Genomic DNA, 144179 nt, shown 5'->3' with positions numbered 1-144179 from the left:
CTGTTTCTTTTGCTGTGCAGAAGCTTTTAATCTTGAAGTCCCAATAGTTCAATTTTGCTTTTGCTTTTGTTTCCCTTGTCTTCATAGATGTATCTTGCAAGAAGTTACTGTGGCCAAGTTCAAAAAGGGTGTTGCCTGTGTTCTCCTCTAGGATTTTGATGGATTCTTGTCTCACTTTTACGTCTTTCATCCATTATGAGTTTATCTTTTTGTCTGGTGTAAGAGAATGGTCTAGTTTCATTCTTCTGCACGTGGCTGTCCAATTTTCCCAGCACCATTTATTGAAGAGACTGTCCTTTATCCAGTGGATAGTCTTTCCTGCTTTGTTAAATATTAGTGACCATAGAGTTGAGGGCCGATTTCTGGCTTCCCTATTCTGTTCCATTCATCTCTGTGTCTGTTTGTGTGCCAGTACCACACTGTCTTGATGACCACAGCTTTGTAGTACAACTTGAAATCCGGCATTGTGATGCCCCCGGCTCTGGTTTTCTTTTGCAATATTCCCCTGGCTATTCAGGGTCTTTTCTGATTCCACACAAATCTTAAGATTATTTGTTCCAACTCTCTGAAGAAAGCCTGTGGCATTTTGATAGGGATTGCATTCAATGTGTAAATTTCCCTGGGTAGCATTGACATTTTCACAATATTAATTTTTCCAATCCATGAGCATGGAATATTTTTCCATCTCTTTCTGTCTTCCTCAATTTCTTTCACAAGTGTTCTGTAGTTTATAGGGTATAGATCCTTTACCTCTTTGGTTAGGTTTATTCCTAGGGTTTTTTTTTTTGTTTGTTTGTTTGTTTGTTTGTTTGTTTTTTGCTTTTGGGTGCAATTGTAAATGGGATTGACTCCTTAATTTCTCTTTCTTCAGTCTCATTGTTAGTGTATAGAAATGCCACTGATTTCTGGGCATTGATTTTGTATCCTGCCACACTGCCAAATTGCTGTATGAGTTCTAGCAATCTTGGGGTGGAGTCTTTTGGATTTTCTACATACAGTATCATATAATCTGTGAAGAGGGAGAGTTTGACTTCTTTGTCAATTTGAATGCCTTTTATTTCTTTTGGTTGCCTGATTGCTGAGGCTAGGACTTCTAGTACTATGTTGAATAGCAGTGGTGAGAGTGGACATCCCTGTCGTGTTCCTGATCTTAGGGGAAAGGCTCCCAGTGTTTCCCCACTGAGAATGATATTTGCTGTGGGCTTTTTGTAGATGGCTTTTAAGATGCTGAGGAATGTTCCCTCTATCCCTACACGCTGAAGTGTTTTGATCAGGAATGGATGCTGTATTTTGTCAAATGCTTTCTCTGCATCTATGGAGAGGATCATATGGTTCTTGTTTTTTCTCTTTTTGATATGATCTATCACGTTTATTGCTTTACGAGTGTTGAACCAGCCTTGCATCCTGGGGATAAATCCCACTTGGTCGTGGTGAATAATCTTAATGTACTGTTGAATCCTATTGGCTAGTATCTTATTGAGAATTTTTGCATCTGTGTTCATCAGGAATATTGGTCTGTAATTCTCCTTTTTGGTAAGGTCTTTGTCTGGTTTTGGAATTAAGAATTAAGGTGATGCTGGCCTCATAGAATGAATTTGGAAGTACTCCATCTCTTTCTATCTTTCCAAACAGCTTTAGTAGAATTGGTATTGTTTCTTCTTTAAACGTTTGATAGAATTCCCCTGAGAAGCCATCTGGCCCTGGACTTTTGTGTCTTGGGAGGTTTTTGATGACTGCTGCAATTTCCTCCCTGGTTATTGGCCTGTTCAGATTTTCTATTTCTTCCTGTTCCAGTTTTGGTAATTTGTGGTTTTCCAGAAATGTGTCCATTTCTTCTAGACTGCCTAATTTATTGGCATATAGCTGCACATAATATGTTCTTAAAATCGTTTGTATTTCTTTGGTATTGGTTGTGATCTCTGTATTACTCTTCCTAATGTATATATTAAACATTGGGCCACAACCAAGCATTCCGTGGGCATAGTTTGAAAGGAAATTTTAAAGTTTCATTTCTCATTAACACTTCTGTTTCATTCATCCATTTTTTAAAAATTATAGCGATCTCACTTACATTCCCCGCCAAAGATAGTTCTTATTTGTTCCTTACTTGAATTTATAGTTCCCTATTGATGATAATATTTTGGTCTTGCATCTTCTATAGATTCATTTGTTCATTCCACAAATATTCATGAAGCACCTCCTCTGTGCCAGAAACAATTTTAGGTCCTAGGGATATAGCAATGAACTAAATAAAATCTGTACCATTAGGGAGCTTATGATCTAGTGAATGAACAGTGATTTATCAAACTACTCTGTAAAAAATTTCAATGGTGTGTCTTTTGTCTCTTATTATGTTCTGAAAACTTCTCCCTGAATCCTTGGCAGTAAGCATGTTACTGGCACAAATAATATCTTGGTGCTATCTTATGTAGATGCCAAGGACGCCACCATTACACATTGTGTCCATAAGAAAAATTTGAGGCCACAGATTAACAGTAATTTAATCATTCTAAAATCCCACGACTACTTAGAAATAACAGATGGGTTATTGGCAAAGTTCACGTGTCACTGTACACGACTCTCCAGAACTCAATTCTGATAACCAAGAATGATTTCATAATGATTTGAGATAGTCTCAAAAGATATGAATGTTTCTATTTTATGGGACACTCCAAAACGAGACATAGAGACATATTTAAAGGGAATGATTTTTAAACTGAGCAAATCTTCTGGAAATAAGTACCAGAGGAAAATCAGCCTCCTTGGTATCTGTCCCTAATAATCACAATTTAATTATAGAAGACCAGATAAAATGCTTAATAGACAGACATAATTACTGTCATTAAAGTTTATGTCTACAGTTTATAAGTATAGAAATGCACACCAGGATACATGCTCAAATGTCTTTTTGATGGAGTTTGCAATCAAACAAGCTTGGGGACACCATTCTGGATAGCCAGGGTGGAAATATTTCACTAACACAGGGTGGACAAAATCCTACGACTCCAGAACATGAGCAGCAGACCGCTTTGTCTTTCCTGCCTTGGAAGAATATGGGGTAGAAGAGTGCGGTGGGAGAATGTGGCCGACTGTCCCTAGGGCCTGGGCTCGCTTTGGAGTGGTTATGGGAAGTCCCTCCTCAGGAGCCCTGTCCTCTGGTCTCGGGGCCTGTTGCCTTCGATGACTTCCTGGTGTCCTCCTACCCCACAGGGCCTCCATCCACACCAGCACCCCCATGAGTTGGCCGGGAGAGGTTGCAGAGCGCCCGGGGCTGGCCTGGCCCCACAGCTGAGGTCCCCGAGCTGCCGGTGGCCAAGTGGCAGAGGCAAAGCATCTCTGCCCTTTGCAATCTCTAGGCAGCATCCCCAGCCAGCTGCGTGTGCTCCTGGTTGCAATGAAACACCCCTTTTGGCTTCTCACTCCAAGTACACTTGGGGCCAACTGGGGGTAGTTGGCCCCAAGGGACAGTTCGCTGTGTCCGGACACACCCATTGCCTCTGACGCTAAACTTTTAAAAAATCAGTTATGCTTCCTGGCTCTTTCCAGAGGCTTCTCACAAGGTTGCCTAAAACACCCAGTTGGTACAAAGAATCCTTCTCGAGACGAAGCCCCTTAGGTACCCACCGTTCCCGTGGTGCACCTGCATCTCACTCACCGCAAGGGTGAATCCTGTTGTTCGTTCAACAAAGCCTTCCAACACCTTCCAGAAAATTCTTTCTAGTATTCCTTTCATTCAGTTTCCTCCAAGATGAGCTGTGAATTACTCCTCTTAGGCAAGAACATGATTACAAGATAGAAAGAGATTTCCTGTGCTCTGATCTCTCTCGGGTTAATATAGTTCTCTATTTTCCTGCCATACTCCATCTGCTGGCCCCCAGAAGCCACTTTAGAGCATTAGTTTACGTCTAGTTCGGAGACACGTGTTTCGGCCTCGCCAAGGCCTTGGGGTCCAGATGGGGAGGAGGAGCAATCACCAGCTTTTCATTTTACTTCCCCCAAAGGCCTCACCTTGGCAGTGACAGGTCATAGACTGCATCAGAGTGTGTGCTGGTGTCCTCTGGAAAGGTACATGATCGTAGCCTCTCCAGCCTCCCAGACCTTCTCTTTCTCTTCTCTCCCCGTGGCTGGAGGGAAGATCACCACCCCCTCCTCGTGCCTCCTGACTCATCGAGGCATGTTTACGGCCAGGGTGGGCGACACGCTGGGCTCAGCAGTGTCTTCGGGAGTCTTCCCAATGACAAGCCGCCTTACCGCACACTCCCTCCAAAGGCCTCCCTTCCTTCCTTCCAGACCCTGAAGATCCAAGTGACACAGTGAAAGGTTGTATTTATCTGTGAGACCTGCAACAGGTAGTGTTACAATAAAAGAAGGTGAGAAACACGAGTGTTGAAAACATAGAGATTTTAAAGGTATATGAGATGGGAAGATAAAAAAGTCACCATCAGTGAGTGGGGGGAAGGAGTAACTGGGTGAGGAGCATTAAAGAGCACACATGATGAGTTGAACACTGGGTGTTGACTATACGTTGGCAAACTGAATTTAAATAAAATTTTTAAAATTAAAAATTAAAAAAAAAATCATCATCGAATACTAGAAAACCAGCCATGGTAGATGATGTTCTCTGCGGGCCGTGCCTCCTCCTTGCCATTCACTCCCTTCCCCTAAAGCTCTTGTTCCATCATGTTGTAGGCATTTGTTTACATGGCCTGTTAGCATTGGATTTTGGTTACGCCAAAATCCAGATGGATAAAAACCAGATTTTGTTTGCCTCCGTATCTCCAGTCCCCAGAATGGTGTTTAGAAAACAGTGGATGCTCTAGGAAGGTTTATTAACGGGAAGGGGAAGGGCAAGTGTATCTGAGAGAAGAATAGAGAAAGCCTATTGAGAGAGAAAACTGGAGTCTAGCACATTGACTACAAGGAACACAATGAGTCTCTGTGCCATAGAAAAGGTTATTTTATGCAGCCGTAATGTCATGTTTTCCCTCCAGCTTATTGGAAAGGTACCAAGAATTACCCACGGAACTGGAGCTGGGGCGGGCGGGGCGGGTGACAGAGTGGGGAATGGGATGAGATTCATTGCAGATGGTGAATTTTAGAGAGGTGTTTTTCACATGGAGAGTGTCTGATAGGCTGTAAAGTTGAAAGCAAAATAAATTAATCACCAAGTGTGAAATGCCTACTGGGGATGACGTGGGGATATTCGGAAAATTAAAGATGAGTAAAAGAATATGACCAAATGGGTAATGGCCTCCAATAAGAAGTGGAGGAAAGAGAGCTTCTTCCATCATCATCATCATCATCATCCTCAGCATCACCTCCATCAGAGGAGCAGAAAAGCGTGTCAGTGTCAGTACACAGGCAAACATTCACATCGTGGAGATAGATGCCCCTTTCACCATTAGACTCAAGAGGCAAATGAGGCAGATAGGTAATGAGCTTGGGAATTGTTTTACACTGTGATTTTAGTATAGTCATTATTGAGCACCTCCACTAATAGAAGATTCCCCAAAGGGTTAGTGTTCCGTTAATGTGGGAGAAGATGGAATTCAGGATTTTTATATCTTCTGAAACAGATGGTTATAATTTAAACTTCAGGAAATACAAGAAGGAAGAAACTCAGTCAAAAACCTTAAAGTCCTAGTTTCTTATTTTCCAGGCCAAACCCTGCAGTATAATTGTATAAATAGTTCTGAGACTCTCTTCTATTTTTCTTCCTTCCTGGAGATAATCCGCAAAGTGTCTGTCTGGACACATCTAATGGTTAGCCAGATGGCATTCCAAGAATCGCTTTTCTAAAAGTCTGAGATCTCGTCAGATGCATTGGAATGATCTCGCACTGGTGGAGGGGAAACAGCGTTAAGTACAGAAGCTGTGGAATGGAAGGAAGGGAAGAGTATCAGGGAATGCCAAGGGAGGAAGATTTACTTTAAAAGGCAGAAGGAACGTTTGAGGGTGAGATGAGAAAAACCTTATATGTATTAAATCTGCCACGATCCCTGTGACGCAGCGTTGCCCCGAGCTAATCTTAACACTATCAACATATCTTAACAGCAGAGTAAATGCTATATTAGGGCTTATAAATATTTCACAAACAGGCTTGTTAACTGCAAGACTTTCCTTGCAGATTTGAAGTTGAACAGCTTTGAAAGGAGATTATAATGGCTTTAAGGCAAAGCTGATGAGCCTTCCCTCCAGAAACAGCCAGATGCTATTCCAGGAGACCCCAAACCTCATTCCAGACCCACAGGCAGATGCTGAAAACGTACCCGGAGCTTTAGACTTTGATTTAAGGCTCCACCCCCCTGTCAAAACACACCCTCCCTACACACCACTTTTTCATTCACACTCTCCCCGAGTCAAAATAACAGTCAAAATAAGCTGTAGACCAATCACTTAGAGATTAGTGAATGAGCTTCAGTTTGGGTCCTAAATATAAATTGTTTAGGTGCATAATTTAATGTTTTTAATACATTCACAGATTTGATGCAACTACAGCTCTTTTTATGGCTGAATTACATTGCATTCCAGATACATCACCTTTGTTGTCCTTCCATTCATCCATTGGCAGACATTTGCGTTGTTTCTGCCTCCTGTGGATACTGCTGCTGTGAACATTCATGTACCCATGTCTGTTTGAATACTTGTTTTCAATTCTTCTGAGTATATATCAGGAGTGGAATTGCAGGGTCATGTAGTAATTCCATGTTTATCTTTTTGAGGAACTGTCAAATTGTTCTCCAGTGTGGCTGTACTATTTTATCTTATTTTATTTATTTTAAAGATTTTATTATTTTATTATTTTATTATTTTTTATTTTATTATTATTTTATTTTATTTTTTTTTGAGAGAGAGAAAGAATATGCACAAAAGTGGGGGGAGGGGGAGAGAGAGAATCTCTCAAGCAGACTCCATGCTGAACACAGAGCCCTATCCAGAGCTCAGTCCAACAACCCCCAAAATCATGACCCAAGCCAAAATCAAGGATCAGACGCTCAACCAACTGAGCCACCCAAGGAGCCCCTGGCTGCACTATTTTACATTTCCACCAGCGATGGAGAGTTCTAGTTTCTCCACATCCCCACCAACATTCATTATTTTCGGTTTTGTTTTGTTTCATAAGAGTCATCCTCGTTGGTAGAAAGTGGTATCTCATTGTGGTTTTGATTTGTATTTCTATAATAACTATGCTTAGCCTCTTTTCAAGTCCTTTTTTGGCCCTTTGTATATGTTCTTTGGAGAAGTGTCTATTTGAGTTTATTGCCCATTTTTAAGTTGGGTAGTTTGTCTTTCAGTTGTTAAGCTGTAAGAGTTCTTTATACATTCTGGATCCTAAACCTTTATCAAACATTGTTTATTAGTGTTTTCTCCATTCTATGGATTGCCTTTTCATTTTATTGATAGTATCCCTTAGAGCACAAAGTTTTTGATTTTGATGGACTCCAATTGTTGCTTGTGTTTTTGGTGTCATTTTTAAGAATTCAGTGACAAATCTGAGGTCAGGAAGATTTACCTCTGTTTTCTTCTAAGATTTTTATGCTATGAGTGCTTACATTTAAATCTTTGATCCATTTGAGTTATTTTTTTTCACATTGTATTCTTTCACGTGTTCATATCCAGTTGTCCTCACACCACTTGGTTAAAAAAAAAAAACAAAACTATTCTTTCACCATTGAATGACCTTAGCATCTTGTCAAAAATTAATTGACTACAAATGTACGGGTTTATTTCTATACTTTCAATTCTACTCTATTGATCTATTTGTCTATGCTTATGCAAAAATAATGAGACATTACAGACCAAAAATACAGTAAATATACTAGTAGCTATATAATTACCTTTACAAGTGTTCTAGGTTTCTTCATATGGCTTTGAGATACTGTCTAGTGTCTTTTTATTATAGCCTGAACTACTCCCTTCAGCATTTCTTATAAGGCAGGTCTATTAGCAATAAACTCGCTCAGTTTTTGTTTATCTGGAAATATCTTATTTCTCTTTCATTTGTGAAGGAAAGTTTTGTCAGATCTTGAGCTCTTAGTTGAGGTTTTTCTTTTTCAGCCCTGCCAAAATTATCAAAAATTATCAACTCAGGGTCTGTCTTGTTTTGTCTTCTGCCCCAACACAGATAACATTTTTGAGAACTACACAAAGAAAAAGGAATCTTAATGAAACTGGGGGAAAAAGGTTTGAATTGAATGGAAACAAAGATATGAGATGTAGTCAAGATGTACTTAGATAGAAACTTATAGCCTAAAACAAACAAACAAACAAACAAACAAACAAAAAACTTAAAGCCTTAAATCCATGTGTTAGAAGAAAAAAGCAAGGCTGAAAAATCAATGCCCTAGCTATCTCAAGAAATTCAAAAAGAACAGCAAATTAAACCCTAAGAAAGTAGAAGAGAAGATAAAAATGAGTACAAATTAACAAAATACAGAGCAAATGTACATTAGAGAAAAACAACACCACCAAAAGTTGGCTCTTTGGCAAGACAAATAAATGGGATAGATCCCTAGCAAAACTGAAAAAGAAAAAAGGGAGAGGCACAAATCACTTATATTAGGAGTGAGAAGGGGACATTGCTAAAGATCTTACAGACTTGAAAAAAGGTAATATAAAAGATCATGAACACCTTTGTACCAATAAATACAAAAATTTAGATAAAATTGACAAATTTCCAGGCAAACATTACTTATCCAAACTGATATGAGATGCAAGAAGAAATCTGAATCTAATATCTTCCCCGGGAAATGGAATTTAAACTTTGATTCAAAGAAAACTCTAGGATTAACTGGCTTCACTGGTGAAGTCTTTTCCATATTGAGGAAAGAAGTAATAAAATACACCTAACTGGGGGGGGGGGGGGAGACAATAAGGAGTGGATGAATATAAAAGGTAAAATAATAAAATTTCTAGAGGATATTGTAGTACAAAACCTCATGACCTTGGAGTAGACAAGGATTTCTTCTTCTTCTCCTTCTCCTCCTCCTCCTCCCCGTCCTCCTTCTTCTTTTTTAATTTTAGTTAGGTGACACACCCAACCTGGGGCTTGAACTCACAACCCTGAGATCAAGAGTCTCATGCTCCAGCGACTCAGCAGTCAGATACCCCAAGATAGACAAAGATTTCTTAAGTAGGAAACAAAAGGCACTAATAATAAAGAAAAGACCATAAAATAGTTAAGAATTTCTGTTCATCCCAAGAAACCATAGAAAGAATAAAAAGGTGTGCTCTATGGCCAGAGATGATATTCGTAATACATACATTTTACAAAGTACATACTCGTTCCCAGAATATATAAAGAACTATAGATCAATTTTAAAAGTATAGAAAACAATATAAAAATGAGCTAAGGAAAAAAAAAATGAGCTAAGGACTGATAAGCATATAAATAGACGATTAACTTCATTAGTCATCATGGTAACGCTAATTAAAACCATCATGTAATACCACGTCATACCCATCAGAATGGCTAAATAGAAACACAACCAAAAAACTGATAATATTACAGATTGGTGAAGATGTCAAGCAACTAGGACTCATATATGCTGTAAGGGTACAAATCAGTAAAATTAACTTTGGAAAACCTTTTGGCAGTTCCTACTGAAGTTGAAAACGTGCACGCCAGGATCCAGCAGTTTCACTCCTAGCTACATTCCCAGCAGAAATACATGTGTGTGAACTAAAAAAGACATGTTCCAGAATGGACATAGCAGCATCATTCATAATTGCCATAAACTGGAAACAACCCCAAATATCCATGAACAGTTCGAGTAATAACATGAACTGTGATACATCATGCAAAGGAAAATTGTGATAGCAATGAAAATTAACTCATTGCCACCGACAGCAACATTGACATATCTCACAAGTATAATTACTGAGCAAAAGAAGCCAGATTTCCAAGAGTATTTGTGGTAAAATCCTATTTAATTTACATATAAATGTATATATAAAGGTCAAAGCACACAGGCCAACTAATACATTATGTAGGAGTCAGGATAGTGATTATCTTCACAGCGGTCAGAACAGGGAGGATGGGGAATGCACTGGAAGGCTTGGGGGTGCTGAGAATGTCCCGTTTCCTGTTTTGGGGAGTGGTTCCACTAGTGTGTATACTTTGGGAAATTCAACAAGTTGTGCATTTACAAGTTGTACACTCTTCTATGTGTTGTACTTCCCTAAAAAAATATTAAAAAACCAAACAAGCAGGGGACCTGGGTGGCTCAGTTGGTTGAGCCTTGATTTCAGCTCAGGTCATGATCTCAGGGAGGTGAGATCACATTGGCTCACGTGCTGGGTGTGGAATCTGCTTAGGACTCTGTGTCTCTCCCTCTGCCCCTACTCCCTCTAAAACAACCCAACCTAACAAACCTAGGAACAAACCTTCATTTGGGTTCCCTGTACGGCGGCTCCCAGGACTTGAGGGGGGCAAAGTGGCTGTTATCTGAGGTGTGTCTCTCTTCATCTGTTTCCATTTTCCTTTCCTTTAGCCCCGGAGGCAGATTATGGACAAATAATCAAGCCCTTGCATCAGAATGTACTGGAAGTTTCCCCTTGTTTCTCTCTTCTTCCTTGCTTTTCTTTCCTCCACATTTGATGTCCGGTTTCTCCTCTCTGTGTCTTGCTCTTCTGGTCATGCTCTACTCTCCCCTGCCTCTCTGTCTCCCACTCCACCTCTGTCCCCTACCCCATCTTCTCTGTCATGGTTTTTCTTGTCTTCACGCCCTCCCTGAAGGAAGTATGTACAGGGCAGGGGAGTCAGCGTGTTGCTTTTCTTGCATAAGATTTTACATTCTAGATTGAAAATGCTCACTCTCCCTAAGACGCATTGTTGCGCTCAGGTTGTCTCCCTTCTAGCCTTCCCAGTGGAATGCTCCTAACATACAAATCATAAGAAAACTGGGGCGCCTGAGAGGCTTAGTGGCTGAGTGTCTGTCTTCAGCTCAGGTCATGATCCCGGAGTCTGGGATCGAGTCTCGCATCAGGTTCCCTGCATGGAGCCTGCTTCTCCCTCTGCCTGTGTCTCTGCCTCTCTCTCTGTGTCTCTCATGAATAAATAAATAAAATCCTAAAAAAAAAAAAAAAAAAAAAACAAATCATAAGAAAATGCCCCATCTGTTAATAAAGGATCACCTCTCGGTGGCAAGATCAGAGGTGATTTTTATTCTCAGGGGATTTTTAAGAATATGTATACATTTCTGTGTTTTAAAAGTTTTTACATTCTTTGTAAATGCTATTTTTGTTAAAACGTTAGTAACTACTTGGCACATCAACTCTTTAAATTTTGTAAGTTTTGGAAATTAAATGTTGTAAACACATTGACAAGTTTAACCAGTTCTATTTCCCCTAAGTTAGGGAACATAATTGTGAGGGGGTTTTTGTGTGTGTGTGTTGTTTTGTTTTACTTTTTCTTGAGTTGTTAATGGAGGTTGCCGGGTAAAATACAGGAGGCCCAGTTATATTTAAAGTTCAGATAAGCAATAAATCTCGGGCATACACGACAAAATTATTCATTGTTTTGTATTTTTATTTTCTAAACCTAGCAACCTTAACGTTGATGGATCTTTTTTTGTGAGTCACTGCCTTCATGAGAAGAAGAGGTTCACCACCCCTGCTAAGAATGAGATTGGTTAAAAAAAAAAAAAAAAAAAGAATGAGATTGGTAGGCAGGCAATGTGAGGGAATGTCAGGCTTTAGGCATTTCTAAGGATTGTGCTGCTCTCCAGCCACAACTCTGTAAGTGCTAAGCAGTGATGGCAACTCCGCGGAGAAGAGCAGTCTTGGCAGTCAGGCACGCGTTCAAATCCTAGGGTCATTTTTTATTTGCTGGGTAACCTGGGGCAAGCAACTCAGCGTTCATCTATAAAATAGTAATACTAATATCACAAGCCTTCCATATTACTGTAAACATGAAATAAAATATGTGAATTACAGTGCGCACCATAAAGTTTGCTATAAACAGCCGCTCTTACTTTTTTAAAAAAAAGATTTTATTTATTTATTCATGAGAGACACAGAGAGCGAGGCAGAGACACAGGCAGAGGGAGAAGCAGGCCCGATTGGGACTTGATCCCAGGATCCCAATGACACCTGAGCCAAAGCAGACACTCAACCGCTGAGCCACCCAGGTGGCCCGCTCTTGTTATTTTTTAAAGAGACTGTGTCTCCCATCCATGTTGGCAAATTGAACTCCAATAATAAATAAATAAATAAATAAATAAATAAATAAATTAATTAATTAATTAAATAAAATAAAATAAAATAAAATAAAATAAAATAAAATAAAATAAAAAAAAAAGAGACTGTGTCTCTTTCCATCTCACCACCAAGGAAAAAACATAAGAAACGCACAAGTGATTCTAATACAAGACATACGATGATGTGGGTGGGAAGAGGAAAGGCACCGAGTTTCGGAAGTCAGAGAGAGGGCTACCTCTGTTCTTGAGATCGGGTGTCATGCGACACCCGAACATGAGCCAGGGACGTGGGAAGTGACATGTGAAGTGGGGCTAGATTACAGAATTTGGAATGAGGCCATTCTAGATGGGGAAAACAGCTTGCACCAAAACACGGAGGTGGGAAAATGGGGGGGGGGCAGAAGATAGCAAATGATTTCTTTTTAAGAGAAAGAAGAATAAGGGAAAATGTCAAGACATCTGGCGGCCCTAACTCCCGACCCAGGGGTCAGATCATCATCATCACATGCCCATCGTGGTGCAAGCAAAGGTGTCTTAGCGGAGCCAGGACAAGAGGAGGGTCCTCAAGAGACCATTCTGCAACAACGCGCAGAGATGGGTGAAAGGGGCATTTCCCAGGGGCTCGGGGTAAGGGTGCAGAGTTGGGGATCCACTGAAATAATGCCAATCTCCTGATTCCCCTGCTTACAGCTCTTTAGGGGCTTCTCACTTGGGATCAAGTCCAAAATACTTCCAGTGGCATTTCAGGGGGTGCCTTAGCTGGTGCCAAAGCCTGCACGGCCTGGCCTCGGCCTCCACCCCTCGTGGGCCATGCCACCTGCGTGCTCTGGCCCCACGGGCCTCCCTGCAACTCCTCCAGCTGTCGCTGTCCCGTTTCCGCCATCGTGTTGGCCGGTCCCCTTTCCTGGCCCTCTGCTCCCAGCAGGGGCCCGGGCAGCTCCTGCTCATCATTCAGATTGCAGCTTCGTTGGCCCTCCCAGGAGAGCTGTCCCTGGGCTTCCAGTTGGGGCCCCAGGCACAGGCCCCCAGAGCCGCCTACAGTGCTCCTGGGCACCCCTGAGATTATCTACACACCTGTAGTGGTTTTCTGGCTGCCTATAACCGGAGGAGGGCAGGGACACGGTGGGCTCACACACCGCTGGCCAGGTGTGAACGCACAGCTTCGACATTCAGTAGCTCCTCGTGGCCTGCTTCGTGGGGTGCTCAGAAACGAGAGCCCTGCAGCGGGATGATGGCAATGGACGTGACACAGAGAAGAGGGGAAATAATGAATCTGTAAGTCCATGCTTGTTCCTCTCCAGATGGAATGTTCTAGAATGGGCGAAGTACGGATGAGGCCCCATCAGGCCCACTGCCTGTTTTTGTAAATGCAGTGTTGTTGAAACAGAGCCACGCTCGTTCAGCGAGGTGCTGTGGATGGCTGCTTCCTGCTACATGCCAGAGGTGGTACTTGCCACTGATAAGACCCACAAAGCTGAAAATATTTACTGCCTGGCCCTACGCCAAAAAAGTTTGCCAAGCCCTGCTCTGGAAGAAAGACTGCATAGAAGTTCACCATAATAATAATAACAGTGGTTATCTTTATGTGGCAGGATTACGGATGAACTCTATATTCTTCTTAATTTTCCACATTATTCATACTTCCTACAAAGAACATATATTATTTTTATAATCAGTAAAACAATAAAGGTTATTAAAAATCAGAGCAAGTGCCCCACTAATCCTTCTTAGTTTTTTGTGTGTAAGGGTTTTACACTTCTTTCAGGAAAAAAAAATTTTGCTAAGCAGAGCAATTTTCTGTGCTGGCTTTGGATCACGTGGTAAGAAAACCCTAAGAGCCACAGAGGAAATCCTGTTTCCCCCATTTCCTGCACCAGTGCGACTATGCCTTTCTGAGCTTTCATGAGTCTGGCTTTTGATTCTGAATTCAGAGGATCAAGTGGAACATTCCCATGAAATTTGGAGCTCAGGAAATGTGTACCTGGTACACACTGTACATGCCCACAATCAGCGTCTTTCTGAGGATACTAGTTAATAACTCACAGTATTATGATTGAGTCATATTTTCTATATTTTAACAACAATTATTAATTTTTTTAATTTTTAAAAAAGATTTTATTTATTTATTCGTGAGAGGCAGAGATGTAGGCAGAGGGAGAAGCAGGCTCCCTGCAAGGAGCCCGATGCAGGACTCAATCCCCGGATTCCAGGATCACACCCTGAGCCAAAAGCAGATGCTCAACCACTGAGCCACCCAGGTGTCCCAACAATTATTAATATTAACTAAAACTGCAAAACAGACACAACTCTAACAGTAATTGCATGGCTCTGCTTAAAGTGTTAACAGAAGATGACTTTAATTAAAGCAGAAAATAAATAGCCCAGATCTTTAAACATCCTATAAAAAAAATTTTTTTAAAAGGCTAAATCTCCCATTTAGATACCTCTCTCCTTCCTTTCCTTCCAAAAAGTTTCCAAGTAATTTAAAGAAATAATTATTACAGAGATTTTCTGCTTATAATTTTCCATTAAAACGAAAACTGTAAAAAAAAAAAAAAACGAAAACTGTGAGAACAAGAATATCACTGTCTGCATTATTTGCGATTGCATGCTAGCACATTGAGCTGTGAGAAGCACATGGGAGGTGCTCAATAATAAATATTTGTTGAATGACTGACTAGAAGAGAAATGGGTAAGAAAAGCTGGTCCCTGGGCAGAGTGGTCTTTTGCAAAATATAAGAAGAACGCACACTCTTAAAAATACTTAGAAAATTAAGAAAAAGAGAAAGAAGGAGAAACAAGTCTCTCAACAGGAAAGCTAATACTGCTGCTATTCAGTTGACTTGTTTTCAGCCTTTTTCCATGTACATAATTTTTAAACGTCATGTTAACTGTGTACATATACAATGGTCTTGCTTTTAAAATTAATCTTACAGGGGTGCCTGCGTGCTGCAGTTAAGTGTCCAACCCTTGGTTTCAGCTCGGGTCCTGATCTCAGGGTCATGGGATCGAGCCCCGTGTCCTGCTCTGTACTGTGCTTGGGACTCCTCCCTCTCCCTCTGCCCCCGCCCCTTGCACATGCACTCTGTCTCTCAAATAGGTAAATCTTTAAAAGTAAAATAAAATTATTCTTACAGTATGCGGATTTTTCATGTAATTTTGAAGACTTTGTGGACACGGATTTTAATGATTCTATGATAAAGTGATAGAATTGCATTCTTTTCTCAATAATTCCCAGTTTCTTTTCTTTTACCATTATAAATAATGCTGCAGTAAATACCTTTGCGCATCTAGCCATCTTGCAAAGACCAGTGATGTACCAGCCCAGAGAGCCTAGGTTATGCTGCAGTAACAAGTAGCCCCCAAATCTCTGTGCTTCCCACATTGATGGTTTATTTATTGCTCATGCTGTATGTCCACTGCAGAAATGGAAAAATGGAATGAAGTCTTTTAAAACTTAAGTTCCCTTCAATTCAATTCAAGAAATAGTTGCTGAGCACTTATTATAAGGCTCACTGCTAGCCATGAACGTGCTGAAAAGATTTTCTGATGAGTCACAGATAAATGAAAACTGGCAACTGCATTTTCATAACATGCTGTACCACAGCAGAAAAAAAAAATCAACGAAGGCAAAAGATCATTTTTCCAGTCTAGTCATTTGTATGCCATGTCTGTATTGTTTTACTTATAAGTCTCTTTTTCCTGTCTGCTTTTAAAAACGCTCCTTTGTGCACAAAGGTCAGCCTGGCATGTCTCTATCCAGTGACATAGCCTAAGCAGACTCGGTGCCAGGCACTAGGATTGCCAGCCTTGGTTTTGCAACACCCTTGTGCTCCCATGACCTTGAAAGCCGTTGTGAAATTTTCCAAACAAAACACATTTCAGTGTACCAAAAACAATAAAATAACATAAAAATGCCCTTCAGGCAAATAATCCTAATAGTAGGAATTTTCCTAAGGAAATAGCTCACCAAAGAAAAAAATGATAGACGCACGAAGATCTTTATTATAGATACCGGCAACAGCAAACACTGGTAGGTAAATTGTAGGATATTTATGAGACCGAATATCATGAATCAGTCAGCATTTGTAAGTATGACATTTTCATAGATGCTTATGATTCAAGGTAAAAATGAGGGGGAAGGGGTAACACATTTCCATCTATGTTGTGCAATTATGTATAAAATTTAATACACTTTTAAAAAGGACTAGTGGGGGAAAAAAGGACTAGTAGGGAATATGTCAAATGAAATGGTTGGTTTGTGAGGGTGTGGGAATTTTGCATTACTTTAGAAGATTCAATATCCCTCTGATTTTTGTTTTAATATTTAAGACTATAAAACACTTTAAAAATACAATAAAATCCATTCCTGAGAGGGATGCTATGGCAAACTAATGTTTTTTAAAACTGGAAATAGAGCCTGAGATAAATAACTAATATTGTGCTGGGAAGCTGGTTTGCTAGGACTCCTGGAAGCATCAGTTCCTCCTCTGTCCACTATGCTCTTATTCTTCATTACTCAGGAACTAAATTATTTAGATAAAAATGTTTGAAATAGAGCGGTTTGGAGAAGGGGCACCCCTTGCTACCGGATGTCTTGCTATCACTTTCCAATACTTAGGAGGAAGTGAATAGACTTGAAGACAGGGGGATGCTTCTATACGTGGGCCTGGGGAACACGAGACGCTCTTTCAGAACTGCCTATACCCAAGCCTCTTCATTTTTCCATGGATTGGGGACACAGGGACCACCCAACAAATCACTGATGAATCGCAAAGGAGAAGGAATTGTATTGCTCACCCCTGAAACCTGAGGGAGGGCGGGAAGGGCTGTGTCCTCCAGAGCAGCAGGTGTCACAAGGAGGAGGCAGGAAGGACCGTGGGACACCTTGTCACAGCTCACCCCGGGGATCTTCCAGAGCCCTGGGCATGGGTGGCCCCAGCACTGATGGAGCTGAGCAGTGCTGCTCTGGGGTCTCCCGCTGCTGATCCCATCCCTGTTGATGAAAGCTGGCAGGAGGTGACGAATGAGGACCCCCAAAGAGCTGCTGGGTTCGTGTAACTCATGTCAGGACATGACCTTCTTTATGGGAAGCTCCCTCCTCGAGCCACCGTTCATCCTTGAACCAAAAATTCTCTGGGAACGTTCTCAAGCTTTGCCCTTGGAGTTCATGGGACACCAACAAGGCCAGGGACCTTTTTTAAAAAGCAGCTCTAACAGCCCCCCGTGTTGCTGCCGGGGTGTTAGCATGGGGGTGGAGCAGGCCAGGCTCCTCACTGCCAAGCCAGCGGGGCGCACGGTGGCCACGGGCCCAGGGTCACCCCGCTGCGCTCCTGCCCCCAGCGCGGCGGCTGGTGGCACCTGCTCGGCGGCCCCCCTGCACTGAGGCTCAACGTGAAGGGACCTGCGTGGGCAGCTCAGGGACCCAGCCGGGCCTTAAGGGGACAATTAGCATATTCTCCGGGTGGTGAGACTTGTACGTGCCATGTGGTTGCTCCGGGCCCGCTGGCTCCAGAAGGCGCTGGGTCGGAACTCGGCCAACCCGGGTGGCCCGGCTGGCTCCTCTCGCCCTGTCCCCACATGTCCTTTTACCCTGCTTTGTTGCAACTGTAGCTGGAACATGTCTATCCCTTGGGTGATTCCAGAGTTTCCATTCCCTTTGCAAAATCTTTCGAGGTCCTCAGCAGAGATGAGAGAAGGATCCCTGAATTCGAGTGACAAGTGACGAGTGGCGGGTCCAACTTGGGCCTTCCCTTCTGGGCAGCCGGCAGGCAACTCCTCTCGGGCCCCGCGGTGGCATCCCTGGCCACTGACATCTGCTGCATGACAACCTCCCCTGCGACCTCAGCTCTCACTTTGCTTACTAAGATCTTCTTTAACGAAGCAGCTTTCAAAACAAACAAACAAACAAACAAACAAAAAAACAGCAACGAGGACGAGGACGACAACAACAAAACCCCTTTATTTAAATGAACTGATGTCTCCTTTGCCAAAGATTTAAAAGATGCAAAGATTTCAGAAGACCCTGGGGAATGAACCTTCCACTGCCAAGTTTCAGGCAGGAGAGAACACTCTTTCTGAGTGGTTTTCAATTGTCTGCTGTAATAAATGATTAATTTTCCCATTATATTACATTAAAGGGATTAAAAATGATACTACCCTCCTTTTGTATCCAATTTTATGAGTCACTTGTACAGTGGTGTGTCATGAGTAATAAAAATGGACCAGACAGTTAAATAAACTGTGTGCCAGCAGAAGGCTTCTGTGTGATGGGAATTTCTATTAACCCTTCCTGTCTCCTGGGTGTGTGTGGGTGTGTGTGGGGCGGTGTCCTCCTGTAGATGGTGGAAGGGGTCCTAGGAGGGAGGTTTTCTTCTGAAACAGGGGCCCAGGGCGATGTTGGGGTCAGAAGCCAGTGCCTGTGGGTCCCCGGCAGCTAGGGAGCCAGTTCTGCACCCACCCCCACCCCCCAGGCATGGCGCTCCTCTGACCAGGCCAGATCTCTGCAGGCCCACTGCACTGGTGTCTGGGGCTGCCATAAGAAACCCCACAAACGAGGACGTTCAGAACAACAGAAGGGTCCTCTCTTGCAGTCCTGGGGTCCTGAAGTCTGAAAGCAGAGCCTCTGCAGGCTCTAGGGAAGGTACTCGAGCTCTCTCTTTTAGCTTCTGGTAGTCCCTTGGCTTATCTTTGCGTGGTGTTCTCTCTTTCTGTGCATATCTGACCCCAACGTCCCCTTTCCCTAAGGACACTAACAAGATTAGATATGGGGCCCACCCTGAGGTAGGACCCGGTCATAACTAACCTACATCCTCAATGACACCATTTCCAGAGAAGGCTACATTCTGAGGGGCTAGGAGCTGGGACTTTAACACACGAGTTTTGGAGAAGAGAGACAAAAGAGACACAGCACTCGTCCAAGCGGGCTTTTTCCCGACACTTCTCTTGGAGCTTCAGCCTCTCGATCCCAAAGCTGCAGGTACGTTGCCATGTCCGTCAAGCTTCTCAGTTCATGTCATGAAACCGATTCTCCTCCACTGTCCCTGCATCCTTTGAAGAGAAGGAAAGTTAGCCTGTGGGAAAGCCCAGGCATAGGTCAGGAACCCCAAACTCGGTTTGTGTCCGCCCCGTTCTCATTCCCACTTGCTCAGATTACAACCCTCTATCCAAATCTCCTTTCTTTCGAGTGACAGTCTGGAATTTACTCACCCTGAAGGAACGAAGCCCATGATTGTGGAGTCTCAGTGCTAGCTCTCACTGTTCACCTGCTCCAAATCCCTTCCACAGGTGACCTTGACACTTCTGATACCAAAGCCTCAAGCCCAATGAACGATGTCCATTGTGGAATTCTGAGCCCTGGTTACCAAGAGAGTCAGTTTGGTTTCTTTTTTTGTAGGGGCAGGAAGATCGTGAGAGGGTCCTGAGGTCACACCCATGAGGCCAACTCATGCTCTAGTGTCTGTGGGTTTTCATGCCTTCAAAGAGCATCTTCCTTGGGGCCTGAGATTGTGAAGACAGAGGGTGGGTGGGGAATGGATGGAAGGCTGACCCAGGATGACCCCCTACCACCATCACACTCTGATACACTCCGCCCTTGAGGCAAACAAGCGTGCTTGAGCCCTCGGTACGTTTTGCTGGAGGGGGATGTATATTGAAACCCTGCTCAGGGAGCTCAGAATGCTTTCAACGTTTAGCTCCACCTCCACCTCCACCTCCACCTCCACCTCCACCTCCATCAGGAAGAGATATTCAAGTTGATTATTGCTATAGTAGAGTTCACATCTGCCTTTATCTGTTACTGTTATCTATCTGGTGCCTTTGTTCTTTATTTCTATTTTTGTCTCCCACTTCTTTTTCTTCCTTTTATGGTTTTAACTGAACTTTTCATATGATTTCATTTTCTCTCTTAGCAAATCAGTTATATTTCTTTATAAAACGTTTTTAGTGGTCGCCCCAGAAGTTGCAATATAGTTTTACAATCGATCCAAGTTCACTTTCAAATACTACTATGCCACTTCACACGTAGTGTGCGTGCCTTCTCAATCCTAATTCCTTCTGCCTGTCTCCTCCTGTCATTCATCTCACTTATATTTAAGTATATGTGATTGAATACGTTGTTGCCATTATTATTTGGGACAAAACGTTGTCTGTTAGTTCAGTTAAAAATAAGAAAAATAAAAGTTTGTTATCCTAACTTATTCCTTCTTTGATGTTCTTCCTTTATGTAGGTCCAAGCTTCTGACCTGGATTTTTTTCCTTCTCTCTAAAGAACTTTAATGGGGTGCCTGGGTGGCTGGGTGACTCCCAGTTGGCTGGGAGTTGGCCTCTTTATTTCAGCTCAGGTCATGAGCTCAGAGTTGGGAGACTGAGCCCTGCCCTCAATGAGGAGCCTGCTTGGGATTCTCTCCTTCTCCCTCTGCCTCTGCTCCTCCCCATCGCCACCCCCACCCCCACTTGCATGCATGCTCTCTCAAAATAAATACATAAAATCTTTTAAAAAGGAAAATAATTTCTTTGACCATTTCATGCAAAGCCAGTCTCATGGTAACAAATTACCTCGATTTTTGTTTGTCTGATAAAGTTTTCTTTTGTCTATTGCATTTGAGGCTAATTTCAAAGGCTATAGAAGTCTGGGCTGGTGGTTTCTTTCAATGATTTAAATATTTCACTTTACTTTCTTCTTGCTCGCATGATTTCTGAAGAGAGGTTGGATGTAATTCTTATTTTGTTCCTCTATAGATGTTTTCTCCCCTCTGCCTTCTGTTGGGATTTTTTTGTTGTTGTTTTAATTTTTGGCTTTCTGTAATTTGAAAATGATATGCCACGCTGTAGGATTTGGGGGTCTGTTGTTTTGGTATTTATCTGGTTGGTGTTTTCTGAGCTTTCTGAATCTGTGGTTTGCTGTCTGACATTCATCTGGGGAAATCCTCAGTCATTATTGTTTCAAATATTTCTTCTATTCTTTTATCACTTTCTTTTCCTTCTGATATTCCATTATGCATATGTTATACCTTTTGTTGTTGTCCCACAATCCTTGAATACTCTGTTCTGTTTTTTTTTCAGTATCTATTCTCTTTGCTTTTTAGCTTTAGAGCATGCTATTGATAGATCTTCTAGCTCAGAGATTCTTGCTTCAGCCATGGCCAGTCTACTAACAAGACCATCAAAAGTGCTCTCCATTCATGTTATAGTGGGTTTTTTGTTGTTTTTTTGTTTGTTTGTTTGTTTTTTGTTTTTTGTTTTTATCTCTAGTATTTCCTTCTGGTTCTTTTTAGGGTGTCAATCTCTCTGCGTACATTGCCCATCTATTCTTGTATGCTGTTGACTTTATCCATGACCACATTCACCACAATTTTTAAAAATTCCCAGTCAGATAATTCCAACATCCCTACTATATCTGGTTCTGATACTTGTTCTATCTCTTCAGATTATATTTTTCGTCTCTTGATAAGTCATAATTTTTTCTAGATAGCCAGGTATGGTGCAACTGGATAAGAGGAATGGATGTAAATAGGCCTTTAGCAATGTGGTGGCGGGGTGTGGTGGCGGGGGTGTATTCTACAGTTCTGTGATAGGTGTCCAACTGCTAGGGAGCCTGTGCTTCTGGATTGTGAACTACACAAGCATTTCTTGGGTTTTCTCTCCTCCTTAGGGGGGACAGGATGATGTGAATGAGCCAGAGTTGGTTATTTCCCTTCCCCAGGTCAGCCAGGCTCTGGGAACACCCTGGTAAGGTAGGCTCTGCTCTGGTAACTAGTCTTTCCTGAGGCACAGGCCTTATTAAGAACAGAGTGCTCTGGGATATTTCAAAAATGGTTCCTTTCCTCCCCACTGCCAGAAGCAGGAAGGGATCTTTCCCTGGTATTTACAGGGAGAACCTGCTGAAAGTAAATCTCACAATTCTATGACTCAGTCCCTCCTGGAGTTTTTACTCTCAGAGCCGTCCACACTCAGCCTACAGCAATTGCTCAATTACAGCTCAGGTGTTCCCACTCCCAAGGAGGGGATATGAATGTCTCTGCTTATAGCCACCGACAAGGAGACCCAGAGGAGAATTGTGGAAGAACATTCTCTTACTATATCTATTTCTCAATCTTATGTGCCTTTCTTTTAATAACCTTTCCCCTCGTTTTTAAAGTAACACACAACCATTGCATAAAACTTTGGAAAAATCAGGAAAGCATGTTCTTTATTTGCTATGATCCCTTTGTTTATGCAGAGAGCACTAGTGCTAATATTCCTATATATTTTATTTCTGATTTTCTCCTATGTATCTGTGTAGACAGATAAATGGTGGATAAATTCATAGAATAGAGTTGACACTGTAGGTTACATTTTGCTCATTCATTATTACAGTTTCTTTTTTCCATTTTTGCACCCCTACTCCCAGAAATAACAATTATCCATAATTTGTTATTTTTCATTCCCACGTATTTCTTTAAACTTTGTCCGTAGGTATAATATAGCATTGCTTCCCATATATTTTTTTTAACTTTTAGGCTACCGAATGCTTTTTCCTGCAACTTGCTTTTTCATGCTCCATACTGTCCATGGAACTGATGTTGAATAAGTAACTTGGGTTCATTCATTTTTGCTTTTTAATACTCCTCATATCTTTATCCAATCTTTAATATGAATATTTAGGTGGTTTCTAGTTTTTTCATTATTAAAAACAATGATCCTGTATATATTCTTGTACACAATCTTGGGCAAGTTCGTGTGGGTTTCTATATAGCTGTGACCAAAATGCCTGCACAGCATTGTAGATATTGCCCATCTGCTCTCTGAGAGAGCTGTGTCTTCAAGTGCCCCTGCCTACAGCCTCATCAATTCAGTAGTATGTACTTAAAGTTTTGTTAATCCGATGGGTTTTAACTCGCATGTCCTTAGTTACTAATTTTAGAATTTGGGGATGTGTTGATTGGCCATTGGCGCTGCTTTCTGTGAAGCTCTGTGTGTTCAAATTGTTTGCTCATTTTGCTTGTTAGGTTGTTTGCCTCATTTTTTACACGGACAAATTTGAACAGAATAAGTATTGTGATCAACTCTAAAGGCCAGAAAGCCATCACCCAGGGGCAGCATCAGGAGAAGAGGCTCATTTGTCTGGATGGTGATGACAGCCATTCTTCAGCCACCAGCACAGGGAACCACGACAAGCCCCCACTTCTCCTGGCAGGGGTGGGGTGGGGGGTGGGCAGGCAAATCTCCCAGCCTGCTGTATTTTAGGAATGACTCTGGAGAACCACGTCAGTCTAGCTTCTCTGATGAACCAGTTCAGCACTCTTGACTATAAGCATCAGAAACCAGCTCTTTGCTAATTTAAACTGAAATGGAATTTATTGAAAGGCTGCCAGCAATGCTGAGAGAGTTAGAGAACCAGGCTTGGGCAAGGGCTTCTGCAGCAGGAAGGGAACCGGCCTGATGGAGACGCCTTCCTCAACCCAGACACTGGACACCGCCTCTGACTCTGGCACTGGGAGCCACAGTGGTGACTTTGACAACAGAGGTTTCACTCTTGTAGTGAGAACAAAAAAGACTAATCTGAGTGGGTTTGGAAGAAAAATGGAAGGCAAGGAGGTGGAAAAAGCCCTGTATAGAGAAGGCCCTGTAAAGGGAGGTGGAGAAATGAGACTACAGCTAGAGAGGCATGTGGCCTCAATGGGGTTTCTCTTTTAAAAAATTGGAAATTTGACAACAAATTTGTGCGCTCATGGGAAGGACCCAGTGCCAAATAGAGAGCAAAGCATCATAGGAGCAGTTTTGAATAGTGGGAGGGGATGAGATGCTTTGTAATGGGAGGAAGGGCAGAGGGGGTGAAGGTGAGGCAAATGAGGACAGAGGCAGGAAGAGGAGTAGATCAAGGAGGGGTTACCTCGGGAGTTCTTTGCTAAATTCTTTTATTTTCTGGGTGTTCTTTGCTAAATTCTTTTATTTCCTGGGTGATCTAAGAAGATTGATTGCCAATAATTAAGAGGAAGAGCTGGATGCTGAAGGCTTGAAAAAATAGGAGAGAATCAGACGTAACATCAATCAACCTTCAAAGGGTTTTGGTTTTATTCCTGATATTTTTATATCCCATGATAAAAACCAACTGAAAACGAACCCTTAAAATGTTCACTGATGAACAAAAGTGGGATGTCAGTTAGATACATTTTCTCTTTGGAATAAACTGCTAGCCTGTCAGAACAGTTTCTCCAGCACAGGACACCGTCGGGTTCTGGAGGATTTCTACAAACCATGCTCTGTTTACCTTGCTCCTGAAACAAAAGTGATGGAATAGTTAACATCTGCTTGCCCTAAGCTTAAAGTCCAATTTGTAATATTTATTCTGAGTAACCTTCAGAGAATGACAAAGGAATCTTTTAGAGCAGAGGGAAAATTTTAACCAATGACCACGGCTCGGTGGCAGGTGCTCCATTTCCGAGAAAAAGATATGAAGCTAGAAGCGTGCAACACCACTAGTTTTGCTCTTCTGAAAACTGGACGTGGTCTTTTTATAACCAGAGAATCAGGATAACCCTCCGTGGAGGAGCACACAGCACCAGTGGCTCGGCCCACCCCGGCGCCCAGGATGCCAAGCACCGTGGGTGCTTCCAGACTGTTTTGAAACTTACCGCCCACTCTTGCCACCTCCCTGCACCCGCTGGATTTCAACACCGGCCTGGTGGTGCAATGTGGATATTCCCTGGCAGGGACTCCTTCCCAGAGGCTATAGGATGGGGCAGGCTTCATACCAGCAGCTTCCCCACACAGTGATTTGATAGTACGTGACAGACTTAAAAATACATTTTATTTGACAATTTATTTTCAGCACAAAATTTTGCCAGGCCATAAATTTTCTCTTTGGCTCCTTCCCCCACATCCTGCCTCAGATGCTGCTTGCTACCAATAGAAGTATGGGTTGGACTACCAATGATTTGTTCGATTTCATTTAAAAAGACTGTTGGCCTTTTCCACATCCCCCCCCCCCCCCAATATCTCTCAGGGCTGATCTAATTTCTGTAGAGGCCTGTGCCTGTGGACTCGTGTTAATTTGTTAATTGAGTTAGAGCCCTCCGGAAAGCCAGAAGACCTTCACTTGGCTCTATCCTGTGTCTAACAGTGAAGCCCTGGCTGCGGTGGAGTGATGTTGGTTGAAAACATGAGAGCTGATGAACTGCAGCCAGGATGTGACGTGGACACGGTCATTCCAAGGGGGATGCACTGCTGGGTGTCACTAGTGCGGAGCGCACAGACCAGGCTCCAGGAGTGGGAGGATTGGGGACTTCCAAGCTGTGTCCCCTTCCTCTGGAAGCTTTCAGGCACACCACGTGACGCTGGGCTGAGGGCCATGACTCAGCGCTCTGGCTCTCCTCTGGGAGGCACTCCCTCCCCCCGCCCCCCCCAGGACGGCAGTGTAAAGCCATTCTCTGTGACTCAGCTGTCACAACCTCTTTGGGCAAGTTCCACTGCAGGTCTTGTGGGCCAGCGCTGTTCATCTAAATGCAAAGGCCTTAGCAGCCAAGCAGATGGCTGGAGCAGCTGCCACTTCCCAGGGAAACCAGGAGTTTCCCCCTGGGTCAGCGGGGGGGGGGGGGGGGGGGGGGGGGGGGGGTGTTCCTGTGAGGACAGCATGTGTAAAGTCGGCATTCTGAGGATGTGAGTTATCACAGTAAAGCTCACCAGGGCTTCTCTGATTTGATATAAATAACTCCGTGCTGGCAGCAGATGGGATGAGGGCCAAGTAGTAATGAATACTAGGACAAACAAACAGGCCTCCGGGATGCAGGCCCAGCCACTCCAAACCACGGCTGGCAACCGGCCTGGAGGTGGTGGTGGGCGAAACTGTACCAGCAGCAGTGCAGGAATCGTCAGAGCACAGGGAGGGAAGCCCTCGGGAAGACCGCGCATCGTCAGGAGGGGCCGTGCCACATGCACCGAGAACAGCCAGTTAGAGGGGACAGTTGCGAAGTGTGTTAACTTGCCTGATGGGATGTTTCCTATTAACCAACAAATCAGGATTTATATACTGGACATGGTTTACCAAGTGCCCTGCCTAAGAGATAGCAAGAGTCATGAGACACTCCAGCGACACCCTCGGCAAGCAGAGCTCACAATTACATGGACGTGCAAGGGAGCGGAAGGAAACCCTGGGTCTAGGCTAGTGCTGTTGTAAACCACACAGCTAGCTCCTGTGTCAAATAGGCCCTTTACTGCACTATTGGGATTGTGTTAAGTGGGGGAGGGAGGAGTGTGAGTGACCCTAGAGTAGCAAGGTCGGGGAACAAGCATATATGGGCCGCAGAGTTGCTTTGAGCTCTGCTGCCAGAGTCAGTGTGGCCATCAGGAGTCTAAGGACAGGCCAGCAGCAAAAGGGGATGGGAGCAGAAATGGGGACTCTTGGGTTATGCTAGGACGGGGCCCCCAGCCCTCAGTGGAAGCAAACTCACGTCCCCTCTGGATAAACGCATCCCCATCTCAAGCCCACAGGACCCCCCTGCCCCAAGTGAAGATCAGTCAATGAGTTCAGAATCAAAAGACATGAAGCCTAAAAGCGGACAGGACACCATGAGCTGAGAACCAGCAGAAACCAAGAATCGCAGAATTAAACCTCCATCCTTTAGGTATTGAAATGATCAGACACAAAAATATATAAATAACCATGTATCCAATGCATAAAGCCTGAAAGAAAGGTCATAAAACTAGGCAAGCAATAAGAGACCATAAAAAATGACCCGGGTAGATTTTAGAAAAGAAATTTAAGAAGTCAATGAGAGAAATGAAAAGTAGAATCGTGAAAGTTAAAGACAATGCACCTTGATGAGCAAATTAGACATAGCTGAGGGGGTCACTGTGTCCCTGAACAAATAGGTATTTAATAGTCACCACGAGGCAGTTACCGTTCTAGGCTGGGGGAATAGGGTGGCGGACACAATAGACAAAGTCCCTGTCCACACACAGGTTACAAGATAGATTATAACCAGTAGGTGAAATATGTAGCATTAATAGCTTGAAAACATAACGCAGGGAAGGATAGAGAGCACTGCGGGTGAGTAGGGCTGTATTTTAAATAGGAAGGACAGAAAGACACCTGGCTGAGAAGTTGGCCTGTAGGGAAAGATTTGGAAGAGATGAAGGAACAACCCATGAGAATATTCGGGGGGCGGGGCGGGGGAAGCACTGTGGGCAAAGGGAACAGCAAGTACAGTGGCCTAGAGGTAGGGATACACTGGATCTACCGACCTCCTGGCAAAAAGGTCAGTGTGGATGGCAAAGTGGGGTGGGGGTGCCTAAGAGGTAACGGGTGGCGGGTCCTGGGAGCCTTGCAGAATAAGAGAGGCAGCAATCACACATTAAGGGCCAATATGAAGTTAGTGGCCATGAATTTAAATTTGAATTTAGCTGCAAAATGTGGCTTGCCAGCAAGCCCTGAAGCTCCTTGCATGCCGGCCTGTCTGGCGTCTCTGCTCCTGTGTCTGGAGTCCTGTCCTCCCCCTCATCTGTCTTTGGTGTGTCCCTGACCCCTTCTGCTGGATTTATTTGCACCCCACCCCTATTCCTACCTCACTCTGTACTACAGAGAACTGACACTGTATTATGGTTACTGTTTTATGCCTTTTTTAAAGAAAGATTTTATTTATTTATTCATGAGAGACAGAGAGAGAGAGAGAGAGAGAGGGGCAGAGACACAGGCAGAGGAAGAAGCAGGCTCTATGCAGGGAGCCCAATGTGGGACTCGATCCCTGGTCTCCAGGATCACACCCTCGGCTGGAGGCGGCACTAAGCCGCTGAGCCACCCAGGCTGCCCCTGTTTTATGCCTTTAATCAGGGACACTTTAAGGTCAATGAAGAGCCATCCCCAATGAATGGAACGCTCAATGCGTTGAGCTGTGCTCCTACTCGCGTCGGCAGCACCCATGCCGGGTGGCACTGTGCTCTTTAAGATCCCACCAGATTCCTCCAGGAAAGGGCTACGTGGTGACTGTTCACAATGAGATTCTTTTGGTGCCGCTACCAGATTTGGTTTGTCTTCAATTTGAGCACACTGGTGAATGTGCAATCAATATTTTAGTAATTATGTACAAATAGTTCTCATTATAAATCAAAGTTGTTATTACTGCCTTAAGCTTTGGCTTTGGAAACAAGTCTTTTCTTGGAGACTGCGCTGTTCTCCTGGTGTCAGCTGCCTCCGTTGGCTCCCGTGCCATTCCCCTACAGAGCTGCACACTGGGGTTAGCCCGTTAAGGAGGACAGATCCCGGGACGCCTGGGTGGCGTGGTCGGCTAAGCAGCTGACTCTTGATTTGGGCTCCAGTCATGATCTCAGGGTCATGGGATGGAGCCCCAAGTGGGGCTCCGCGCTCAGTGGGGAATCTGCTTGTCCTTCTCCCTCTGCTCCTCCCCATACCTCTCTCTCTCTCTCTCTCTCTTTCTCTCAAACAAATAAGTAAGTAGATAAATAAATAAATATTTAAAAGAAGGACAGATCCTACTTTCCTGACAACAGGTAGAGTGTTTTACCAGTGAGAAGATCAGGCCTCTGCTCCTAAATGCAGGAATCTAGCCAGAAGGCCACCACGACCTCTTGCACCAAACTGTACGAGGAATTATTGAGACAGAAGATCACTCAACCTGAAGAAGGCTCTGGAACATGAGCTATAAGGCAAAGTTGTCCCATCCCACTGTCCTCCTGTCATTGTCCCCTGGTGGCCCAGCAGTCACGGGCTGCTGCCTGCAGGGACAGGGAGCAATGGGAGTAGGGGCTACCCCTGACCCCACCCACACTCCAGGCAAGGCGACTCCCATGGGCCAGGTCAGCTCTCTGGCGGAGCAGCTCTAAGCAGTTGGGGGACAGCTACACTGGCCAGGCAAGGGGCACCTGGACTGGCACCAGGCCAATCGATTCACACTCCCAGGAGATTCAAACCAGCGCAAGATGGCTCAGCCAGCAAAGGTGAAGGGAAACACAAAACCTACACATTTTCTTCTGTTCTTTTCCCATGAGGCACTGGGCTGAGTTACAAACCAAGACAAAAAGATGTCTTAGGGAGTGATGTCCTAGGATGAGAAAACCCATGCGCAGCCCGACATTTTCACTTCCAAATGGCTCAGCTTTACCTAAACTTGTTCACAGCATAATGATATACACTTCTGCATCTTCACCAAGGGATCTCCTCTCTGAGTTCCCTGGCATCTCCCTCCAGAGTCTTCAAGGCCCCGACCCCACACTGGCGTAGGATAGAGCTCTACTATGTAACCCCAAGTCACCATAATCACCCACATTTCTGGCCGGGGCAATTTCAACTCCCTGAACGTGTACTGGGAGGGAAGAAAATACAGATGTAATCATGGACACCAGTAGGAAATCTTACATCAGCGGCCAGCGCCCCAGAAGCTGACCCATTCCTTCATTTTTTAATTAGAGAGCTGTCGTCTGAATCAACAGCTGAACCAACACCAGCCACACACATAAGGCTTTGATGTGACTTCTTATCATCGAAAGGGAGAAACTGCCCACGTCTCCATTTCATCTCAACAACGAATCTGATATTATTGTCCACAAAGCTTTTGTTTCCAGCCCAGCACAGACATTATATGACGGCTCGCTACTACTTTTAATTTTTTTTCCTAAAGATTTTATTTATTTATTCATGGGACACACACACAGAGGCAGAAACAGGCAGAGGTAGAAGCAGGCTCCCTGTGGGGAACCCAATGTGGGACTCGATCCTGGGACTCCGGGATCATGACCTGAGCCAAAGGCAGACGCTCAACCACTGAGGCCCCCGGGCATCCCTAACTATTTATTTATTTATTTATTTATTTATTTATTTATTTATTATTTATTTATTTCCTAACTGCTCTTTTTAAAAGACAAATCAGTGTGTCCACAGCTCTGCTGTATGCCTCCCTTCTTATTCAAAGCAACATTTACGTCCCTCTTTACGTCCCTCTCTGAGAACTGGACCCATGGAGAGTCCACTGGACTTGCTTTCTCCTCTAGAAACACACCCGGTTCTCACATAGATTCCCACAGGACACCTGCATATTCTACGCCCTGTTGCCTTTGGTTCAAAATAAATTAAAAACCCCAAACAAAGATTCTAATAAGAGATGAAAACATACCTAATTTGCCGAAGGAACTAGTCATTTACCCCCTGGAGGTATGAATGGCTCAGGCCTTGTGCTGAATCAGGGCGCTGAATAAAGAAAACACATGTGTTAAATATATACTTAAGCCTTACCTCCGACAGATGACTAATGGGCGGGAGGCTGTGTTTTGTTTCTTGTTCAATTCACAGAGATAATTATTTATTCAATAAAATTTAAACAGTTATCATAGCATAATTGGAAGCTGAGGGTAGCATTTTCTTCTCCCTGCCCCTTGCCAGCTGCAGCTGACATAGCCATGTAGTAGACAACATGATTATTAGTTTGCTTCTATAGCTTTGGGACAATTTATGGGGAGGAAATCCACAGGTCTCATCTTCTTTAACAGCCCTCCTGAAGGTGCCCCTTGTAAATTCTCGCCTGACCTGGACTGTCACCCTCTTGTTTCTAACTGATTTATTTTCTCCAGTCCTCAGGAAAGGGGACTGTTTTTCAAGCTTACTATTTGGGACGGGGAGACCAGCAAGCTCTAAGTTCTCTGCTTTTTCATTTATGGGCTTTTCAGGGCCAGGAGGACTTTGGACCGCCCGAGACAACCACTGGGCATCTGTCCAGGGGCCTGAGGGTAACTGGGACACTAAATGGGTTTCAAGATCAGGAGATATTAGGAATAGATGGGACATGGATGATCACAGGGGACAACAGGTGCCCATCCTGCAGGCGAGCTAACCAGAGTCCAAGGGAAGGATGCTCCTGCAGCTGCGAGCCAGCTAGCAGTTAACAGCTGGTTAGCAGAAGAGCTGGGTCGATCCCTAGACCAGGTCATGATTGCTGCCCCCCCCACCCTGCAGTATGGCAGTTTCTTGGGGGTCTCCTCTGACTTCGGAAAAACACCATCCTTCTCCGCGACTGAATTTCCATCACATTCTAGGAAATGTGATGCTTGGGAAGGGGTGGGAGGCAATTAACCTCTATTTAGACTCTACCCCCCCAAACCACTCTGATTCATCAAAATATGGTTCTGGAATTGTGAAAATAAAGTATATGTTTGGTGCACATCTAAAGAATACACACTGGCCCTTCTCAGAACCCATTTGGAGGTAGCAACACCTCAGCCCCATCCTGTGCTCGTGGGGCTCCTTCCCTCAGTGGGACAGGCCATGGAGGCTCGCAGGAAGGAGCCATGAGGGGTCCCAAGATTTCAATCTATCTGGGCCAATGCGGCCCTTCTTGGGCCCACAGCCAGAGGCCTCAGGCCTTTTCTCCACGCTCGCAAAGGCCTTCCTCTCTCTGCATTTTGGCTGCGGTGCCCGGCTGCAGGAGTTCCTGGGCTCAGCAGCGCCTCCGAGTCATCCTTGGAGTGATAAGAGGTGCAAAGGGGCAGATGAGCAGGGCACAAGTGGGCTTTGTCCCGGGGAAGAAGGTGGAGGGACACACTGCTCACCAGAGGACCAGAAGATGCCAGGACGCTGCCGGCACGTGTGCTGTCCTCCTTTTCCTTTGCTTCTGTTGATCCCTCCTTTCCTGATGTTTTCCTATACCAGCCCCTGGCAGCTGGGAGCGCAGGGGGACTGTGCTGTGTCCCGCCTAGAACTGAACCGTGCTCTGAAAGCGGCCTCCTTCCCGTCCACCACCAAGCTTTAAATCATCCGTGGAGAGGACACTTCTTTATTGGAAAGGGTATTTTTCTTTTCCAAAGGGAATAAAAGATCATAGACCAAGCGGGTGTTTAGTTTATGAAAATGCACAACATAGGTTGCCAATGCTTTTCTATTATTTTCGGTGACAATTGCAAATTAAGGAAAAGGCACGAAGACTGAGGATTTTTCTGCCTGCAGATGAAATCTGGGTTGCATCCAGGAGCTCTCAAGAAATAGTAAATATCACCCTGAAAAACATATCAAACCAGAGAAAGAGGAATACTTTTGTGCTATCTTCTGAGCTGCTAATTGTTGGAGCAGCGCTTTCGGGCAAAACGCCCCGATGCTTGGGCTCCGCACACCCAAGGACCCTGCAAGTGAGGCAAGGCTGGAAGCAAGAGGTCGCTCCTCCACCCCGCGGTCCTTCCAGCACTTGGGACCATCGTTTGCAAAGGATGCCATGCTTTACATTTTCATGACCTTATCTCTGGCCCCCACAGGGCCCCCAGCTGCACCCCGACTCTCAGGCCATTTGCTGGGCCCCGGAGCTCGCAGAGCCGCTGTGGGTTCTGGGTTCACACGCTGCTGGCACGGTGGCTCTGCCCCTGTTTGCCTCCCTGAGCTGCTTGGTGAGCAAACCTGTGCCTCGGTTTCCTCTTTTTGCAGCACGAGGGTGGTTCCTTGGGGAGAGGGGAGCCTGAGTAAAGAATCGGGAGCAGATGTATCACGGGGAAGGGTATTATTCATTTCCTAGAGCTGCTGAAACAAAGGCCCACAAACTGGTGGCTTAAAGGAAGGAACGGAAATGTATTTTCTCGCAGTCCCAGAGGCAGGATCCAAGTCAAGCTGTTGGCAGGGCCGCGCTCCCTCTGAAGTTTCCAGGGGGGGGCCCTTCTGTGCCTCTCCCCGGCTCTGGGCGGGTGCTCACCATCCGTGGTGCTTTCAGGCGTGTAACTCCCCCCTGCCATCTCTCCCTCTGCAGTCACACAACCCTGCGGGTGTGTCCATGCATCCTCTTTGGTCTCATCTAAGGACACTCACTGAATTTAGGGCCCAGCCGACCCTGGACGTTCTCACCTCAACCCTTATCTTAATTGCCTTCTGACTTTCCGAGTGGACGTGGGGAAACATTATTCAACCCAGCGCAGAGCTCAAGGCTCCTCTCAGGTGCTTAGTTCTGGAATTACCTAATGTTGACATTGTGGGAGTGGATGCCATAGAAGGGGATAAAGAGCATAGCTGGTGTTCAAAATCCCCCCTTACCGCTTACTCCTATGGATGAGTTTCCCCCATGAACAGTTTATTTTCTTATCTTTTCCTTTTTAAAAGATTGTATTCATTCGTGAGAGACACAGAGAGAGGCAGAGAGACACAGGCAGAGGGAGAAGCAGGCTCCATGCAGGGAGCCCGATGTGGGACTCGATCCCAAGGATCCTGGGATCACCTGAGCCAAGGTAAATGCTCAACCACTGAGCCACCCAGGTGCTACCTGCACCCCATTGCCCCCGCCCCGAAACAGTTTCTAAGCAATTTGACTCAGTCTTCAAGACTCAATCCTCTGAGAAATGACAAATATCTTCAAGAGATTATTTCTCAAGCTGTGATTCTTAGGGAGGCAGGAGTGGGGAACATTAGAATCGTCGGGCGAGTGGGGGTGTCTTTTGCAAAGAACACCTGCTCCAGGAATTCTGCAAGAGGTGGGCAGGAAGGTGTGCCTTGCAAAGGAATCGTTTACACAGTAAACTGGCGTCACTCTGCAAATGTTTTCTGTATCTCAGGTGTGTAATTTCTGTTTCCAACCAGGGTTACCCACTTCCTGGCTATCAGTTGACCTTAGCACTTATGTCAGGGCTGGGGGAGGGTGTGGAGGGAAAAAAGAGAAAATACACAAGGAGCAGCCCCCTCAAAGGGCAAACCACCCAAATTTTCTAGAAGAATCAGCCTAAGATGTGTAGCAGGGATGGCAAGTGCAGTTTGGCCCACTACTTGAAATCTGGTGTGAATTATGTGACTGAGCGGCGTGCTGTGTTAGGAAAGATTCTGAGGCCGGGTCTGTGCTAAGTGGGAAGAGGCCCATGATAGAGTCACCATCTACTACCAACATCCCCAGGGACACTCAGGGCACGTGCCACTGTCATCATCCCTGGTCCAAAGCTTCCAGGGGGAGACCATTTCGTAAATATGTTGCTGCCAGACATAGGGAAGAGATTTTTATGTCCTGATATAAAAATATACGAAGTCATAAAAATAAGCTATTGCTATGCTATCGCTACATTCTTATATTTCTACAGACATCTTAATGTTCAACGTACAAATCTTGTGATTTTTGAATCATAAATTCTTAGAGGCAAGGCATGGGGTCTGTTTATCCTCTGCAGCTGAGTTCATGCTGGGTATCAGTTGTATAACCAAGGTGACTGGGCCTGGGCCAAGCCTGAGCTCAGCTCCTTGGAGTGGGGTTGGAGGGGTGAATACACCATTGGGGTGGGAATGCTTTTGTCCCAGTCCTGACCCTAAGGGCAGCTGCAGGCCCCGCCACGGTCATGCATCTCAAGCCTCAGCACCTCAGCGTCCCCATCTGTGAAATGGGGATAGCCACCCCATCCCTACCTTCCCCCACATGTTGGTGTAAGGCCGGGAGGGAGCACAGCATGGGCTCAGGATAGCCTGGCAGCGTCTATTAGAGACCGTGCTGCACATCTGAGGGCAGTGCCATGGCAAGTGAGAGCGTCTTCAGAGCAGGGCACTGCCCAGGAAATCCAGCCCTGATGGCTAGAGGAACCATCTGGAAGTCTCCAGAGACCAGCAGTTCTGAAGATGACAAACAAAAAAATGTGACAGTCCGAGGAGTCAGCGGTGCCCCTGGGATGGTGTACAAGGAACAGTCCGGGAGAGGTGCTGCCCAGAGCAGGAGCCCCGGGCGGGGGGCCAAAGCTATGTGACCTCATAGCCAGCCCCTGAGGACAGCAGAAGGAGCCTTAGCCAAGACTCAGTTCCATGTCTGCCTGGAATCCCAGAGCTAATCATGGGCCAGAAGGAGACCAGAGCCCCACTTTGCAGGTGCCGGGGAGAAGAGAGTGGGCAGGGAGCCAGAGGGAAGGCCCGGAGGGAGCCCCATTCTCCCTGCCACCTGCTGGCCCTGACCCTACAGGGAGGGAGCTGACCCCAATGTCCGAGGGCCCCTTCCCAGGTAAGGGGGCTGCAGCTTGAATGGGAGCCAACCTGTGGGATTTCCGTTTTTAAATGTTTAATCCTATATAACGAGACCAGCTTGCCAGCAAGGAGCTGTGGGGTTCCAGGGGCAGAAGAGGAGGTTCCTGAAGTCTGAATCCCAGTGAAGTCTCTATGTAAAGGTTGTGGGTTAAAAGGTGGGCCCTGGGAGCACTCTGCCTGGTGCAGGAATAAGACGGAGGGGGCATTGTCTGCAGAGAATTATTTTTTAAAGGTTTTATTTATCTATTTGAGACAGAGAGAGAGAGAGAGACCATGAGCAGGGGTGAAGGGCAGCGGGAGAAGCAGACTCCCACACAGGGCTCGATCTCACAACCCTGAGATCATGACCTGAGCCGAAGACAGACACTTAACCAATTGAGCCACCCAGGCGCCCTGCAGAAAATCTTAAAGCATTAGTCGAACCATCCAAAAGTTGGGCAAATCTTCACTCTCCCCACTCACTGGCCATTCTAAGCACCATCAGTGATACAGTGTCCTGCCCTGAATAGTCTTAAGCCTAAATTAGCACATTCTTATTCTTTATCCTTAAAAAAAAAAATACTGTATTGCACATGGAAGTTAACTTGGCACATGCCTTTGTTTCCAAGTAGTGCATGAGAAGCAGACATTGGGAGCCCCTGGGGACAGAGGCACAACCATGAGGGACTTGCAGCCTGTTGTTGCATGGAGCCACACAAAAGTATTTGCAAATGGGCAGCATCCACCTCGAGCAAGGCACACAACACTTTAAAATGACTCCTCAAGTCAGTGCAAAGGAACTGTGGTGAGGACTACCACTTCTACAAAACAATCAAACAAACAAAAAACTGGGGAAATAGAAAAAAAGACTCAAATGTCAGAAAGAAATGTTAGGAGAAACAAGCAAAGGTGCCAGTCGGACGTTGCCAGGTAAAATTACCAGGGCAGTGTTTGAAGCCCAAGTCACTTACTCTGGGAACTGGACAAGAACGTGGTGGCTCAGAGAAGTCCCTGTTTGCTGTCACTCAGACACTTTCTCTGATTTTTGCACATGTGAGACTTGAGAACCAAATACAATAGAAATCTATGATAAATGTGCTGGGGATTTTTTTTAGTGAAAATTTTTCAGCTGTGAGGACATTTGGAAGCTGCTAGAATCAGTTCTGAAGAAACAAAGATGTGAACTACATTGCCCTTTCTGGAATCTGCTGTGACGTGGGATTGGTATGGGTCTCTGCCAAATTTATCCTTATGCTTCAGGCTTTCATTAACGGCTTGTATGTCTCTTGTTACAGGTAAAAGTAAACATCACAGTCTACCAACTACACTTTAATTTTAAGAGAGAGAAAACTCTAGAAATTAAAATGAATAAAAAATATTCTTCAATGAACTAGGAGATACGCTGACAAATCTGGCTATGGCGCCTATTGAATGTGACTATTCGAGATCAATTGTGATGAAATCACTGACAAATCTACAGAAGTCTTAAGGACAAAAAACTGTAATGTTCTATTTGTTACCAACATAGAGGCACAAGGCTCTCTCTTTTCTTTAAAAAAAAAAAAAAAGGGGGATCCCTGGGTGGCGCAGCGGTTTGGCGCCTGCCTTTGGCCCAGGGCGCGATCCTGGAGACCCGGGATCGAATCCCACATCGGGCTCCCGGTGCATGGAGCCTGCTTCTTCCTCCGCCTGTGTCTCTGCCTCTCTCTCTCTCTCTCTGTGGCTATCATAAAAAAAAAAAAAAAAAAAAAAAAAAGACTAATTTAAAAGTATTTACTTCCTCCCCCTTTTTGGGTAATGTACTATTCATTTACTAACCGATTCAGGTATGTATTTAATTGCCATGATTATGTACGTGAAGTATAATAAAAGGAACATTTCATTCTCTGCATTTCTTTCCCTGCCATTACGGATTTTTCTTTTATTTCTTATTTATTTATTTTAAGGATTTTAAAATCTTTATTTATTTGAGAGAGAGAGAGAGAGAGAGTTAGAGTGACAGAGAGACAGAGACAGAGAGAGAGAGAGAGATCCTGAACAGGGGGGGCAGGTAGAGGGAGAAGCAGACTCCCACTGAGCAGGCAGCCCGATGCGGGACTTGATCTCAGGGCCCTGGGATCATGACCTGAGCCAAAGGCAGATGCCTAAACAACCGAGCGACCCAGGCGCCTGGATTTTTCTTTAATTTCATGATATTACTCAAACTAACTATGTGCTATGATAGGGGAGTCGTTAAAAAAAAAGAATCCACTCTGGCTGTGAAGCGCAGGAGGCCACTGCCGGAGCAGGTACGGTATTCTGGGAGCTTCTGTTCCCTCAAGATAACATTCACTCCTTCAGAGAGCATAACAGTACATCATTTTGTAATCACAGCACCAGCATCGATGCTACGGTTCTCCGGTTACTTGGTCACACTTGCAGCTGCTTCTCTTCCTGGCTGCACAAAGGGAGAGCTTGCTGAATCCTTGGGATGCAGGTACGTGGATTCTGGGGGAAATGTCAACTCCTACTCAGTTTCTCTTATTTCAACCCAAGGCCAGCCTGAGGAATTTCCTCAGCACTGGGAAACCTGCAGCTCCCTTCTGTTGTCATCTCCCTCAGGAGTTAAATCTTCTGTCTCCCACGCTCCCCACTCCCCACCCCGGGCTCCTCCTCACATCCTCACCCACCGAAGGCTGTGTGACACGGTGCAGAGAGCAAAGGTCTTGAGGAGGGGAGTAAAATAGATCTAATTTTGATAATCCTGGCTCTGCCCCTTACTGGCTGTCTGATCTTGGGCAATTCAATCTCCGAGCTTTGTTTTTTGTTTTTTTTGTTTTTTTATCTATAAAATGGGGATAGTAGCAGATTATGAAAATTAAATGAGTAAGCATATGCAGTGGACTCAGTAGAGTGTCTGCCCTGTAGGCATCAAGGACTCTAGGGATGGATGGTCTAATGACAGAATTTTAGGCATCAGCCAACAGTGGCATTGGGAGGAATTTTAGGGGCAACCAGTTGCCTCGTTGGAAATACCTATTCTCCATTGTCTTTAAGAATTTAACAATTGGTAGGTGGCTCTGGCCTTCCCACTGGGCACCCACGTTAAACTCTCATGAGAGATTGGTCTCAGTGCCCACTCTCACACAGTTGCACTGAGAAGGATTGTGAGGCTTTGTCCCTGCCCGTGAGAACAAAGGCTGAGATTGATGAGCAACCCCAGCTCTGGAAGAGGGAGCAGAGAATGCTGGCAAACGGAGCTCCATATTTGCCATTCCTGTTGTTGCCTCCCAGCTGTCATAGCCAAGCGCGTATCCCACATCCTAAGGCTACCCTTTCCTTACGTATTTGACAAACGAGTTGGATAAATCTGGGTTTTTGTTTTTTTTTTTAAATCTGGGTTTTTAAGCAAGCACAAATATATATTGGGCTCGTTTGAATTCAGATCACATTTTCCTTGAGCCAGGGTCATAATCTGAGAGGTGGGCCCACGCTAAATCGTAAAGAACCACTTGGCAACTCTAACAATTGGCAAAGAAGAAAGAAATTGGTAAACAATGTTTTAAAAATACGCCAAATGCCTAGCATTTTGCATTGAATTTCTAATGTTTGTTTATGGATATTTGCTGCTATTTTTCAGGAATTCCAGGAGCAAGTACCCAACTATTACAGACCTCCACCGGTTACTGAGCAGGGCCTTTGGAGATACATTTCTAATAACCCAGATAGAGTGAAGAGCAGAGGTGTCCTTGGGGGTGATCTCAGGGACACCAGAAGATCCCTGCTTCTAAAACACCTCCACCACCTTCCTGGCGATGAGTGAATGAGGAAAAATCTTGTCTACAGAGAGAGTACTTCCCAAGTGTCTGTTGACTACAAGTTGCTAATAATCAGTTTTTTCTCAAGATTAAGTTTCTGATGAAGGAAAAAAGGGGAAGAAAGATGGGGGCCTGTAACTTTGATTGGAGAGGAAAGAAAGAAATTCGGGAGGGAGAAGGAAAGCTGTGCTGTTGCAGGTCCATCCACGTTAGGGTCTTGGGGACAGGACAGCTCAGCATGTGCAGCTGCCACTGAGGCTCTGGTGCCCAGATCACTGGGGGGATGTCAGCACACCTGGCTGGGTCTTTTTGGGTCCTTCCTCAGAGTCATTCAGCTGGCAAATCAGAGGGCAGCAGGGAGCCCTGTCCCCCCTTCCCAACACTTATAAACCAATAATCCAGCGTTGAGTCTGGTGAAGGTGGGGAGAGTGGTGTTTGCTCTGGTTGCTCCTGTGGCAAAAGCCTATACTAAGGTGTTCAGCAGCTTTATTTTGGTGATTTGTGTACAATTATATCCATCCCTTGGGTTTGTAGGGCCCCTCTCCTCCTAATTTTTGAGAAGGGCAGCAGGAAGGGAAGGAGGACTTGCTATATGCCAAGCCCTTCGCTAGAAAGGTCCATGCTTTATTTCCAAGCCTCAGGGCGATACCACAAGGAAAGGGCTCATTTTCCCAACTCACTAGTTGGGGGAAATTGAGGACTGGGAGGGTGTCGTGAAGCTGGTGTTCAAGAGAACCTCGGTCACTTAGAAGAGGCGAAGTCCCCCCGTGGCGGTGCCAGCAGGGGGGAAGCCCCTCTCGGGGGGCACAGGGGTGGCAGCGGCCGAGCTCCCCTCAGTCTTGCGCTGTGTAGCCCCTGCCTTCTTGCTTGCGGCCGGGCTGCGCTCCCACGGGGACAGATCACAGTGGTTTATGAGAGAAGCACATACAGGTCCTTTTTCTTGTCCAACTAGAAAGGCGCCCGAGTCCGTCGCGTCAGTCCCTGGCGTCCTCTCAGCTGTCGCTAGGAGCATTCCAGAAGGCTGTTCACAGGCACAGGGCCAGAAGGGGGGGGAGGTCTTCCCTGCCCGCCGCAGCCTCCAGGCCGGCCTCCAGGCTGACCCGGCTTGTTTCCTCCTGACCCTGTGCGTTGCTGTGTTGACCCCGAGCCCTTCCTGGGCGGGCGGGGAACTCCTGGGTGAGGCCACTAAGGATGGAAGCGCCCAGAAGCTCCGGCCAACCCCCAACCCAAGGACTGAGCCACAGCTGGAGGGAAAGGACAGCCCAGTCCTAAACCTGAGCAGGCTCCCCACCTGCAGGTGCGGCCGGGAGTCGGAGCCCAGCCTTCAGCAGGGCTCCACCTAGCGGGGCCGTTTTCAGTTGCAAGCTTTGTGCTGCCAAGGGAGTCCCTTGGGCCTAAGGGAGCCTGGCGTTGGCCTCTTCTAGGCTCTGGGTCCCCGGGAGGATGGGCCCTTCCCAGATCCGGACAGGCCGCGGTGGCACACATAGATGTCAGCAGGGCGAGGCCTAAGGGCTTGACGACTAAGGGGGAGCAGAGAGGGCCTCAGACCCTGGGGTGGAGTCCCGGTGCCGAAGGAGAGGACAGAACAAGGCACACGTTCTGGAAATTTCCATGCAGGATCAGGCAGGGGCAGATCAAATGGATGTTGTCCTCGTGAACACAGAGGCAGACAGATGAGCTTGCATCCCAGGCTTCAACGCTGGCCCTCAGCCGTCCAGAGAGAAGAGCCTCGTCTGTCCCGGACTCCGCCAGGCTGGCCCTGGAAGGAGGTCCGAAGTGTTGAAATTCTTCCTACCTCACCTGTTGCCCAATGTGCTCTGAGCACAAATGACCTCAGTCCTCTCATCCCTCTTCTTTAGAGGCAGCTTGTTACAACCTTAGAGGGTTAGAATTTCAGGAAATTAACTGCTCAGATAAACTCCCACCACCAGCCCCCCTGGAACTCTGTGAGGAATCGCGTATTGGTGATCCTCTCCCGGCTCTGGAGGCTGGAAGTCCAGGCCCCAGGCGCTGGCAGACCGATGCTCTCGGAAGGTGCTAGGAAAGGCTCTGCGCCTCTGTAGAGACAAACACCTAACGGTCCAGACCCATTTCAACATTCCAATATATTGCTTTTGACCACTAGATGGACACATGCCTATTTTCTCACCTCCAAATAATCTTGAGCTCCTTAACAAATGCATTTGTGAACTCATCTCCCCTCTTTGGGCCCCTGACATCCAAAAGGCCGTAGAGCCAGAACCACATTACCAGCAAGTCAAACTACACAGAACCCGACCAATGGGCTATCCTGTTCATCACTTTATCCAAGTGACAAATACTCCACGGTGATTCCAGGTGATGGTTGAATCAACAATCTACCTACATCAATAGACATTATAGGTTCAGAAACCACATGCATGTATGTTTTGATCCTTAAAGAGCTACATCAATGTAATAATAATAATTTTTTTAAGATTTTATTTATTTATTCATGAGAGATATATATAGAGAGAAGCAAAGACACAGACAGAGGGAGAAGCAGGCTCCATGCAGGGAGCCCGACATGGGAATTGATTCCGGGACTCCAGGATCACGCCCTGGGCCAAAGGCAGGTGCTAAACCACTGAGCCACTCAGGGATCCCCAATAATAATTATTATTATGGATCTAATGAAGGTGAAGATATGATAAGCAACTTTAAAATGGCCTTGGTAGCTTCTATAAGATCACATCTAATTGTTATGGACTATGTTCCTGGAGTAGATGACGGATGGACTGTTGTATCTGTGAGTACGTGCTTGACCTGATTGGTCAACATGCCAGACCTTGGTTAAGGGTTGGTGTGTACACCAGTGAACCAGATAACATAACTCCTGACTCATATTATGGCCTGTGCCATGTAGGTACAAAACAGACAAATGAGATCTGCCCTGCGAGTTGTGTATGTGTTTATATGTGTGTGTGTGTATGGGTGTGTATATACGGATGTGTATATATATATGTGTGTGTGTGTGTATAAGTGAATGTGCTTATATGTGTAGAGTTGATCTTCCTTATTCATGGATTCCATATTTGTGAATTCACCTACTCACTAAAATTTATTTATAACCCCAAAATCAATACTTGTGCTTTTGCGGTCAATTGCCGAGATGTGCAGAGTGCTCAAAACTTGGAACCCCTCGATGTGGTACCCAGCTGAGGGCGAACAAGGCAATGCTCTACCTCCTTGTTTTGGCCAGTACGCTGTAAACGTGTGTCCTTTCCACCATCTATTTAGTGTCATATTTCTTCTGTTTTTGTGATTTTGTTTATTTCACTGTTTAAAATGTCCCCGAATATACTGCTGAGGCACTGCCTGGTGTTCCTAAGTGCAAGAAGGCTGGGCTATGCCTCGTGGGGAAAATACGTGTGCTAGAAAAGCTTCTTTCAGGCATGAGTTATAATGCTACTGTTGTCGGTTCAGTGTAATTAATTAACAACATATATTCAATAAGGTGTCTTTAAAAACAAACACACATAAAGAAAGCTTATGTCCTGACCAGTGGGTGAAAGAAAATGTGATCAGAACTCGAAGGAAACTAACCCTGTATTTTCCCCAGGAGCAGTGGTTCAGGATTCACCAATTCAGTCCTCATGGTGACCTTATGGATCAAAACTACTGTGAATAAGAATGGGCCATGTATTTTATACACATTCAGAGTTATACTGAGTACTAAGAGCATTTCACATGATCCTGATGAGGGGTGGCATCTACAAAAATCTGTACGGCTGCTCAGCACCCGTCAGATGAGTTGCCCACGCACAGAGGGGAGGAGGAGCATGGATTAAGGTAACTACACTAGGTGAAAAGAGAAGTAATTAGATTTCGAGAGGAATTCTGATTTGTAGACCACATAGTCTGACCTTTGCATCTTTCAGTTAAGGCAGGAAGGTATAGATAAGGAGAAGCAAGACAGGAAAACCCACGAGTATCTCCCAGTTGGATGTGGGGATGGGAGAGTTGGGGAGGGCTGACTTCAGTTCCCTGAAGGGCTGCGAAAGAACAAACAGGCTCCAGGGATGAGAGACCACAGATGTTACAATTTTCTTATCATTTTTCTATTATTTTTTTTAAAGATTTTATTTATTTATTTATTCATGAGAGACTCAGAGAGAGGCAGAGACACAGGCAGAGGGAGAAGCAGGCTCCATGCAGGGAGCCTGATGAGGTACTCGATCCTGGGACTTCAGGATCACATCCTGGGCCAAAGGCAGGTGCTAAACCACTGAGCCACCCAGGGATCCCCTATTTTTCTGTTATTTTTAATCCTCTCCTCTGACTGTTTTCCTGCCCTTGCCAACACTAAATTGCCTTGGATGACTTCGAAAATATTTCTAACCTTAAAGTTGGAGGAGACAAGAAAGATGTCCAGCGGGGTCCCTCCCTACGGTGCCTGAGTGAGAGCCGGGAGTCTGGCTAAGATCAGATGGGGCAGCTGCGAAGAGCAGCCGGCCAGTCCCGGGACCCGCTGAAAAGAGAAACAAGGGGGCATCCCCCCACCCCATGCAGGAATAGTTCTAAGACAGCGCCCACAGGCAAATGGTCTTTGCGTGACTTCCCTATGGCAAACCATCCGAGAAGAACCTGGGCCTTTAAAGAACCATGTCAGGGAAAAAAAAAAAAAAAAAAAAGGAACCATGTCAGGAAGTTCCAAAGACGATGGTGATTGGAGCTTGTGAAAAATGTGTGGTCAACTCACAGGGCTTTGTTGATCTATCAGAGCCAAGGAACGAGGAAGATGACTCACAAGCCGGAGGGGGGAGTGTGGTGTCAGTACCTGCTAGAAGGAACACAGAGATACTCAGAACTAGTCAATAATGCTTTTGTTTCTGTATCACAGAAAATGATCTTTCTACTGGGAAGTGGAAAAGAAAAATAAGCCTGGAGATGTGAAACCCAGAGAACACACAAAAGCGAGAGCCCACAGGCCTCCCAGCTCAGAAGAACCGTGTTCTGGGGGCTGGGAGCCATTGCAGGGGTGACCCGAGGAGCCTGGCTCACGGGAGAGAAGGGACAACTCCCAGTGACAAATTGGAGGTCATGGTTTAAGTAAAAGGGGAAAGGGGAGTGTATAGACAAGTAAGTATTGATTCCTGGCTAAAGATGACAACATGTCACAAAGCAGTCCGTTTCTCGCCCTCAGCATGAGCACTAGGAATGGGTGTCGACAAGCCAACCACATTTCCCCATTTTCCACTTTATAGGGTTACTATTATGCTAGTAAATCATGGGAAATCCAGAGAGCTCATGGATGTGGATTTTGGCAGAAGCTCTTGTGGCACCAAGTGAACAAGAAGGAGAAATGTGAAGTGGAAATGATCACCTCACAACCATAGCCTGGAAGCTCACCTGGTCAAGAGCACAGGCCAGCTGATAGCAAATCTCCCTCCCAATTCCAAAATGCAGGGAAATTGATGGGATGGCAATTGTGAGCAAGAAGTTGATAACTTAACTACATTTCTCCTACTGCATTTTTGATCCTGGGAATACCAAGATGCATTCCTTCCTTGAGTGCGCTCATTTCTCAAACTGTTAAACCCGGTAACTCCACTAAGTTTCCACTCAAGAACTTGTATATAAAAGCATTCATAACATAGTATATTTAGCCAAAAAGTGGAAACAAGATGCACCTGATACAGGTAAGAATAGCCTCCAGCACACATGCCAGTTAGCCTGTTTTATATGGCACACATGCCATATAAGCCTGCGGCCTGGCCATACGTAAATGGTTAGGATTCCAGAAAATGTGATGTAACCCCCGTCCTCTCAGACCAAGTGTGCACACCTCTCCCCTATGAGGACTCCCTGAATTAGATCTGGGCCATGGCTACGTAAATTTATTTGGTGACAGATGGTGACTACACCGAAAAATGTACAGAATTGTTGAATCATTATGTCGTACCCTTGAAACTAATATAACACTGTATGTTAGCAATACTTCAATTAAAATCTAAATTATTTAAAATTAAATAAAATTAAAAATTCATTTGCTCAGTGGTATTAGCCACATTTCAAGTGCTCAGTAGCCGTATGTGACTAGTGGGTGCCATAATGGACAGCACAGATTCAGAACATATCCAGCATCTCAGAAAGTTCTATAGGATAGGTCTGATCTCAAAGGTTGTGCCTCCACCTTTGAAAGTATTTTTGATTTTTTCATGGGTACCTGAGCTGAGTTGACCTCCTTCTTGATCCTTTGGAATTGAAATCCTGCTGATGTCATGCAAACCATCTCTGTTTCTGGCCTTGTCAGAAGTTTAAGCCTGTTGTTAACATTTGTCAGCACCGAGTGGAACATCATGCTTCATTTCTTAAGTGGTGACTTTTCTGACGTTGTTGCCAATTTTATATTTTATGCATCACATTTCCCTTTCTAAGTCATAATGATGAATGAAAAGCTGTCAGAGTCTGGAGACAAATGTAGGAAAACTAAAGAGAACTGTGAGAGAGATGCATTAGCTGGAGGGATGGGTGCTGACTGGGCTGACTTCAGCGGACTGGCCATTAGGCAGACCTGGTTATGAGTTTGGTTATTAATGAGGGTATCATTTGTGATAAAGGGGTTGTGACAGCAAGCATCACAAGTAGTCGTCATATGCCACAGTCGACTTGACACACCTTAATCGTCACAGCCAATATAATTGATTTCCAAGTCTTCGGAGCTTGATATTCAAATAAATTGGTAGTTGATAAAACCATTCCCACTTACAGTTTCAGTCTAGAGTGGAAAATCCACAGTCCTAGCAGAAGATGCTCCCAGGGACGACTTTTCCCTGCTTCTACCTATGCCCAAGGACCTCTAATAAAACATTCCAGACTAGAAATCGCCTTCTCCAACTGATTTTCAGGAGAGGGAACCCTGCTCTCCTAGGACACAAGTTTTGACTATCCAATTAAATCCTCCTTGAAAAAAAAAATCCTCCTTGAGATGCCACCGAGGGATCCCAGATGAAACTCTTTAAAAAGTTTTGCTCTGGGCAGCCCGGGTGGCTCAGCGGTTTAGCTCTGCCTTCAGCCCGGGGCCTGATCCTGGAGTCCCGGGATCGAGTCCCATGTCGGGCTCCCTGCGTGGAGCCTGTTTCTCCCTCTGCCTGTGTCTCTGCCTCTCTCTCTTTCTCTCTGTGTCTCTCATGAATAAATAAATAAAATCTTTAAAAAATAAATAAAAAGTTTTGCTCAGACACCTAGAACTCCCTGAAAGATCACAGGAGAATATTCCTGGCACAGGTTTGACATTATAGCACGTGCTAGCCTGGCTAACTGATAGTTATTACACATCATTTTATGCAATTTTATGCAGGGAGGTGCTAGCATGCTTTATGCATTTGAATGAATATTCAGAAATATGACTGGTGTGGTAATGAAGAGATTTTGGAAGAAGCAGTTGTGCAGCCCTTGACAATTAGAGTTGAGGAAATATACTGAGATGTCTGGAGCATAAATTATGAAATGACCTTCCAACTTGACATTTATGGAATTTCACAGTTTTCAGCATTCCTAAAGAGAAGACGGACTGCTCTCACAGTCAAGCATGGCTCTCAGTATACTGAGAGGCCAAAGTCAGAGCAGAAGGATGGTATGTACTAGACAAGGGAGAGATGAGCAAGCAGGGGTAGGTACTGGTTGACCTCTGCAGTAAAGGCAAATTCTTTAGGCGATAATTTCCAGTGTTTTAAGAGGTATAAGATAGGAGGAGGTTAAAGACATTGGATCAATCATTCATTCATGCTTTCATCCATGCAATTATTCATTCAATTGCTTATTGGTTTTTGGGAGAATGAAATTTTCTCTCCCCCTTAAAGCCTTCCTTCCTTCTGCCCTGTGGGGAGAGGGTCTTGGAAAGACAGATGAGCTAGGCAGACATGGGAAATATGATAATATACATTGGTGGTCAATTCTGGTGAGAAGGGCTTGTCTTGTTCATGTCCTGCTCTGAAGAAGCTGAGAGTTTTATGACTTGTGCTACAGAGGGCAACAGGAGAGACATAGCTTTGCCTTCCTGGATGCTGCAGGATTAATGTTCCTCACTATCCTGTGGACTCCTGCTAGGATGGAGGATCCTGTGGACTCCTGCTAGGATGGAGGATCCTGTGGACTCCTGCCAGGCTGGAGCCAGGATCCTGGGGAGGAAGGAGAAAAGGAGAGGGAGCAGAGAAAGCAGGGAACCTGTCAAGAGCACATGGAGGGAAGCTCAGTGTAGAGCAACACTGAGGGAGAAGTCAGGCAATGTTTGGGCCCAATTTCTGGAAGCATGCGTGCTTCTGATTGGCTAGAAATAAGGATGTTTTCTTTCCGGTAATGGACTGATCGGCTGACCCTCAGACCCTGGGAGAGGGAGGGTGGAGGCTAGTCAAGGATCTATTCATCCTTAGGTCCTTGGAGGCTCTTTGTGAGGAGTGTTAGAAATTTTGCAATAAGATCATGGCCAGCGGCTGCTTTTAAGGACTGTCTATTGGGAAGGAAGGACTCATGAGTGAAAAAATGGACACAGACAGCTGTGGAAGAAAGAAGCAAATAGTCACTACTATACACCAGGCACCTATGGAAACACATGAGGCTCCCTCAAGAAGATTCCATGAACAGGTGTTTCATAGCTAGGTTTTAAAATATCTTAGGAAAAATTTCCTTGCTATGTTGGACAGAATAATGGCCCCCAAAGATGCCCACATCCCAATCTCTGCAACCTGTGTTACTTCTCATGGAAAAATGACTATGCAGATGTGATTAAGTTAAGGATCTGGAGATGGGATGTCATTCTGAATTATCCAGGTGGACTCAGTGTAATCCCAAAGGTCCTTAGAAATGAAAGAGGGAAGCAAGGGGTTCAGAGGCTGGGGAGATGGGGTGATGAAAAGTAGAGATAGGAGTGATGACATCGCTGCCTTTGAAGATGGAGGAAGGGCCAAGAGCCAAGAAATGTGGCCAGCATCCAGAAAATGAAAAAGGAAAAAGAAACAGATTCACCCCAAGTCTCCAGAAGGAACTGTCAACACCCTGATTTTAGCCCACTGAGACCTGTTTCAGATATCTGATCTCCAGAACTGTAAGATAATACATTTGTGTTGTTTTAAACCTCTAAGTTTGTGGTCATTTGTTACAGCAGCAGTGAGAAATGGATACACTTGCCTTTAACCAGATGACTTAAAGTTTTTATATGAAAAGTAAAGAGGATAGATTTCTTTCATTCACATTAGAAATATATAATATTATCTTAAGAAGGCAAAACAAAGCATGGTTAACATACAGGATACAGATCCCCCCCCCCCCCAAAGAAGTGGAATTCTTATCCAAGGCCCAATTTCTGCAGCCTGAGAGTATGGAGGGAGAGCCCTGTCCACACACCAGCCAAAGTAACAGCCCATGTGGATGGACTAAAGCTCACCCCTCCTCCCTGCCGTGCCCACAATCAGTTCCACTCTGCCCAGACTCACTCTCTTGCTGAGTCTCCAATGAGCCCTGCTTCTCCTAGGGTAACCCTTCTAAGGTCATCAACAGAGCTCCTCTTTGGGAAGCACTGGCCAGCCAGCAGGCTTTGTGCCTGTCCAGGTGACCGAGGCCCACCCAGCCAAGGGTGGGTCATTCGAGCATTGGTTACAGACCTGTGTGGCCCCAAGCTTAATGGAGGCACTGCTTCAGCCGGCCAGTTCCAGATTTGCTGGGGGAGAACCCCTCAAGACTAAGACTTCAAATGTTCCTGTTCCTAAGGGACAGGATCACGTGATTGAGAAATCAACTGCTGTGACCTCATGTGAAAGAAATGAAGATCTTTTTTTTCCCCATCCCCCTTCTAAGCAGACCACCAGCCCATTCTTAGCATCCTGGAGGGCTGGGTTTCTCTCACTCTGTTAAAATTTAATTTTCAAAATTCTGGACCAAAGAGCTCAATTGTCCACGGAGGAAAGGAGCTGCACCCGTTTCTTGTTGCCACGATAACAAACGTGCACAAACTTGGAGGCTTAAAATGGCACAAATTTACCCCAAGAAAACAAAAATATGAACTTGAAACAATATACGCACCCCCATGTTTATTGCAGCAGTGTTTACAATAGCCAGATATGGAAGCAACTCGGGTGTTGCTGTTGATGGACAATAGATAAACAGAAAAGGAAGATGAGTATATATGTACACTCATACCCCACACCCCTCACACCCAATGGAATACTATGCGACCATAATAAAAGAATGAGATCTTGCCATTTGTGACAACATGGATGGACCTAGAGGGTATTATGCTAAGTGAAATAAGTCTGACTGAGAATAACAAATACCACATGGTTTCACTCATATGTGGAACCTAAAAAAAAAAAAGAATAAACAAATAAAAAGCAGAATCATACATATAAATAGAGAGAATAAGCTGATGGTTGCCAGAGGGAAGGAGGGGATAGGCAAAATGTGTGAAGGGGAGTGGGAGATCCAGGCTTCCAGTTAGGGAATGAATAAGCCACAGGAATAAAAGGTACAGAGTAGGGAATATAGTCAATGGCATTTTAATAGCATTGTATGGCGACAGGTGGGCTACACTTGTGGCGCGCATAGCGTAACACGTAGAGAAGTTGAATCGCTCTGCTGTACACCTGAAACTAAGGTAATATTGTGTGTCAACTATGCTCAAAATAAAATAATGTATAGTAACACAAATTTATCTCACAGTTCTGGAGGTCCAAAGTCTGAAATGGGTCCTACTGGGCGAAAATCAAGGTGTTGACGGGGCTGTGTTCCTTCTGGAGCCTCCAAAAGGATGTTTCCTTGCCTTCTCCTGCTTCCAGAGGCTGCCTGTGGCCCTTGGCCCGAGTCCCCTTGCTCACACCACTTCTGGATCTGCTTCCACCAATTACCTTCTGCTTTTCTATAGTCAAATCTCCATTGCTCAGGCTACCAAGAGGCCGGGGGGTTGAGAAAATGAGGAGTGGTGTGGCCCCTGAGACAGGGGTCAGATCTCGCAGGGCTGAGTGGGTGGGTTTCTCCTCCCCCCACTCTCTTTGCAGCACCCTGTCGGTAGCAGAACTTCTGATGGGATAACCAGACAGCCAAACCCAAAGCCATGAAGCGAAAGATCTCTGTGTCCAAGGTTTGCTCAGGAAGAACATGGCCGTCCACAGGCCGCCAGGCCCGCAGCTGGCATAGTTAGTGTGGGGGGGCCCCCCAGCATCATTCAGGATGACCTAAAAACCAAAGGCCTTCCCCTCTGTTTTTTGGACAGTCTCATAGCATCCTTGGGAAGCGGAGGGGGACACACAACCTGATAGTGGATTTCTTGCTCCTCTTTGTCACGTGGAGGCTCAGAGCTATGTTTGATTTGGATAAAAAAAATGTAGTAACAGGACATAATTTATACTCCTGAATGTTGTAGATTCTGCACTATACCTGTCTGTGAAGATGAGGCACAATCGGCTTTTAAAGCAAATATTCAGAAAAAAAAAAGAAATTCAGGCAGCCCGGGTGGCTCAACAGTTTAGCGTCCCCTTCAGCCCAGGGCGTGACTCTGGAGACCTGGGATCAAGTCCCACGTGAGGCTCCCCCGTAGGGATCCCACTTCTCCCTCTGCCTGTGTCTCTGCCTCTCTCTCTCTCTGTGTCTCTTATGAATAAATAAATAAATACAAAATCTTTTTTAAAAAAATGAAGCAAATTTTCTGCCTCAAGGCTTGCTCTTTTACAAAACGAATTTTCTTATCTCCAAGGCTTTAGGTCTCTTTCTTTTCTACTTTTCTTGGGGAATGGGGGACCCCCCCAAGAACAACATGCAGACCAGCCTCCGGGTTTGGCCTTTTAACCTCGGTGGCCAACCAGAGGGCCACATCAGGGCTCCCGGGGGCCTGTAATGAGAACTCTTTGCTCTTCTTCCAATTTTAATGTCCCTCCTGAGAAGAGATCAAGTGTACCTTCAAGGAGCAGGGGCGAGGATTGCATGGATAGTGGTTCTCCAACCTGACCAACTTTGGATTATTCCATAGACCGCATCCACCTGACACTGGACTGCAGGAGAGCCCAGCTGTGCGGCAGGAGAAGCCCAGGCTCCCTACCCTCTCCTGCCCAGGCTCCCTACCCTCCGTTCAGCTGGGAAGACAGCGACGCAGATCAAACAGGAATGATGGCTGCACTTACTCAAAGGCAGAAGGAACACTTGCTATTTAAAACCTGAGGTGACAGACTGTAGTGGCTTCTCCATCTGAAGGGCACTGACCTCATTCATTTCTGTGGGAGAGCTAATTCCCTCCTGCTCAGGGGAGCCAGGGAGGCCAGAGAGTAGCGGCCCCTGCGGTTGGTGGCCACCTGAGGTGGATGGCCTTATGTTCAGGGCGGAAGAGGGTGCCATTGGCTGTGTGGACACAGGCTGGGAACTGAGTGCGGCCTCGGAGGCAGCTACACTGCTTGAGGAAGTACACAAGGGAGTCAGGGGGTAGGGGCAAAGGCAGTTCCAAAATGGAGAAGTACGGCCTATGGGAAAGGATTGGGGAGGATGGGGGAGGAATGGCCATGATGGACGAGACCCAGAGGCTGTGGAGAAACGTGCCCTGCAAGAAACCTCCAACCCTGGGGACTTACGTCACTGATGTCACTTGTACTTCTGCGGGTAATGATAATATCGACTCTTTCTTAGGTACTTAGGCTGTCCGGGCATGCTAATTAGTTTACCTCATTTATTTCTCATAATGACCATTAATTATGAAGTGGGTTCCATTAATAGGCTCATTCTGGGGGTGAGAGAGGAAAGCACCAAAAGGTTAAGTAACTTGCTCAAGATCACAAAGCCTTTATGTGATGAGAACCCCAAGTCTGAGCCAGGGGCCCACCATCTTGACCCCAGGCGGGCAGTCAGGGCTGCTGTGTTCACACACCTCTGGGCGGGGGGTTTGGGCAAAGGAAGCCAACTGAGCAGCCAGCTAGGGCAGGCAGCAAAGAGATAAGTAGGGCTCTGAGGGGCAGGCCTAGCAGGCAGCCAGGTTAGCAAGAGCTGGCCTTGAAGGAGAGGGCCACATCTCCTGGGCCCGGGCTTCACAAAGACCTGGGGGTGGTCCATGGGATGTAGCTTGCAGCTTGGCCTACACTCCTTTTCTTGATAGACTATGGGATTTTGTGTCGTGCTTGACTAGATAAATAATTAGAATTAACATTTTTCAGCTCTTAGATCTTTTTAAAGATTATGTAAATGACTCCATTTTGCAATTTTTGCATCTTGCTTCTGTCATTCAACTTTTTTTGAACTTCATCTGTATTATTGTATGAAGTGTATATTTATTTTCACTGTGGTACAGGATCCCACAGAACCAGCGCCTATGCCAGAAGCCACTTACCTGTTCTATTGTTAATGGACATTTGGATTGTTTCTACTTTGAGGCTGTTTTGTGAAATGAGGCTCTGAGCCTGCTTGGTGTCCTGGTGCATGTTCGCACAGGTTTCTCTAAGGTGTTGTGATATTGTGATTTATAATAAGAAACATGTTTAGTCTTCATTCTGCTGCCAGCACAGAGCTCAGAAAACCCTTGGGATTTCCTAAAGGGTGAGAGCAATCAAGGTGTCTTTTGTGATGTTAATGAGGTGATTTGGGAAGCCTCTAGGTCACCTAAGGATGGGGGCTGGTTGCCAAGGGAACCAACCCAGTGCCATTGCATCCTACCCTCCTTCCCTCCTCTGGGGACGGAAGAAGGGCTGGAGGTAGATTCAATCACCAATGACCAAGACTTCATCAATCATGCCTATGTAATGAGGTCTCCATAAAAACCCAAAAGGAGAGGTTCTGAGAGCTTCTGGGTTGGTGACCACACCAAGGTGCTCCTACAGAGGGCATGAAGCTCTGCTCCCCTACCCCGTACCTTGCCCTGTGAATTTCTTCCATCTGGCTGTTCCTGAGTTATATCCTTTTATAATAAACTGGTAATCTAGTGAGTAAAATGTTTCTGTGAGTTCCGTGAGCTGCTCTAGCAAATTAATGACCCAAAGGAGGGAGTCAGGGAAACCTCTGATTTATAGCCCATTGGCCAGAAGAACAGGTGACAACCTGGATTGTTGGTGTCAGAAGGGAGGCAGGCAGTCTTGTGGGAATGAGCCTTTGGCCTGTGGGATCTGGTGTGGGAGATTTGCTTGGTGTGGGGAAAAAACCCCACCCGTCAGAACTGGTGTCAGAATGGTAGTTGTCGAGCTCATAGCAGAACGTCTAGATCATAGGGGACGCAGACCTTGCACTTTGTCATATAATGCCAAACCATTCTCCAAGGGCCCCGTCAGGCACTCCTGCTCAGGTGTGGGTGGCTCAGTTGGTTAAGTGGCTGCCTTTGGCTCAAGCCCTGATCACAGGGTCCCGGGATGAAGCCCCACATTCTCCCTCTGCCTACCACTCCCCCACTCATGCTCTTGCTTGCACACTCTCTCTCTCTATCAAATAAATAAATAAAATCTTTGAAAAAAATAAAAGAACTGCTCAAATTTTGCCAATCTGCTGAGTACGTAAGACTATATCGTAATGGCTTTACTTTGCATTTTTCTTGATGAAAAAGTGATATTGGGTAGCTTTTCACATGTTTATCAACCATTTGGATTTTCTCTTTTGTGAAGAGCCCATTGGAGGGTTTCACTTATTTTTAAAATGTGTACTTTTTCTTATTTTCTTATTGCTTTGGAAGTCCTTTATGTATTTTGAATACTTTGTTAGTTACATGTATTTCAAACGTTTTCTCCCACTCTGTTGTTTTCTTTTTCTTTTTCTTTTTTTTTTTTTTTCCACTCTGTTGTTTTCACTTGTACTCTCTTTAGGGCGTCTTTGGATGAAGAGATGTTATTTCAGGGGTTGGATTAACCAGTCTTTTCCTTATGGTTTGTGCCTGTTGGGTCTTCTTTATGAAATCCTTCCCTGTTCTGCTTTATTATCGTCTAAAAGTTTGATTAATCTCAAACATTTTTAACCAGTTCTCTTGTTTTCAGCCACACCTTCCTTCTTTCAGAGGCTCCAGGTGCCTGAGCTTTCTGAGATCCTGAAACACCAACCGACCCGCCTCTTGGCTTCACCCACTACCACAAAGGTTTCAACTTTCTCTGATCTGCCATTAGTTACTTGTCATCTGTCTACTTTTCAGCTTCTAAAATGTTGGTACTTTCATCTTCTTTCCCTGTTATCTTTGTCCTTGGGGTTTTTTCCTTGTCAGTATGTGTGTGTGCATGAGTGCATGTCTGTGTGCGTGTGTGCACACATATACTTTTTACTGTCACTTTAGTTGGGTTTCAGGAAGGAGAGGCAAAAAATACAAGTGTTCAAATTTTCATGTTTAATTGGAAGGCGAGCAGCATTGCTTATAAAGCAAGCAAAATTGGGCACAACTTAAACGCCCAGCCACAGAAAGCATGGTTGGCCCATGAGATGATGGAATAGCGTGTAGCTGTGTATGACACTGTACCACACAGAGGCAGGCTAGTGAGGTAGCAAAGAACACAAGGTTCTGACCCTCACCAGCTGTGTCACATCAGGTGGGTTACTTGACTTCTCTATCCCTCAGCTTCTCCATCTGTAAAATGGGATAATAGTAGGCAGAGATGTGAGGATTAGGTGAGGTAACATATGTAAAGAAAGATGAATAGCCTTGGGTATATAAGAGTGATTCTCATGATAAATAAAAGAATGAAGTGGATTTATACTTGGAAGTGTGGCAATCTCTCCAACGTATATTATTAGGTTAAAAAAAAAGCAGCAAGGTGAAAAACAGTATGTATAAAAGAAAAAAATATATTTAAGAAATGCAGTATGATCTCACTCGACCAAGGACAAAATGTGCATACCTATATGCACAGAACATCTCTGGAAGGATACTCAAGAAATGGTTAACAGTGATTATCCTGGAGTAGAAGGTAAAAGCGACTTTATATAATGTCTTTTGGTACTCTTTGATTTTTTCTTCTATCACGTATGCTACTGCTATAAATAAAAACAAGCAAATTAAGATGACTGTTGAAGCTCTAGTTTTATGTATGTTTGAAATCTTCCAGGATAAAAAAAACTTCTTAAATAAAGTAAAGCAAGCAAATATCTTTGTCAGATACTCTCCAAAATCCAATGTTGAATATTTGGATGGCATGAAATAATTCCTTGAAGAAAACGTCCTTATCAAGCTATGTGGGGGTGTTTTCATGGAGGCAGACTGGAGCCATATCATAGAGAACCAGTTCTGTAAGGAAGCTATTGAGGTCATAGTATTATTGTAGGATAATTTTTATTTATTTATTATTTTTTTAGGATAATTTTAAAAAAACATTCTGAAAAATGTCTAGGCCCTAAAATGTTTTCTAGAGATCCTTGTGTTCAGTTTCAGGAGCCAACCAAAAACAGCCTTTTTAGGGAACTCCTAGCTTTCTCTATGGCTAACTATAGACGCAACGACCTTCCATCTGAGTGAGAACACAGATTAACATCTCAATTCCCATGGAAGGTTATCGACCCTACCATCTGCTTACTTGGTTTCCAAATTATATGCATCTATCCTCATGCAGCAAAATAAGATCAAGCATTGTAGATTCTCATCAATAGGTTCAATTTGAACTATCATTGACTCAGTTCTTATCGCTGGATTGGAAAAGTGATAAACAGAGATGATTGCCTATGTAGGATGCACATTCCATTTATTTCTTGAAGTATTCTGAATTTCCATTGATCAGATTAGAATGCCAGAAGCCTTGATACTTGAACTAAATTTGATTAGCTCATCATGAGATTATCTTTAATTGCATTACCTTTTATCTAACGTAGCTGTAAGAAATAGCCACACAAAATTTATTTCTGCACTTGCTGTAAAATGCTATCACCCATACAATCCCATCTGAAAAGTTTATTTCAGAAACTGGGGCTCAGAAAACTTTCCTATAAAACTACGGAATTGAAGAGACTTCTTCCAGTATTTGAAAATCACATAACTTACACATTTCTCTCATTTTCTCAAGCTTTTGGGAATCTCAGATCCATGGCTCAGTCACAACAACTCTGGTAACCTGAGTAGTTAGTGTGCTTACATCTCTTTGTTCCTTATTTTTTATTTTCCATTTCACTAAATTTTGCATATGTCTGCTATTGTCTCTCAGCATTTTTTTTTTTTTTTTAGTGGATCTCTTCAAAAGTTTAATAGAAGAGTGTCTGGGTGGCTCGGTCAGTTAGGCATCTGACTCTTGATCAGCTCAGATCTTGACCTCGGGGTTGCGAGTCCAAGCCCTGCATTGGGCTCCATGCTTGGTGTGGAGCCTATTTAAACAACAACAACAACCAAAAAAAAAAAAAAATTTAATAGATTATAGCCACAGAGGTACACATTTCTGTGGGCAACTGGGGTCTTGATCTTTTTCTTCTAGCAGGATAATCAGGAATGGTTTCATGAAGATGTGGCATTTAAACCAAGTGTCTGAGGACAGGAAGGTTTGACAAATGCTGGAAAGGATGTTTCTGGCAGAAGAAGCAGTGTGAATAAAGGAGTGATGGGAGAAAGGCACAGGCCACACTTGGGAAGCAGTAGGATTTGGTTTGGTCAAGGCGTGAGGTATAAGAAGAGACAAACAGAAATGAAGCTGGAAAGATGGGTAGGCCCCACTCAGGAGGAACTCACGTTAGGCATTACAGCATAAGAGAAGGATTTTTTTTCCCCCAAAATAAGGGAAACTACTGTATATATTTCAGGCAGAGCATACAAACTATCAAGACAGAGTTTAAAGACAAAGGCAAAAAGAAGAGGACTGCTAGAGCAAGGTGCCAGCTGATATGCTGTGAGACGGGACTAAAAGCACCTATGGAGAATTTGACCTTGGAAAGAACATGGAAGGAGAGACTGGCATCAAGCACACAGTGCAGCAGCCAGGCTCCCCCCAGGCTCTGCTGCTCTGGATGTTTAAGCCATGCTTTTCTTCAGGGGTACTTTGGTAAACATAAATCAAACAGTAAGTATCACACACTTAACCATGACATTGAAATGGATTCCTGCCCAATAAGTGATGAGGGAAGGTCTTTTGTTTTTGTTTGGTTTTAATAGAAGAATTCCAGCCAATAATTTCAGAGAGGATAATGAAGTTTAAATAATTACCATTTTGCCACCTTGAAATAATGGATCTACTCACTGATGGATGCTGCAAATATGAGGTGAGCCTTTGAAGGTAGGAAAGGATGGCATGCCCAGGAAAGAAAAAACATCATAAAGATGGAAGGCTTTCTAATGCAGTGATTAGTCTGACCCACTGAATCTGCTGACCTAGGACAATTTAGGCTTTGGGAAACGTGGGATTGTCAGGCGTAATGTCCCTTGTGACAAGATGCAACAGGTAGGACACACTACCAGATTAAAGATTTTATTTATTTATTCATCACACACACACACACACACACACACACACACACACACACACAGAGGCAGAGACACAGGCAGAGGGAGAAGCAGGCTCCACGAAGGGAGCCCAACATGGGACTGGATTCGGGGTCTCGAGGATCATGCCCTGGGCCAAAGGCAGGCGCTCAACCGCTGAGCCACCCAGGGATCCCCAGGTATTCTTGCCAAAATAATTGAATCTGAATCTAATCATAACTCAAGATGTAAATATTATTGTACATGAGAAACAGTAGGAGGAGGAACTGGTTAAATGACACCCTGTGGAAGCAGTCAGTCAAATGTAGACTGTGCAGCATTCTACAGGACAAATAACTCATTTTCAATCAAGTCAAATCAATGGCATTATTTTAAATAGAGTGTAACAGAATAGAATAAAAAGGATTTAAGAGACTAAAAAAATCAAATGCAGTGCATAGATCTTGTGGATGCCAACTTGTATAAGCCAACTTACAAGGACATTTTTAAGACAAAGAAGTTTGCATATCACATGATGTCACAGAATTATTGCAAATTTTAAGTTAAGGATAATGCCATAAAGTTTCTCTAAAAAAACCAAACATCCTTATCAGGTAGAGATGCATACTGAAATAATTACCTACCTGTGATGAAACATGATGTAAAGGATTTACCTGAAAACACTTTAGAAAAAAATTAAAAGAATAGGTGAAAATAGATTTGTGAGATGTTGTCAATTATTGAAGCTGGGTGATGGGTACGTGGGGGATTCACTATACTAATCTTTTTAGTTTTGTGCATGTTAGAAAATTTCTGTCATGAAGAGATGCTTAACGGATTCTTTATAGTGACTAGTTTGAAAAATCTTTCTATATCTGTCTTGTGTCCCATGAGAGAATCATTTTAGTGTATGCTGTATGAATTTGGACATATACTAGCCCCAGTAGATGATCAAGGGGCTAAGTGCATTATTTTACCTGGTATAAAATGACACTGTTCTGGGGCATCTGGGTGGCTAAGTCGGTTGAGCATCCGACTCTTGGTTTCAGCTCAGGTTATGATCTCAGAGTCCTGGGATCAGCTCTGAGTTGCTCTCTGAGGTCAGCACAGTCTGCTTGTCCCTTCTCCTGATCTGGCCCCCCGGCCCCCTGCTTGCACTCATTCTCTCGCTTAAAATAAATGAATAAAACCTTTAAAAGCATGACACTGCTCTGCAGTTATGGTTTGTGGAGATCAGAGATAATCATCTGAAAACATTTTTGAACTAAATTAGCTCCTGCCTTCTATGCATGGATCCCTGGAAGCATCAAGGCCCACAGTCCCTTCCATGAGCCACGGGAAGACTGGCTCCCTGCCCCCACTTACCTGACTGATGACATAACCCAAAAGGCCAGGACCGGGCACGGCAATGAGCCCCGAGGTGCCAGCGTAGGCTCCTTGACCTGAAACCTGGCCTGCTAGCATGTCCCTGCCAGATACTGAACAAGAATACGTTCATCTGCTCAGTCTCTTGGTCAGCACCTATTGGGGAGCATCGCTTATGTGCATTTGAAGAGCGCCAGCCTTTTTAAATGAATGGCTAAATCAGATGTCCTCCTCTTCATCATCACCTCCGTTATCATCACCATCCTCTCTGTTCTGGAATGGTCAGATGGGAGAGCACTCGAGGAGACCGAGTCAGTCACCTAGTACACAAGGAAGAACTGGTGCCCAAAAAGGAACGAAGGCAGAGTGTGGCAAAGTCAGATGATCCTGTTGTTGCGAGGACAGATCCTGCCCGTCCTCCGTGGTAGCTGCTGGGATGTACCACCCAGGTCCTGTTTAGAAATACAGGACTTGTTGGTCAGATGCCAGCAGCGTTGCCAGCAGATGGCCCTCAGCCGTCATCCGTCTTCAGGGATCACGTTGACTGAAACAGCTACTGCACCCCCAGAGAATCCCACTTCCTGGCAAGCCCACGAGCAGTTGACTCCGGAACATAAAGGCCTTGGCCCCTCAATGCAGCCTGAGAACTCTGAAAAGCCAGGCCAGCTTCTGAGCTCCCCAGTGGGGTTGGCCAAAACCTGCCCTCTCCTGCCCCGTCCCACTTCCTTCCTTTCTCTTCCCCAGGTTTCAATCCTGAGAATACTCCCTACCAAGCTTCCAGCAGCTCATCTCCATCTCGGAGTATGCTTCCCAGAGGACCCCACCTGGAAAACCTCCAACAGAACCGCTCTCCAGAACAGTTACGTGGATACCCTCGGAAGAGCCGTCCTGCTGTCCCCCAGCTGCTGTCAGGAGAGGTGAGGCCAAGCCTAACTCCTGCCAACTTCCACCTTCTCAAGCCACCACAAACAGATGGTTGAGAGGAGGGAAGGAAAACGAGTTACTGGTACCCACTACCCATGACCACTGCCATCCATCCCACGGAAAAGTGTGGAGATGCCATTGCTGCCAACAGCTCAACTATCTCATTGCTGAAATTATTCTTTGTTTAAATTACTCGGATACACGGGCACGTGGGGGGCTCAGGCAGTTTAGTGTCCAACTCTTAGTTTCGGCTCAGGTCACCATCTCAGGGTCCTGGGATCGAGCTCTGTATTGGGCTCCCTGCTGAGGGGCTTGTCTCCCCCCTCTGCCCTTCCCCCTCCCTGCCTGCATGCTCTCTGTCTCAAATAAATAAATAAAATCTTAGAGAAAAATAAATTACTTGGACACAAAGAATATTAAATGGTCACCTTGCATAAAAGCATTTATTGGGGATCCCTGGGTGGCTCAGCAGTTTGGCACCTGCCTTTGGCTCAGGGCCTGATCCTGGAGATCCAGGATCAAGTCCTACATCGGGCTCCCTGCATGGAGCCTGCTTCTCCCTCTGCCTGTGTCTCTGCCCCCCCCCCCTTTCCTTCTCTCTCTCTCATGAATAAATAAATAAAATCTTAAAAAAACAAAAAGCATTTGTTATGGAAGCAATGCTATTCCTTCTGCTACCTCCCCCATGTAGGCAACATATGCACTGGGGCAAGATGGGCAGGTGTCACTAACCAGGACAAAGACAAGCATGGAAACAGAGTGTCTATCTTGAATGCCACTAGTGCCATGAGTCTTGCTTCTTGTGTTCACTGCTGTGCCTGGTATAGAACCTGGCACTCAACAGAAGCTTAAGTATTCATTTAATTTGGGGCATCTGGGTGGCTCAGCGGTTGAGCGTCTGCCTTCAGCTCAGGGCGTGACCCCTGTGTCCTGGGATGGAATCCCACATTGGGCTCCCCGCAGGGAGCCTGCTTCTCTCTTTGACTGTGTCTCTGCCTCTGTGTATGTGAGTCTCTCATGAATAAATAAAGTCTTTTTAAAAAAAGTATTAATTTAATTCAAGTAAGAAAGAAAGGAGATACCACCTTCACCAGAGCCCCTTCTTGGTGCTCTGACCACAATATCATCTATTCTGCCCTGGGACCTTGAGCTATTTGAGGGACGCTATTCTATGTTCATGGTGGTGTCGCTGAGTCTGGTACACAGTGGGTGCTTGGGAAGGCACGTCTTGAAAAAAAAGGTTCTGCGGATCAAGGGTGGTGTTTAATCATCTATCAATGAATAACAACCAAGCTCAAATCTCACCAGCTTACAACGGCCACCATTGTCTGCTCGCCATTCTGGGCTTGGCCGGGCAATCCTCGGTGGGCTCCCAGCCAGGAGCCCCAGTCCCCGTGCCTGGGACCTCCCCACAGGGCAGGCACCCAGGCACCTGTGCTTGTCAAGCCTCGGCTTGGGTCACGTGTGCTGGCAGCTTCAGGCCCGTGCCAGTCACGTGACCCAGGCCAGCATCCGTGTGGGAGGAGATGACGCCAGGTGCTAGACATGGGGAGGGGAGAGTCATTGGTGGCCGTGAATCCTGTAACTTCCTACCGTGGGCACACACATCATTAACCCAGGCTTAGTCCCTTGGGGCCTGACTCCTGGAAGAATTCTTTATCTTCCAGGGGTCCTCAGGTGACTGGATCTTTATTTTAGGTATTTCAGAGGCAGTAAAACAACAACAACGACAACAACAAAATGATCAGGGAACAGTCAGGTAAAACCCTGCAGAGGAGCTAAGTGCAAACACCTGGGCTGCCGCCCACAGTGGGGGCAGTTGCCACAACAGCGGACAACCACCTCCTCTGAGCTTAGGCCAGCTCAGGAGTTCCAACTCCTCCTGGACATCTAGTGGGAGTGGGCCTGGCCACCTAGATTGGTGGCAAGGACAACTGTGCCAGCAAGTGGGGCTGGGGGCAGGAAGCTATGAACGAAGGGATCAGAAGAAGAGGTGCAGGGACAGGTCTGGGCGCTGGAAGCAGAAAGGTCTTGGCCATACCCTTGGCTGCTGAATTGGTGAGCAAAGGACAATGGCTGCCCCTCAACCCTGTTCACCCTGGTACTTGGCTCACTCTGCACCCCGGGACCTCAGAGCTCAGCACCTTGTCCTCTCTCCACTCATCTCTTGGAGCCTCTGATTGTGCCGTGCTCTGGGTAATTAGTAAAATTAGTTTGCAGTAATTATATCATTTCTCCTCTCATCATCCCCCTTAACATGGTATAAACATTTATGCAAATTGAGAATATTATCAATAATCAAGTATTTATATAACATCTGCTGTGAGACAAAAATCAGCTGAATTAAGAATTTCCAAGGTGAGCTATTTCAATTCCTGAGACTTCCAGAACTCTCAGACCCGAGCTGGAAAGGTATGGAGTGAGAAATGTTGCCCATGGCTACTGATGAATCAGTAGAGGTGAATTCATGTTTGCATGGGTTACAAATCAAGGATAAGTTAGGATCAGGATAGAACAACCCCGGGGTTAATTACATAGAAGCATGTGTTTATCCCTATGCAGGCCCTTAGGTTCTTTGGGGGCAGTGCGGTCCACAGTAGGAAGACAGGAGGCCGGAACCCCCAACCTTTGAAATAAAGTCACCTTTACAGGTACCACATTTACAAGACTCTAACATATTTTGGGGAAACACAATTCAACCCACCCATAGGCCACAAGTCTGGGAAAGGCCTTTCTTAAATAGTAGCTGGGAGAGTGATGCCTGAGAGACCCAGAGCCCCATTTAAGATTTGGTCCAGGTCTCTGAAATCCTGGAGAAAAAAAACTGACCCCCAAATTCTAAAGCTTTAGTGATTCTCCATTGTGCCTACTTCCAGCTAGAGGCTAGAAGTTGCCTTTGGGGGTGCAGATAATTCTTTCGGGCAAAATATACCGATTGCCCTTTTATATATGCACACGAGAACAAGTATCTGGTTCCAAAATAGGATGGCTCAAGGTAAAGGCATTTCTATTATAATATAAAAATCTGTCTTAATCTTCTCTGTTTCAGCCCTATTTTGGTATACATGCTGCCCAGGGGGGCCACTTAAGCAACCTCTCGGACTCTCTATTTTCCAGCTTTGAGTAATTCTGAGAGATACTTCCTTCATAGGGTGGTGGATAGAATTAAATTTGAAACATCATAAGATGGATTCCAGCACAAACTACTGGCACATAGTAGCACCAGTTCCACTTTGTCCTCATTCTGTTCTCTTTTATTTGGGGTTAATTGTTGAGGAGACACATGATTTAGCTGGATTCCTGAAGGCCATCGTGAGCAACAGAGCCACTTGTGAGGTTTTTGCTGCTTACCTCTCAGCTTCTTTGGGGTTTCTGTAGTTGAGAATCAGGACCCACCTGACAGTTGCCTTCTCATTATTCCTGGGACAGCCTTTCGGACCCAAAAGACCTTGAAGACATCTAGAAGCCATTGTGAGGCCAAACGGGTAGCCCCTTGTCTACCTAGTAATTGAAAGATTGAACAAGACTCTACCAGAACAATGAGCTACAGTCTTCACAGAAGGCTCCGTGTGCTGATTTTCCAAATCACGTTCACTTGACTTGTGAACTGCTGCTGGACAAAAGGCCAGGGGAGGGAACAAGAGCCCTGCTCAGATGGTTCTCCACGTCTTCCCTGTCCCCTGGTGGCTGACACATCTCCATTTTGCTCTCCATTTTCCTGGCTACTGAAGGAGACCTGCAGAACTGACGCCCCAAAGGTGGTGACTACTTCAAGCTGTATTTGTCTTGATACTGGTTTATGTGATTACTTTGATTATGGAGTTAATTCTCCACTCATGTTCCTTTTGGGCTAATGCTCATAATTTAACATTTGTTTGGAGTATGCCTGGACTGACTGGAAAGAAAATCAGTTGGCTTGGGAAGTGAAGGGAATTAGAGGCAAGTTTGGAGCAAGTCAGTATTCTAAACTGCTCGTGTATAATTCTGGAAGTAGATAATCCATAGGTAGCATATAGACAACTAACTTAAAAAAGTCGTTTCCTGTAAGAGAAATGAGAACAATCCAAGGTTGCCATTGTTCTAATTCTGGCATTGGTTTTCCCCAGAGCACAGGAATCTTCACGATCTTTTCAAAACAACGTGAAGGAAGTTGAACGCTTCCTTTTAATGAGAATGCAACCTCATTTGAATGTTTAAAAATAAACCATTGCGCATAGGATCAATTGCTTTCCTACCTACTGCTTGGGTATCAAGGATGTTTGTAAAAGTTTTAATTAAATACCAACAGGGAAAAAGCCATAATTTAAAGATGCAATTACCCAGAAAAAGACTTTTATTTCATTATTAGCTTCTTCAGATTGATCTAAAGCACATGGAAGCCTAGCTTTTAGGTAACAAGCTCTGCCTGTCATTAGCAACTATTTTTAACTGGTTTTAGAGTCACTCTGTGGACAATACTATGTGCTAGGGAGGATGGGGAGCATCGTGATCTCCCCTAAGCTGCCCTACTGTACGCATATGGATACCATGCAGTCTAGCCTGAAAACCATGTCCACACGAAAACCTGTATGTGAAGATTTATAGCAGCATTATTCATAATTACCCCAAACTGGAAATAGGCCAAAGGTCGCTCAACTGGTGAATGGAACAAACTACTCACCAGTAAATATTAGTAATAAAAAGGAACACACTACCAATACATGCAAAGACAAGCAGTGTGCCAAGAGAAAGGGGCCAGACTCCAACAGATACACACCCTACGATTCCATTTATTGCGGAAAAGGCAGAGCTGTAGGGACAGAGAACAGATCGGTGGTTGCTGGGGGCCAGGGTGGGAAGGAAACGAGGGACTGCGGAGGATCAGAAGGAAGCTTTGGTGATAACAGAAATGTTCTCTGTCTCGACTGTGGTGTGGTTGATTACGTGCATTTGTTAGAATTTATAGAACTGTGGATGTAGGAAAGGTAAATTTTACTGCATGTAAATTATACTGTCTCAGACCTGACTTAAAAACCAGTCATTTTGTGACTTCCTAAGTATCACCCTAGTGTTGAATAAGCTTTCATTAACACCCCTGATGCAAACTCGGGTTGTGGGTGGGAGTGGGTTGGGCGGGATGGGTGGGTCCTTTGCTCTTTGAATATCTCGCCCAGGTGGTGCACCTACCTGCTTTCCTCTGAGCAGGAGGCACTGCACCCAGTTGACCAGATCCATGATTGACTTGTATGCTCTTGGAGAACAGTGCCCACTATCTGTCCCTTCTGGGAGAGGTCCTCTGTCCCACAAACATCATCTGCTCATCGTCCACACCATCCACGGATGCTAGGACGTGGACGTGTCAAGTAACTGCTGAGTTTATATTTGTTTGCTTGGCTTTAAAGATCTCTTACTGTCATGGCAGCTGTTTCATTATTTATAACAAGTACTGTGATAAATATACAGTCGTCGACACAGATCTATAGGGCCCAGAAGCACACAGATGGTGGGATGCAATAATGGGCAAACGCCCATCAGCCATCGTGGGGGGCTGCTCATCCCTCTGATACAGCACACGAATCTCCGCTTGCTCTGGATGCTAGAAGAAGCTAAGCAGTATCACCCTACTCAAAGAATGGAATCTCTTTTGGGACATAGGGCCCACAGACTGTCTGCTGAGGACATAAGGTATCTAATGCCAAGTTTTAGGCTCACTATTGAATTTCAGAAGCTGGGTCTGATTACAATGAAAAGCTATTTTTAAAATATGTTCATTACTGACTGCCTTTGCCCACATCAGTTCAACTCTGTGTCCATGAGTTCGCTACAGCTGAAACAGAATACTTTAGAGAAAGCAGAACATTCTGGATATAAATGTGGCCAGCGATCCATGAAAGCATTAGAGCAGCCAGCAGGAACACAAGCTTTGGAGCCTGGGTATAAAATTCACACACTAGATTTGTGAGCTTGTGGAAGTCCATTAAGCTCTCGGCCCCAATATCCTGTTGTGTAAAGATAATAATAGTCATCACTTAGATTTGCTGTAGTCATTAGATGACATAACACGTTGGCAGGTGACGTGACCGTGTGTACATTACTCAGCAGCTTGCTTCAGCAAATGGAGGCTATTTGCCCAAGTGTTAACTGACGTGAAGTGAGCCTTTCTCTTTGCTCACACTCTCTTCTTCCTAGAAGAGAACTGTCAGTGGTTGCTGCCGTTGCTCCTTCCCTGCTGGCAGCCACGAGTGGGTTTATTTACAGCCGGAATTTACAAAGGTCAAGAACAGGGGCTCTGGTCAGTGTTAGAGACCCCAGGCTCAGCGTTAGACAACTGCTCAGCAGATGGCAAGGATCCCGGTAGGAGCCTGGCCCGTGGCTGTGCTAACAGCCCTGACATTTGAACTCCTGCAGGGAGGGCCTCGGGTTTCTTTTAGTGTCAGGAATTATTTTTTTGCCAGATTTATTGGGGTATAATTGTCACACAACACTCTATGTTTAAGGCACATGACGTGCTGATTTGATACATGTACATATTGTGAGATTATTGCCACAATGAGGTTAACTAGCAGTTCCGTCACCTCACACGAGTATTTTGTGTGCGTGTGTGTGTGTGTGTGTGGCGAGAATGTTCAAGATCTACTCTCTTAGCGACCTTCAAGTACTTAATACAGTATTGTGAACTGTGGTCGCCAAGCTGTATGTTAGACCCCGGGGACTCATTCATCTTACAACTGAGCGCTTGTACCCTTTGACCAGCATCTCCCCATTCACCCCCTCCCCCTCCCCCCACCATCATTCTAGTCCCTGTTTCTGTGGATTTGGCTTTTTTAGATTCTCCATATACATGAGATCACAGTATGGCCTGCCTCTTTCAGACTTACTTGATTTAGCTAATGCCCTCAAGGTCCATCCATGTTGTCACAAATGGCAGGATTTCCTTTGTTTTTATGGCTCCTTCATATATCATCAGGGATTATTGCTCTATCCTTCCTTTACTTTTCGAACCTTAGCCACCTCTGGCTTAATAAAAATGCCTATTTCAAAAAGGAAGGGAGATACACAAAGAATCCTTATCTAAATAGTCCCATCCCCCCCGCCCCCAACTTCTCCAGAGCAGATTCTTAAATTGTGGTTGTTTTTTGTCATGGTTTCCAACTAGAAAAACATCTTTTCTTGAGCCATTAACAACAGCAGAAGTTGGAAGAAGAAAAAGTCCTACAGTGATCTCATCCTTACTGTGTTTGTATTTGTCATTGGACCTAAGTGGTCTGCGCTACACCTGGGTCAGGGTGCACACAAAGGCCACCTTCCTCCAGCCTCTTCTGGACACATTCCTGCCACAGGCTCTTCTGTCCAGGGTGACTTTGTTTTATGTTAGTGACCCTCTTTGGGGCCATGGCTGATTGGACTGACCCATGTAACCTATGATCGATACTCCAATTCAATAATAATGCTGGGCTGACCAAGGTCTATCTCCCGGAATCTGGAACTGTCATATGTATAAACTGGAGAGTTTATATATTGTACACATGCACACACAGCTTATATATTCTATACACACATGCACATACATATATGACGAGAGTGTAGTGAACGCTGGAGGTGAAAGGATTTGGGAGCCAACAGGAGGGAGAACAGACGGGCAGTGTCTGAAGCTACCTCAGACTTGCCCTTCCAATATTTGGGGGTTCATTTTTCCCTATTTTCTTGAGATCCCTCCCTGACTTGACCTGACATCACCCGAGTGGGTTCATAGTCCCTGAAACCTTTGCACAAGCCATCGAAGTAGTCAGAAAGAATTGTTGGTTTCAACTACCATTGAGCAGGGCTTAAAAAAAATTTTTTTAAAGATTTATTTATTGATTTGAGAAAAAAAGAGACAGAGAAAGCAAGAGTGTGCAGAGGGGGTGCAGAGGGAGAGATTCCTCAAGCAGACTCCCTGCTGAGCGTGGAACCCCGAGCTTAGGGCTCCATCCTGTGACCCTGAGCTCATGACCTGAGCCGAAATCAAGAGTCGGATGCTTAACTGAGTGAGCCACCCAGGCACCCCTAAAAAGCCATTTTAAAGACAGTGCTATGGATCCATGCACACTGCCAGTGGCTGAATGGTGAGGCCGAGTCCAAATCCTGCCCTTTCTGTCTGAGGGGGTCCTTCCTAGGGAGATGGGGTCCGCGTTTCACCATGCAATAGAAGCAATATGCCCACTGGCACAAGAGGAACAAACAAAGTCATTTCTAGGAAAAGGCCAAGTTCTAAAAGAGCAGGGCGGGGGGGGGGGGGGGGGGGGCGGGGCGGGGGGGGGGGGGGATGTGGCTCAGCAGTTTAGTGCCACCTTCAGCCCAGGGCCTGATCCTGGAGTCCTGGGATCGAGTCCCACGTCAGGCTCCCTGCATGGAGCCTGCTTCTCCCTCTGACTGTGTTTCTGCCCCGCCCCCTCTCTCTGTGTCGGTCATTAATAAGTAAATAAAATCTTAAAAAATAATAAAAATAAAAGAGCAGTCGGTAGGAGGTTAAACTCTAGCAAGAAGATCTCACCACAGCACCCTCTGCAGCTGGGGGCCCCTGGGATGGGGGAGGGAAATGGAAGACCAAGAGGAGGGTACAAGAACAGGGACAAATAAAGGAAAGGAGGAGATGAGGCAGGGGAGGCTCCCAGGGTCTGGAGGACAAGAATTGAGGCAGGAAGGGACAAAGGAGCCATTGAAGGAATGATAAGGAATGTGGGACCCACAGGGGGGAGGATGGAAAGGGGGAGGGGCACCAAGTACCTGGGGCATAGGGCAGAGAGTTGAGAATGGCTTGAGCAAGAGGAAAAGATAGAGAAAGGGCTGCAGAATGAGGAACCACAGAAAAGAGATCAGGGAAGCTAGAGAAGAAGAGTGGAAGAGGATGGGGAGGGGCAGTCAGAGAGACTCCCCGATTCTGACACTTTCTCCTCATCAGTGACCCCTAGTCCCTGTCATGGCCTTTCCCTATGTAGATTGTCCTCATTTCCTGATTGTTTAAGTTACTAATCCCTTCCCTGTCTATCTCACAGGGAAGAAGTCAGGAGCAGAGAAGAACTGTGGAAGAAAACTGCAGTTAGAGAAAATAGCATGTGCAAATGCCCTGAGGCAGGAGGTGTGTGCACTGGAGAGAAGACCAGTGCCACTGGAGTGTGGAAGAGTGGTGCAAGATGATCCTGGAGGGCTAGGGGCCATGGAGTCCATGTGATTCTTGGTCTTTTGGGGAGGGAAGGGTAGTGCGGTCAAATTCATAAAGTCCTGATTCTCTTTTCTTATCATCTGTCCATCTCTGGCATAATCTACTTTACCACCTGCATGTATCGATACAGCCACACCTTTTATTTTTCCTATTAATTGCTGGAGCCCCATATGTCAGATTGCTCACATGTGAAGCCTCCACCTCTAGTCATCCAAGAACCCCAAATTCTTAGTCCAAAGGGAACAGAGTTTTCCTTCCAAATACCCCCAGAGAGGAGGAGAAAGGCTAGTGAGCTCAGTTGTGCATGGTCACAGCCTCTGGTCACTGTTCAGCACTGTCCCACTCAGACAGGTCCTCGTGGACTGCAGAGGGGAGGGGAGGCTCCGGGGTTAAAATCAGACTCACTTTGCTCACACCCAGCCACTGTCTCCAGAGCTGAGTCGGGGTGGCTGGGCTGCAGGAGCACCCACCTGTCCATCCCAACCCTTTATCAGCAGTACAGGAGCCCCTTGAGAACCTGTTGTCCTTCCTGCTGGGAGACCTCACTAGGATGATCCTGATCCTTCAAGAAGCTCCGCAGCATTGACCGTCCCGGGGGCTGCCGGGCTTCCCTGTAGCCTTGTCACCTTGCTCCCAGGCACTAGCTCTGCAGACCAAGGGGCAACGGTGGAGGCCTTATTTTCAGGGCACCACAGCTCCCATTCCTCCAGGCCAACAGACACTGCCTGGCCCTACATTCGCGTGACCAACAACCTTTCCCAAGGCCCCTTGCTCTCTCCATTTCCACACATACAAGACGGGAGTCTGTCTTTATTTTTTTTTCCCTCTTTACTTAGTAGCTCATTACTATAATATTATTAATATAAAAAATAATGACATCAGAAAATATCATTAGAAAAAAATCCCATGTTTCCTCAACCAATAAAAGACATTTACACCAGCATGTTTATCACAAAACTCACAGTTTCGATGGGTGAACGTGCTCCCTAGAAGTGTGCCTGTCGCATTCCATAAAGCCTTATAGGATGTGACAGTCCACTGAGCAAGTGGTGGCTCTCGGCCCTGACACTGGGAGTCCCACTGTGAAAAGAGTTTTTATTGTGGAAACATTTACTCTGAATAACATTACTGGTATACAACTTAATTTTTTTAGAAAATAAAAATTTTAATGTCTTTATTTTTGACTAATAGTAATAAATAAAGAATGCTCTAAAAGCCCTAAATACCTATATATTCTTGTATCCAGAATATATAAAGAACTTTCAGGGATCCCTGGGTGGCGCAGCGGTTTGGCGCCTGCCTTTGGCCCAGGGCGCGATCCTGGAGACCCGGGATTGAATCCCACGTCCGGCTCCAGGTGCATGGAGCCTGCTTCTCCCTCTCCCTGTGTCTCTGCCTCTCTCTCTCTCTCTCTCTCTCTCTCTCTCTGTGTGACTATCATAAGTAAATAAAAAAAAATTAAAGATTATATAAAGAACTTTCAAAACTCAATAATAAACAACCCAATTAAAAAGCAGGTAAAACAGGTGCCTGGCTGGCTAAGTTGGTAGAGTGTACAACTTGATCTCAGGATTATGAGTTCAAGCCTCACACTGGGCATAGAGCTTACTTAAAAAAGAAAAAAAAAAGTGGGCAAAAGATTTGAACACATGCTTTACCAAATAAGAGATAAAGATGACCAAATAAGGGGCCACTGGGTGGCTGAGTTGGTTAAGCATCTGCCTTTGGCTCAGGTCATGATCCTGAGGTCCTGGGATCAAATCCTACATGGGGCTCCCTGCTCAGTGAGAAATCTGCTTCTCACCTCTCTCTGCTCATATGTGATCTCTCTCTTAAATAAATAAAATCTTGGGGAGGAGGGCGGGGGGTGGGGGTGAATGGGTGACGGGCACTGAGGGGGGCACTTGACGGGATGAGCACTGGGTGTTATTCTGTATGTTGGCAAATTGAACACCAATAAAAAATAAATTTATTATTAAAAAATAAAAAATAATAAATAATAAATAAAATAAAATCTTGAAAAAAAAAGGTGACCAAATAAGCATTTGAAAAGATGCTTAAGTGGCAGATTAAAGCCACAGTGAGATATTTTTTTTTAATTTTTTTTTTAATTTATTTATGATAGTCACAGAGAGAGAGAGAGAGGCAGAGACACAGGCGGAGGGAGAAGCAGGCTCCATGCACCGGGAGCCTGATGTGGGATTAGTTCCCGGGTCTCCAGGATCGCGCCCTGGGCCAAAGGCAGGCGCCAAACCGCTGCGCCACCCAGGGATCCCCACAGTGAGATATTATACATCTAGCAGAATGGCTAAAATTAAAACAACTGACAATGCCAAGTGCTGAGGAGGATGTGGAGCAACTGGGAGTCTCGTTCATTGCTGATGTGAAGGCAAAATTGCACAGCCAGTTTGAAAAACAATTTTGCAATTTCATTTATATATATATATATATATATATATATATATATATATATATATATATAATCCCACAATCCCACTTTAGGAGAAATGAAAACACACGTCCACACAAGTTTTTATAGATATTTTATTTGTAATTGCCCCAAACTGGAAAGAATCTGAATGTTGGTGAAGAGATAAATTGTGGTACATCCATACCACGGAATACTACTCAGCAATCAGAAGGAACCAGGTACTGATGCACCCAACAACTTGGATGGAGCCCAAGGGCATTCTGCTGGAAGAAGCCAAACTCAGATGGATTCCATTTATATGACATTCTGGAAAAGGCAAAACTATAAAGACAGAATAGATAGCTATTGCCAGGGGGTGAGAGCAGCATAGAGAGGATGGATTACAAAAGGAAACATGAAATTTAAGGGTGCTGAAAACTGTCTCTATCTTGATTGTGGTGGTGGTTACACAACTATAAATTGTTGTCAAGACTTATAATAAAACTGTACACCTAAAAAGGGATGAATCTTACTGGATATAAATCACAAACTCAATAAACCTGATAGAAAAATTATGTTTGCCTTTCTACTGACAGAGTAAATATTTAGAAAAAGCTCTTTTAAGAACCTTAAATATTTTTTTTCATGGTTCCTTTGTTATTGAAATAGGCCATGAAAGCCAGTAAGTTGAATTTGCTTTTCCATTTTAGGGTAAGATGATTTACTGCCTCTGCCTAAATTAAGACAACTCGTAAGAGTCTTATCATAAGAATATCGTTTTTCTCGTGACTTTAGTCCACACAGCCTTGTTTCCAGAGCTACACCTGCCCATAAGAAATCAAGAGCCTGGGTCACAGTGAAGGGCTCCAGTTCCTGCCCAAAGGAGCTTGGGCCTATAAAGCCACCACTTCCAAGCCCGTGGCTAATTTATTATCCTCTCAAACTGGGAGAGACATCAGAGACACTGGGGGAAAAAGAAACAGCCTTTCAGCCTGCACATCCTGGTATCCTTCACTCTCCCCAAATGTCAGAGGCCAAGAGAGAAAGACCCACTGGGGGCCATCCTAATTGTACTGGTCAGTTAAGGCTGTATATTGGATAACCACGTGGCATACGCCTCCTTCCCTCCGTGTGTGATGTTGGAAGGTGACAACTTTGGGTCAGCTAGCACAGTCTTGTGGGTTTATGATGGAAAAGGCATACCCCTTGAGACCTCATTTCAAAGAGTGGGAAGGTGCCCGAGGTGGGCAGTAGAGTTAGTTCACGGTTATGTGGCCCAATTCAGGAAGTGGACATGATGGCTGGGGCCACTGCTGTGACCAGGAATGGACAGCTGTAAGAGACGAGGGAAGGTGACGTGTAACAGATGGATCTCTACAACTGGCATCTTCTAGGAGCTCTGCTGGTACATGGTTGTCCTTCATCCCGTGTGATCCTGGCACCAGCCCCATACTAACGTAGTTATCTTCAATTTACACACGTGAGAAATGAAGCTAACAAGGAAAGCTACACGAGGGAAGTCAGGAAACAGCAGGGCTGAGTCTCAACTCCAGGTCTGATGGCAACTCTTCTATTTGTTCCATCACACAGGGGACCAGGGGAACTTCTGCAGCGCCTCGTGGTAGCATGGAGTTACTGTAAATGTCCTGGAATTTGTCGTTGTAACTTTTATGCTACTGGTAATCTTACTCTTAAGTGGATTTTTTTTTTTTTTTTGGAAAGTGTTCCTGCATGTCCGTTTTACTAAGGGGGGTGGGGGAAAGAGATGTTAACTAAGCACAAGTCCCAACTTCACCCTGGGGTCAAGGTAACTGCGAATTGAGAGAAAGAGAGAGAGAGAGAGAGAGAGTCAGGCTCACAAGATCATGAGAAGCCAAGGTGAATTGAATCAAGGGTCACAATCAGAGGTCATTTAGGTATCCCTCCCCACTTGGAAATGTATTCTGTGCTCCTCTTGTTCAAACCTTGGGGGGGACACTGGGTCGTTTGACCAAGGGAGGCAGTTCTTCAATGGGGGCCACCATAGGAATGTCAGTCCAGGGTTCCCAAGATCTGTGGCCCCCTGCACCTCTGGGCCTGGCTTCAGTGATTTCGCCTGTGCTGTGCCTGCCGCTGGCCCCACCTCTTTTTGGCAAAGCTATGGTTGTGGCAAGGCAGTCTGTTCATGAACCAACACAGCCCTTCCTTGGCAGTGGTTGGGGGTGGGGATGGCGTGGCGCATGGTGGCAAGAATCCCACAGATGACCTCTTCCCAGCAGCTCCTCTGCTGCCCTGGAGCAAAGTAATGTCTGAAGTCTTCCCCAGCTCTCTAGGATGTCCCCAGATCCCTTAGGACTCTCCAGTTAGCTTCAGCTCCTTTCTCAGGGATGCTCAGGGCTCAAGCATAAAAACCACACTAAATAAAAATGACTCGCCAACTAAATGTTTAGGCCTGTGAATGCTTAGTTCCTCTCCTCAAAGGGGGTTGTGCAAGTGGTGCCCAGAGCACCCCACAGCTCCCTAAAGCAGTTGGCCAAGGGGAGTCAGGTACCCTCAGAGACTGCCAAAGAGCAGACGTTTCAAAATGACACCTCTTCCACCAGAGACAGAACCTTTGCTCCAGCTCACTCTTTTCTCACTCTTTTACCAAGTACCTAACCATAAAGACTTTGTTGAGTCAGCATAAAGAGTGAATGTGACATCTTTTACCTGTTTATCTAACAGGTTCCTCTACCCAAGTGTCTCACCAGTTTTCTTGACTTTATGAACAGTCGCTTTTTTTTTTTTGAACAGTCGCTTTTCAATGCCAGTGGAATGCAGTAGTACAGCAGACCTGGTTCCCCAACCATGTATATTTGGCTTTGGTAGGAATTTCAATACTTAAATGTGGATGTGGGTGTCCCTCTGTAGGAATCCACAGTTCTCTCCATCGAAGGAATGTGATCACCAGAGATGGAAGTGCTCTTTAGGGGCTGGAAACATCCCTCTCCTGCTCCTAGATGTGCTCTGGGAGCATTTTATTCTGAACACTACTCCTCTGGTGGTAAACAGATGGTAAAAGGGGACTCATTCTTTTTCCCCCACTTGCATCCACCTATCCCTCTCCCTATATCACTCTGCAAGCCTTCCTGTTAAGAGCTGGGGGTCTGTTTTCCCCAACTCTTGAATCTGGGCTGCCCCTGTGTCTTGCTTTGGCCAACAGAGTGTAGCAGAAGTGACAGTATTCCAGTTTGAGCCTAGATCTCAAAAAGCCTGGCACACTTGCTCTCTCTGAAGCCTGCCCCCACCAGAGAGGAAGGCCAGATGGACTAGCTTGCTGGGCCCCCGAGGGAGGGATCAGTGTGGCCCAGCTAACCCCAGCCAGCCTGTACGTGGGTAAGCAAGCCAGGCTCACCCAGGGCTGAAGAACCAACCAAGCTGAGCCAACCCCCAGAACTGGGAGCTAAATGGTGGTTGCTTTCAGCTACTAAATTGTGCAGTGCTTACTACGTGGCAGGAACTCCTCTTCCTCCTGCCGTAGGAAGCTTCCAGTACATCACATTCGAACTGCTCTTTGCACTTACAGGTAGAGAGAAAAATGAATTCTTCCTTCTTCTGGTAGTGGAGTTAAATGTGGGCAGGAGACCCTAGACTCCATTTCCTTTCACCTCTTTCACTGCACAGCCAACCTGTATTTTAAAGAATTTTCTTATGAGATCAACAGCAGATAGAGTGTCAAAGCAAAGTATTTTCTGTCCCCACTCTGTTCTGGAGGGTTTCCACCAATAAGAAATAATATGACCAACATCTGACACCACAGCATACCACAGAGATCAGAAAAAAGTCACATAGATTATTTTACAAAGAGCCCTATTCAAGCAAGGTTTTATGGTCAACTCTAAGTTTAATAATCTCTTTATCACATTCCCCAAACATTTTTCCATTATTGTCATTTTATTCTGCTGATATTTGTCACATACATCTCAGTAATACATAGACACAGACCTCTATTTGCCATACATTTCTGTCATTTAAATGTCTTTGGACCAATATCGAATGTAGGGATCAGGGTGGGAAAGAGTACTACTTTTTTCTGAAAGTAGATTCTTATTTATTTAGCACCTTTTATTGTGCTCAAGATACCTAAACATTCACTGTAGGGTCCTTTTGTTATCTCTGGAAATGGAAAGTGTCAAAAATTATCACTAGTGCTTTTTTATAGAAAGAAATATGAAAGTACAGAAAGGTAAAAGTAGTATCCGTGAGACGATGACAGTCACAGTAGAAACTCTGGTCTTTAGCTTAGCATTCTACTCTGTGAACCATATTTTGTCTGTTTAATATGTTCCATATCAAAAGATATAATGGTTTCTTCTATTTTTATAACATCTCTCTTTGGATGGGTGTTAACTAAATGGGCAGAACAGATAGTAAATTCCCACACACTAATCATCCCAGCAGTGCACTTACTTCCTGAAGCTTTTTATGTAGCTAAGGAATCCAAGAAATTATAGAGCCACCCTCTGCTTCTTCATTAAAAATAATAATTGAGGGGTGCCTGGGCAGCTTAGTCAAACATTTGATACTTAATTTTGGCTCAGGCCATGATCTTGGGGTGGGGAGATGGAGCCCGGCATCCAGCTCTGCACTGGGCATGAAGCCTGTTTAAGATTCTCCTTCCCTCTCCCTCCACCTCTTCCCTGACCCCCAGCCATGCTCACTCTTAAAAAAAAAAAAAAATCATGATTGACTGCTACTATTCTAGCATTTGCAAGAGATCTGCAACCAGTAGGGAGAAACCAGTGACCAATGGTCATTCCTTCAGCTGGGCACCTGTGGCCATTTAAGTTTGGACAGCGACCACTACTAGCACTCTTAAAACCTGCCAGATCCACAAAATTAATTTTAATGTGCTTGGGTATTTTAACTTTTCTTTGGTATACAAGAACAAATACCGCAACAGATAGAATAACCCAGGCCATTCCTTTCAATCTGACTCAGCTGTTTCTCCACAAGAGGGCTGATCTAAGAGAAACATATCTTTATGATAAATTTTCTTAAATTCACAATATGAGGATCTGGTTTTTAATTAAGAGGCTTTGGACAAATCACAGAAATGTTTTCCACTTCTACAAGGCTTACAATGCACAATTATTTAGGAAGAAAATAGGGCCTATTGCCTGAACACACTCATGCCATTATCTAGAAAAAGAAAAGGTAAATTAAGCTTTTCAGCTTTATCCCTTCTTAAAAAAATTATTTATTTATGGAGGGTGCAGAGGGTGACAGAGAATCTCAAGCAGACTGAGCCCCTGAGATCATGACCTGAGAAGGAAGCAAGAGTGGGATGCTTAATGGACTGAGCCACCCAGGTTCTCCCATCCCTTCTTTCTTGAACTTCCCTAGCAGCTTGTCACCCTGTACTCAGGCTATCCCGTGTCCTTTCATTTTCCACGTATTTTTGAGAGAGATATCAAAAATAGGAATGCCAAGCTGCAACCAAAAAGGAGAACATAGAAAATTTTTTCAAAAAAGAAAAGTCCCTCCATTTGCTCCCTGAGTCTCCCTCCAGGCTTCACAGGCCTGGCCTTTTCACCAAAAGTGCTTAGTACAGACTTCCCTGCCCCCCAAAAAAGCCATCACCAAAACGCAGGCAACCTGCTTGCAAGAAGGGGTGCCAAAGAAATTCCGTAAAGAAGGCCAGCATCCTTAGGGGAATTTTCAAGAAAATCCTTACATAGTAAAAACAAAAGGGGGGAGAATATTAACAAAAGTGTTATGGAAATGAAATACAAATAAAAGAACCAACCCAGAGAGAACAGAACAATCATTAAAACAGATGCCATAGACAAACTACTGATGAAACGATGGTGAATGGGAGGGAACGGAGTAAAACCCTAAAAGGAGGTAAAAAGTGGAGTGACGTGTACCTGTGTCCTCAGCTGATACGTGACTGTGGGTGTCCGTGAATGGTCATAACAAATGCAGGCTTTTAAAAAGTGCCCGATTCTACAAAGAGCAAGGTGGGCGCAGAATGTCAGGTCATCTGACGTGGATGTACCGGATGGGAGGGCCGTCCGGGCGCAGATCCGGGCCCCGCCCCGGCGCAGGTGCGAGGGCTTCCCCATCCCCCCCAACTCCCGGCCGCCCCGGCCCCGCCCAGGCGCAGGTGGGAGGGCTCTGCTATCCCCCCCCAACTCCTGGCTGTCCCAGGCCCTGCCCAGGCGCAGGTGCGCGTCCCGTCCAGATGCAGGTGCGAGGGCTCTGCTATAGCCCCCAACTCCTGGCTGTCTCAGGCCCCGCCCAGGCGCAGGTGCGCGCTGTCCCTGGCCCCGCCCAGGTGCAGGTGCGAGGGCTCTCCTATCCCCCCACACACCTGGCTGTCCCCGGCCCCGCCCAGGTGCAGGTGCGAGGGCTCTCCTATCCCCCCACACACCTGGCTGTCCCCGGCCCCGCCCAGGTGCAGGTGCGAGGGCTCTCCTATCCCCCCCCACACCTGGCTGTCCCCGGCCCCGCCCAGGTGCAGGTGCGAGGGCTCTCCTATTCCCCCACACACACACCTGGCTGTCCCCGGCCCTGCCCCGGAGCAGGTGCGAGGGCTCCCCCTTGCCCCCACCTCCCGGCGCAGGTGCGAGGGCTCCCCCTTGCCCCCACCTCCCCGGGCAGGTGCGAGGGTTCCCCCTTGCCCCCACCTCCCCGCGCAGGTGCGAGGGCTCCCCCTTGCCCCCACCTCCCGGCGCAGGCGCGGTGGGGGCGCGGTCCCCGGGTGGCGGCCGCCGAGAGCCGAGAGCCGCTGCGGGTCCCGGGCGCTCAGCGCGGCGCGCCGGGCAGGGCCTGGGCCTGGGCCTGGGCCTGCTCCTGGGCCTGTGCCTGCTCCTGGCCCTGCTCCTGGGCCTGCGCCTGGCCCTGCTCCTGCACCGGCCGCGAGGCCTGGGCGGGCCCGGGGCCGCCGCGCTGCTGCTGCAGCCCCCCGCCGGGGCGCGCGTCCAGGCCGGCGCACGGGTCCGGGAAGCGCGGCCCGAGGCCGGCGAACGAGTCGCAGCGCGGCGGGCTCTCCTCCTGCACCGGGCGGCCCACCGGCTCCCCCGCGCCGCCGCCCGGCCCCGCCGCGCCCTCCTGGGAGTTCTGGCTGACGTAGACCACGATGATGTCGCCCTTGAAGTTCATCACCTGCCCGCTGGAAATAAACGTGGAGTTACTGTTTCCAGTCACATTTCCTACAAGGGGAAGAGAGAACACGCAGAGGGTGAGTCGTCGGTCCTGGGCGGGGGCTTGGCCTCGTGAGCGGGAAGTTTCCCCGGGAAACAGGCCGGGCCCTCCCCTCCCCCCCTCCCCTCCCCTCCCCTCCCCTCCCCTCCCCCCTCCCCTCCCCTCCCCTCCCCTCCCCTCCTCTCCTCTCCCCTCCCCTCCCCTCCCCTCCTCTCCCCTCCCCTCCCCCGTCTCTAAGAGCGTCGGGCACTCCCAGCGGCTCCTTCGGTGTCAACGCACCAGGCGGAGGGACCGAGGAAGGAGGCAGGGAGAGGAGGCGACCGAGGAGAGGCAAGACCGCGACCGTGCTCCAGTCTCGCCCTTTGCCACACGGGGCTCTGGCAGGAGAGCACACGGGGTGGCTGAGGATGAGGACAGGTGCAGGTGTCACCTGCAGAAGGGTGTGCGCGCGGGAGAGCCACAGGCTGGCTGTGGTCGAATGCATCAGTGAGGGAACCCGGGCTGGAGGAAGGTCTCAGCCTGATGGGACCCCGGAGCCCACCAGCCCAGCCTCCTCTCTGACCACATTGTCACATCGTTGTGCCTTCCACGGGGGTCCCTAACAGTCAGCCCTGGAGGACCATGGGACCGCCCAGGCTCAGTTATTGAGCAGAGGTTAAATCATTTCCTTAACACTTTCTTCTTAACTCCTGGAACAAAAGGGATTAAAATGGAAAAAGAAAAAAGAAAAAAAAAAGAAATTCCCCAAATCACTCTTTCCTTCTGAACCCTTGGGGGTGTTTTGTTCCTAGGGGGTTCCAACCATCACTTCTTTGTGAGTCACTAGATCTGATTGGTCTCTAATTGATGGGCCATTTGGAAACCAATAGAAAGTTCAGCAAATGTTAGGAAACTTGCTACTCTTACTACTCTTCTATTTTAAAGGCTGATGATAGTCTAGAAATGTCCTAGGTGAAAATAAGTGCCATAAACCAAGCAGGCAGAAATGTCCCACCACTCAGTATCAAAACAGAATCTTTCATTCTGAGGAGAAGAGGTGAATATCAAAATGACTCCTCACTGTTAACTTCCTCATTTTTTTTTCTCATCTACTTGGACCCAGCTTTGTAAAATTTATACAAATTAACTATCACCACTACACAATAAGAGATTTCCCCCAAATTTGGAAGGGATGTTTTGGATGGTCTGACTAAAATACCAAAAGCCTACAGTAAATCCCTTTGGGAGCCTTCCCTCCACCCACAAGGTATCTTCAGAAAAGCTGAGATGGACGTCCAGTGACCCATGAAACTGTAAGGATTTCAAATGAAAACACAGCTATCAAATGTGAGCGACAAAAAAAAAAAAAAATTGTGAGCGACAAATTGAAAAGACTTATGACTCATGCTATTTCTCTCCTAGGCAGTTGTATGGGTTGTATTTCAGATAGGGGGTGGTGGGATTTATTTGCCTAATGACCCCCAAACAACATGGAAGAGGCCAGCCAGGGTTTCCGTTCACCAGTTAGCGGGATGGCTCCATGTCCTCCATTTCCTCTGAAATATACGAGAGATGTTCCTAACGTACCATGTACTCTACGCTAGGGATCTACTTTCTTGTATGTCTATGTCTTTCTGCTCTCTCTCACCAGTTAGCAAGTTGGCTCTCAGTTCTGTTTTTACCAGTTGCACTCTTTAGGATATCTAATTAACTATTTTGTAAGGTGGTGAAATGTAAGTGTGATTAAAAAGGGGGAAAGGTTACTGTAAAAACTCTTGACTGCTTTGCAAGGACCCCAATAAAAGTGAGTCACTCAACTCAAAAGACAATATCAACAAATTGCTGAACTGGTACTGTGCAACCGGTATGGGCAAGAAAATTGTTGGAAAAAAGAAAGAAAACACATGAAAAGTGCAGAAGGATCTTGCACTCAATTTGCTTTGAAAATGTCTACAGTTTCTCATTCCACACTAAAGCCATAGAAAGTGGAAATTAAGATCATGAGGTTAATGTGAAAAAAAAAAAACACTACCATCAGCCAACACATATGGCCCTTTACTAAAAATAACCAGTGTGAATGTTAAGTTATATATCTTAGGTTTAAAAAGACGTTTAAGATATGGACTTGCAAATGACTTCTCCAAGTAGCTCAGCAACTACTGACCCCGAGCTGATAGCAGCGCTTCTCCTGTGGCGGCAGCAGGATGAGCGAGGACGCGGAAGTCCTCCCGGTGGAGAGATCACTAGCTAGTTAACAGATGTCAATTAACAACAGTATGAGTAAACCATCAACATTCTAGTCTAATTTAAATATACCATGTTTGTTTAATAAAAGCAGCAATTCAGGGACACCAGGTGGCTCAGGGACTTAGCACCTGCCTTGGCCTGGGGCATGATCCCGGGGTCCTGGGATCCTGCATTGGGCTCCCTGCTTGGAGCCTGCTTCTCCCTCTGCCTGTGTCTCTGCCTCTCTCTCTCCATGTCTCTCATGAATAAATAAATGAAATCCTAAAAAAAAAAAAAAAAAAAAAAAAGCAGCAATTCAAAAGCTGTTTAAAAGTATGATTTCCTGGGATCCCTGGGTGGCGCAGCGGTTTAGCGCCTGCCTTTGGCCCAGGGCGTGATCCTGGAGACCCGGGATTGAATCCCACGTCGGGCTCCCGGTGCATGGACCCTGCTTCTCCCTCTGCCTGTGTCTCTGTCTCTCTCTCTCTCTGTGTGACTATCATAGATAAAAAAATTAAAAAAAAAAAAAAAGTATTTCCTTGGGAAGCCTAGCTGGTTCAGCGGTTGAGTGTCTGTCTGGCTCAGGGCGTGATCCTGGAGTCCGAGGATCGAGGATCGAGTCCCACATCGGGCTCCCTGCAGGGAGCCTGCTTCTCTCTCTATGTCTCTGCCTCTCTCTGTGAGTCTCTCATGAATAAATACATAAAATATTTTTTTTAAATTACGATTTTCTCAGTATAGTTCTTCTAGTCTTAATTACAACATCACTGATTGCTGGTTTTGTTGTTTTTCAGTAGAATGTAGAGCTACACAGAGCCACTGGGTGATTGACTTATGCCTTTGAATTTATCTCCCATCTTCTTCATCCTCTTCACAGAAGATATGTAGAGATTTATCTACATAGGTCATGATACATACTATTTCTCCTTCATTTTAAATTTCATTTCCCAACAAATCATCATAATGAATTCAATGTTGTTTCCCTTCTTCCTGGTCAGAATCTTCAATTTGTCTGGGCTCAAGTAATAGCCGCCCCCCCTTCTTTTATTATCTTGCACATCAAGATCTTGTTTAGTATTTCATCCCATGTCAATTACTTCATAGCAAACAATATCTTTGATATATTCTATAGGATCTGTATTCTCTTTTTCTCTTTTCTAAAATGGAACTCAAATCCTTTCGCCTATATTTAAACATTTCAGAGTCCTTTCACTCATAGGCTGGATCAAGAATATTATTCTTTGCGGGGAGGTGGCAACAGAATGGGGGGATAGACCAGAACAAAGCCTTTAAATTCCTGACAAGGGCAGCCCGGGTGGCTCAGCAGTTTAGTGCCGCCTTCAGCCCAGGGCATGATCCTGGAGACCAGGGATGGAGTCCCACATCAGGCTCCCTGCATGGAGCCTGCTATTCCCTGTGCCTGTGTCTCTGCCTCTCTCTCTCTCTCTCTCTCTCTCTCTCTCATAAATAAAAATTTTAAAAATAAATAAATAAATTCCTGACAATAGGGATGTAAAGAAAAGTTATCTAGAGTGTAAGATTCTAACACAATTTTATTCTTTACATGTGCTTTTTTTTTTTTTTTACTCAAGGCACAATTAATGACAAAAACCACCTTCGACCAAGTCCAAGCCCATTCCGTCTATGCTGACCTTTTATGAGGGTAGTAAACTAGTACAGACTGAACTTCCTTAAAAAGCTCTACTGATCTGCCAATGACGGACAGTGGCAGCAGAGCTTCATGGGCACGTGGCCTGTGCAGTTAACGGTGCCCTGCCCTCAGAAGGCCAGGCTTGATTTAATGCTCTGCTGTCATCATCTTGGATTTATGATTAATTTGTGCAAGTTTTCATTTTTCACTGTGCTCTGGAAATGATGTAGCAGGTCCTGAGTGGCAGGCAGCTCTTAGGAGTATTGCTCTGGGTTCTTGCCCCACACTGATGCTTTAATATAGTGTCACTCTTTTTGGAGGCAACCTCTTATAAGTTGGATACTTTCAATATTGCAGAAGTGTTTGTGAATCTGATTTTCTGCACTGATAAAGAACTCAGTGTTTGGCAAGACGCTGAGTTACAGAGGCTCTCTACTAGTGCCACCAAAACATGGACCCTATGATACGTTTCCCTGATGTTCAAGCCACCTGTCATTTGCTGTGAAATGTTCTACACTAACTCTCTGATGTAGCACTGAGGCTTATCCCTTTGAGAAATCAATGATACCTTTAATGCTTTGCCTCCAGTCTCGAGTTCTGGTGTCTTTTAAGTGGCATGAGAACCAAGCCACCTACCAAGCAGTTTAAGTGCAGAATCCTTCTAGAGTTGTCTTCTCTGAACGTTCATACTTGTCTCACCCACCTCAGCTTCAACAGCAAAAAGAGCTGAGCAGCGCATTCTTTAAATAGTCCCAAAACACTGAACGGTGTTCACAGAAACAGTTCTCATGCTTATCAAACATACTTCTTTTTACCAGCTTACCAGTTTTAATAGGACCAGCTCACATTCGCAGCACCCACAGATTTAGGAAGCGCAGCCATTCACCAAGTGGGAGCAGAAGGGCCTGGGTATTCTAGAGGGACCCATTAGTTGTGAGTAATCAGTGTACTAAGGGCTTCCATCAGCTTACTCTACAGAGGGAGGAAAGAATGTATACTAATCTATGGTTAGGAGTACACAGTTAAAAAAAAAAAAAGGAGTACACAGGGTAAGAGAGCACCCATTGTAGTAACAATTCTAATAGAAACACCACCCCAAATCCAGAGTTTATTGAGTGCTTCCTTCATGCCGGGCTGGCTGCATTGCAAACACCAGCTCGAAGCTACTTTGCATCTGACCATTCCAGTCTTGCTTCTTTCTCCCCCTTCTCCTGACACTGCCACAAGGATGGAAACTGTCAAACAGCCTTCTTTTTTCATGACTTGTCCTAATGCAGATTCACCTGCCAGTCATCAAATAATGTCAATGTCATCCTGGTGGTGTGGTCTCCAAAGAGCAGAAGGTGCTCAACCAGAGCTTCCAGACCCCTGCTCACTCCTCTGTCCCTCCCCACTTCTTATCCTCCTGTACTCCAGCAGCCACTAAAACCTCAACTAAAGGGATGAGTACAGGAGGATAAGAAGTGGGGAGGGACAGAGGAATGAGCAGGGGTCTGGAAGCTCTGGTCTGGTCCTGCTCGGCCCTCCCTAGCTGTGGGATTTGGGATAAGCCACCTAACACCTTTCCAGATTTCAGTCTGCTTGTTTGTCAAATGAAAATCAAGTTTCAAGCCCTGCTAGCCTGGCAGTGTGCAGCCTCACAGAGCAGCACACAATACCTGTTACATGAAAGAATAAATGAATGAATGAACACCCACAGGATGGCGTAAGGGTCAAATGAGATGATGGATTTGAAAATGTTCAGGAAATCACAGAGAATGAGTCACAGTGCACTAAAGGCATTACTACTCCCAGGAGGTATTATTGGTGTGTGTGGAACTCACAGGGAAAGAGATGGGTGGAATGTGCCAGGCAGTAATGTTATTTTTCCATCTGTGTCTTGTTGGAGGATCTCAACACATCTTGAAGACTGAGAGGGCACTTTCCTTCAAAAGTCTAATCAACTCTTGTTTGCCAAAATAATTCATCATTATGACTGTCACTGGTTTGAACACTCATCTATACAGCTCTGCACTAAACGCCTTGTGGTCTTGTTTCTCAAGCTATGACTTGCCCATAGCAATGGAGTAGATCAAGGTTTAGAATGAGCTGGTAATATTCTTATCCTATAATATACCTCAGTCCTGAATGGTCCTTCTCCATAGCAAAGAATTCCTTAAAATTTGCTTTTTACTTTTTAGGACAGAAAGGTTTTATAGGGTTATGCAAGCATGCCAAAGAGGGCAAGTCAATGGGTCCCCATGTCAGCAAGCTGCATGATTATGTGGGTGCTGAGGAGGCCTCCCTTTCAGCATGGTTGCCATGGCTTCTATAGTTGGTACCTTCCCCAAAGGGGTAAGTCTTTCCACTGAGTGCCAAGGAAGCCCTGGGTTGTTCTGCTGTTAGGGGGGACCCAGACCTCGTTGGTAGCTGGTAAGGGGAAATATGAAAAGGGAAGGATGGTGTACATGAGGCTCATCCAAGATGCCTTACAAAGGCCTCAGACTTTTATAGTCCATTTGGCCTCCAGGAATACAAGCAAAGCAAGAGTCTATCACTTCCTTCTTCCTTACTTTTCTTGGCTGTCTTTCTGATAGCCTTCCCCCACTGGGCTCCTCCTGGCATTGACTTTAACTTTATTTTCTCTTGAGAAAATAGATGGAGTTGGAAGTATATGAAGGAAAGAGCTTTCCTCACAAAAGAATCAGGGATAGTGAAAATAGCATATTTTGGAGACAACTCGCAGAAAGGAGGGGACTCACAGGCCAAGGTAGCCATCACCTGCTGCACCAACCCTACTGTCCCTGCCCATAGAACTTTCTGGACCTGGCCTGGCCACTGCCCCCTCGCTCAGTCAGAGAAGTCAACTATCCCAGACCCCTTATTCTATGGTTCACTGGAGAGTCTCCAACATACAGTAAACAAATGAAATCAATAATTTGATTGGTGATCAATCACCAATTTGATGGCAGCAGTGCAGTGGTTTAAGCTACAGACTTCACAATCAGATAATCAGGATGTCAAAATGGTCTCCTCATCATTCAACACAAGGTGACTGGGAATTGTATTTGAAGCTACCAAAAAGTGGGATTTGAGAGCCAGAATGCATGATGAATTTTATTAAATTAGAAATTTTGAAGAATTTGTAACATTTGAAATGTGTTTTGGGGGTAACATTAATATTTAATGTGACATAAATAGCAAATTTTTCAGGTAACTTGAGAAGGTTAAAAATAGCATTGAAGTCAACAGAAACAATGGACAAATGAAGTGTCCCTTCATAATCAGAAAGATGTCTACACTTTGCTAAGTCCATGCTTGACATGGCGGTTCCATGGAATCTCTCTTTCTTGGGCAGAGGAAACAAGCGTCATTTTAAGAACTCAATCTCTAAGAGAATTGACATCTTTAAGCAAGGTAATACACACTCTTCTTCCCAAAAACTTATTATGTTGTTTAAAATGCATAACATATGAATATTAAATCACAAGAACTATGCCAAATAATACCACCCAATTGTCATGTAGATTTTCTCCCAAGGAACAAAACTAAAAATATACACAAATACACTCAAACTACCCAGGCTACACTGAGTTCTTTTGGAATTTTTTAAAAACTTATTTTATATTTAACCCATATGCTTCTCATGTGATTTTCCTTTTTATGGAAATGCAAGCTCTGTTTTAGGCATTTGGAAGAAACTGAGTATATGATGATAGAGGAAGGGAAGCAGTATTTAATAGTTCCATTCTGAATCATGCTTGAAAGTTACTTAGAATGACTTACAAATGAAACTCTTCCAAAAGAAGCCCCATTAGAAGAGAGAAAGCAAGCAGGACTGAATTGTACAGTAAACAAATTTTTCATATATTTTGAAAGAATGCATTGACTCTCAGTACCAATGAATATTGCCACACAACCAAATAATAAAATGTCATTTTTTAACTTACAGGGTCAATGAGCTAATACTTGCCCTTATAGCACCTGACTAAAAGTGAGACAAACACAAGCTAGTGGATGGCATTCCAACAGGAAAGAGAAGAAAGAACTAGAACATTGTTCATTGCTTGGGGGGGAGAGGGGGTGGGGGAGGGGGAGAAAATTAAGGTAGGCAAACCTTTATCTGTCCTTCCAGGATGGGTGGTCAAAAATAGTCATTTCATGAGAGGGAGACTGAGGATGGGGAGAAATGGGGTCAGGTGGGTGCCCTTCAACCTCCAGCGCTCCAGGCTCCCAGGAATGGGCGTTGGTGTATCACTGCCATTTGGATGAACCAGCTCACCTTTGCCGCCTCTACCGAGGCCACTGAGGTCTGTCCAGGACAGCTAAGGCCAGTCTCCCCCATCCCCTGCTTGGCCTCCAGCTCCCCACAGCAGACGGAAGACGTGGGAGGCCGAGAGTGAGTTTAGGGAACAAACAGGGAGATATGGCCTCCTGTTCCTTGAGTTACTCATGACTGGCTGAGTGGATGAGCTTCACACGCCGTGACTAAGGCACCTTGGGAGAGCCTGGAAAGATCAGGTGTGGCGAAGGTCATGGAAATTCCCGCTGAACGGTGTGGCTACCTGGAGGCCACCTGTTGGTAAAAGTGTGCGTGTGCCCGGCTCAGTGAGAAAGAGGGAAAGCGTGCAGCCAGCACACTGCCCTCCCTGGTTCCCAAGGAGCACTGGAGCAGAGCCTTCAAGGACCAGAGGAGTGGGTGCTCTGTGGAAGGGGACAGAGTGGGGACAGGGTGGCTCACACTAGCAGAAGCACGCAACAGAGCAGAGGAGGAAAGTGAGGGATGTTTGTAGTAAAAAAGGCTGGCTTTGACCAAAACTTAAGTGGGGGGGCAGGGGGATTGAGGGGGAGGGACGCCCCGCTGCTGAAGGCCTTGCTCTCTCAAGTTATTGCTTTCTTCAGTTTTCCACTCCCTGACCTCAATCCCTACTTGTTTTGTTGGTTTTCCCAAGTCTCTGTGGCTCAGTTGAGCCTCAAAAAGATATGATAGAAAAACCAATGTGTAGCTGGTGTTCATTAATAACCACTGCGGACCCTGTAAATAAACAACTGTTTCCAGCTCAGAAGTGGCCAAACCAAGAAAGTGATTTCAAGAGCCAAAAGCCAAGTCATCGGCCACTACAGACACACATTAGTTGCAAGAAGTGATTCTTTCACGTGAACTAATTTTCTAGACACAGTGAGAATTCTCCAAACTCTAGATGAAAGGATTTGTAACCAAGGTAACCACCATTATGTCATCAGGATAGTAATTTAAGATGTAAATTAAGAAATGGTTATATGAGATATAACCAAATATATGTTTTTCCCTTATTGGTCTTTGTTAATAATTCCCCCTGTTTTTTAAGAGTTATAACATTGCTAAAACAGCTTTACCATTGGGTATTATTTTTTAAAGTTATACTTGTAGAACCGTTTGAAGAAGCATCAAAGGGCTGCTCAGTGCAAAGCAGATACTACTCCCTACTGAGGAAGTGCCCAATCATGTCATTTTCCCAGAAACCACTTGATTTGATTGTGTGTCTGTGTTTTTTTTTCAAATACCCACAAATAAAAATCTAAAACCCAATTAAAAAAAGCCCACCTCCTTCAAGTCCCGAGAGCATGGTGGCTTTCAGAAGATGAAATAGGATTAGACTCCCTCTGATCTTTCACCCAAGCTCCATCCTCTTTCACACATTTTATAGAACATAAATAATGACAATCTTTAAAAAAAAAAAAAAAAGGCAATAATGAGAAAGTGCTATTTTGACCAGGAACCAGAAGGCCTGTTCACATAGAAGTAATTATGGAGAGAACAGCACAGCCTCAAAAATCAATCTGGCTGCTGCTTCTCCTCAGGCGAGAATGAATTTGGCCCTAGTGCTGGCATCCGTAGGCAGACTCTCCACGGATGTTTTGCATGGCTAAGCACCAGACGAACAGAGAGAAAGCAGTGTAAACTTTCCACAAATTAACACCATTTAGTTGATGACACACTTTTTTCCCCCCTTTCCTCCATGCCTAGCTGTTTAGTGCTGGAGAAATAAATGATGATGAGAAACAGACGAGGGCACTGTTTTAACTCTTCATAGTAGAGCACAGACCTAGCTTTTGGTTTCATGACACTGAGCAAAATCATCATCATCATCATCTCTTTAAATTTGGCCAATTCTTTTCTTCCAACAGCTGCTGATGATTTTCACACAGTGGCAAACATCACCTTTCTCGCATCACTAACTGAAACACTGTTCTGCCCCTGGCAGTGGCACCAGGATGTGGCCACTGCCATGCTCAGCTTTGCCCTCCCCACTCCCCACAGCCTGAAAAGCTAGTGTTCTGTATGTCTCTATGGCCAACAGGAAGAAAATTAACCACTAAAAAAGAAATAGAATCATACAAAGGAACAGCAGAGCCAAACTTTTAGTTATGGAAATTCCTTAAATCTTAACGTTGAGGTCTTCTGAAGGAAAAACAAATCAGTTCTTTGAAAAATATCTCCCAAATGTAACTCCTCCTTTCAATTTGACTGAGAACTAATGTTAGAGAATTTACACATCAGTGAATTTGTGTAGTTGCAGCAAAACCACAAAGCTTGGAAGACAGATTAAAGTGCATTGTTCTACCAAATAAGCCAGGAGCCATCATCAACATGAGGCAGGAGAGTCTCTGTGTTTAGGGCAGGATCTAGCTACCCCAGGGTTATAAAATAATTCGAAGACCAGCTGCTAGCACTACTCGCTGTCTAAATAAAGAGTCAGGAAAGAAAAAGAAAATGCATCCCGGGATAAAGGAGGTCCATCAATGGGCTTTTTTCTTTTTTCTTTTGAGGGTGGAAGGATTCTGTGAAGCCCCTTAAATAGTGCATATCCATATATTCATATTTCTGGAGAGAGTGCCTATAGCTGTCAGAAGATTCTCAAAGAGATCCCTGACCCCCCATGTGGTAAACAGTACCCAGAGCCCTCACCATCAGCGGCAGAGTTCCTTGTAACTACATAATAAAACAGATGGTGCTTTACCCCTGTGGTGGAAAAAAATTATAATATTATAATTGGTGGGCTATTCATGCTCAAGCAGTGGTGCAGCGATAAATCTCTATAATGATTTTAAATTGTAAAATGATCCTCCTGGTTCTGTAAATATATTATCTGCAGTGGTTGTAAAAGAGGCTTCTCATATAAAGCATTAAAGGATGGTTTTACTGAATCATTAATTTAGTATAGAACCAACAAGCTACTTTGAATAAATATTAATTAATTAATTAAAGATTAAAACAGAGCTTCCTCAGGGGAGATCTAAGGCATAGGTTGGTTGAAAAACAAAAAGCCCAGAATTCTGAGGGTATGCCTCAACTTCAGCCAGCCCTGAGGTGGCTGTTGACATTGCCTGCAGGGGGTCCATGGTGGGCCTGGGGCATGTGGAAGTGAAGAGACAGCCCCAGGGCTGGAGGACAGAACCTCATGGCAGTGGGCAAGACCCACAAAAGCATCAAAACCCACCCTGCAGGGACGCCTGGGTGGCTCAGCGGTTGAGCATCTGCCTTTGGCTCAGAGCGTGATCCCAGGGTTCTGGGATCGAGTCCCACAGTGGCCTTCCTGCACGGAGCCTGCTTCTCCCTCTGCCTATGTCTCTGCCTCTCTCTGTGTGTCTCTCATGAATAAATAAATAAAATCTTAAAAAAAAAAAACCCACCCTGCAAAGAGGCCTAGCAGGAGAAAAGATTCAAGTGGAATCTTCCCCACGTTAGCATCCTTCTTCCCAAAATGGTCTGTGACACTTGCTTTCCAACACTGCACAAAGAACAGGCCTTTTGGCTTGGAGGTGAGAGACCAGGAAAATCACTTACCAGATGCAGGTGGCTGGTCCCCAGAGGCACTTGCAGACCCAGGGCCTCCCCTCATGGAGCCGGGAAGCCTGACATCAGCCCCGTCCAGGGGCTGGCCGGCCCCATCTGCTGCACCCTCGGGCGGAAGGCCCATGCCGTAGGCGCACTGGGGCAGAGGTCCACTTTTCGGGGAAGCCACGAGGGGTTCCCGGCCCCCCCCGGGAGGCTTTCCGCAGTTTGCACAGCCATCCGCCGAGCTGGAGCTGCAGCTGGCTGCCCAGTGGGGGCAGTGGCCACCCTCCACTTCTTTTTGCAAGTACTTTTCGGAGGCTATGGGGATCCAATCAGTCCTGCATGGCGGCTCCACGAAGTTGCCGCTTTCAGAATCTCCCAGGCTGTCTGTCCCAGTGAAGCACTGGCTCAACCTGTCATTCTCCCCCACCTCCAGGGGCTCGGGGAAAGGGGGTGTGGATTTGCTTCCAGGCTGAGTGAGGAACAGGGAAGAGTCTGGGGTCTGGGAGGGCCTGTCCACGTATTCGTCCTCCGTGGGAATCTGCCTGCAGGAGTCCCCCTCCACCTGGCTGACCAAGGTGAGCATCCCGGCATCTTCTCCCCCTGTACTGGGGCTGCCGCCTGCACACGCGCCCCCACAGCCACCACCACTGTCTGGGCAGCACATATCTTCAGAAAACATCTTCTCTTCCAGAGTCAGCAGTAAGACCCCGTCACAAATTTCACGCTGACTAGAGGCTTCCATGTGAGTGCTGCTAAAATTGTTGCCTGAGGACTCCTGCTGATTTAAATTCAGAAGGCAGAAGTATTAATACCCAGAGATATTAGAACATGTTTCTGCAAACCATGGCTGAAAATGGTTTAGAATAATTATTTCCACCATAACAAGTACAGATGGAACACTCATTATGGCACTTTGTTTGTGTTATTTAAGATTATAGAGTAGGGGAGAACCCAAAATGGAATATGGAAACAAATGAATCAAACTGCATTTCAAACGAATAGCATGTTCACACTGAAGCAAGGCGAAGAGCTAACTCCAATAACTTTAGAACACAGTATTTTGTCCATATACATTCAATATAAATTAAAAAAAAAAAACTACAAACAAATAAGGAACTCCAGTTTGTAGCTTTGGGTTTTTTGGTGTTTTTTTTTTTTTTCTGTAGTATGGTTTGGTAATTCTGAAACTAATTTCTGTGTCTACTAGCAGTGAGCAAATGAGTAAATATACCGAGAATAACAGGAACCAGGCTTTATCCTGTTGGAGAAGGGAAGATTCAAATCCAGGTAAGGAAAAAAAACAAAGGAATCCTGTGGGGTGTGGGGACTGGAATTGGAAGAATCAGGAGGAACTCTGAGTTTAAAATGTTTATTCTTTATACCTAAGACAACAGCCCTAGGGGACATAATGGGATAATCAAGGAAATTTTTAAGACTGCATGCAGATAAGAGTCTACTAAGTCTACTTAGTCCACTACTAAATTTCTCAATTTTGATAAATGTACTATGGTCATATAAGAGAATATGCTTGTTCTTGAGAAATTCACACCAAAGTATTTAAGGGTATAGGAGTGTGACGTCTGTCACATTCACTCTAAAATGGTTGGAGAATAAAAACACACAGATACACACAGAGAGCAGGTGATAATACAATGTGATAAAGTGTAAGCAGTTGGTGGGGCTGAGTTTAGGGTGTGTGGGGAGTTTTTTGTACTATTCTCACTGCTTTTCTGTAATTTTGATTAGATCGAAATTAAAAGTTACCAAAATAACTACAGAGTAGAGGGAAATGGCAGCTCCTTCCTCCTTGGAAGCTATCCTAGGCAATCAAGATTGGCGCTAGAACAACATAAATAATGTATGTACACAGAGATGATGAGTGGAAGGAAATGCGAAGAAAAGAGCATTTAGGAGGGGCACCCACTTGGGCTTTGGGTTTTTCTGTGGAGATCAGTCCTGGGATTCAGGGTTCCATCCCTCAAGGAACCATCCCATTCACAGTGGGGCTCAGTGTTTGATTATTCACAGCCATAGCATCGGAAGGAGTAAAAGGATGTGAAGGAGGCACTTAAGACTTTTAAACTTACCTTATTTACACTTAGGCGGCCGCAAGCCTCATTGACCCAGTGCCACAAATTAGCTAGAAAAACAGAGTAAGGAGAACTTCATTTTATTTCCTCTAATTCAGTATTATCATCATCGATCACTAGTCAGCTCAGTGTTTCTTTAAACACAGGCCTCTGCGAGTCTTTGGGTGAGAGCTCCTGAGAGTGAAAACATTTAAAAGAAAATCAACCCATTCGAAGACACCTCTGCCCCCAAACAGAACTTCCTGATGTAAAGCAAAGTATCATCTGCTAATGTTCCACTGAATGAATTCCTTTGGGCACACTCAGAGCTGCTGTTAGGACGGGAGGCATTCTCATTCCCTTTGCCACTTTTCCTGTGGCCATGAGGGACAGGGACAGGCACTGCATGGGAAGCATGAAGACACAGGCCTAGGGCATTGCTTTTGCAGTCAATTAGCTCACACGGATGCACAATAAAGAAAAAGCACATGCCAGGAGGCTGTCCGACCCCTCTGAGTCCCAGTGGGCCACACATGCTTTTCTACTATATCCTGTTGCTTCTCGGGAGAATGAGTATGTTCTGTGGCATAAATAAAACGCATCTCCACTAACTTTTAAAAACAGAAATGCTGAGGGGCACCTGGATGGCTCACTTGGTTGTGATCAAGTCATGATCTCAGGGTTCCAGCGATGAGTCCCTCCTCAGGCTCCCTGTTCAGGAGGAGCCTGCTTTTCCCTCTCCTTCTTCCCTTTCTCCCCACTCAAACTGTCTCTCAAATTAATAAAATCTTTTTTTTAATAAAAAAAAAGCAAAAACAAAAGTGACAAAACTTTTAAAAAGTCAGATCTAGGGCACCTGGGTGGCTCAGTCAGTCAAACCTCTGCCTTCAGCTCAGGTTATGATCCTGGGGGTCCTGGGATGGGGCCCTACATCAGGCTCCCTGCTTAGTGGGGAGTCTGCTTCTCCCTGTCATTCTCCCTCTATGCTTTCCCTCCCCACCCTCTCTCTTTCTCTCTCTCAAATAAATAAATAAAATCTTTAAAAAAATCTATGCACTGAAAAAAATAGATGAATTTATGTTCTACAAAGATAAATTTTTACCCCACTTCCACTATTTGATGCTGAATTCACTAGAAACACTGAAGCGGAGGCTGTCCATTCTCCAGGAGAAGATAATCAGGTCATGATAACAGCTAATGATCCCTATCACACGACCTTGCCAAGTGGTTCATTTCACTTCTCTGAGTCTCGGTTTCATCATCATGACACGGGAGAAATAATAGCGCCTGCCTCATGGTGCCGTTTTGATTTTGTGAGTACACGTAAAACGCATAAGCAGAGCTAACATAGAATAAATACGCATTATATGTCAGTTATTGCTATCATCTTCATTATTATTCTTGCTTCCTCTCTATAGTTTTGAAACTACATAAAGTTACCCCCAAATAAAAGGAAGCTTGTAGATCTTCCCTTGTAGGGATCAGTATTAGATAATCACAAATGGCTAAAAAATGCTACTTGTGGGATGCCTGGGTGGCTCAGCTGTTGAGCATCTGCCTTTGGCTCAGGCTGTGATCCCAGGTCTGGGGATCAAGTCCTGCATCAGGCTCCCTGCATGGAGCCTGCTGCTCCCTCTGCCAGTGTCTCTGCCTCTCTCTCTCTGTTTCTCATGAATAAATAAAAATCTTTAAAAATAAAAAGAATTTTTAAAATGTTACTTGTACACGAGGAGATATTCATAATTACTAAGATCATCTCTCTTTTGGATGTAAAAGCCCTCCTAACTGGTGTGTCTGCATCCACTCTACTGCACCCCCAAATCTGTCTTCTATCCTACAACCAGATGGCTAGTTTTACTTCTCTTTGGTAAGGACAAGGAACAAACTCCTTCAGCAAGCCTGCAGGGCTGCATCAACTGGCCATGCTTCCCTCTCCGTTTTGTCTCACGCTGGCTCTGACTTTGCTCCAGCTGCAGGAACCTTAGCTAACTCTACCTGGCAGCTCCTTCTCTCCTCCAGGAGGCCCCTGCTGGCCCCGAGGCCAGACAACCCCCGTCCTCTGCTCACCTGGAGCTCTGTAAGTTCCCTCTCAGCACTCAGCCTCATTCTACAGCTTCCCCAACAAAGGGCCTGCACTGTGCTGTGCAGTAAGGAGCCCCAAGGGCCAGGCCTGTCCCCCAACCCCTGGGGGGGGCGGTGTCAAGAAACCTGTGCAGTACGAATGGATGAAGAGAGGCTAAACAGGCCTACATTCTGATTTAGTAAGTAGTAGGTCCATTGTCTTCATTGATTAAATATGGCAGGAAGAGATTATTGCAGAGACCAAAAAAAAAAAAAAAAAAATCAGAAATCTGTTTTTCTCACATAAACACGGCTCCATGAGTGACCTTCATTGACTGAACATGCAGTGTATTCAAATGCCTAGCTACCAGGTTGCTAGGGAAGTGGAGCAGCATTAAATAAAAATATTCAAGGGGCACCTGGGTGGCTCAGGGGTTGAGCATCTGCCTTTGGCTCAGGGCGTGATCCTGGAGTCCTGGGATCGAGTCCCACATCAGGCTCCCTGTAAGGCGCCTGCTTCTCCCTCGGCCTGTGTCTCTGCCTCTTTTTCTCTCTGTCTCTCATCAATAAATAAATAAAATCTTTTAAAAAAAATTTTTTTAAAATTTTTATTTATTTATGATAGTCACACACACACACACACAGAGAGAGAGAGAGAGAGGCAGAGACATAGGCAGAGGGAAAAGCAGGCTCCATGCACCGGGAGCCCGATGCGGGATTTGATCCCGGGTCTCCAGGATCACGCCCTGGGCCAAAGGCAGGCGCTAAACTGCTGCGCCACCCAGGGATCCCAATAAATAGAATCTTAAAAAAAAAAAATTCAGGGGCAGCCCAGGTGGCTCAGCGGTTTAGCGCAGCCTTCAGCCCAGGGGCCTGATCCCGGAGACCTGGGATTGAGTCCCACATTGGGCTCCCTGCATGGAGCCTGCTTCTCCCTCTGCCCGTGTTTCTGTCTCTTTGCCCCTCTTTCTCTCTCATGAATAAATAAATAAAATCTAAAAAAAAAATTCAATAATGAGTAGACTAAAAAAAGTCATCTGGGCAGCCCCGGTGGCACAGTGGTTTAGCGCTGCCTGCGCCCGGGGTGTGATCCTGGAGGCCCAGGATGGAGTCCCATGTTGGGCTTCCTGCATGGAACCTGCTTCTGTCTCTGCCTCTCTCTCTCTCTCTCTCTGAATAATAATAATAAATGTTTTTTTAAAAAGTCATCTAACACTCTTCTCTGCTGAACACAGGCATCTTCAAACACTATCTTCCTTCTTTAAAAACTTTCGATGGCTGAGCGTTACATTAAGTAACATGACATTAATGGAAAGAGCAAGATAGGTAAGGTTTCAGGAAGTCTGTGCATGTGACACAGGAGAACTGATCAAGTCATAGCAAAGCAGAGGTGGACGTGATAAACACCTGAGCAACCAAAACGGAAAAAAGGATAGTGAGACAACAGTGCTCCTAGAGAAGGAGATCTAACCACAAAAACATGAAGAAATCTCTTGAAGAATCCTTTCTGAAAAATGACATTCTTGGGCACCTGGGTGGCTCAGTCAGTTAAGCATCTGCCCTTGGCTCAGGTCATGATCTCAGGGTCCCAGGATCAAGCCCCCAGTCGGGCTCCCTGCTCCATGGGGAGCCTGCTTCTCACTCTCCCTTTGCCACTGCCCCCTGCTTGTGTGCTCATTCTCTTCTCTCTCTGTCAAATAAATAAATAAAATCCTTTAACAAGAAATGACACTATTTTAACTTTGTAAATGTCAAATATGCAGTGATGTTAAAAGGCACTATGGGACAATTGCTTGTGAAGAAATTGTTCCCAAGAAACAAGGTTAACACCAGACTATTCATTCTAAGAATGAGCACCTACATTTTGCTGAATATGAGGTAGCTAATTTTCACAATTTTATATTCATATCTCAAGGTAAGATCCCAGTCAACACTTTCCATCTGCCATTTACCTGAACATTTGTCTCTATGTTAAGTGGGTACATAAAAAATGTTGGTAATTCTTGGATAAAGACAACTGACATGAACATACAATTTACAGGTCATCAGTTTCCTGAACCTGGCAGATTTTGTTGGCTTACACATCAACAGACACCATAGGTTTTTGTTTATTTTTTTGGCCAGAGGACAATAAAAAAAAATGAGGTATAGAGGGTATTTCTCCTTAGTGTAAGTAACTGCAACCGAGTCAAGGCACTTACTGTGGGCGGATCACCAGAGGCTGTCACAGGCAATATGTGTGTCTTCCAAAGCGTATACCTAAAAATGCATCTCCTTTCTTTAAGATTAATTTTCAAAAACCAGCATAGACACAGTACCTGTTAGTGCTTTCCCTTTTTTCCTATAATAAACACCAAAGATGACAGCAGCAACTAATGCCACGGATATGAAGAGAAGCAGAATAATTAAACTGGGCAAGTAAATCTGGGGTTCTGTATTGGAAGAAAAGGAGAAAGGAGGAAAAGGTGTTAAAGATAATTTAATTTAATTCTCGGATTATTTTCATTTTTATTTAAAAACAAAACCCTTTGAATCAAAGCCCAGAATCAAAGATGTTGGTCTGGCATTGGAGAAGAAGGATGGTCCCTGACTCTGACCACAAGTGTGCAGAGGGTGCACCCCCCTCTGAAAGAGTGACACCAACACTGCAGCCAACCCCATGCCTGGCATCACTCTGCGGGAGGCCAGCCCACGACCATCTTTAAAAGTAGGTACTTCAGGTGCCTAAATGTCTTAACCTAAATTGGTTAAGCATCTGACTTCAGCTCAGGTCATGATCTTGGGGTCCTGGGATCAAGCCCCACAATGGTCTCCCTGCTCAGTATGGCATCTGCTTCTCCCTCTCCCTTTGCCCCTCCCTCTGCTCATGCTCTCTCTCTCAAATAATTAGATTAAATCTTTAATGAATAAATAAATAAAAGTGGCTACTTTAGCACAACTCTAATTACCTTGACCACAACAGCCAGTTCCATCTTTGCCCACCTACAGAACACGTCAATCTCTGCAGCTGGATGGCCTCTGAGGCCAAAGGAAGCCCCTTCCCATATCTCTTTCCAAAGAACAGCATGGCACCAGGGCTCTGCTGGTCATGAGAACAGCACTACAGCCATCCTGCAAAGTGTTTCAGTATTTCATCTACAGCACAACGTGGACTCGACCATGTCTCGTATTTCCCCTTGATCACTTTCCTGCTAGATCCTTTATATTATGAACTCTTGGTTTACCAGCCCTGGTTTCTGGGAGTCTTGCCTCTCCTCCCCTCTCTTGTTTAAAGTAACTTTTTATTCCCTCAGTTTTTTTCAATGTTATCTTTAAAATGGTCTTTTTTGAATGCTACTCTGTTAACTCCATATCGAGAATGCTTAGATATCCTCCTGTTTCCCAAAATATAAAATCTTACCCCCTGATTTTCTCAGTTCATTAACCCCATTAACCTGTGGCCTGGGTTCTTCCTGCTGCACTTGGTGTTTCCATCCTTGGACCTACTCTGCACCATCTCACGCCCTGGGTAACCAGCATCCACCATTAACTGTCAACTTTGTCAGGCTTCAAGACTCTACTGAAGATTACGTGATCTACAAAATATGCCATATATAATGATGGCTATATTCTAACTCTGGTCGGTGACCAAGATCTCCCACAGATACCCCTACTGTGACCTGCCATATTTGGGCATTTTAATTCATGAAATTTGTAGCTCAGTTTCTGTTCTCTCTTTCTTTCTTTTGTATGTATGAATACTTTATTGTTATCCATTTCAGAGTAGGAAATTTTCAAATAAACAACATACCTGGAGTTAAAATACTGATAAAAGTGAAAGGTGACCATGGATATGATAGGATGAAGAGGGAGAAATAAATCCCTTGAGACACGACATGTAATTCGGGAGAAATCTAGAGTTGCTGACTAGACTGAGCACATCTACAACCAACCTGTTCTGTTTACACATACCTTTTGGTGGCTTTGTAGATGGCAGAGAAGAACTACAAACCACATCTGATTTATCAGTCCCATGACGTACTTCCTTCTCTCCAAGAATGCTACAGCTGTGGAGGTAAAGGTAGTTAAGCACTTTTGCTTTTATATTCTTGTTTAAAAACAAAACACGCACTACAAAAGGCTCTACTTCACTAGATTTCTAGTTCCTTCAGGAGAGCTGAGAGGTCCTCCTGCACATCTGAATCCCCAGTGTCTGTCCACACGTCGGAAGCCTGGACAAATAAATAAGCAAAAATAACCACTACCAGTATTCTCTAAGAACCACTCTGACACTATGGTCCAAAAGAGAGTACATTGGTGCCTTCAGTAAAGAAGATTCCAAATGCTTTAATTGCCTTGGATGAGTGATAAACTTTTGATGAATGCTCTTTTGACATTGAAAACACACACACAAAAATCTTTTCAATGTAAAACTTGGATAAGTGTATCAGAAAATAAATATCTAATGAGACTTAATATATTGAGGAGCACCCGGGTGGCTGCTTGGTTAAGTGTCCAACTCTTGATATCAGCTCATGTCTTGAGCTCAGGGTCATGAGATCGAGTCCTGCATCAAGCTCCATACTCAGCAGGGAGTCTGCTTGAAGATTCTCCTTCCTTCTCCCTTGCCCCTCCCCTACTCTCTATCTCTTAAATAAATAAATAAATATTTTAAAAATATATTGGGAATATACTAGTATTTAACATAGGCATGTAATGGAAGGACCCAAAAATTCCATTATATATATATTAATATTAATAATAATGTATATTATATATATAATTCTACACTATATACATATAATTCTACTATACATACTATATACATACACACTATACATGTATATACATATACATATAATTCTACTATATAAACACACATTGTATATATACACATATAATTCTACTACACACACGTATATTGACAAGTATGAAACTCAGGATATATATGAAATGATTCAGTGCAGAGTTATTTATTAGTGCAGCAGACTGGAAACTACCTAAGTGACTACCAATAGGGAATTTATTAAATAAAACTATGGTACATCTCTACGATGAAATACCAAGCTACAAAAGGCCACAAAGACCTAAGTGAACATGTATGGAATGAACTTCCTTTAGCACTCATTATGTTATAAAACCCAAGGTGTTTAGAGTATGCAAACATTTATATAAACAGGAGGCTTCTACACACACACACACACACACACACACACACACACACACATCTCAGGACAAGCCAGTGGTGTGGGGAAGCTGGGAAGCATGGGAGTGGTGAGTGAACGATAATAAACATTGTAAATCATTTTCAAATAACTAAGGTTGGAAGAAGGAAAAAAGAAGCTGCCACTGTAAGTCAAAGATTCGGTCCAACGGAATCTGAAAAGCAACAGAATGCCTGTCACACATCAAAGCTGAAGATCAGTCGTGCTGATTTCTTTTCCCCATGCTGCACGGACAGAAAATGGGTTTGAGAAGAAGCCTCACCAAACTGAATCAGTCTGTTTTCAACCTAGACAAGATGGCCCAGGCTGAGTTTAAAATCAACAAACTCTTACTTTTTTTTTTTTTTTACCAAGTCACTTACTTGGTCCAGGGTTTGCATTTCTCAGTGGAAGAAAAGGCATCGGAGAAGTAGCCTAGGAGGCAGGGCTTGCATACCGTGTCCTTGTTGAGCTGCACTGTCGAAAAAACAAACGGACAAGAGAACAACCAGAGCAAACGGGGACACTTAGAGATCGGCCAGGATGATGTTCAGAGGACCAGAGATCAGGAGCCACCCGCTGAGCCTCTGGCCTCCCCAAACCACCCTCATGGCCTGATGCCAATTGCCCTAGGGCCTCCTGGATTCAGGGGATCCCCGGTCCCAGCAGGAGGTCACAGACCAAGGCAACAGGCTCCTCATTAAGCCACTAACGTCAGTGTTCAACTTAAGTACCAATTCTGGGCTGTTCTGAGTCACTGTCCTGGTCACGGATACTGTTTCCCAGCCGGGAGTCTGCTATCTCCCTAGTTTCAACAGGCACCTGTCTGCTCTCTCCTTTCAGCCTTTTTTGGGTTTATATAGTCTTTGTCTACAGAGAATGACAGCCCTTTTCCTGTGTTTAAGGAAAATTTCCTATCCTGATTCCTTCTGACCAGATACAGCTTACCAGTCCAAACACAAGAGTGACTGCCACAAACTTTTCTCAAACAAAAACAACCTTCCTCCCCCACCCCACCCCACCCAAAAAAAACCCTATAGGCCTCTCTCTTTTAAACCAAGAGTTAGCAGCAAATGTTTTCTAAAAAGGGCCATAGGGTAAATATCTTGGGCTTTGCAGGCCCCTCTGAACTCTGCTATAATTACTTGTAGTATGAAAGCATCATAGATAATATGTAAGCAAACAGATGTGGCTGTGTTTCTAATAAAACTCTATCTACAGAAACACAAGTCGTGGGATGGCTTTTGAACCCCTGCCTTAAGCCACAGCAGTGAAAGCAGGAATTGGTCCTGGTTGGGAAGCTTTCTTCAGCTCTCACATTCCTCATCAGCTACGTTATCAAAATTGGACCTGTCTCCAACTCCCTACATCTAGTAGCCTCCCTGCAATGGACACAGGAGGACCCTTTGGTAATTCCAATAAAGAAGAACATTGGCTTCCGTGTGGTATCACAATCGGGCAATTGACTAGTTCCAAAACCACAATTTACTCTTGAAATTAGTAGCACTTCTGTGATTTATTTTCAAAAATAAAACACTAAAATAAGGAATTAGATTTTCTTTGCCCAAAGTCAAATGGGAAGTAGATTCTTGATTTCTGCAATTGCCTCAGTAAGCACGGTACACCCCTCCTCAATCTAGTAATCTGACTCACTTTGTAACAATATTAACAAAAGCCCAGTTAACATCTAGTTGTCACATTAACTCAAACAGCTTTTAAAATATTAACACTCTTAAAAGAGTAACCCTTAAAAACGAAGCTTTAAGGGCATTAAATCCATGTACTTGACTCCCACATCTCCTCTTTGAAACACTGACCTGCCAGGGGCATCTTGCACATTCTCCTTTCTCTTTTCCCCTCACACAATCACACTTTCCCCACTTCACAAAAGAAGGCATGCTGCTTACCCACTCCAAATCCTGCTTTGCCAAAAGCCACCACAAGTCGAAATACTGGCATCAGAAAACTCAAGTGTTCAGAGCACCTCCATACTGAAAGGCTCGGGGCCTTGTCTTAGAATTGAATTTATAAGGGAGTTGGCTGTCATAGGGAGATTTATTTTAATAATTAAAAAAATCAAGGGGCGCCTGGGTGGCTCAGTCGGTTAAGCATCCATCCGACTCTTGATTTTGGCTCAAGTCATGATCTCAGGGTCATGAGATTGAGCCCTGAGCCAGGCTCTACCATGGGGTGTGGAACCTGCTTCAGATTCTCTCTCTCCTTCTCCCTCTGTTCCTCCCCAGCTCTCTCTCTTTCTCTAAAAAAAAAAAAAAAAAAAAAAAAATTAAGTTGAACTTTTTCCAAGAGAAAGCTCATCTGGTTTAGTTGATACATTTGGTAATAAGGGCTGACTGCACCAGTGAGACTCTGATGGACATCTTTTTCTGTATGAATTGAAAAACAGACTATCTTAATTCTCCTAAGCTTGTCCAAGTCTCCGGGGTTAAAACAGGGGATGCCTCTAAGTGAAAGACTAACAGGTATGAGTCATCAGTTTGTTACATCTTGAAAAAACTGCTGGGGGATACTTTATAGAAGTCAGAAAAGTAAATGACTCTAAGAAATACTTTTTTTGACAAAAAGATACCTATTTTTTTACCTTTAACAAAACTGAGAACACAACTGAGTTCTTAACAGAGAGATCATTAAAAACAGCTTTTGATCCCCATCACTATGTGGCCTGCACACGGGACTCAGAAAGTGTTGAAAGAATTGACACTCCTCTGCCAGAAACCTTCCTTACCCTTTAGTTATTTATGTACACAAGTTTGTCAGCACTTAGTGGAAGCAGAATTAATGTTGAAATCTGTTACATTTTAGCAACAGATAATATTCAACCACGAATACATGAATCAGAAAAGAAACTCCCCCATTATTAAGTACCTAAAGCTTTTACAATTATATTATAGCAAAATATATTACTTTTTGACAATTGTGTAATAACTGTAATAACAACTTAGCCCAGGAGTGTTTTTAACTCTTTGAACCTTGAGTCACAGGAAATTTTTTAAAATTACGATCTCAAATCGGTACATATTTTTGATGTGAAAGTGCATGGAGAGGTGATTAGTCAAAGCCCTCCAAGCATAAAAACGCATTAGGATAAAATTCTATGGGGCAGGTAAAATGGATACAAATCAAAGGAAGGACAAGAACTGTACAAATCTTCCAACAGTGAAGGATCATGAGTGCATTTTTAGAAGGATGATGGTGTTTATCAAATTGCTCTGCTGTTTAGGTGCCACTGAATTCCATTTTTAAAAGTGTTACTGCTGTTATAATTCCTTGGAAACGAATTCCTTAGCAACTCTTTAAATTGGCAATAAAAAACATTAGCTGCCAACCTAAAAGTCTGCCAGGGGCGCATGGTTCTTCAAAATTCTTCCAAGGGGGTGAGCCAGCCTTAAAAAAAAAAAAGTCTGAGGCCCCTGCATTACCCGGGCCTGCCTAAGGGGGTGGCGGTGGGGACCCCAAGGTTCCCCAGACGCAGGAGCCTTCAGGGCAGCGCGTGGGCCGCGCCCACATTCCCCGGGAAGAGCTCGCAGCCGGGCCCTGCTCCCCGGGCGTGGGGCCGGTCGCCTCCCAGAGCCCCCTCGGCCCGCGAGAGCCGCGGGCGCGACCCGGAGCCGGAGCCGAGCCGTACCCGGGTGCAGGGCGCCGAAGCCGGGCGCGCACTCGGCGTTGCGGCGGCAGCAGTCGCAGTCGGAGCTCCAGTGGTAGCCCGCGGTGCAGGCGCAGCGGCGCGGGGCCGTCCGGTTGCCGGGCTCCACCGCCACCAGGGCCTTGCCTGCGGGAGACAGACAGCGGCGGCTCACCCTCCACCGCCCGCACCCCCGGCCCCCCCGTGCTCACCCTCCACCGCCCGCACCCCCCGCACCCCCCCCCGTGCTCACCCTCCACCGCCCGCACCCCCGGCCCCCCCCACCCCGTGCTCACCCTCCACCGCCCGCACCCCCCCCCCCCCGTGCTCACCCTCCACCGCCTGCACCCCCGGCCCCACCGTGCTCACCCTCCACCACCCGCACCCCCCCCCCGTGCTCACCCTCCACCGCCCGCACCCCCCCCCCGTGCTCACCCTCCACCGCCCACACCCCCCGGCCCCCCCGTGCTCACCCTCCACCGCCCGCACCCCCGGCCCCCCGTGCTCACCCTCCACCGCCCGCACCCCCCCCCCCGTGCTCACCCTCCACCGCCCACACCCCCCGGCCCCCCCGTGCTCACCCTCCACCGCCCGCACCCCCGGCCCCCCGTGCTCACCCTCCACCGCCCGCACCCCCGGCCCCTCCGTGCTCACCCTCCACCGCCCGCACCCCCCGGCCACCCCCCCCCCCCGTGCTCACCCTCCACCGCCCACACCCCCCGGCCCCCCCCCCGTGCTCACCCTCCACCGCCCGCACCCCCCCCCCCCCGTGCTCACCCTCCACCGCCTGCACCCCCGGCCCCACCGTGCTCACCCTCCACCACCCGCACCCCCCCCCCGTGCTCACCCTCCACCGCCCGCACCCCCCCCCCGTGCTCACCCTCCACCGCCCACACCCCCCGGCCCCCCCGTGCTCACCCTCCACCGCCCGCACCCCCGGCCCCCCGTGCTCACCCTCCACCGCCCGCACCCCCCCCCCCGTGCTCACCCTCCACCGCCCACACCCCCCGGCCCCCCCGTGCTCACCCTCCACCGCCCGCACCCCCGGCCCCCCGTGCTCACCCTCCACCGCCCGCACCCCCGGCCCCTCCGTGCTCACCCTCCACCGCCCGCACCCCCCGGCCACCCCCCCCCCCCCGTGCTCACCCTCCACCGCCCACACCCCCCGGCCCCCCCCCCGTGCTCACCCTCCACCGCCCGCACCCCCCCCCCCCCGTGCTCACCCTCCACCGCCTGCACCCCCGGCCCCACCGTGCTCACCCTCCACCACCCGCACCCCCCCCCCGTGCTCACCCTCCACCGCCCGCACCCCCCCCCCGTGCTCACCCTCCACCGCCCACACCCCCCGGCCCCCCCGTGCTCACCCTCCACCGCCCGCACCCCCGGCCCCCCGTGCTCACCCTCCACCGCCCGCACCCCCGGCCCCTCCGTGCTCACCCTCCACCGCCCGCACCCCCGGCCCCTCCGTGCTCACCCTCCACCGCCCGCACCCCCCGGCCCCACCGTGCTCACCCTCCACCACCCGCCCCCCGCCGCCCCGCCTGCCCACCCTCCACTGCCCGCACACCCCCGGCTGCTCACCCTCCACCTCCCGCAACCTGCCGCCCCCCCCCGCCCCCCGCCCCGGTGCTCACCCTCCATCTCCAGTACCCCCCCACCGCCTGCTCACCCTCCATGTCCCGCACCCACCCCTTCGCCCAGGGTGCTAACCCTCCACCGCCCGCAACCCCACCCTGTGCTCACCCTCCACCGCCCGCACCCCTCGCCCTCCCCCTGCTCACCCTCCACCGCTCACACCCCCCCCCCAGGTCCCGGCCCCACCCCCCATGCTCACCCTCCACCTCCCGCAACCCGCCCCCCCCACCCTGGCTACTCACCCTACATGTCTGGTACTGCCATCCCACCGCCCCACCCCAGCTGCCACCCTCCATGCACCTCCCAGCCCAGGCTGCTCACCCTCCAGGTCCCACACTCTCCCCCCCACCCCAGCCAGGCTGCTCACCCTCCACCTCCCGCACCGCCTCTGCCCTGGCTGCTCACCCTCCACGACCCGCACCATCACCACCACCACCACCCGCGCCCCACGGACTCAGCACCAGCAAACGCCCTCATTCAGGATAGTAGCTTTGGGAAACAACCCTACCAGGGATTTCCCTCCTCCACTCCTCTTCTCAATAATTAAGAGTCTTATAGGTTTTTTTTTTAAGTCAGTTTTCTCATCAGGAGGAGGATTAAGAACTGGGGAGCTTATGATCCTTGACTATTTTGGCAAATCCAAAAATAGTCTTCGCAGTTTCTTGGTTTTTAGTAAACTCAAACGTGAGAAATATTCGTAACACGAAGGCTAGATCAAACCTGAGAAAAATAGGGTTCTGGAGCCTGGGGATTCATCTTGGGATCCTGTGGGACCACAGGAGCATTCAGAGTAGTGCAAACACGGGTCACAGGTAGTTAGAAAAGTGAATGCATTACAGAGGCTGAGCCTGATGACACAGTTGGAAGTGAATCTCCCCAAATACTTAGGGCAACCCGTGTGTTGTCTCTTTTCTCACAACACATGGCCTAGTGCTCTCCCTCCTTGTCCCTCCTTGCCCTTTCTGGTTTCAGTGGAATAGAGGTCATGTTGACACACACACAGCATTATTTGTTTACTCATTTTTGCAATTTCATGTACTCACTAAAATTTCATTATAACCCCCAAATCAGTACTCCTGGCACTTTGGCAGTCATTCTTGGACACATGCAGAACAGTGGAAACTTCGAGTCACTGGCTGGACCTGCCTGCTCTTAGCTGAGGTCAAAGTCACACTCAGCCTTCTTGTTACAACCCTTATGTTGGAAACAAGCGTCCTTTTTGTGGTCTACTTGGTGTCCCATTTTTGGCATTCCTGTGCTTTTCGTAAGTGATTCCACTGCTTAAAATGGCCCATAATCATAGTGCCCAGGTGCTGAGTGGCGTTATCAGGCCCATGAAGGCTGTGATGTGTTTCATGGAGAAAATACGTGTTAGATGAATACATGTTCAAGCATGAGTTACAGCACTGTCGCTTTTAAGAACGTTAATGAGTCAAAATATTTACTAAGATGTCTTTAAACAGAAACACATAAAACAAGGTTATGTGTGGATGGGTTAACAAAAATGTTGTGCCCAGAGGCTCACAGGAACCTAACTCTGTATTTCCCCTAGGAGCAGTGGTTCAGCATTTGCTAGTTCAGAACCCTGACATTATTCTACGAATAACAAGAATCAACATGCACACACACACACACACACACACGATACAACACAATAATATTCTTTGAAACAGACTTTTGACCCCTATAGGACCCCATCTCACCTGGACTGTCCCAATAGCCCAGGTACTTAGACTCCTGAGTACTTACAGGAGTTTGTCATGGACTAATGTTTCGGTCCCCTCAGAATTCATGTTGAAATCTTAACCCCCATCGTGATGATACTAGGAGATGCAGCTTTGGGAGGTGATCAGGCCATGAGGTTGGAGAGCACATGAGTGAGATTTGTGCCTTTATAAAAAGAGATAGTAGGGCAGCCCCGGTGGCTCAGCGGTTTAGCGTCGCCTTCAGCCCAGGGCCTGATCCTGGAGACCTAGGATCGAGTCCCAGGTCAGGCTCCCCTGCATGGAGCCTGCTTGTGTCTCTGCCTCTCTCTCACTCTCTCTGTGTGTCTCTCATGAATAAATAAAATCTTTAAAAAAAAAAAAAGATGGAGAGAAATAGTAAAGGGGCACCTGGGTGGCTTACTCGGTTAAGCGTCTGTCTTCTGCTCAGGTCATGATCCCAGGGTCCTGGGATTGAGCCCCACATCATGCTCTCCGCTCAGTAGGCAGTCTGCCTCTCCCTCTCCCTCTGTGTGCTTTCTCTCTATGTCTCAAATGAAAAAATAAAAAATCTTAAAAAGAAGAGAGACAGTAGATAGCTTGCTTCCTCCCTCTGTTCTTCACATGTGGAAACACAGCAAGAAAAACAGTGTCTTGAAATCCTAAAGAGGGCTCTCACCAAGAACCCAACCATGCTGGTGCCCTGATCTCCCACTTCCAGCCTCCAGAACTGTGAGAAATAAATGTTTGTTGTTTAAGTCACTCCGTCTGCGCTACCCTGTGATAGAAGCCCTAATGGCCTAGGACTCAGTTCCAAGGGAAAGGGAAGCAGGCAAACTAGATCCCTGTCTCCTCTGCTGTCTCAAAGTACAGCCAGCAGGGTGGGGATATTTCCTATTCCCATTCTTTTCAGATCAGAGCATGGCAAACCTGGAGAAATCTTCCTGTGTCCCTGTGTGCCCTCTCTGGAGCCCAAATCAGTTGTGCAGCACCAAGGCCAATCTGCATAAACATGTGCATAATGCCCAGAACATATATAGACAAGGGTCACTCCCTTGGAAAATCCTAATTCCACCACCCTTCTCAATTGTGAGTGAATGTAAGCCTGTGTGGTGATGAACAATTTTGACAAAATTTTAAATATGCACCAGGTTTGAGGCTTTAGTCAACTTTAGCAGTAGACAGAATGAATCTTTATTTCCAAGAGACAGCAGTGAGTCAAGGTCATTACTAAGCACTGGGAAAGAAAAAAGACTTGATCAGATGCTTCTGCTCAGTGGAGTTTCCATGTACCTTCTGTGGCCACAATCGGCCAGCTGTCTCTAACACACTTGAAAATTATGATGTTTAAAAAAAAACAAAAACAAAAACAAAACTTAACTCCTAGTTATGTCCACTGAAAAGAACCTATAAACAAGGATCAATCCGGTCACAATGAACCTCCCTAGCACCCAGACTAGAGGTCGCTAAGTAAGATGTTCCCCTGGAAGCAATCAGGAATTCTTAAAGAAATGGCTGCTTTGAGTTTGGGGCAGGAAATGTCCAAGATGAACCTGGAAGCAAGGAGGGCTCTTAGAGTCACCTGGGGTCATGGCAAAGACTTGGGCGGGGGGTGAAAAGGTGGACCATCTGAGCACCCATACAACTAGTAACTATAATCTATTAAAAACCTCAAATATGTCTGAATGGTTGAGTTTATAATATTCATATAAACCCTTTGGGAAAGCTTGGTGATCAAGTCATTATGTTGAAAAGTGGCAAATAAAGCTACAAGCATTCATTCAGCCTTTCCCATATATACTTTACTTTAGGGCAACAGATAGTTGACAAGGGAAGCTTCCCTTTATAAAGCATTCCAGCCATTCATGAAGGACTGATGGAAGGTCACCTTTCTACAGCTCCTCATGAAAACAGATCTAGGCCTGATGGTCAACCTGTTCATATCAAAAGAAGAGCGATAAGCAGGTACTATATGATCCCTGACCGAACTATATTATGCCAACTATGAAGCAGTTTGGCAAAAACAAACAAAAAAATACAAACCAGCATCTGATCAGCCTTTTAGATCCAACAACCACTCTACATGAAATACAGGAGATGGGAAAAATATGTTAAATGACACCAAAGGAATGCAACCAGCAGAAATCAGACTGATCCACAAGAATCCTGTAACCTACAGGGTTAATAACACAGTTTCTGGGGCAGCCCTGGTGGCTCAGTGGTTTAGCGCCGCCTTCAGCCCAGGGCCTGATTCTGGAGACCAGGGATCGAGTCCCATGTCGGGCTCCCTGCGTGGAACCTGCTTCTCCCTCTGCCTGTATCTCTGCCTCTCTCTCTGTGTGTCTCTCATGAATAAATGAATAAATAAATAAATAAATAAATAAATAAATAAATAAATCTTAAAAAAAAATAACACAGTTTCTCCAACAGAGAGATTAAATGGAAAAAGAAAAAAGGGAGAGAAGGAAAGGAATCTTTAGGTTAGGGGACATACTTTGATTCTGATTCCTACAATTAAGCTATAATCAAAAAATTTTTTGAGTTAAAAAAAAAAACTATAGCAGCCTGATAGGAGATCAAACTGTAGAGTTAGTAAGACACTTAGGGTTCAGGAGAAAGACGTGAGAGTCAGATCTAGCTTTGAGTCCTGCTTCTCATTTGTTAGCCTTGGAAAAGTCACCCAACCTCTCCTGGTCTCCGTTTCTTCCTCTTTAAAATGGGTTAACTGGGATCCCTGGGTGGCGCAGCGGTTTGGCGCCTGCCTTTGGCCCAGGGCGCGATCCTGGAGACCCGGGATCGAAACCCACGTCGGGCTCCCGGGGCATGGAGCCTGCTTCTCCCTCTGCCTATGTCTCTGCCTCTCTCTCTCTCTCTCTCTCTCTCTGTGACTATCATAAATAAATAAAAAATAAAATAAAATAAAATAAAATGGGTTAATTGCGACTACCTGGCAGGGTTTTCGTGGAAATTAAATAACAACTTACACAGAAACATTGTGGCAATGTTTTGTCAACTGTAACATATGTGTTCCCTGATTAAACTGAGACACAATTATTTTCCAGGACAAAAGTGTTGAATGAAGAATGTCACAATGTTTCTGTGATCTGAGATACTTACTTCTGGAGCTCCAAGGTCGGAACATCTTCCTATGCGCCCCCAAAAGAGACAGCACTGCTGTATCTGAAAATACCCCTCATCCACACTTCCCGCTGGTATGACTGACTTACCTGCGTCACACACTTTATGCAGCAAGCATTTATCTTCTTCATTCCAGGTGTCCAAGTATTCATCCGGGCCACAGGGCAGGCATACACTTTCAGAGGTAGTAGTGCATTTAGAAGACATGTACTTCCCTTTAATTCGCAGGAAAAAAAAAACACACACACACACCAATGAAAAATATCCCCCCAAATAACAAAACAACAAAAATATACCAATTTACTGGATCATTTAAAGAACTCCAGGGAGTCCCCTAACACAGTATGGAACAAACACGAGATGAGGCCACCTATCAGTGACGGGCTCCTCAGGCCTCTCAGTTGGCTAGAATGACTTCTAGGTTTTCTGTGCCTGTGGTCACAGCAACCAGATAGTTCATCTCAGCAAAAGATCATCCTTTCCACCCCACATGTCAGCTGACCAAGGAAAAGGATGATGGTTTTCAAACTGGTGCCTATAAAACTTGAGGGGCTCCCTGGGGACTAAGCAAAAATTTCACTTTGCCCCTGCCCTCCTATCTTCAAAATTCCCTCTATTACCAATCTGGAGAGTTAACTTCTTTTGTCCTATGTGTCCTGCGGGTCCTCAGTTAAAAGTATGACCAGAGCATGCGCACGCACACAAACACACACACACACACACACACACACACACACACACAAATGCATGTGTGCACACACACACACTCACACACACGCACCCATGCAGGCTCAGGAAATCACTGGATCTTGGTTCTGCACATCTGAGAAATACTTATAGCTTTACTACCTAATGGATCTTGATGTAACGTAACCACCGTTTCTAGAACGATGAGCGAGTGAGGAATCTGTGGACCTGGGACTTCACCGAGGCTATAGAAATATTCGGGCACACTCTGGCAGAGCAACTATGGGGAAGAGGTAACCAGTCTCTTGAGGAAAAGGTATAATAGGGTGTAGGCAATTTGCAATGGCAACGACTCCAGTATGGTTATTCTCCCCCCAAAAAAAATTTCACTATAATACTTTTAAATAAGAGTTGCATTTTACTTGTTGAAAGTTTGAATTGCAAAGTGCTAAAATAAGGTTTTAAAACCTTGCTTTCTCAAGAAAGAGTGTTTCAGAAAACCGTATTCCAGCATATATTAAATACTAGTTTCAGCAACTGCTTGTGATTTTATCTGCGGAAAGGTCTTTGGCACACATTACTACCTGCCACTCCCATAGAAAGTCTATCCAATTTCTTTCTTTCTTTCTTTTTTAATCTGGAAGGACTGAAATTATTCCTTGGATTACAAAAACTAAATAAATGAAAGCCCTACCCACTTTTGAGGAACAAGGAAAGGTGACTCAGAAATACAAACCTGGTTCACATTTATTACAGCACCGTCCGAAATGCTCATAATGCCTCTCACGGGTACACGGAGGGGTGATCTGAAAAGTCACCTGAAAGGAAAATTGACGTCAGGTAGAGAGTCTGCACAAGTCCCTTCTGGATAAAATGAAAGGTGCAATACTGAATTCCATTCCCGAAAAGCATAAGAAAACACCATAAACAGTCCTAAAACTGCTCTATGTGATATTACCTCCGCCTAAAATGTCACTTTGATACAGTAGCCCATTTCCCACTAAGAATGTATAAAGCCAGGATGCCTGGGTGGTTCAGTGGTTGAGCGTCTGCCTTTAGCTCAGGGCATGATCCCAGGGTCCTGGGATCGAGTCCCACGTCGGGCTCCCTGCATGGAGCCTGCTTCTCCCTCTGCCTGTGTCTCTGCCATTCTCTCCTCATGAATCATTAAATAAAAATTTTTAAAAAGAATGTATAAAGCCAAGTGACACTGGTATAAAAATCCATTTAAGCATTTAAAAATATTCTGGTTATGGGGTGCCTGGGTGGCCCAGTTGGTTAAATGTCCGACTCTTGGTTTTGGCTCAGGTCACAATCTCAGGGTCCTGGGATGGAGCCTGGTGTCCAGCTCCGTGCTCAGTGGAGAGTCTGCTTGAGGATATTCTGTCTCTTTCCCTCTGCCCCTTCCCCTGCTCACGCTCTCCCCCTCTCTCTCTTTCTCTCTCTCTAAAATAAATAAATAAATCTTACAAAAAATATTCTGGTTATGCTCATAGTAGTAAGATGGATTACGGTCACATGGTGGACAAATGCTCATCACTGTTGAACATAAGGAGGCCCCTTTAATACATGTATTATATATACCAGGAAGGTCAAATTTGGTCTTACACACTTTCTCTGATTTTTATAAGATGCTTAATACTGCTTACCTTTAAAAATTTAAACATGCAGAGAATGTTGTAAAGCAGAAGAGCTGTCATGGGAACCCTGTGGGGTTGGAGCTCGGAGTCTTGACCGCCTGCTGGCGGGGAGAACCCCCGCCCCCCCCCCCACACACACACAAGCTGCTTAAGGTTTTTGAGCCTCTGTCTCATTTCTGCATGATTCTAGTACAAACATAATTTGCAAATCTGCCCATCTATGTAACACAAAACAACACAAAAAGCCAAGTCCCGTACAATCACTCAGAGATTCTTATCACTTCACCATAGAAAAGCTCTTCTCTGCATCAGCTTTCTCGGTGTGAGAGAAACAACAACAGTCCTGTTGACAGGTGGCCATGTAGGCCTCTGAAGGGCACAACCAGGGCACAACCGACCCAACAAACGCTTTGTACTAAGGGGCAAGTTCCCTGCTGGTCTCAGGGATCCAGAGTTACAAACCCTGCCCTCAAGGGGCTTACACACACCCCAGTGTTCAGCACCACCACCACCTCCTTCCCCATGGGCAGGTGGGGCCCTATCTCAGCTGGAGAAGGTCAGGGAGGCGGTCCTAAGGGATGTGATAAGTGAGCTCCGTCTTACAGGATGCAGAGACATTGGCCAGAGGGTGGAAAAGGAACTGGCAGCAGGGAGGAGGGCAGGGAAGAGTACTTAAGACCCTGTGAATAGTTCAACAGAGGCCCCAATGCCTGAAATGGCTTGTGCGGTGGGGGTGGCCACAGAGGTCTATCAACAGAGTTGTAGGAGACAGTAAGACGGTTCACCCAGGGCTTCATCTGCCTACTCAAGAGCCTGAACTGAAGGTGTAGAGAAAACAGAGCTTAGAAGAAGCCATGCATCCTCCACTTGGATGGCTTCCTCAGTGATGGGAGGAAGTTTGATGAAGAGAGCATCGTACCCCGAACACCCTGGGCTGGCTGGGTGGGGTGTGGGGGACACAGCCAACATGGACCTCTCTGACCTCACCCTGGCCTGGCAAAGGGCTTACAGGAGGGATGGGGCGGAGAGTGAAGTCAGTGACAAGGTCACTGTGCTCCTGGAGCTAGCTGCGCCAGGCAGGTTGTAGCTGGGCTCGGCCCGGGACGCTGCACACTGGACACTCTCCGCACATTCACTGCAGGACAAGGACAAGGGCTGTGAGCCCAGTGGAAACTAGGAAGAATGAGAGAACAGGAACCACCCCTCCTCCCTCTTCTCTTTTTCTTTTTGTCTTCATAGGAATCCGTTGCTCTGTAGGGCAGCCCTGCTCAGTGTCCAGCACAGTCGTGGATGCGCATGCAAGAGAGATGAACAGAAGCGAAATGGTAAAGCTGAGTGTGGTCAAGGCAAATGCTAACCAATCGGAATCATCTGAGCCTAATGCTATGCGAGCACCCCTGCCATGTTGATGACAAAGGCAAACAAGAGAAATATGTGGTTGGGCCTCATTTCAGATGATAAAGGTTATCAATTGCTTCTGACCCATTCGAAAGCGGCAACAGTCTCTGTGAGATAAGCAGAGGCTTTGTGTTAGACACAGAGAGGTTCTTTTTAGGGGAATTTGGTAAGAGGGCTGGCTGCTTAGCACACTGTCAGGCGACTGGCTGTGTCCCGGGCTCCAGATCCCGGTTCCTGCGGAGCGCCAGCTGATGTGAACATGTGGACAATTTGCCCGTTCAGGAGGGTGGCCACGATTCATTCAGCTGGTTGTCCCACCCAGGGGTTTTACACCTCTTGGCAAAAAGGGGGAAGTCATTGATTCCAGATGTGACCAGATGTCGTAGCTCCTAAACAGATTTTCACAGACTATTCCTTCGAATTCATTCCTCTCCTAAGCTTACTGTGACTTTACACCTGGCCATGTCTTCTTTTTTAAAAAAATCAATGTATCACTCACATAAAGTTCACCCTTCGAGAGAGTACAAGTCACCCCTAAACCGACATATCCACTTGACAGAGCAACAGGACTTACAGATCCTGTCAGAAGCCGCAGCAATTTTGCTACTAGAAAATTTGCAATGGATGAGGCAGAAAATTAAGGTATTAATCTAATTTGAGGTACAGCTTAAACAGAATGTATTTTTGTTCTTTAGGCACATTATATACTTTGCAGTATGCTTTCAAACCTTCAAAATGGCAAAACCTATACAACTTAAAAGGCTACATACACATAGACCTATATCTAAGGGAATATGGTTTGGGGGCAAATACAAAGAATCTGGAAAATTCTCTTTAGGATGTCTGCACATTCAGAAGGCAAGCCATGCCTTTGTCCTTTTTTAACTCTTCCATCTGGCTCTCTCCAACTTTCTCTCTCTCCACCTGCAGAGATATAATTATAGTATGAACCCTCTTACTAGAGGACTTTGCAGCTCCCCGAACCTAGCGCAGCATGTGGGGGCTGCCTTCTGCGGGTCTCACTCTGGTCCCATGCTCCCCTCCCGGGAGCAGGCTTCCAGATTGCTCTCTCAATTGCAGTGCCTGTGTTTGTGGCTATTAGGAAATCCAGATCTCTGATTTGCTGGCCTGTCTTGCTTCCGCTGGTCCCCTGGGCACATGTCTCACGGTGCTGCAGGCTGGCTCTGCCTGCTTGCCTCCCAGTTCCTAAGTGTGCATCCTGCCTGCTAGGGCTTGGTTTCCAGTTAGCCTGCGCTAGATCTCCTTTATGCACTGAAGCTCCTTTATGCCAATCCCCTTCTGCCTGGATGCCTTGCCAAAGACATCCTTTGAATGCCACTTTTTGGTGTGAATGAATGGATACCTGCCAGCCCCTCCCAGTCCCGTCCTCCTCTCGCCTACAGATTTTGGTTCTGATGTCCACCATCATACCAGGCTCCTGGAGCCCCTGCTGGTCCTCAAGCCTTCCCTTCCAACTGCTCAGAATTTGGGCCTAATGCCATCCTCCAAGACCAAGCTCTTGGTCTCAGACCAAGACCAAGCTCTCAGACCAAGCTCTTGTGAGGTGGTGGCTATTACTGCTGGTAGCAGCCTTAGTCAGGCAATAGTTTGCTAAAAAGCTGTTCCAGCTCCAGCCTTACAGAAGTGCACTCCCTGAGCAGAATAGGGGAATTTAGCATAAGGCTGCAGTTAATGGGGTGACTTCTTGGCTCACCTACAGTCTCCTTTTGCCTTTGATAACTGAACCGGCATATACAACTTTTTAGTTAGATCTAGATCTTTCTTTCTAGTTCTCCTTTAAGATGGACTTGTTTCCTCCTAAAATAGAGCTTTTGAACCATAGTTGTTTCCATTAAACAAATAAAGCAGAACCACTTTTCTCCTTATTTGGGGTGCCCGGTGGCTCTGGCAGTTGAGTGTCAGACTCTTGATTTTGGCTCAGGTCATGAGCCGGGGGTGGCGAGATGGAGCCCCAAGTCCAGCTGCACACTCAGTGTGGAGTCTGCTCAAGCAAGATTCTCTCTTCCTCTCCCTTGGCCCCTCCCCACTGCGCTTGCACACGTGCATCCATGTGCTCTCCCAAGTAAGTGTCTAGTTATTAAATAAAGAATACAGTAACATGATACAAAATTCAAAATGAACAACAAACTTTTGCGCAGGTCCCCCCGCCACCCTTCTCCCACCCACTTCACCCAGCAGGTACCAGTGATGGTTCCCATGTGCATTCCTCCACAGGCTTAGGGCAGAACTGACCTGTGATCCACCACCTGTGATCTATTCTACAGAACAGCTGCCCTGGAGGCCAGCTGGGGGTCAGGTCTGTTCGCAGCACTTGTGTTTTGGGGAATACAGTGGTACCTATAAGTCTTAGGAAAAAGAAAACAAAAACAACCAGACATATATCAACAGGATTCTACTACAGTTCTTGATAAACTCCTAAAATGATGCTTGGTTCACAGAGTTTATGTCAACTGACCTTTGTTTTCTAATAGAGTTCCCCTGTTTATAGCAAATACGCTTTACATCATCCCCCACCCACATAAATTCCTTGGAAAGTCCTTAAAAAAAGAGGGAGGGGGAGTTAAAATGGCAAGACGATACACTTATTTGCCTTCTGTTGCTTTACTTTCTTGTATGTTTTGTGTCGTGTGTGCATTTTTTTCGGGGCATACAGGCTGCTTTTTTATTTTAACAGATGACAAACTCGCTCAGAATAAGCATGTCTACAGTCAGTGCAAGGCTTTAGGAGGCAGGAGAAGGACAATAAATTGTAAATCAAGTTTCTCTTTAGAAAGCTACATGGATTTATTTCCCAAAGCAAAGCCAAATGGGGTCTAATTCTGAAAAATCCAAAGCTGGAGAAACATGACCTCTCTGTCAGTGGAGCTACAGAGACCAGTGGATCTATATTTAGATCCTGTAAGGAAGGTTGACTTAAATATTTATTTTTTGTGCTGTTAAGCAACCCAATTGTAGTGAAAGTCATTATGGATACTAAAATTACTTTCTGGCTCTACTGAAAATTCATGCTGACATCTCACAAAGCAGACAGAAGCTTGGCCCCTTCTGTCAAATCAAGGGGAAAAGAACCCAACCCAGAAAAACAAATGAGGGATTTTCCATAGATTTTATTTTATAAAATATCATCCGTGACTATATTTGAGAAATTTGGCTATAATTTAAGTAAAGATGGTATCAAATTTCTGAATGTTGCAGAATTGAAAGATGTGGTTTTTGTTAAGAAAGAAACTATGAAATGTGAAACTAACACCTCACTTAATAGTCCTGCTGCCCTTGAGAAAAAGCATCCTTAAAGAAAGTCACCATTGAAACTGCCCCTGCTCAGAAGAGAATACAAAGTACTAGTGACCTGTGTCCCCCAGAGCTGGTTTACGAGGACCATCTCACTCCAGGAAACTGTCTCTGAAGATTTTGTTTTTACAGACAAATAGACAACAAACAAAAGATGACAGTGATAAAGATAACTGAGCAGATCAGAGCAACCCAGCACATGCTTTGTTCCTCATACACTTTCTTTGAGAATCTTTTTCTCTCAGCTGGCTGAGAAGACAGGCCAGAGAGGTCTGGGTCTCTGCCCTCACAGACATTTCAATTAGTGTGTCAAAACCCTTCGAGTTGAGATGTTCTGAGGGACCTTTGCGGTTTTGCTCCTTTCTTGGTTCCTTTCCTCCTGAAGCTTCCAGATGCCGTTCTCTACATTATCTGTTCTCGATCACAGCACAGTCATAGGTCTATTAATCAAAAGAAAGCATCCCGCCCTCATGCTTCTTGGTTAAAAGTTCATAACTAGAAGTGGAAATGACACAGGAGTCATTCGTAAGCTCAGAGGTCCGATAAGACATGTTTCTATAGAAAAAAAAAACAGAAAAATGAAATCCTAATTGACATGCCAGCATGTAGGAATTCTGCAGAACAGAGAGAGGGGCCAGGAGAGGGAGGGAAGAGGGGGGCATGGAATAGGGAGGAAGGGCCTGGCCAGGCCATGCCCCTGGGGAGGGCAGTGGGCTCCAGGGCAGGATTTCTCTAGCCAGTGCTCAGAACTGAGCTTCCGGTTTGGCTGGGATAGAATGCTTGACATTTCTTTAATAAAATCATCTACACTGGGACGCCTGGGTGGCTCAGTAGTTGAGCGTCTGCCTTTGGCTCAGGTCATGATCCCGGGGTCCTGGGATCAAGTCCCGCATCAGGCTCCCTGCATGGAGCCTGCTTCTCCCTCTGTCTGTGTCTCTGCCTCAACCTCTCTGTGTGTCTCTCATGAATAAATAAATAAAATCTTTAAAAAAAAACTGTCTACATTTCTACAAATAGAAGACAAGGGGGAGGGCAGTTCTAAGCCTTAGTCTTCTCATCTGTAAAATGGGGCTAAGCATTGCACTCCTCCCACTCTAGTGAAAATCAGATGTGATAATGCTTGTAAATGAGGTAGTGCTGACAAGTGGCAATACTCAGAAAAATTAAGGCTCTGCATCCTCACACTGAAGCTGAAAACCTCTCCAGCAAGCTCTCCAGAGTGAAGGGAGGTAACTGTATTATTCACCCAACACAGTGATGTACCCCTGGCCAGTGGTCAGTGATGGGGAGGCGGTGGGGGGCAGTTTCTTCTGTGCACACGAGCAGGATTAGTAAACATCCATTACTTAGATCCTTCCCTGAGGGAGTAAAGGGAATACTGTCCCCAGAAAAGAGAAAGAGGGTGGGAAAGAGAGGGCGGGGAACCAGGCACAGGAAGATTGTGAAGGCCTGGCAGTTTCTCTGAGGACACCATTACTGTTTACCTGTAACCTAGCAATGATCAGTCAAGGGGATAGCAGAGTATTTCAGCTGGGCGACTGGGGGAAAAAAAGTGTTATTAATCAATCAAAGAGGTTTATTTTTTTAAAAGCATCTTTGCACATAAATATGGGCTTTCTCATGGCACTGAAATCATGACAAGTGGTCAGACTCATTTCAGTGGTTTTCTGTCTGGGGGTTCAATCCGTGACACAGGCCATGCTTGGGTGAGGGCAGAGATATTTTACTCAGGGCGTCTGCTGATAAAGCGGCTGCTAGATTATATCTGCCAGTGATTTCTGTTAACTAGGACATAACTGAGTTATGACCAAATGGCCTTCTAGACATTTTCATTTTAAATAAACTTGATAAAATTTCAAGCTTAGAGATTTACAGAGTAAGTATCAGACTCATTTTCCTTTTGTACAAACCGAAGATTCACTTTTCGTACTTCAGAACATTACACAGGTATCTATGAAGACAGTATGTTATAAAGGCCAAAGAGAAGAAACGGGCAGCTTTTGGGGAATTCCCCATGCACCCCAACAGATCACCTAGCATACTCCCCTCACCTGGGAGACACTTAGCTAGGTGACACATTAAAAAACTTGGGGACACCTTTAAACCAGCCAGGTACGTGGCCCAAGTCATAATGGAAGTAGATTCAGAGAATCAGGGTCTAAACAGAAGACTCTCTGAGTGTTTAAAATATAATTCATCTCACAGAAGTATATTTTACACACAACCCTTGAAAAAAATCTGCTAAAAGTGAAGCTTACATATTCTCTGATTAACATGAAAAGATGTGTCTAGTTTGTTTGAGAGACTGTGAAGATTATGGTCACAGGTACTCTGCTAATTGACCTGCCACTAAAGGATCTGGAACAGGGGTACCTGGGTGGCTCAGTTGGTTAGGCATCGGCCTCTGGCTCAGGTCATCTCAGGGTCCTGGGAACGAACCCTGCATCCAGCTCCCTGGTCAGTGGGCAGTCTGCTTCTCCCTCTGCCCTTGTCCCCCTGCTTTTGCTTGCTTTGTCTCAAATAAATAAAATCTTTAAAGGATCTGGAACATTCTAAAATGCATTTTATGAATATGTTTCTGGTGACAAAGAGGATGTAGAACTCCAACTCAAAGGGCATTCATCACACCTGGTTAAGTCCTACTCACCTGGTTGAAAATCACAGATAGGAATCAACCCCCTCCCCACATACAGACCACCCTCTATAAAGGGGTTGTGATTCATTTATTCACTGTGCAAATAATAGAGGAAGGCTAGTCAGTCCTTTGCCTGTCCTTCACTGTGCTTATGCCCAGAAGACACATTCTGCTCTAGTCCAGGATTTAATTACAGATGCCATCTATGTCCTTAAAAGCTCTGCTATCATCAGACTTTCAAAGCTGTCTTCACTGAGCCTTCACATACTTGGGCAAGGGTTTGGCTTGGTGCAGGACTAGAGAAATTAGCTCATCCCTGGCCTCTCAAAGTGTTTAGCACTGGACACAGGCACAGACAGAAAGACAATTGTAACAGACAGAGACCCACATGACAATGCAAGTCCTGGTGCATGTACTGCAAAGAGCCAAGTCCCTTGGAGTCCCTGGATTTGGCCCTCCCTGGTCATGGGCAGGGAAGGAGAGAGAGCCAGGCCTGGGACACATCTTCCCCAGCTCCAGGACTGGGAGGCAATCACAGAGGGAGGTGCACAAAGCCTGGAGGGCAGGGGTGAGGGCGCAGGCCTAGCAGGGAGCAGTGAAGGCTGGTGCTTGGGCAGGTGGAGGGAGACAGAGGTGGGAGCAGTGGGAGCTCTGGGGGGAGGGGGAGGGGGAGGAGGAGGAGGAGGAGGAGGAGGAGGAGGAGGAGGAGGAGGAGGAGGAGAGAGAGAAAGAGAGAGAGAGAGAGAGAAAGCTTGCTTATAGTCCGCAGGAGAAGGCCGACAATAAACCGACGTCAAATGCAATCTGGTTGGAAAGACTAGGATGAAAGAAATAAAAGAGGATAAAGGTGATGTGATGAGCTCATAAAGGGGAACCTCTGGTCAGATGACACTCAGCGGAGACCTGGATAAAGTGAGGGGACAAGCCAAGGTCACAGCAAGCGTGAGGAGGAGGAGCACGGCCAGTGGACATAGCATTTGCAGAAGTGCACGGGTGCACGGCAGGGCTTGATTAGGAGGAGCAGGAAGGGCAGCGTGGCTCGGGGGCAGGAAGTCACACAACGGATTACATAATCACCCAGATCTGGAGGTGGTGCACCCCTGGCACTCCCACTGCGGGGCACTGACTGCAGATTCCCACCGGACGGTGACTGATGCCCAAAGGGTGAAATAATAAGCACCTCGTGCTGTTTTCTTTACCAGGCAGGAATTGCAACATCTGCCCTAAGAGTTTACTTTTTTTGTTTTTGTTTTTGTTTTTTAGTTTTAATGGTGATAAAATGCACATCATGTAAGACTTACTATCTTTTTTTAAAGGAGATGTATTTGTTTTTATTTGAGAGAGAGCGCATGCACACGAGCAGGAGGGGCAGAGGGAAAGATCAGTCCCTCTCCCTCAGGGAAAGAGGGAGAAACTCAAGCAGACGCCCCGATGAGCGCAGAGCCTCACATGGGGCCCCATCCCACCACCCTGAGATCGCAGCCTGAGCTGAAATCAAGAGTCAGACACTTAACTGACTGCGCCACCCAGGTGCCCCAAGCATTTACCGTCTTGGCCATTTTGCCATAAGATGTTTTGGAAATAGATACTATGCACAGAAAAAAAAAATCTGACTTAGATCAGGTTTGATGAAAAAAGCACCTCAAAAACGTAGAGTAACATATGGCCTATTGGACGTCCTGACATACTCGCCATTCTAACTTAGCCGTCATGAAGCACCTGCCTCTCTAAGACCCCAGCAGCATCTTCCTCTGACCACCTGAGTCCCAGGTGTGCTCCTTCAGGAGAATGGAGGCTGCGCTTCCTGAGAAGGGGCCTATCAAAGCTCTATTGATTTCTGCTCAACCCTCTACCCTACTTTCCTCACAATACATTCATTATCTCTGCTCCTTGAAAAGAAAACATATGGCCCGAAGGAAAATGAAGAAATAATCTTGCATTTCAAAACTTCAATTGCAAGTGTCTTTGTCTTCCAGGGAGATAAAGAGGGAAACGAGTTCACAGCTGTGGGCCACTTGAAAGGCAAGTGCAAGGACCGTTTGTTTCCTAAACACAGTAAGGAGGATGGCTTTGACTTGTCCCGTATTATCACCCGAGAGGCTCCCCTCCCGTGAATGCTCCTTTATTCTCCCAATGCCAGGCTCTTCTTTCTTTCTTTCCTTTCTTCCCTTCCTTCTTTCTTTCCTTTCTCTCTCTCTCTCTTCCTTTTTCTTCCTTCCTTCCTTCCTCTTTCTTTTGTATTCTCAATTTTTTTTTTAACTTGTATTCACCTGAGATGAGAACTACTTTTCTTTTCATTCCTATAGTAAAACTCAATGACCGTGCTTCCAGCAGCTCGCTGGTCTGCTGCTGAAGGCCAAGTCTCCTTCTGGGCCCTGCTTCCAATCCCGGGATGCACCAAGCTACTAAGAAAAGTGGCCAGAGACTGGACTAGACGACGGCACCTGGCCCTCAGAGTCAAGCCCAGCGCTGCTCAAATGTGCACAGAATCACCTGGGAATCTTATGAAAATGCAGATTCTCATTCAGTAGGTCTGGGGCGGACCCTGAGATCTGTATTTCTCACAGGGTCCCGGTGCTGCTGCTGCTGCTGCTGGTGGTGGTGGTGGTGGTTTCTGTGTAGCAAGGCCAGAGATTACATTAAAGATGAAGATCCAGAACTTTCTCAAATCCCCAAACCCCATACAGTCATCTCCATCTAGGTAATGGGTCTTGAGAACCACGTCTCCCATTGCTGGAATCAGACACCATTTATCTTGAGTGGAGTGAGCGAGAATTGGCCCTTCTGAAACACTGAGTATGTGCCAGGCACTATGCTCGAGACTTTTCTTAACTTCTGTATCCTCACAAAGCGATGGAGTAATCTGCTTAAAGGGTTAATGATGCAGCAAAGGCATGTAGCTAATGTTCAAATGTTAAAATGATGAATAATTTTTTCCTGAAGGACCGCTGCGATCTCCTAACTTCCCTTTACAAGGACATAATCGTTTCCTACTAGTTCTGGATGAGACTGGAGCTCCCAAGCAGGAGCTTGGAAGGGTTGCCCACCAATTTGGGGCAAAAATTAGAGCAATCCTGGGGGAAGAGGGCTGCAAAATCAAAATGGGAAATCTCTCTCTGGGCTCAAATTCTCTGTTCTGATAGGGACAGGACACAGATCTGCCCAAGGGGCACACAACACAGCTGCCCCAGGTCACTTGCACCCTGGAAGAAGGGCCTCTCCCCCTTGGAGGAGCTCCTCCTGTGAGGTCCCTTTAGGCTCCCTCCCCAGGCCGAGCAGCCAGGAGCTCATGACTGGTCTTCCCTGGCCTATGAGGACCATTTCGCACAGGCAAGAGGACAGTCAGCTGTACATTCTGCTACATTGCTCATTTGTGATTTTACATATTAGTAGGAAATTATTCGAGTCCTGGCAGAGTCGCCAAAACAAAAACAAAAATACACACACAAAAATAAGACCTTAGTATACACTTACAAATAAGTAAGACCCCAACTGGGCCCTGGAACTCATCATAAGGGGGCAATGTTTTATGATTTCATATAAAACATTCTAAACCTTGTCACCATTAGAAAGTCATGGGCTAAAGTTCGGGACAGAGAGCCATTCCAGTTGTGCTCCCACTGAACTTCCTTCCCCCAGTGTCTTATGCTCCATTGTCAGAGGTTTGGGGTCCGTACCTGGGTTTCTTGCTACTGTGCTTTGGTGAAACACCATATTGCCCTGCACCCAAACCCCACTGGAGGCTCCCTCTCTTGCTCCAGGGGAGAGCTCTAGACCTGATGGTGACCAGAGGCTACATCCGTTCTGACCCCCTTTCTCCTACCACTTAGGACAGTGACTTTTACGGTACTAAAAAAGTCATAACAGGAAGGAGTTAGATTTGTGCCGTGGTAGGCATCAAAATTGGAGCAAGAGAGGAGTCCCCAGATTCACTGTAATTATAGTCATCCTGAGGCATACAGGATGCCTCATCCGTACAGAGCCCGACAGGTGGTGGGAGGGGGCCACACGCGGGACCGTGAACTGGCAGGTACAGGAGCAGGGCTCTCGTATGGTTTATTTCTGGGGGTGGGGGAGGCACAGAGGAGTCAGAGATGCCTTTGCTTTAGGAAGTGGCCGAGGTGATTCAATATATCACATTTCTTTTCCTCCTGAGTCAGGGATCAACTGGCCCACGGACCCTGTGCTGGGTACACAGGGTGCCGCTTTAAACTTGACTGGCCTTAAAATCACAGCATCTTTCTTTTTGTGAAACAGCAGTTAATAAAGGAAAGGCCTTAGGAGCATACACCCTTGAGCACACTTGCAGACTGCTTATGGGATTTCCCCAAACACTAGAAAGCTTGCTTCTGTGCCACCACTCCTGGAGGGTCTTAATCCAGACCCCACCGTGTGTCACACAGCTGACTGTACAAGCACTTTCCCCAAGGGCGGGAGTGGCCAGGCCACACGGCTGGAGGGGACCCTCAGGAGGCGTTCTAGCCTGCACAGCCTGCGCTGTGCAACTGGGGCCTGCACAGGAGATCTCCGGAGCAGATCTCCGGAGCTGGGATCTACCTTGTGGAGAGGTGGTCCCTGGGCCTCATTCTCCTCTCCCTCCCGGCAAAAGTGGAGTGAGGATTAGAGATAATCTATGTAAAGCCCCCAGCATGTGTCTGGCACACCTGATGGCATCAAGAAACGGCAGGTGTCTTTAATACAACCAGTCATATACTTAGAGCTGAGCTCAAAACCTTTCTAGGGAATCCCATGGTCTGCAGCAGTGATTCCCAAGCTTCCTGGTGCATTGGAATCCCCTGGAGACACTGTTAAACCCAACCGCTGGGCCCTACCTCCAGAGTTTCTGATTCGGGAGACATGGGGTAGGGCCTGGGGATGTGCATTTCTAACAAGTTTCCAGGTGGTGTGGATGCTGGGCCCAGGGACCACCTCTCCACAAGGTAGATCCCAGCTCCAGAGATCTGCTCACCCAGCCCCTCGCGACTAAGCAGCACACATCCCTCCACTCCCAAGCCCGCCCGATCCTTTCCTGGGCTCTCCAGCCAGCCCTGGACTCCACACAACAGGACTGGGCTCAGTTTCCCCCTGCATGCCCTGCTTGTGCCCACCCCCGCCCCTTCCCCCAGCTGTCTGCACTCAGAAACATCTCTGCCCTTCTAGGACAAGGGTCACTCCACTAGGGTCCCTCGGGCCCCGCCCTGCGCTCCTGGCCACCTTGCCTGCTCTTCTTTTGTAGGGCTTTAGACCCTCCTAACTGCCAGGAGTGCAGACCATCATGTCTCATCTCCCCTGCCAGATGGGGAGCTTCCCAGGTCCCAGGCAGCGTGGTGGAACTGGGATGCGTCCCACGGGGTCTTCTGGCCTTTTGTTTGCGTGTCTGTGGCTTTTGCCAGCAAGTACAAAAATCAGGATCCACTGAATTGAAAGGAAAAAAGCTGACAGAGAGGTTAAAGGAACCAGAATGAATAACTCAGGGCAGAGGGAAGTTGCGGGTAACAATCTTCAACAATGGAAACATTAAAATAAAGAACACTGGCCAACTGATCTTTACCCCCTACGAAAGAACAAATTTGAGGAAATGGGGTCAAATTGTGACATACTGGATTTAGGTCTGCTATAGGGAAGTTCCTGATATCGGGAATTATTAACAGTGAATTGGATTGGCGAAGGCGGATGTGAATAATCTCTAGTATGTTTTAAAAAGAAACAGATTCTCAATCACCGTGAAGGTTTTCTGTGTGTCGCTGCCTTTATATCTTGGGTACAAAGTTGAGAGGACGGAAGGGCTCTTTACAGGTTTCTTCTAACTGGATACGGGCTTGGCAGCTCTTTGTGCTACCGAAGGATACACGCTTTAAGTTTGCTGCTAACTGCATTACAAAGAGTAACAAATATATATATATATATTATATATATATATATATATATAATATATTTTTTTTTTTTTTAAATCAATACCTAAGGGAAGTGGGTGTCATGGGAACCCACACGTGCAAATACTGCCGGGCTTAGTAGGATTTACGCAATGCCACAGTCTGCTCTTCCCACTTGCCAGGTTTAACCATCACATTCACGAAAAGTTAGAGAGTTTTTCTTCCTCATTTTTAATGGAAAGTCTTCAAATTTCTGATGGCGGGAGGAAGTGGCTCTTGCACTCTCAACAGTGAACAGGAAATGTAATAAGTTATTATTACTCTGATAAACTGGAAGGATAGTTTTTGCAGTCACTTCTTCCTTCCACTTTGAAACCTGGCAGCTTTCTGACTGTGCTTGTGCCAGACGGGCCTCCGTGTCACCTGCTGGGCTAGATTTTTGGGGGGGGGTGGGGGAGGCACAAGGGAGCTGGGCAGAGAGAAGGGGAAACGCTCCTCCTAGGCACTAGCAATCCACCAGGAAAATGTGTTTTGTGCCAGCGAAAAGGGTTTGCTGAGCCATGTTCCAAGGTAAACACTGCTTCTATTTGGGGGCAGGGGACATATTTGTGGCCAGCGACCGAGGGTCAGGTCACACCTGCTGCAATGATGGACCCTCTGGGATCTCTGGCTGCTTATCTCTCTTTAGAGTTTTACTTTCTGCCTACATCCTGAACTTCTGATTCAAAGACACCTTTAGGTCAGGAAATGGCTCTAAATTCCAGAGCACAGAAATTTCCTGTGGATCCCAGTGCCTTGGGGCTCTTAGCTTGTTTACCTCTTTGGGGGTGTGAAGAACTTTGTCTCTGCCTCACAGTAAAATAATCCAAAGCAGCTGGGATTCCGTGGCATAAGACTCATCCTCCTTTATTTATTTTATTTTATTAAGATTTTTAAATCTATCTATTCATGAGAGATACACACAGAGAAAGAGGCAGAGACACAGGCAGAGGGAGAAGCAGGCCCCACGCAGGTAGCCTGAGGTGGGACTCGATCCTGGATCTTCAGGATCACACCCTGGGCCGAAGGCGGCGCTAAACCACTGGACCACAGGGGCTGCCCTCATCCTCCTTTATCGTTTATTCAGGAAAAAGTCCTGAACTTGAACCAGAGACAAAGATCTCCTTAAAGAACTCTGAGAAACACAATTCAAACGGTCAGCTGTTTTACTCTGACATCAATCACATCTTTTTTTTTTTTTTTTTTTTTTTTTAGTTAATAGGTCCAACCACATCCTTTGCCCCTGCATTGTGGGCACCTAGCATAACTCGGCTGGCTCTGAAATCACTCCTGCACTTGGCTTCTCCTTTCTCTTGCCACTACACCGACCTGATTCGAGCCTTCACTAGCTCTTCCCCCAAACCAGGGCAGTGGCTTCCTTACTGCCCCCTGGACCCACCCCCAGGGTCCAAATCTGATCATGACTCCCCTCCCCCAGCCCACAATGCAGCAAGATAAAATCTAAACTAATTCTGCTTGCATGTAAGGCCCGTGAGGGCTGGCTATGCCTCCCTCTCCCCACAAGCCCTTGGGAATCCGGGAACGCTGGACTTTTTAGAGGCCCTGCACTGTTACGTGTCCTGGCACCAGCCCTCCTTTGTACCACCAGCCCAAATGCTGGCCTCTTGTCCCTCCTTCCATGCTTTAGACCTCACAAGTGAACAGTAAGGAAGGAGGAAATATTCTTTCAGGGAGGTTAAAGCATTCCTCTTCCTGGGTGCCCACCACCCTTGGAAAATCCTCCCAGGAAATAGATCTCTTCCTCTAATCCTTGGCAAGGAGGTCTAGACTGGGCACCTCTTGAAGAGGGGGGTGGGGGGCGGGATGGGGGGAGTGCTGTGCCCCTGGTCTCTGTCTCCTCAGCTCCTTGCAGAGTGTCCCACATGCTGGAGTAGGTGTGCACTTTGTTGAAATAAATGAACAGAGATTCAGGGTTATTTCTCACTATCGAGTTCCCCGTCCTGCAGCCCCAGACATCAGAGGCTGAAAGAGGAGGGGGCCCACAGAGCAAATGCAGGTATCAGGTTATCAGCACACATCCATAAAGAATGTGCTTCAATCTGCTGATGGGGGTGCTGCCGTGAGAACAGCAGAACAGCAACAGCACCAGCCAGCCCTTGACTTTGGAGACAGAGGGGAAGCCGGCCAGGGGCACTTGGGCAGGTCGGTCTCGCTGGCAGGAAACAGACAGAGCGTCTCTCAGAATGAGGACAGAGATATGGGGTTGTGCGTAATCTCACTCACCGCCCACTCGGGGCTCAACCTCAAAAGCTCACTAAGAACTTTAGACGGACCAAGTCTTTTGTTTTGCTGAGTCTCTGTCTTGGTTTCTTCAGGCTCGGTGTTTTGGGGCAGAAAGAATGAAGTGAGTTCCTAGCAGTGGATCCTACAGGAAGCCCACTCTCTGCAAGCACAGGGAAACAGAGAGAGAAAGTGAATGACCTCCCACCAACCAGGTGGAGACCATAACGGTGCCTGGAGGGCACCTGCCACCTGCGGGCCAGCTCTGGATGCAGGAAGGTGAGGTCAGGTTGCTGTGTGTCCTGTAGGGGGTGCTTCCCTTGTGGGCTGCAGGAAGAAGCAGACAGGCCACCGGTTGTCTAGGGTGGCCACCTGGCCAGGAGGGCAAGTGCCCTTGAGAGTGAATCACCTGTAGAGCCGATTAGGGTGCGGACCCATATCAGCAAAACAAGACAAAACCCAAAACGACACAAAATGGCCCAGACAACATTCCTAGACCATTGGCCACACTGTGTGAGAAAACCAGTAATACCATTTTCCCTGTACTTCAGAAATAGGAAAATATGATGAGGGAAATTTTAATACTGACACGGCAGATAAAATTCACACGGCGCCTTTTTAACACAACACTCTCTGCAAAGGAGGCCCTGGTCTGGAACTCCCCTTTTCATGGCCTCATAAAACACTGATTTATTGACCTTCAAAGATACACCTTTATTGTTTCAGTTTTCCTGGTGTAAAAATTTCTGGTAGATAACTGAAAAAGCAAGCTCATATTTCCTTATCAACACGGAGAATGTGTTTATATCCCAGATTTGTCATTTTTTTTGGGGGGGGGGGTGGGAATTAGTAGAAAGGAAGTAACAAGGGAGGCATTGGAAACACTTGTTATCAACAGAATGGACAATAGGGCCATGGATGTACATGTCTGTGGTTCTCTGAACACGGTATTAACATATAGCCAGGTCTTCTCTCTAGGATGGGAGGGGGCCAGGAAGACAGCGTGCAGGTGTCTATCCTACAGCCTGGAGCTCCACTCTAGGGGATTTCCTCTGTGGGGTCTCCCTGTAGGCTTTTCCAGGGCCCTGTGGCTTATCTGACTCTGATCAGTCTACCTTATCCCCTCAGCAAGGGCCATACAAGCATTATCTCAAAAACTGTAAATGTTTAATGTCCTGTCTGTTGTGGGTTTTCCTGAATTAAGTGCTTTATACCATCTGTAAAGTCATTTTTAAAAAGTGGATTGGTTTTTCCTTTCCTTTTTTTTGGGGGGGGGGTTGTTTTTCCAAGATGCCTTTAGGTCTGAACCACTCCACCACCCTCTGACTAGAAAGCTTTCTTTCCCCAACAGCCTCTTGGAATCAGTCCCTCTCTGACCCTTGATTTCTTACCCCTGCTGCAAAGTTCAGAAAAAGCCGCTTCCTCCAGAAGTCCACCCTGATTGCTCTAGCTGTATTCATTACCTCCTTCCCTCTGCACCAGCTGCCCCCCTTCCCGTCATCACATGCTGCTTTATTATTATTACAGGTTCACCCATCTAGTCCTCCAACTAGACTGTGGCCTGTGAAGACACAGTCGCCTCCGTCCTGGTTCTCACTAGCACTGTGTCATAGACCATAAATGTTTATTGGCCTGGGTCTCAATGAATCTGCCCTCAGGTCTTGAAAAACTGGAGACAATCGTGGCTACATCTCATCAATTACCTTAACGAAAACAGCGAGCTTCTATATTTTCTTACTTGGAATAAACAGCAGAACTATCAACATAAGAAACATAAAATGTTCTTTATCTGTGGGCAAATACTCTTCTTATGTCTGAAAACAAATTCCCTCACAGATAGGGGCAGACAGAGATCTAATCACAGAAATGATTTAAAAGGCAAAACTCACAGCCTTCCAGGGACATTTCAATCTATTCACCAGTATGTAAATGAAACGCAAAATACAATACTTGCAGATAAAGCACTTTCTAGAAGCTGGTTTGGCCAGCGATTTTACAAAAGCCAATACCCACTGCCTCTCACTAAGCAGTGCTTCAAGCCTTGGCCGAGTAACACCAATGCACTACCAATGCGATTGTTGTTGTTGTTGTTTTGAATGAGGGGAAGAGGTAGGCCAAAGAAGCAGTAATGACACCTGCAGCTACCACGGTATCACCTGCGGGTTAGCCTGCCGTGGCTACAGCACCAGGCTCCACCTTTCAGAATGAAAGGATTTCCACGGGCTCCCACTGGACACGAACAACCTGCCCTTTGATTAGAACTATCACAGTATCATTTGTTTCCTGTTTAGGTTATGATTCAAAAGTGCATATAACTGGAGTGGCCAAAAGGGAAAGGGAGGGGAAACAGCCCTCGCTGAAAGCTCTCTGAAAAATAAGCCTGTTTTGGTGGCACTTGCTGTTAGTATTAGGACCTAGTGCGTGCCAAGAATACGCGGGCGCATATAGTTTTGGCCACAGCAGCGTGAGATGCTTTCTTGGAACTGCAGAGCGGGTCGGTTTTGCTCGGGTGGCCTGACCGCTCCCCGGAGCCCGTCCTGTAGCTCAGCGCCGTGGCACCCTGTCCAACCTGCCCAGGCCTCATTAAGCAACACCCCGGCGCGCTCAGAATGAAATATTCCGTGAAGTTCTTCCGCCTTCTTTTCCCTCAACCACGCTAAGAAACCCACACTCGAGGGAAGCTTCAGGGGGTCTCCTGCTCCAGCCTACAGCTCATCCCTGTTATTTTCGTCAAGGGCTGCGCGGCCCCCACACTTCTGTCCCCCCCCCCCCCCCACAGCTGCACCAGCTCCGCCGTCTCCCCCGGGCTTCTGGGCCATTCTGTGCAGCCCAGGACAGCGGCCTCGGCCTGCGACACACGAGGGAAATCTGAAACTGCCCAGACCGAGAAGGCCGCCTCCTCGTACTCTTCCCTCGGAGGAACTTGCAAGCGCACGAGGCCTTCGGGGCGCTCGCGGTCCGGGTCCGCGGCCTGCAGCTCCCCCCGAGCACAGGAAACCCAGAGCAGCCTGCGTCGCTGGGGTGCAGGAATCCCTGAGAAAACCCGACGGCAGCAAGGATCGAGAGGACGTCGGTCTTCGGGCGCCCTGAGGTCACGCAGCGCTCCCCGGGCAGGGGCGGGGGCGGGGGCCCGCGGGGAGCCCCAGGTGCATCCCGGCCCGGGGAGCCCCCGGAGGGCCGCCCGGGAGGATGGGCCGGGCCCCGCGGCGCACGCTGCCATCCCCACCCGCCCCGCCCCGCCCCAGCCCCGGGGCCGGCGGCCTGAGATGCGGGCCCCGCGCCCGCCCGCAGCACCCCTGCGCCTTGGCTGCTCCCCTGCAAACAGTGCTCGGTCCCGAGGCATCAGTGTTTCCAAGGACGAGCCGCGGCCCTCGCGCCGGCGGCCCAGGCCCCCGAGGGGCTCTAGACGCCGGCCGGGGCGCGGACCCGCCTCCGCTCCTCCGTGCGGGTCCCTCCGCGAGCCCCCGAGGAGGCGGGGGGCGGGGGCCGGGGCGGGGGCCGGGGCGGGGGCGGGCGCTTACCTGCAGCGGGACGAGCAGCGCGCAGAGCGTCAGCAGCGCGGGCAGCGGGCGGCGCCGCCGGGCGCGCGGGGCCATGGCGCGGGGGCGGGCGGGCGGGCGGGCGCCGCGCTCTGCGGCCTCTGCGGCCCCGGCTGCGCCGCCGTCTGGGACCTCGGGGTCCCGGCCCCGCCCCCGCCTCGGCCCCGCCCCCGGCCCCGCCCCCGGCCCCGCCCCACCGCGCAGCGCCCCCTCCGGCCCGACCCCACCGCGCCCGCCAGGTGGTGCCCGAGCGTGGGGCGCGCGCCCTCGGTCCCGGGCTGCGTGACTCCGCGACAGCCCGCAGCTCCCCGCCCCCCGCTCTCGGGCGGCGCCGGGGCCCGACGGCTCACACTCGCGGGCACCGACCGCTGTGCGGCCCCCTCCGTCCCGGGCCGCCCGGAGCCCGCGCGCTGCTGGAGCCGGCCCGCCCGGCAAGGGTGGACGCCCCCGCCCTCCTCCCGGGGATGAACCAGAAGAGGATCTTCGTTGGGGATTTCGGGGACCACTGGGCGAAGGGCACCACGACACCCCGCGCTGCACGCTTCCTGCACTCCCCCCCCAACGTTTCCGGCCCGCAGCGCTCCCGGCTCGCCTCTCCTCCGGGACCCCTGCGGCCGCCAGCCACCCCGTCCCCGTCCCGGTCCCTGCCCCCTCCAGGCCGCCACCCCGTCCCCGTCCCCGTCCCGGTCCCTGCCCCCTCCAGGCCGCCACCCGGTCCCCGTCCCCGTCCCGGTCCCTGCCCCCTCCAGGCCGCCACCCCGTCCCCGTCCCCGTCCCGATCCCTGCCCCCTTCAGGCCGCCACCCCGTCCCCGTCCCCGTCCCGGTCCCTACCCCCTCCAGGCCGCCACCCCGTCCCCGTCCCTGCCCCCTCCGGGCCGCCGGCCGCCACCCCGTCCCCGTCCCTGCCCCCTCCGGGCCGCCACCCCGTCTCCGTCCCTGCTCCCCACCCCCCAGCCGCCGGCCGCCACCCCGTCCCGGTCCCCGCCCCCTCCGGGCCAACGGCCTCCCGCGTCCCTCTCCTGATGTAGAGGCCGCCCCTGCCCGGCGCATCGCACCTGCTGCTCTGTGCGCTTGCTATTCCTCGCTTAGGAGACTATCTTCCCCCACATTCTAGGCCGATGCTGGACGCACACATACACCCGCTCCTTTGAACAGATAACTTTTGAGGGAAAATACTTGTCCGATGTCAACAGAAAGTTCTGTTTCAGGTTTCTTGAGAGCCAGAACTATCTACTTGCTTTACCTTTGGCCCAGGGCATGGTGTATCCTACTGAATATTCCATATGATCTTCCGCCGTTGGAGTGAAGTGTTTTTGTTTTTGTTTTTAGATTGATTGATTGATTGACTTATGTGTGTGTGTGTGTGTGTGAGAGAGAGAGAGAGAGAGAGAAAGAGAGGCAGAGACACAGGCGGAGGGAGAGGCAGGCTCCATGCAGGGAGCCCGACGTGGGACTCGATCCCAAGACCCCAGAATCATGCCCTGGGCTGAAGGCAGGCGCTAAACCTCTGAGCCACCCGGGCTGCCCTGAAGTGGGTTATACACGTCAGTTAGATCGAATCTTTTGAAATATCCTTCTGTCTACTTGTTCTGAGAAAACTGGAAATTTACAACAATAACTGTGAGTTTGTTTTTTCCTTTCGGTTTTCAATCTCTACCCACACCCCCCACCATGTTTTTGAAGCTCAGATTAGAGGCATAAACATCTCGGTTATTATGTCTTCTTGATGAATTGACTTTTCATCATTATTACATGTCCTCCTTGATCTACGATAAAACTTTGGGCCCAGAAGTCTACTTTGATATTAATTATATAGCCATTTCGCCTTTTCTATGAATAGCATTTACATGGGATGTCTCATTCTTTTTTTTTTTTTTTTCATTTAGAATAGGAACATAAAAAACAAAAAGCCATCAGCCTTTTTGCCCACAGACGCTGGAGAGTAAGCATTTTTAAAGTCTCCTCTCCCACTGACATCATGCCTCAGTCAGAGTCTCCCGGACAGTCTGCACAGCTGTGGGAGCTCTTCATGGCAGGTTTAGCTTTGAAACAATGGATGAGAGTCTGAGAAGCCATTCTGAGCAATGGGGAATGCTTACAGACCATGTGGTCATGAGAGATCCAAACCCCAAGTGCTCCAGAAGCTTTGGGTTGTTGGTCAGGTATGCCACTGTGGAGGAAGTGGATGCAGCCACACGAGCAAGGCCACACAGGAGAGTGGAAGAGTTGTGCAACCAAAGGAAGGTGGGCTCAAGAGAAGATTCTTAAAGCCCTGGTGCCCACCTAACTGTAAAAAGATTTTTTTTGGTGGCATTAAAGAAGACACTGAAGAACACCAGCTAAGAGATTATTTTGACCAGTAAGGGAAACTTGAAGTGATTGAAATCATGACTGAGGCGGTGGCAAGAAGAGAGGCTTTGCTTTGTAACATTTGATGACCATGACTCTATAGACAAGATTGTCATTCACAAACCCCGTACTGTGAATGGCACAACTGTGAAGTAAGGAAAGCCATATCTAAGCAATAGGTGGCTAGTGCTTCATCCAGCCGAAGAGGTGGAAGTGGTTCTGGAAACTTTGGTGGTGGCCATAGAAGTGGTTTGGTGGAGATGACAACGTTGGTCATGGAGGGAACTTCAGTGGGTGAGGTGGCTTTGGTGGCAGTCGAGGTGGTGGCAGGTATGGTGGCAGTGGGAATGGCCATAATGGATTTGGTGATCTTGGAAGCAATTTTGGAAGTGGCAGAAGGCATGCTTTTGGCAATTACAACAATCAGTCTTCAAATTTTGGACCCTTGAAAGGAGGAAATTACGGAGGTAGGAGCTCTGGCCTCTATGGCGGTAGAGACCAATACTTTGCCAAACCACGAAACCAAGGTGGCTATGGTGGTTCCAGCAGCAGCAGCAGCTATGGAAGTGGCAGGGGTTTTCATTACTGCCAGGAAGCAAAGCTTAGCAGGAGAGGATAGCCAGAGAGGTGATGGGAGGCTACAGATTATAACAGGTTTGTGAATTCAGCCAAGAACAGTGGTGGCAGGGCCAACCTGCTACAAAGAAGACATGTTTTAGACAATACTCATGTGTATGGGCCACAAACTCGAGGACTGTATTTGTGAGTAATTGTACAACAGGTTGAGTGTTCCATGGAAAGTGTAAAGCATTGCAACAAACAGCTTTAGGGAGATTCTTTTCTGCACCCATGCTGTTAATTGCTAAATATAATAGTTGAATCATGACACTGAGTACATGTGTCTTTTAAAAAATGTGCTGTGTAAAGTTGGTCCACTTGAAGTCATTTTGGTAAACTCCTCCAACAGTGTGAAGTTAGCTTCCTCTGGAGATGCCAGGCTCTATTTGAAATTTACTTGCAAACTGCTTGGGCCCAGAAGCCATTGTGTCCACAAACCTTGGTGTAGTTGTGTTGGGTCCTGTAGTTTACCATTAAAAGGGTCACCCAAGCAAAGTCATGGAGTTTATTTGGTTATGAATACAATTGTTGGCACATGCTATGCGATGTATCTAAATTGAATTACGGCATCAGATAAAATTATAGATGGGATTAAAGCTTGTGTATCATCCATTATCATGTGTAATCAAGAAATTATTTAATATCCCCTTGATAATCATAATTAAAAAAGAAACATCACTTTTTTTGACAAGTTAGGACCACAATGGACAGCTTCACAGGACAATGGAAATAGGACAGTCCCAAGACAACAGAGTGTAACACTGCAGCAGACCCTCATCCTCTCTCTGAGCACCACTTGCTCCAACCTCCTCATAATCCTTTGCAAGGGCAGCCATGTCCTCATGGGCCCCAGAAAAATCTCTTCGGCCATGCCCTCATCCACACACCAGTGAACAAAGGCGTGCTTGCCGTACATCACATCAGCCTTGTGGTCCAGTCAGGCCCAGGCCTCTGCAATGGCTGTGGTGTTGCTCAGCATGCACACAGCTCACTGTACTGTAGCCAGATCACTACCAGGTACCAAAGTGGGAGGCTGGTAATTAATGCCAACTTTGAAGCCAGTGTGGCGCTAGTCCACAAATTGGCACGCTTGGTCTTGATGGTGGCAATGGCAATGTTGACCAATGTTGACCATCTCTGAGACTCCTGTTGCCATAGCACCACAGGCAGCATGCCATGTATTTACTGCCGCAGGGGGCACATTTCACCATCTGGTTGGCTGGCTCACAGCCTGCATCGGTGGTTTCTGCTACAGTAAGCTGTTCGTGGTTGGCTTTCTCAGAAGAGATAATGGGCATAAGTGGCCAGAGAGAAGTAAATGCCAGAACAAGGATACTGGATTGGTCTAAAATTCTGTCAAATCAACATTCAGGACTCTATCAAATCTGAGGGAAGCAGTGATGGAAGACACAATTCGACTTATCAACCTATTTAGGTTAGGGTAGGTTGGGCGTTCTAAATCGAGGTTTCCACAATAGATGTCATAGATGGGCTTGTTTCTACCATGAAGGCACAACTGAGTGCTCCAGGTGCTGTGGGTGGTGAGGATGGAGTTGTAGGGCCCAACTACAGCTGTGGGAAGCTGGGGGCTGGGTAAATAGTGAACTTTAGCTTGGACTTCTTGCCATAATTGACAGAGACGTTCCATCAGCAGGGAGTTGAACTCGGAACCAGTACCTCTACCAAAGTTGTGGACAATCAAGAAGCCCTGATAATCTGTGCCCTTGTCCATGAATTTGGTCCAAGGTGAGATCAGTGATCTCCTTGCCAATGGTGTAGTGCCTAGCGCCATAGTTATTGGTAATATCTTCCTTGCCTGGGATGCAAGAGCTGGGCATAGGTGCTGGTGCAAACTTCACCAATGATGCTGGGTTCCAAGTGTACAAACACTGCTGTTGGCCCATTCTTGCCAACACCTGACGGAGTCATCTCCTCCCCCAGGTGTCACTTGGCATCGGGCCATCAGGCTGGACACCTGTTCCATGCAATGGAGTTCCTTGCAGTCATCGCCCATCTGTATACCAGCCTGGCCACATTGGCTGGAGATGCCTGAGACTTGCAGGGCTCTTCAGGGCTGGAGAAGGAAAGAGAATGGTGACAAGGATCTCCCACTGACAGACTACCAAGGATTCCAAGGCAGAAGTTGTGAGAGACAGGCCAGCCTGGAGGAACCCAATATACCCCACTCCCTCCCTACTGTGCGCTCTCCACGAAGTGGCCAAAGGGTGGACGCTGGACCCCACTGAGGCCTGTGCCACCCCACCTCCGAGCCCCTAGGACCCTGGTCCCATGTGGTAGCCTTGGGCTGAGGGTGTGTGATGCTGATTGGTGTGTTCAAAGGTTCAAAACAAACTCCTCAGAAGGAGTCAGATTTAGGAAGGGGAGGACACATCCTGGGATCACAGAAGGGCTGGTAGGGTGAGGAAGAAGATGGAGATGGCAATTGGAGGGAGAAGAAAGGTAAAGCAGCTGCCCTGTTTCTTCAGTGGTTTTGGGAGGTGCGTCAGGTAGGCAAAGGCCACGTGAGAAAAGGCGCCAGGTAAAGGAAGCTGTGGCCAGAGCCTCGGGAGTGCAGACTCTCCCCCTCTGGCACATCCCTGGGTCCTGGACCCTCAATTTAAATTTATATCTATTTAAAGTGACAGCATATAATTGGATCTTGTTTTTTCATTTTATCCATTTTGACAGTCTCTACCTTTCGGCTGGAATTGTCAGACCATTCACATTTAATGTGATTATAGAGATGGTTGAAATTTCGTATCTACTATCTTGTTATTTGTCTACTATCTTGTTATTTGTTTTCCGTTTGTTCCAATATTTTCATCTTCTTTTGGATTGAGTATTTTTTAGGATTCCATTTTCTCTCCACTGTTAGCTTAATTTATATACCTGGTTTGTTTGTTTGTTTTTAGCTCTGGGTTTATAATATGCATCTGTAACTTATCACAGTCCACCTTCAGGATATGGTTCTCCCATTCATGTATAGTGTAAGGACCTACAGCAGCATACTTCCATCCCCCCCTCCTCCAGCTTTGTGCCATTATAGTCATACTGCTTGTTTGGCTTTGTAAACAAGCCCTACTGTGCAGCCTGCCCAGTTACCTTTGTGCTTTTGGAAAGCACTCTGGTAATGTTGATATAAAAAAAAATTAAAAGTGCAAATATCCTTTAAAACAGCAATTCCATGTCTTGGACTCTAATATAGCAATACATAGAGACATACAAGTGTTTATTTACCTTAGCATTTTTGTAAAACCACAAAAGAAGAAAAATGTGGGTTTTTTTTTTAAAGATTTTATTTGTTTGAGAGAAAGAGAGCATGAGCAGGGGGAGAGGCAGAGGGAGAAGCAGACTCCCCTCTGGGCAAGGAGCCGACATGAGGCTCAATCCCTAGACCCTGAATCATGACCTGAGCTGAAGGCAGATGCTTAACTGATAAGCCACCTAGGTGCCCTGAAAAATGTGTTAATAGAGGAATGGTTAGAAAAAATTCTAGTATCTGGTAGTATAGAATATAATGCAGCTGTTTAAGAAAATTAAGTGGTTTTGGAAAGATGTCTATTGTATACTAAGTAAAAGAAGCAAGTTACAGAGTAATATCATCCCATATTTGTAAACAATCATAAACATGATTTTCTTTATATATGTGAAAGAAGTTTCTAGAAAGACAATAATAGCATACTTAAGCATGCAAATTTATGCCATCCTTGCAAGAGCCTTTTAAGGAATATTATTAGTCTCATTTTACAGATGGCACAGAGTGGTTAATAACTTGCTTTAGGGTCACTTGCCAATAGTGGGAGAACTGGGATTCAAACCTTGCCTTTCTGGCTCCGGAGTATTATACTGTCTCACTAAGCATCAGATTTTAAAAATCAGGTGAGTTGCAGAAGTGAAAGGAGAAATTAACAACTTTACTTAGTTACCTGGACTATTGGTGTCTGGAATGTGGTGACAGGCTTTCTAGAAAAAGTAACGATGTGAAAGCCAGATGAGATTAGGATTTTACTACAAGGAACTGACTTGTGGAGAGGGTACTTTCACTGTGGCACTTCATGAGAAATACCAAGGCTTGCTCCTGGCACATTTCCAACATTACCCCCTACTTTTCTCAAAAAAGATTAAAGGACTTAAACTTCTGCTTGGAAAGCCCCAGAGGTGAGTGTGCTAGTTTTGGAAGCACTTGAACAATAGAATGCCCATGTTAACACATTAAATCTACTAGCAAAAAAGAGAGAGAGAGAGAGAGAGAGAGAGAGAACGCTTAATTAAAAAAAAAACCACTACTCTTTGAATACTCTATTTCTATATTTACAGAACTGTCACTCACATAATTCAAACATTTTATAAATATTAATGTAGAATACTATTTAATGAAATCCATTAAAATGGGCTTGAGGATGTCATCTTTCCTATAAAAACAGCATTATTATACCAGGAACATGGAAGTTATTCCAAATACTGTTTTTATCTCTTCAGTGAAGGATGCATGCATTACAGTTAAGAGGTTATTCATCATTTACAGAACTTATGATTTAAGAAACCTCACATTTACCAGCACATGTACAATTAAATATTGGTTACACATAATAAATGTAAAATTATATTTTAAGCAAAAGATATTTTAATATTTAGTAAAGTTAAATGTTTCTGATTTTAAAAAGTAATCAGCAGACAATGAATTGTACTTACTTGTACTAAGGGAAAACACAGTACATTATGCAAATGCAGGAATCATAGGTTTATTTGAAAACTTTTATATGGATAGTGTGCATCTCACCCTGGAAATCCCCACTACCTCCCACTTCTGCATGAACTTTTTGGTTTTTAGAATTGAAAAGGTAACATAAAAATGTAGCTATCATTTTTGTTTCTAGTGGATGGTTTTTAAGTCTTATATTACATTTTAATGTAATATTTTACTCTTAAGGTAACATTTTAATCTTCATTTAGGCAGCAGAAAACAGGATCTTGTTTGACATGGTGATATCAAAATAGTTACTGTTAATGTGGTAAGGAGCTAAAGAGAATACATTAAAAAAGCAAAGTTATTATGTAAATGTAGGACTTTACAAATATTTCTTTCAGTGAAAACTTACTGACAAATACAAACACTTTTATTATCTACCCTGTTATCTTCTGCTCTTCTCATCTTGCCTATAAGATGCTTTTAAACAAGTCATTGATAAATTAGTTTCATTCAGGGATAAATTAAGGCACAATTCTATCCTGTAATGATACCCAAACAACATGAAAATTTGTGAGAAATGTTGAACTGTATACATAGAAACTGATCTTGCTTGCTTTGGTAGACAAGAATTTTTGTTTAGCTCTACAGATTTGGTATTTAAAATAAGTGAATTTCTCAGCTAGTAGTTATCACGACTTTTTTGGATTTTGTTACAGATGAAATGGTTTCAAGTGGAAACAGAATTTATATTTCCTCTACTTTCCTTCTTCTTAACTCTACTTTAAGGATATGAAGGACAAAGTAGCTGTGTATCCCTTACATATGAACACAAAGATGAGTATTATCCTATATGTGGATGGCAGTTCTATTTTTAGACTGGTCAGGTTCAGACTGGCCACAATAGACAATTAATGCTGCCATCAAGATTGAGACAGAATGGTTTTTTTTCAACAGTAGGTTTTTTTTTTTTTGTTTTTTTTTTTTTTTATGATAGTCACAGAGAGAGAGAGAGAGGCAGAGACACAGGCGGAGGGAGAAGCAGGCTCCATGCACCGGGAGCCCGATGTGGGATTCGATCCCGGGTCTCCAGGATCACGCCCTGGGCCAAAGGCAGGCGCCAAACCGCTGTGCCATCCAGGGATCCCTCAACAGTAGTTTTATTGAAGTAGAACATACAAAACATGTACAGCGTGGCTAATTGTCATAAAATGAAGATATACATGGAGCCAGCATCCAAATCATGAAGTAGAACATTACCAGAACCTCCAAAGCCCCTTTAATCTTTACCCCCTCATCCTTCTTGATAGATTTGATTATAATACCAGTGATTTACTTTATCTGCTTTTGGACTTTATATAAACAGAGTCTGTACTGTAGTATTATCTTGTGTATGGTTTTTGTTCAATATTGTTTGTGAGAATCAGCCAGCTCATTACTGTGTAATTTCTAAAGTGGAATACATCACACCTTATTCATCATTTTACTGGTGAAGGATATTTGGATTATTTCACATGTTGGTGGACTCAGATTGCTAATATTTAGTTTAAGAGTTTTCACATCCAAGAGATTGGCCTGTCATTATCCTTTCTGAATTGGGTCAATTTTTGGTGTCAGGATGTTGCTGGGCAAGACTGTGGAATATATGGAAGAACTTTGAAAGAGTGTACAAGAATGCCATTATTTTTTTCTTAAATATTTGGTAGATTCACTGATGAAGCCGTATGGGCATTGGGGTTTCTTTGTGGCGTAGTTTGAAATTACAAGTTCAATTTCTTTAATAGATCTAGAACTACTGAGATTTTGTTTCTTCTTGTGCTGCTTTTCTAAATAAAGTTTTTTGTTTTGTTTTGTTGAGTGCTCCACACTCAATGGGGGGCTTGAACCCACAACCCTGGGATCAAGAGTCACATGTTCTACCCACTGAGCCAGGTGCCCCTTTGTATTGGCAATAGGAATATGTCCTTCCATCTTAACTTTTTCATTTTATTGGTACCACGTAGGATCATTTTCTGTTGCATGAATAATATCTTATGGTTTTTCATTTAGGATGAGTCTACTGATAATGAATTCTGAGTTTTTGGTAGGTCATGGTGAGGATTGTCAAAATATGTCTTAATTCACCTTCATTGTAAAAGGTATTTTTGCTGGGTATAGAATTCTAGTAGCAGTTCTTTTCTTTTAGCAATTTATTATTTATTTATTTATTTATTTATTTATTTATTTATTATATTTTTAAAATATTTTATTTATTCATTCATGAGAGACAGAGAGAGAGAGAGAGAGGCAGAAACAGGCTCCATGCAGACAGCCCGACGTGGGACTCGATCCCAGGTCTCCAGGATCACACCCTGGGCCGAAGGCGGCACTAAACTGCTGAGCCACCCTATTTATTTTTTAAGTAGGATTCACACCCAATGTGATCACAACCCAGAGCTCAAGAGTTGTGTGCTTCACCAACTGGCCAGCCAGTTGCCCCTTCTTTCAGCATTTTAAAGATGTCATTCTTGTTTCCTGTTGGTAAGTAAACTATCAGTCTTATAGCTGCTGCTTTTTCAGATTTTCTCTTTGTATTTAGTTTTCAGAAGGTTACTATAACATACTAGGCTTAGTTTTCTTTGAATGTATCCTGGTTTGTGGTTCATTGACCTTCGTGATGTTTCTTGTCAGTTTGAGAGAATTCTTAGCCATTTGCTTTTCAAATAATATTTCTACACATTCTCTGCTTTCTCTTTCAGCCTCCTATGACTTTTACCCTTTTCTCTGTGTTTTGCATTTAAAAAAAGATCTGTGCTGCTTCCTATTTCTAGTTCTGCACACAGGGAATTTGGAAATTGCCACTCTGTCCTAACAAGTGAAAAGCTGAACAAACTGAAAAATTAACAAATCTCAAGTCCATAGGAGAAGTGAGGTCATAGAACACACTGCTGCCCCCCAAACTGGAGAGACTGACAGGCAATTACAGAGAACCACAAGTTACCAGGTTAGGAACTTATGAAAAGAAACCTCCATGTGAATCAGTGTTGGGGCAGGAAAACCAGCACTGTAAATGATGAATTGCTGGAGGCTCAGAGTGGGCAAGTCTGAGTTAAAAACTCTAGGGGGACCCAGTTGTCATAGAGACAGAGAAAGAGACAGACAGGCAGAGGGAGAAGCAGGCTCCATGCAGGGAGCCAGATGCGGGACTTGATCCCAGGACCCCAGGATCACACTCCAGGCTGCAGGCAGCGCTAAACCGCTGCGCCACCGGAGCTGCCGGTACTGGTTTTTCTTTTTTCTTTATGATAGTCACAGAGAGAGAGGCAGAGACACAGGCAGAGGGAGAAGCAGGCTCCATGCACCGGGAGCCCGACGTGGGATCCGATCCAGGGTCTCCAGGATCGCGCCCTGGGCCAAAGGCAGGCGCCAAACGGCTGCGCCACCCAGGGATCCCAGTACTGGTTTTTCTTAACAAGGCCTGCCCTCAGGGGAAACTAGTTAACCACAGCCTAATCTGATGGGGTATTATCGGAGCCTAACGAACATGGTGGAGGGAATTCCCCAATTCCAGCCCACTCTCACCAGCCTGTCCCACTGAAGGGGAGAGAAAAACTGAGAAATGCTTGTTAAGTTTCCAGTCCAGAGGCACCGGCTCACTAAAGATGGAGGCCTTAATCGTTGGACTATGAAATATTTGCCACCTCCCACACACCTCACTGCCACATTATTAAAGTCCTATTTACAATAGTTCCTTTAACCCAATGCATAATTTCTGGCTCTCAAGAAAAAAATGCAAGGCATACCAAAAGGCAAAAAATATCATTTGAAGAGACAGGACAAGCAGCAGAACCATGCATGGCAAGGATATTAGAATTATCAGACTGGGAATTCAAAAACAACTATGACGAATATGCTAAAGACCCTAATGGATAAAGTAGACAACATGCAAGAACAGCCAGGGGATGTAAGCAGAGGGATAAAAATTCAAAGAAAGAAGCAAAAAGGAATGCTAGAGATAAAATACACTGTACAGAAAGGAAGAATGCCTTTGATGGGCTTATTAATAGATTGGACATGACTGAGGAAAGAATCTTTGAACTTAATGAATTCTCAGTAGAAACTTACAGAAATGAAAAGCAAACAGAAAACACTGGGGGAAAAAAACCCTCTAAAACAATAACTCAGAACAGAATATCCAAAACTGTGGGACAACTATAAAATGTGTAACATATGCATATGGGAATAGCAGAATAAGTAAGAGCAAAGTAAGAGCAGAGTCAGAAACAAAAAGTGTTGAGAGAAATAACTAACTTATTCTGTAACCTTTGAAATTACTCTTCAAAAGTGAAGGAGAAATAAAGGCTTTCGCAGATAAACAAAAATTGAATGTATTTGTTGCCAGCAGACTTGCCTTACAAGAAATATTAACAGAGAGAAGGAAAATATTGGCCAGAAATTCAGATTTATATCAAGAAAGGAAGAGCAACTGAAGAAAGAGTAAATGAAGGTAAAATAAAAGCTTTTACTTTTCTTACTCTAACAGGTAACAGTTTTTTCAAAACATATCAACAATGTGTTTGATTTATATATGCTTATGTATATATTATATATGTTTATACATAAGTGAAATGAATGACAGTAAATAATACAAGGAATGAAAGGAATTAGGATTATTTTGTTATTATAAAGTATTTACACTACCTTTGAAGCATTCTAGTGTTGTGTGAGAGTGGACTTGGGTTAGCTATAAATATATATTAGAAATCTGATTTAAAAAAAAAGTAAAAAAGAAGTAAAATAGATATGCTAAGAAAGAAAATGGAATAAAAAAAAGAAAATGGAATCATAAAATTATGTTTTTAAAAAGATTTTATAAATTTATTCATGAGAGACACACAGAGAGGGGCAGAGACATAGGCAGAGGGAGGAACAGGCTCCCTGTGGGGAGCATGATGTGGGACTCAATCTCAGGACCCCAGGATCACAGAGCTGAAGGCTCAACCACTGAGCCACCCAGGCATCCTAGAATCATAAAAGTCTTAATTAAAATAACAAAAAGAAGAAAAAAGAGTAGAAGACAAAAATATGGACAAAGAACAAGAGCGACATATAGAAAACAATAACAAATATGGTAGATATTAATTCAACTATATCAGTACTTTGGATCCCATTGATATAGATGTACCAGTCAAAAGAGACTGTCAGAGTAAATAAAAAAACAAGACTGAACTATGTTACCTACCAGAAACGCACTTTAAATATAAAGAAACACATAGATTAAAAATAAATGGAGAAAGATGTACCATGCTAACACTAATCAAAAGAAAGAGTAGCTATATTAATTTCAGACAGAGCAGACTTCAGACAAAGGAGAATTATCTGAATATCAAAATACATGAAGCAAAAACTGGTAGAACTGCAAGGAGAAATAGATGAATCCATTATTATAGTTGAAGTCGAATTCATTAATATCATTGACAACTGGATATAATTGACTTCTGTAGACTACTTTGTCCAGTGACAGGAGAAAACATATTCTTCACAAGCTCACATGGAACATTCACCAAGACAGACCAGATTCTGGGCCATAAAACACATCTTAACAAATTCAAAAGAACAGAAGTCAGAAAATGTCTTCTCTCAGATCACAATGGAATTAAACTAGAAATCAATAATAGATCACTGGAATATCCCAAAAATGTGAAGATTAAAAAAACTTCTACAAAATGCATGGGTCAAAAGAGAAATCTCAAGAGAAATTATAAAATATTGTAAACTAAATGAAAATGAAAACACAACTTATTA

The 144179-nt window shown here is 45.9% G+C and overlaps 1 protein-coding gene, 1 long non-coding RNA gene and 2 pseudogenes across 7 annotated transcripts; 2 read left to right on the top strand and 2 right to left on the bottom strand.

Moving 5' to 3' along the window:
• Window positions 1-71239: 71239 nt before the first annotated feature.
• Window positions 71240-130835, bottom strand: TNFRSF11A (TNF receptor superfamily member 11a). Of its 5 annotated transcripts, none has more exons than XM_072758038.1 (13): window positions 130723-130829; window positions 110800-110881; window positions 109466-109591; window positions 102904-103047; window positions 99644-99737; window positions 98029-98123; window positions 96396-96509; window positions 92035-92087; window positions 89954-90725; window positions 77812-78298; window positions 77012-77090; window positions 74589-74770; window positions 71240-72934 (listed from the first exon to the last, which is right to left on the bottom strand). In XM_072758038.1, the coding sequence occupies exons 1-10, from the start codon at window positions 130795-130797 to the stop codon at window positions 77892-77894; spliced, it is 1962 nt and encodes a 653-aa protein (XP_072614139.1). In that variant the 5' UTR covers window positions 130798-130829; the 3' UTR covers window positions 71240-72934; window positions 74589-74770; window positions 77012-77090; window positions 77812-77891. The 5 variants fall into 5 exon arrangements, with proteins under 5 accessions (XP_072614139.1, XP_072614140.1, XP_072614142.1 ...); XM_072758039.1 differs by having other exon boundaries at window positions 74666-74770; XM_072758041.1 differs by lacking the exons at window positions 71240-72934; window positions 74589-74770 and having other exon boundaries at window positions 74966-77090; window positions 99644-99732; window positions 130723-130835.
• On the top strand, window positions 90725-99650 carry LOC140599001 (uncharacterized). 2 transcript variants are annotated; one of them, XR_012001570.1, is made up of 4 exons: window positions 90725-91234; window positions 96617-96784; window positions 98047-98131; window positions 99378-99650. It is a non-coding gene; the product is annotated as an uncharacterized lncRNA (long non-coding RNA). The 2 variants fall into 2 exon arrangements; XR_012001569.1 differs by having other exon boundaries at window positions 98047-98137.
• LOC140598947 (uncharacterized) lies at window positions 103143-104609 on the top strand (annotated as a pseudogene).
• A 3525-nt stretch (window positions 130836-134360) lies between the features above and the next one.
• LOC112919199 (tubulin alpha-1C chain pseudogene) lies at window positions 134361-137804 on the bottom strand (annotated as a pseudogene).
• Between the last annotated feature and the right edge of the window lie 6375 nt (window positions 137805-144179).

Source organism: Vulpes vulpes, chromosome 5 (genome assembly GCF_048418805.1).
Source record: "Vulpes vulpes isolate BD-2025 chromosome 5, VulVul3, whole genome shotgun sequence".
Taxonomy (NCBI): domain Eukaryota; kingdom Metazoa; phylum Chordata; class Mammalia; order Carnivora; family Canidae; genus Vulpes; species Vulpes vulpes.
Note: the sequence above shows the minus strand (reverse complement) of the source record. Positions and strands in the feature narration are given on the sequence as shown.

Bases quoted from the DNA above. Each gene is read 5' to 3' on its own strand.
- TNFRSF11A (XM_072758038.1), bottom strand. From the start codon at position 130,797: ATGGCCCCGCGCGCCCGGCGGCGCCGCCCGCTGCCCGCGCTGCTGACG. The intron at 109,592-110,799 runs GTTTGTATTTCT...TGCGAATTAAAG, and splicing joins CTGTAATAAATGTGAACCAG to GGAAGTACATGTCTTCTAAA. The intron at 78,299-89,953 runs GTAAGTGATTTT...TTCCCCTTGTAG, and splicing joins GGACCAGCCACCTGCATCTG to GAAATGTGACTGGAAACAGT.